Source organism: Macrotis lagotis, chromosome 1, assembly GCF_037893015.1.
Source record: "Macrotis lagotis isolate mMagLag1 chromosome 1, bilby.v1.9.chrom.fasta, whole genome shotgun sequence".
In the NCBI taxonomy this organism is placed as follows: Eukaryota; Metazoa; Chordata; class Mammalia; order Peramelemorphia; family Peramelidae; genus Macrotis; species Macrotis lagotis.
The window spans coordinates 647,094,537-647,238,715 of NC_133658.1; positions in this window are offsets into that span (position 1 = coordinate 647,094,537).

Below are 144,179 nucleotides of genomic sequence, written 5' to 3' on the forward strand. Positions count from 1 at the left end.
TGATATCAAGATAAAAATGAAATGGTTCCTGCCCTGAAGAAGCTTATATTTGGCTATGTTCTATCATAGGGAACTATCTTATTAACAACAATCCAGTATCTATCTATCTATCTATCTATCTATCTATCTATCTATCTATCTATCTATTAATGCATGCTTAAGCTGAAGAATTTCTAACACAAGAAAAAGACTTCTCAGAATGCAGTTTATTTAGCCTAAATTCTCATTCAGAAATTCCAAATCACTGTTTTCTCCACAATTTTGGGAGCTTCATAGGGCACAAGAAAACAATTGCTTTCAATATGACAAACTTCTAGATATTAGATCCTGGAGAATTACGAATCAGTCTCAGTTTCTTTTGTTCAAAAAGTAAAGCAAAACAAAACAAAATTAAAAAAACAAATCCACATAACATGAAGATATGGCATGGGGGCAAAAATCAATAAATAACTTGAATTCTAACATAGCAAAAAAAAAAAAAAGAACTATAGCAGATCTTACCTTGAATGGACTTTCTTAAGGGAAAAGGCCTGGAAAAATCATGATCATTCTCACCATGGTGTTTTGTGCAAGACCCAAGGAAAGCTAGGAGGCTGTACAGTTATCTCCCTTGATGTAATTCTAAACTATACAACCTACTACCTCAACCTGGGTGCGTGCAGTCATAATGGCTGGAGAGCCGCCATTTCTCAGGCAATAAAATACAAGTCATTCTATCAGAGTTCTTCATGCTGTCACCTAGTGGACCATTTGTGAGAGGCAACACATCAGAACCAAGGGCCTGACAATAGAGAAAATGAAACAAGAAACTTGACCCTTGATCATTTTATTCTACACAGAGAAAAAGAGAAAATACTTGGGCTAGGTCTCCTTGAAATTAAGACTTAAAAACTATTGGTAGATGAGACTGTGACAGCAGCTCAAATGATTCTAAATCCTGGGATGCACATTAAAGACATATGGGAAACTAATAAAATGTAAACTTGGACATTTAATCAGAAAAGACTAGGAAAAAAACAGTTTTATTTAGGAAGTTGGACTTTTATTCAGGAAGATGATAATCATATGGGAAAATTGAGGCAGCTAGAATTCAGTGATCAAATACAAAATAAATACCTCATAAACAGAGTTTAAAGAGAAATGACTTAAAAGCAAAACACAACAAATCACGGCGAGTGGGTATTATTGAACTTGCACTTCAAAACTTTAGAATCTGGTATTTCATTGGTATATGCTCTTACCATCTGTCTCCTGGTACAACTCTCAACACTTAGTAAAAATGATTTTTATGAGAAATTGAAAAAATTTCTTATCTGATGGCCAACCTTCTGGTGATGAGCCTTTTCAAGCTTATCAATGGTTCTCAGAGTAGCTATATGTAGTCCTTCAGATCCATCTCAGAAATTTGAAAGGACCTTCCATAGCTTATAAGCAACTGGAGCATTAATGAACACAAGGCCACATTGCAGTACAATGATGATAGTGAAGTTCATACACTTGGGTATATCAACTCTATTAGAAAATTGTTAATTTGATGTTTCATGCTATTTTCTGGGATAGGAGGAGGTATTTTATAGCTTTTGTTAGTATTCAACAAACTCATAAACATCCTTATCTCCCTCTCTCCCCCTGCCCCCCCCCCCCCCCCCCCCATATAGAGACATCGGGAAATCTTTCAATCAATTCTCTCAGCTATCTGTAGTCAGTACTAAGGCAGTAGTCAGACTTTATATCCTGGGGATGAGGCTGTACAAGGCATAAATGTGGACAAATCCTGAATTCCTTGTGCCTTGACTCAGTTTAGTGTGACTTCAGGGAAGTCATCTTATCTGTGTGGCATGGGAATGGAAAATGCAAAGGAAGGTTGCAATAGATTACCTGGAAGTTCTCTTTCAATTCTTTGTCCTATGGAAGGGGATTTTGAGCTTTAAATGTTGTCTGTGGGTTCTTTTCCTATACTATTGGAGTTGTTTCAAGTTATCAGTGATAGGACTAGGTAATAAAAGAATCTAACCCAAATATAAAAGAATTGATGAGTGTCTGGGATATATTAGACTGTTATGTGTGTTTGTGTGTTAAGATGTAGAGGGAAAAGATGATTAATTTTTTTAAATGGTTAATTTTTTTCCGGATTTTTAAAATCCCTTCCAAATTCTCTTCATTGAAATTCCTTCTGATTTTGCAGACACAGTTAGAATATTCTTTCTTCCCCGATTGTGGAGGAGGAGGGGGACAGAGAGTTAACAAAGAAGGAAAGTGATAATTTAAGAATAGCCTTAGTATAGTGGTGTATTACTCTAAGTTTAACCCAAAGAGACTGAAATATCTGGAAACTGAGGAATCAATCTTCTGTGGCCATTCTTATCTTGGGGGTAAAGGATGGGTGGGGGGAGCATTGATCTTAGAATGCTAATGGTTTTTAATGCCCTGCTCTTTCAGTTGTATGAATTTCCTTGTTTATTTACCCTGATTTTAGCCCATTATCATGTATTTACCCAATTAGTGCAATTACAGCTCATTATGTAATTAGTGTAAATATTTGTAGTCATGTAACAACAACAACATGTAATTATGATATGGAATGATGTCATAAAAATTCTTATTGAAACTATTGAGAAAAAATGAGTGGCATTTATAAGAAGGAGGTGCAAGTGTGATGTATTGAGATATTGGTATATTTCTAACACCTACTGCAAAGGGTTTCTGTGACACATTGAAATAGATTTGGAATTAGTCTGTTGTAAAGTAGGATTTTAAATAGTCTATCAATCAACACCCCAAATCAGGAGGAAGTCAAATCAAATTATTGTAACAGCATTAGAGAAAAGCAAGAATTTTCTAATGGCAAGCATAGTTTGAACAGTAGACTCTTGAGGGAGGCTAAAGAATATTATTTCATGGACATGGTTAAACACTGGCTACAAAGTCAGAGTAGTTTCATGCCCATGATTAGAGGCAGATAGTTAAACTAGATCATTTTGGGCACTTTCTAGGTCTGTGGTATACAACAAAAAAAGGGCACTTTATTCCACATCCCATCCCAACAACCACATTATTAGAAAAGCCTTGAATAGGCCAGACATAGTTTTCATTGATCTCACTGTCAATTCCACACATATGGAACCCTTGAAAGATTTGCGTAAATTCTGTTTTAAGAAGTGTTGCTGCTGGTGAAAATTTTAAAAGCAACAACGAAACAAAACAAAACAACAACTGCGATACAAGGGCATGTTGGACATGTTTACAGAATCCAACAACTCTAAAGGGATGATTGTTAAACCCTTTGAAATATAAAGTTTTATCACAGGGTTGGATAAATTAAAAATAATCATATTGATCCTAACCATCCATATATTCATTTCTGCATTCTAGTGAAATTACTTTAAGTACTTCAGCATAACAAAAGGAAAATCATCCAAAACTGAGGTTCAAGAGCCATAAACATTTATATGAATATGGTTTCTGAAATTACAATATTTATAGCAGAGTGAAGGGTAAGCTAAAAGTCAAATCTTACCTGAACCTGCACAGGATTTTAATAAATGTGTTTGATGGGACTGATTTAAACATTTTGATAAATTGCTTTGTGCTCATTTTCCACTTGTTCCACAAAAGGAAAAGGGAGGGATTCCATTGTAATGTCTTTCTTTGGAATCCCAAATCAAGTCTTCTATAGGAGATCTTATCTCTTGTGGGAAGGATCCACTTAAAAACACAGAAAACCTTTCATTCATGAGCATGGAAATAAGAGGGATGTGGAAGGCGGGTGAAGAGGGAAACATTTTACGGTATGTGCAATATTTAATTTTCTATTCTTGTAGCCAATGCAAGGGCATTTTGGATTTTTATGACAATATTTTCTGGGTAAGATTTTTTAAAACAACAAAACTTTGCACATAATCAGATGTAGAAAATTTTTTAAAGCTCCCAGTAGCTTTGAAAAGGTGTGGTACTCTCGAAAACTCTTGTATTTGAGAGCAGGTTTAACCCCCACATAAAAGAATCAGACTCTTGAGAGATTCACTCTGCCATACAATAGACCTGTGCAGTACCTAAAACATGGAAAAAGTACTAATTCATAGCCATGGTGGTTTTAAAATCTTTTTTCCCATTAGATATTCCACATGTACTACATAGTTTTGCTGTTGTTTAGTTGATTTTTTGGTTTTTAGCATAGAGAGAAGCAAGTCTATGAGTTGAGGACCGAAGTACCACTCACTGAGATTAAATGTTTTGCAGGGCAGGGGGTATGTTGGTTTTAAGTTATTGGTTGTTCACCTATACAAGGGCAACCCCTTCAAAAATGCTTGTGAAATCCACTTAGGTAGACTGTTGGCTTGCTTGGCAGATGCAAGCTGGAGACCAAACAATATAGCTGACACACCCAAAGGAGAGAAATCTTCTTTTCCTAGATGTAGGATTATGTATATCCTGAATGCAGCAACAATGTCTTGGCAAGCCTAAAGATACCTCAGATACACAAGCCAAGACTTCTTGAAGCTATATGGAATGAGCTACAAGGAAATACCTAGCAAGAATGTCCCCTGGGTCTACCCTTTGCAGATCCCTACCTGCCATCTTACATTCTGTGTCTGTACCTCAGATAGAGCCATCCACAGTTCAACTAGCAGGGTGTTTCATTTTCATATTCCTCAAAACCTAAAGAGACCCAACTCTGAGTTGTGTAGTGGTTGAGAGAGGCTACAGAGATCAAATAAAATACACCATCTGAATTTCAAACTTCTTGATTTCTTTCTTTTTGTTTCAACTGGGCAGCTGATTTTATCTGGAATTGTTTAGTTGGAAGAGGCAGTAAGATTTCTGAAAATATTATAGGAATTCCTGAGCCTTGGGTGGTAGGGGTTTAAAGCACCCAAGCTGATCCACATTTCACCCTGGGTGTTATTTACGGATGGCTCAGACCCTGAAGTTGGAAGTACCCTTGTTTAGCCATGTTTGCTTTGATCTATAATCATTTGCTCTTTCCAATCCTGGCACAATGGTGACATTTAAGAGGCAAGGAGGAGTGATTGGGGTGAGGAGCTGTGGAGTGGGGGTGGAAGAGAATTGCATTCATTCTTTTTTTTCTTTTTTTAACATAGAGAGGATAAATAAAATTGATCTGGTCAGACACAAAATTAGATCTAAGCAGGTAGTTTTTGTTGTTTATACATACATACCTCCATCCTACTTCTCTTCTTCATTTTATATAAATACTCCTTTTTGCATAAGCAAGTGATTTGCTAAAGTGGTGAGAGCAAAAGGTAGACTCTCTCCCTCAATAATTCTCCTTATGAAGATTTTTTTTCCCAATATTCTCAGAGCTCAAAGTATTTCCCTTTCTCTGCTGCCCTCCAACTGCACTTGGGGAACAATAGGGCAAAGCAAGACTTGCCAGACAGTGCCGCCAAAACTACCAGAATACTGTTCTCATAAACAAGTCTCTGTCACTTTCCAGAGAAAACCACAACTTTGCTAACAGCAATTAATCAGTCCTTAGAAAAGCAAAATGAAACCGGGTTTGAATATCTGTAAATAGGTGGGTATCCAAGCCCCACAAAATTTAGGGTTACCTGCAAACTCAAATGTCCACAGCCTCACCACAGAGGCCTGAGTGTCAGAAATATGACGATATTAACCACAAAGGAATAACAACCAACTTAGAACAAAATAGCCACCTCTTGTCTAGATTTGGGGGTGGGGGCAGAGATATACAGAAACATGGCAATGGCTAGGAAGTGCCATATAAAGAACAGGCCCCTGGTTTGTGAGATTGCCTGACAGACACATACCTATAGACACAAGCTTGTGTGGAATATCACCACAAGTTCGGATCTACGGGTTTGTGGCAACAGGCCCCAGAATCTTCTCTTGTTTGGGGGTCTGACACGTCTGCAAATGAAATATCAAAGCCGTTAGTCCAGCAGCAGATTTCTCCATTCTAACCCAGGCCAAAAAGGGACAGTTTCAGCCTTCCTCAGAGACGGGGTAGAGATAAAGCAGCTTCTTCTCTCTAGGTTCACCAGCCTCCCCATAAATTTTCTCCCTCCCTTCAATCAACCCAAATCAAATAACATACAAAACTAAGTGTATCCTGAGTGTAAGCCACATTATTTTCTTGTTGATATAAGTGGCAGAATTAGTCGACCAGTCCATAACCTATACTGAGCACACAGCAATATTAATGGGGCAAATCAACAGAATCAAGAAAATTCTTTGGTTTGTAGGAGGGCTGGGGGGGTAGTGTTTTGTTTGTACGTGTGTGTGTGTGTGTGTGTGTGTGTGTGTGAGAGAGAGAGAGAGAGAGAGAGAGAGAGAGAGAGAGAGAAAGAGAGAAGAGAAAGAAAAAAGGAGAGAAAATAGATTTTTCAATTTTTTTTTTTAAATTATAGCTAATTTCAAGAAAAAAATGGTAAATATTCTCCCCTCTTATTTGCATTCTGGTAGGCTCAGTAAAGAGCTGGAATAAAACACAAACATAACAGATATGACAAATTGTTGTTTTTTTCCCCAGAAAAGAATCATCATTCTAGAGAGGAATGTTTATAAATCACAACAGAAAATTAGCTCTTCCACTTGAACAGAGCCAGGGAACAGGTTTTCCATAATTCTGTCCAAGACAAAGTCTATATTATTGCTCAGAAATCCTCCAAGTAGTGAAAACTTTGATTTTCAAGGCCCTTGTTAAAAGAAAAACAAAAGGTGCTTATTTGGACAACTGTGAGTTGTACTTCTTATGTAGGGAGCACCACAGGGCAATATAGATAGAATGTGGGATTTAGAGTCAAGAAGGCCTGGTATCATCCAGTTCCAAATCCAGTTCTTGGCTTAAACTCATCACATCATAGCCATTTGACCATAGGTAAGTCACTTAAGCTCTCTAAACCTCAGAGTGCTCATTTGTGAAATGGTGATACTAATAATAATATTTGTACTTTCCTAGCTATGTGATTATTCTTAACAAACTGTAATATAAATGATAAAGTGCTATATAAATACAAGAGCTATTAATAATAGTAATAATATGTTTCTATCTCAACTCCATTAAATGGATGAGAAGATAATAACAATAATAATAATAATAACCATGTTATTTCTCTCATACTCAGCCAAAGAGTAGTCAAGAGCATCTCTGTGTCACATGGGTAAGAACAGAGTAACCACTCAATATGGGCCATAGAAAAGTATATATCCTTCAATTCCTTACTATACAGACCAAGGGACACTAGGTTCAAGAAGATGATCTATGTTTTTTTGTTTTGTTTTGTTTTCCTAGATGGACACAGTGAAATCCTTACCCAAAGGTTTGGGAGATAAAATTAAGATATCAGGGAATAGATACTATTTCCTTACTAGGAAATTATTCCTATAATAAGGCAGGATATGATGGAATTAACCTTAAAACATAGAACAATGAGATAAGGAACAGAGATAGGATTGATTAGGAACTCAGGTGCTAGTACTATCTTAAATTTCACATTTTCTACCTGTTTCACCAACCAAAAACAGCAAACACGGCCTATAGCCTGTTAAGAAAGATGATGCCATCATAAATAAGAAGTTGGATTTGGCTTTTTAACTTGATTTTCATTTCTTAATAAACAATGGCATAGCATTTTAGCATCAAATATTGTATTCTATTTTTCTCACAAAGATTAGGACTATCCCTCTCTTCTCAAAAGGAATTTTTCTTTCATTTTAAAAAAAATCCCTTTACTCACTATTATTTTTGACCCTTACCATTTCATTTTCCCTGATACTAGAAGCCTCTACTCTTACTCATCATAATAGAGAAAATGGGAGGAATAAGATATTTTCAAACTTGTAGTCATAGGTATCTCAAAGAATAACTAGGTGACCCGTAAGATATCAACTTATGAAAATTTAATGTGATGTTCATGTACTCCCCTGGGGAGAATGATAAGAACTCGTTTTTATTATTATCTTTGATTAAAAAGTTATAATGGAGCTCCCTAGAGATGAGATGGGATGTGTCAAAGAAGCAGTCAGTCATTCCAATAAGCACACCTCCACAAATCTGTGCATACAGCTCTATTTTCCTCTGAGGTTATTGAAAGGAGTTCAGTGGGTACATTTTATTTGGGGGTAACTCTCTGCCTTTCTAAGAAATTGACTGAGACTGAAGAACTATTAATTCCCAAGTTTTAGGGCACTAGATCCCCAAAGTGACTAATTTTTAATTTCCAAAAAGAAAAGATACATGAAAAAAATAAAGGTGACTAAGGAAGAAAAACCAAATAGATTAGAGATGAGGGGTTGGGTATTTTTTTAAAATTCTTATTCTATATTTGTACTGAACTGAACAATATCTTTGGAATGATCAAGAAAATAAAGGTCCTATTCAGAGTAGCGGGGTTTTTCTCCTTTCAATTCATAAAAGCACCCGTGATTTTTCTCTAAGATTGAAATACCAGATTGCTTTTTGAAAACTTGAGCCAATGGCCCACACCAGTGATGGGGGGGGTAAGAAAGGCAGACAAGTACGAAGAAAAATTTACCAAACAAATATTTTTAGATCAAGAAAATGTGTAGGTGCTTCAGTCTTTTAATATCACCGAGAGAAAACGTCTACATTACAAGAATTTAGCTCTAATTCTGACCACTAGAACTAAGGGATGAGGCTTCTGCAAAAGGAATTTATGACTTTAGATAAATGATCTAGGACTGAAATAAAAATATTAATAATATCTTATTGTTATTTACATGAGGCCTATTCCTCAGGAGTTCCAAATACATGGAAGACATTCAAGGAGGTGGGGGAACTAACCTCTAATACTAATACTTTTGAAAACAGTCACTTTAGTAGATAAACAAAGGTACCCTCACTGTTGGGAGATGATGTGCCATATACATACTCTTTCAGCTCACCTGATATAGAAGAATAGAGACCAAGAGCATCATTACATTGAAAAAATAAAAGTTTCCAAATAGACATTCAAGTTCTAAGAACCTAAACAATATGGTCACACTACCCAGATTTCTTTTCATTTCATCCACATATATCAAGTAAAGATTAACATTGATTCCAAATTTCTTAAAACTGATCGCTACTATAAACGCATATTTTTATTTTAAAATTCCATTGTTATTTAGAATAAAATAAGTTGAACCTCCTCTCACAATATTATAATCCCTGCAGAAATGAAAGGTCTTGGGTATCAGAAGAAAATTCCATTACCTGAAAAAAGTGTTAACTTCGTGCGAATCCCATTTTAAAACCCGCTGCCATCTTGCTAGGCCAAGATCTTCAAAAATCGTCCATAGCTGGAAGACAAAAAAAAATATTAACTTTTTAAGTGAATCAAGAATGTTTTTATTTCTTTTGGAGATCTTAATTTTTACAAAACTCAAAAAGAAGCAAAGCCAAAATTCAGTGGTGAGGATGAAGTAAGAATGCCAAAGGGTAAAATGGAATTTTATTTACCAAAAGAAAAAAAAATGTGGAACATGATTATATTTATCCGCATGACAGAAAAATAACAGGCTTTCTGAAAATAAACGACTTTTCCTTTTCTTTCCCCCCTGGAATTTCTCCGGCTACCGATGGATCTTGTAAGCCATCTTGCCAAAGAAATGATCAAATAAGAATTGTGAGGACCCCAGACTATTTCCAAATCCCAGTGTTTTGGACCAAGTCACGATATCGATAGTTACATAAGCAAGACTGGTTAAGACATAATTAAATTGGGGAGTCATTACCTGGACCCGCGTAGCACCATCCAGCCCCCGCTTTAACTTTTTGACTCTGAAATGATTCAGGAGTCATTATTTCTCTCTGCAGATGGGATTGTTAAAAAGAAGCGAAATCCCGGATTGTGGTGGATTCATGGAGTCTATCCTCCTTCCACCACAGCAGGATTCTTGGCTCCCATTCCAACTTCCTTTCATTGGCCATGTTTTAGACGCCGGTTTTGCCTTTCACTTTATTGTTCCTTTAGTAATGTAAAGGCAAACTAACTGTGCAGCTGCTAGCAAGGAAAAAAAAATTATTTGAGTTTTGCCCAGCCGTGGACTTGAACGCCAAACACGTTGTGATGTCAGCAGAATGAGATACCAACAGAAAGATTTCCATTTCCCCCTTTTTTTAAGGTGCCGAATCTTGGCATACCTCTTTTATAATAAGAGGAAAGGGATAATTCAAGTGGATTTTTCTTTTTTGAGAAAAAGGAACAGAACAACTCAAATCTATACTTGGTATCTACCTTTACACCACCAAGTAGAGGGAACTACTACTGTTTAATCTCTCTGTGGCTTTCCAGTTTTCCTGATGACTATTCTCTTGTCTTCCACCACTCTCATTTTTTGTTGAAAGATTCAGTCACCTAAACAAAAGAGGTACATCTAAGCATTGCCGCTCCCCAAGAGCAATTCGTCTATGCTATGTATCACACCGAGCCTATTTTGACGCAATATTGCCGCAAGGAGACCAGACCACAGTGTGGAAACGTCTATCAAATAAGCAACGCAGGGGTTGCAGGCACTGGAGTCAGCTAACTTATCAGGAATTAATTCTCCTTTACGAAGAGAAGACTGACCAGAAAAGAGAGGGGCTGGTAATAGAGGGGGTGGGGTGGGGAGAGAAGCAATACCATGTCATTCATGTTCCTTTCAGGAAAGAAGAAAATTAGAAATTGGTATTTATGACCTCTCCCTGATGCCTTCTCTTTCCCTCCCCTCCAAATAAATATTTTCACATGAAATGAAAAAATGTAAGTGTTTTTTGGGGCCTCTGAACAAAAGTAACATGAAAAAACAGCAAAGCAGAATAAGGAATGGTCAGAATAAAACATAAGAAAACAGAAAGAGATGTCTCTAGAATATTGGATGCTTTTTTCACCCTTTTTATAAGCTATTGCTGTGCTTCTACACACACACACACACACACACACACACACACACACACACAGAGATCTGGAGCTAGCACTCCCATCAACAATCAAATAGCAAGAAATTAGAGGCAAATTTATTTCAGGCACCAATGATGAAACAAAGAAGAAAACGACTTTGCTAGTTATAAGTTGTTTTGTGTATAGCTGTTTAAGGGAACCTACTTTCAGTATTAAAAGGAGCAGATTTGTACAAAAATGGATATCTTTCTTCTCTTTTAAGCCATAAATAATGATACTACTCACAGGAGACCCTTTCTAGTGCTAACAGTGCTAACGAAAGAGGAGTTTCTTTAAAACATACACATAAAAACCAAAAAATGAAAAATGAACTCCTGATCTTAAAATGGAAGCACGAGACGCAAAATTTCAAAATTCAGACGGCTGTGATTTCTTACATTTAAATGAACCGAAAGGCTGCTAAAATGCTGCTTGGTTGCCAACTCACTTTAACTCTTTCAGTTCAAAGTCATGTTTGTTCCCGAGCATGCCGCAATTAAATTTAGAAAGCAAGGGAAGAAGGGAGGGAAAATCAGGGATTGAATCAGCTTGCATGCAGCAAAACAAAAGATCAACAATATGGAAAGAATCAGTGTTTCATTAAAAGATTTACTGTATAACAATGTGATTCTTGTTCTTGGAGAGACAACAAAGGGCCTGTAACCTCCACAATGATACTTACAGAGAGAGAATCTACTGACAAATCCACCAGAACTAGGTTACAGCAGAGACAGAAGGATCCCTGCCTTATTCCAGGGTAAACATTCACTTACCGAAAATGTCTTAAAATTTCCAACAGAACTCTCTATCTGCATTTCACCCATATGAGAAACAGCTTTTCTAAGCTGGGGCCCTCAGTAGCTAGTGACTTCCAATTTCTATTCCCTCTTTAAAAAAAGAAAAAAAATGAAAAAGAAAAAAAAAGAAAATGACTGCCACCATTAAACTGAATTCCAGAAAGGAAGAAAGAAAGAAACAACCATCCTATTCAGTAACCCCCATTTTTGACCCTCCCCAACACTTTTTTCAAACTCTACTGTTGTTCCCCCTAAGCTTCTGCTTGCTCCAATCTGATGCCTGCTTAACAACAGAATGACAAGCAACATCTGTTTGTAAAAAAGCCAAGATCAAGCCTTCACATTTTTTTTTGGCTTGGTTTCTTTTTTTCCTCTATGGAAAGCTGAGAGAGAGAGAGAGAGAGAGAGAGAGAGAGAGAGAGAGAGAGAGAGAGAGACTGAGCATGCAGAGCAAGATTTCAAAAGAGCTTAAGCAAGGCAGCAACTATCTTCCCTGGAGTTATTTCAAGGTATAGCATTTGGAGGTAAACCCACTGGAGTGTCTATTCCTTGCTCCTATGGAGCCAGCCCAGTAACACACAAAATCCAACATACCTGATCACTAAAAGCCAGTTTCTCCTAAGGGTTTTAGAATCATATTCCAATCACAATTATAGAGCATGTGTATTTTTTTAACGGGGAGTGGGGGGGAAGGGGGTGGGGATAAAGAGGAGGAAATGGGGGCTTTGCAACTCCCCCAGTCCCGTTTTATAATGCACAAGCATGCACGTGTACGTGCACGCACACACACACAGACACACACATATATGCTGGAAGGAGTTAGGCAGTGCCAAAGAACTGCACAGCTGTGGCCATCAGAAGCAGCCACTATCATTCCCCATGGTGAGATGTGAGTTTCTGGAAAGCTACCAACTGTCCACAGTCACAATGCAAATGATGGAGACCTAAAAAGGAGTGGGGGTGTTTGCAGGAGACTGTTGCTGAAGAGAAAGGGGGGCTGTTAGAAAGGGGAGCTAACTAATTGAAACTACAAATTTCTCCCAAGTGAAGGGGAAAGAAGGGACTTTTAGAAAGTCAACTCCTATTTGACTCATTCAGGTTTAGAATACACATGGGCACACACACATACATACAGACATACATGGATACATATGTAATATTAAAAGAAAAAGAGACAAGTTGCTAAGGAGACTTGTGTAAACTCCAAGCACAGACATATTTCTTGGCCTTTTCCCCCTTCATTCCATCTCGTATTCTGATCACGCTTCTCTGCGGCATCCTTGCACCAACCTTCCACATTAATCTTGGCCTTAACCGTGCTGACTGGCAAGGCAAACTGTGTGTATATATCATCTTTCAAACTTAACAAGTTAAAGTGTGTGTATGTATGTAGGTGGGGTAAGGTGGGGACCTTAATTCTCAATTTTAAAATGTGGGTGCTGAACACATTAAGGAGAATTTACAGACTGTGGGTTTGTAAAAGGTGGGGGGGGGTAGGGAAGGGAGAGAAATAGTTACAGCTGGAAATCTCCTTCCATCTGGGTACCTCACCCTCTCCCAGTCCATATCCTGGACTGGTTCCCCTCTCCTACTTCTTCAAACCGAATCCCACGTCCCTTGGCAGATGTTGGAGGTATCTGAATTCCTGCCAACTTTGACAATGTGGGGATCCTGCTGCTGCCAGCAGACACCGTGTACCACAAAGTAACTTGTTCCCCTGCTGGGCAGGGTGACACAGAGAGATTAAAACCACTGAGTTCGCCTTTAAAAAGAATAATATGCCAATTCATAAACTGTAAATTTAGAAGGGGGGAAAAAAGTGAAAGCAGTTCAGTTTCTGAACCAGCAAGCCTTCGGACTAAGAGAATACAGTCAGTCCAACGTCCCTTCTCTAGAGTTGGAGGTCTTTGCTTTTCCATATGACGCACCTTCCTTAGCAGGTGTGTCAACATTTGATTTGAGGTGAAATTCACATTTTCTTTCAGAACAGAGATGTTTATCCTGTAACAGCCAATATTTTCCTCTCTAAGTCTCTTATATCAGAATTTCTAAAATCCTTCTTAATAGTACTTTAAAATAGGCAACAATCTTGTTCTTTTTTTAGGGAGCTGGGGTAACTTGCATATCTTAGAATTGAAGTTTCATGGCTAGGTGTTTCTTAGAGTAACTGAAATACTTTTGCCTCACTAGTGTCTGGATGGAAGGGGTGGGTACTAGGGGAGTGCTGCAGTTACCCTGCAGTCACAATAAAATCTCCACAAAGAGTCTGCCTAGCCTGGTTATTCTAGAGCTGCAATTAACACTGGATAGTGGACATAGGGAGGAAAATCGATAGGAAGGGAAGGGGAGTTTTCCATTGAAGATCTAAGGAAAGGTGGACCAGGTGAGCTGACACCCCTTTCCCCCTACATTCTTTCTTTTTCTAACATTTTTCCCCTTAATTTGCACATAATGAGGTTGAAGCAACCAGGCAAGTATCAAATTAATGGCCAGAGTCCTATCCAGGTAGTTAAAAATCTTCTGGTTAGAAAGATGTTGAAATTATCTCAGCCTCACCACTTTTTAGAAAGACTCTATATGTATATACATATGTGTAGACATTTACATACATATATGAATATTGGATATGTGTTTATGGACACATACTGTATGTCTGTACATTGTATTATAGATGTGTACACATATGTATTTACATGCGTACACATATATGTACATACATACATATAGTACGTGTCCACAAACACATATACACCTAGATAATGACATTTTTTTCCTTTGAAGTAAACACTGAGAATGTTTCACAAAATTGAGCTGTAACTATTCCATTAATAGAGAAATGTAGGTACCCAAGTAAGGGGAGAATACAAGATGAGATTGTTCCAAGTAGGCAGTCTAGAAGCTGTCTTCTTTAGAGAGGGAATACCTATGTTTTTTGCATATTTCCCAAGATCAGCCGTAGTTTAAAGCTCTGGGATCTCTATCTCCAGTTTTGGCATTCTTGGGCATTTGTCCAGTTTCCTTTAGAGAAGTTATCCTGTACTAGGACTAGAAGATATTTATAAGGGAATTTGAAAAAAAAGTAGTTCTCTTAAATATCTGGAAGAACTAGGAAGTGAGAAGTTTCTCAGGCCACCAGAAATAGTAGAGGAAAACATTCAAAGATAAGTGCAATAATTGGGTCAACTTATGTGGCACTCCTGAAATGGTGGGAGTTTCTTAATCAAACTACAAATGGACTTGACTTCTTTTAAGGGCTAGGTTTTCAGTTTTCTTAGAATTCCCATCACTGAGGGAGACTAAAAAGCAAATTGGAGATCTTTTAACATAACCTGAAACAAGCAAAGGTTCAATTCCTATTGTGTTAGGTTGGCCCAAGAGCTAGATTACATCAGAGGAGAAGAGGTTAAATTTAAATGATTTGGGGATAAAAAAAAAAACCCAACATGGTTGTTATTAGACCTGGGCAGTATAGTGATAAAGATCTTGAATTAAGAATATGCAGATTTCAATTCAAATAAACTTATTCAAAAGAACTTATTCTGTACCTACTATATTAAACATATTGTTCTGGATTCCTAGTTACTGCTCTGCTAACTATCTGTATGACCTTAGGAAAGTCACTTAACCTCTAGTGGGTCTTAGCTGGTTCATCTGGTAAGAAAGAGAGTAGGCTTAGATGAATGCCAAAGGTTCCTTTGAGCTAGAATGTCAACACAATGGCAAATATCACAACCTTTATAAGACAGGAGAGAAAATAGTCAGACAAATATACACATACATATATGTATGTATGTGTATAATTATATATTTATATATGTATTTATGTATATATATATATATATATGTTCTAGATAGATCACAAATCATAGCCTCAAACCAATACAGTTCTCCACCATAACAAGGACAAAAGATGAAAAACCACACAAATTCCACTCTCAAAGAGTTTGAAATTAAGTAACTTCCATCTGCTATTTCTAGTTCTACATTCCAGGGTCAAGTAAAATAGCTAGAATACCTCTCCCATCATAATTCTTCAGAAATTTGTAACAATAATAATTCTGTTATTTTTAGTATTCTTTTTTTCCAGGTTAAATATCTCTGATTCTTTGAATGGATCCCCGTAGACAATGGTTCTGAGTCCTACTTGCCATCCGGGTTGCCCTTTACTGATTTGTTAATGTCTTTCCTAAAATACCATAGCCCAAACTGAGCACAATACTGCAGATATGGTTTGATAAAACCAAAATACAGTGAGATTCTCCTCTCCCCTGTTCTGAACACTGCAGCCTAAAATCACATTTGACTTCCTAGCCACATTTCTGATGTATAAAGTAATTACTTAGAAAAAAAAAGTTTACTAAAGTGAATTGGGTATTTGAGTAGTATGTGCTTTTACATATAAATAAATATATGTATACACACACACACACACACACACGCATATATTTGACATTGTGGTAGAGGACCTGAATTCTAGTCTGACTCTGCCACTAATTCACTAGATGACTTTGAATAAGCTGTTTACCTTTTCTGGGCCTTTATTCCTCCTTTGTAAATGATTGCTAGGGTCCCTGATATCTCTCACATTTGATCATTCTAAATATGCTGAAAGATGTGGTTATTTGACCTCCCTTCAAATTAAATTTCTCTTAAGGTGAAGGACCATTTCTATCTTCCCAAACCCAGTATCAAGTCCTAATCTCTGAATAAAGAGGTCTTAGTCAATTTTGTTTGATGGCGCCACTGAGGAACCAAATAAGTTATCCCTTCCTTAATGTGAGGCCTAAGAGCTAGGGGCATAGCTGTAATCTGGAAAATCCATATAAAATATCTTAGCCCTCCCTTCATACCAGAGTAGGTTTCAATTGAATCAAAGGATTAAATATGTTAATATTATATAATACTTTACATATATTTCATGATTTCTAAGATTTTTCTCTATTGTCAGCTGACCTTTGCATGTCCTCTATGACTTCCACAAAACTTGCCCCCCCAATTCCCATTTAATTTCTTATGCCAATCTATAATATATTAAAACTGCATTAGGGAAAGTTCCAATGTGAAAAGAACAGATGCCTTTTCACTTTTAGTTAGCACCTCAGATTACAGAATGCTTTATAATCAATTCTATAATTCTTCCTCCTAGATGTACCATTGAAACCAATTGATATTCTCCCAATATAAGGGTTCTAATCTTGCCTCAGATATTTAGCAGCTATGTCATTGGGCAAGTCCTTTAATATCTGTGATATAAAATATTCACTTTTATCATCTATAAAATGAATATTATCAGAATAGCACTTACCTCATGGAACCATTGTGAGAATTAAATAAGATTTATAAGTATTTTACAAACTCCAAACCATATAAGTATAAACTCGGCCATTGCTAATGATGGCGGTAATAGTAATTAATAAAGATTTGTTGAATTGTATCAAATTATGAAGCTATCAATAGATGATTCAGCAAAGACAATGAAGTAAATCATTCATCTTTCTCCAAGTTCCCAAAAGAAAACAAAACAATATTCAACTCATCTTTCTTAGTTATCACCTTGTGAATAATAAATAAACTAAAGCCACCTCCTTAGATGGAAGTTGACTTTTTAAGCCCTGCTTTACTGGTCTGTTCCAGAACCTCCAGGACCATAATGTTTTCCCTTCATTTCAACCTAGCAGTTGCATGAGAGATAAGAAGAATCTTGGTTTAAAACTGTGGTATACTTATGTCATGGAATTCTACTGTTCTATTAGAAACTAGGAGGGATGGGAATTCAGGGAAGCCTGGAGGGATTTGAATGAACTGATGCTGAGTGAGATGAGCAGAACCAGAAAAGCACTGTACACCCTAACAGCAACATGGGGGCAATGATCAACCTTGATGGACTCACTGATTCCATCAGTGCAACAATCAGGGACAATTTAGGGCTGTCTGCAATGGAGAATACCATCTGTATCCAGAGAAAGAACTGTGGAGCTTTAACAAAGACCAAGGACTATTACCTTTAATTTAGGGGAAAAAAACTGATATCTTATTGTCTGATCTTGCTGTCTCTTATACTTTATGTTTCTTCCTTAAGGATAGGATTTCTCTCTCATCACATTCAATTTAGATCACTGGAAACATTGTGAAGACTGGCAAATTGCCTTCTGTTGGAGGTGGGTGAAGGGAGTAAGATTAGGGGGAAAATTGCAAAACTCAAAATAAATAAAATCTTTAATAAAAAAAAAAGAATCTTGAGCTAAGGAAAACTGTGGGACCTTAGGTCCAAAGAGCTCTTAATAGTATGCTGAAAGACAGACCTTAAAATGATTTGGAACAGAGAGCAGATTGGCAGATGAAAGTTGATAGGTATAAAAGGACTTAGTTTTGACACCATATGAGATGGATGTTTTGGAAAGAGCTTTTTCTTCTGGTGAGTTGAAATAAGTTAAAAGACAGACTAAATGTTTGCAGGCTTCAGAACTAAGAACTTGAACCCAGGTAACCAAGACTCCATCCTATACTTTCTTATGTGTATTCATTCTTCCTGATGATGATATGCATTTTTATAGGAGAGCATGCCCTCAAGTTTATTAGAGAATTGCTCTACCCCTACTTTTCTTTTCTATATTATTTCATTATATGTTTTTACTTTGAACTAATTATATACTCCAGGCAATTAGATAACTCAGTGGATAGAGTGCCAAATCTGTAGTCAGGAAGAACTGAGCTTAAATTTAGCTTCAGATATATACTAGTAGTGTGACCCTGCCCAAGTCACTGTTTGCCTCAGTTTCTCCATAAAATGAACTAGGGAAGGAAAAGGCAAATCAGGCCAGTATCTTTGCCATGAAAACTCCAAAGGGTCAACTGAAACAACTGAAGACAATAAAATTATACATTTTGGCTGAATATTAAAAATAAACACATGGTGGAGTTACTGAGCTATGGTATTAACTGATGAATTCAAAGAATATCTTGAACTTAGGGTACCTTTTCCAGCATGGGTATACTTGTTTTTTGGGTGCCTAGGAGTTAAATTTTAAAATCATACATGCTAGATAAATACACACCTCTGTTTTTTCAAGGAGAAATCTCTATTTCTGTGATTTATTGGATATAACCCACCTAGATGCTTTTTTTTTAAAAATATATATTTATTTAAGGCAATGGGGCTACGTGACTTACCCAAGGTCACACGGCTAGGTAATTACTAAGTGTCTGAGGCTGGATTTGAACTCAGGTCCTCTGGACTCCAAGGCCAGTGCTCTATTCACTGCACAGTCTAGCTGCCCCCAGATGCTTTCTGGCCAATAGTTAAAAGAGCCCTGAATTTACCAGAATTCTATTGAAGAATATGAGGGATTACTATTCTGAGAGAATTCTGAAAAAACATTCAATTTTGCTAAAATAGCTAATCCTTTTAAACAGCTTAGGTATATCACAGTTATCAAAAACTTTTTGGGTCCTTTCATAAGAAGAGAAGGAAGGTGGAGGATGGTTCCTCTTCCTTCTTCCTTTGTATCTAACAAAATATTCAAAACTCCAGAAAGAATGATACAGACCTAATGAAACACATTAAATGTGCCTGCCTGCCCTCACCCCACCCAGCTCCATCTCAGCATTTCACCTGATTTTGTGGTAACTGCCTCTGGCTACTTGATGCTGAACTTGTTCCTACATGGTAGCAAAATGGGCAGGTTTAAGCTGATCCCCAGAGGGACTTTCCTGGCAATTTCTCTCCCATTGCTGACATAAGCCATATATGCTGCAGATTCTTTTAGCTTGGTCTCCGTCAGGGCTGAAGAGGAAACTTCCAAAATTGCTTGGATAGATTTGCTTCAGTCTTGGTAAAAAGGCATTGAAACTTTCTCTTTTGCTTATGGACCAAGGAGGATATGAAGGTACTGACTCAGTACCCCTTGATCAGCCCCCTCAAGACCAGTAGAGGATTATAAGATGATATGTGCAATATCCACAGTCAATTTGTAGCTCCTGATTTGTTGACCTTTACCCTAATTAAGGTTCAGATCTAACCTTTCCCTGAATTGACTTAATGATAACAAGGGAGACCTACTGTGTTTTTTGACATATCATTCCCTATCATTTTGGTATTATCTACTCCTGAGATTCTAAAAGAATTGTCTCATAGGGGCAACTAGGTGGTATGTTGGCTAGAGCACCAGCCCTGGAGCCAGGAAGACCTGAGTTCAAATTTGACCTCAGACACTTAATAATTACTTAGCTGTGTGTGACCTTGGGCAAGTCACTCAACCCTACTGCCTTGTAAAAACCAAAAAAAAACTTAAAAAAAAGAATGGTCTTGTAGCCTATAGATGTTCCAGTGAGATAGTCCTCATACTGTACTTTGGTAAAATTATTAACATTATTAATTAATTAAAATTATTTATGACAAACTCTAATTTTGTTTCTAATATAAATTCATAATTTACTTCTAATATTAAACAAAATAATGAGCAGCATAATATAGTGAATGGAGAGCTTGTCTTACCTCTGACATACACTAGCTGTGTGATCCTAGACAAGTCATTTATAGTGCTACAGAGAAGATGACAACCAAATTGGTAGAAGTTTCCTCTCTGGGATTTTCCTATGCAAGTGAAATCATATCTACTCACCAAAGGAACAATATCTTCTATTTCTTTTGGAGAGTATCTCTGGTAGTAGCAAATATATGCTTCCAAAAGTAGATGCAAGGGACAACTTTCTACTCAACCTGTAAATCAAAAAGTTTTGAAAACTACTTTTCTAATCCATCTCCTTGTCTCTACGTAGGATTACATTTAAGTTATCTCAAGGAAAGAATCCTTCCTCTTCTAAAACTGTGATAATAGGAATAGATTTAACACCTCATTCATTATCTAGCCCATTTTCTGTGATTATGTTTATGAAAGAATAACTCCCTTACATGGATATATCATAATGCAAATGATTAAATCATTCCATTATTGAGTTCTTTGTTCCTTTTCTAATTTTCTTTTGTCAAATTATAAACCCATTTCCTCTTTCAAAAAATAAATTTTACTGATAGATTTTCAAAATATCAGCATAAGTCCAATGTATTCATTTTCTCTTCTTACCTTATAACTATATTACATTATCTTATCATATAATATATAATAAATAACATAATTATATTGTATTACCTTATAATAAAAAAATTAAAAAGGAGTAGGGGGAATTGTTTAGTAAAACTAATCAACACATCAGAAAAGTCATAAATATGTAAAATGTTCTAACCAATAATTCTCAGAATCTGGAAAGTGAGTATCTTTTCTATATTTTTCTCAGGAGTCAGGATTAATCATTATAGCATGTAGTTTCAATTGTTATCTTATCATTTACATTGAAGTCATCAATATGAACATTGTTGCCCTGGTTCTGCTTAGCTTCTTTTTTATTAGTTCACATTGTCTTCCTACACTTCTCTGTAATCATTGAAATCTCCATTTCTTATAACACAGTAACATTCCATTATATTCATAGATTACAATTTATTTAGACATTCCCCAATCAATGAACATCTTTTTATTTGTTTCTTGTTCTTAGATACTGCAAAAAGTGCTGCTATCAATTTTGGGAGTATAGAATAGCTTGCTTTTTAAAAAATCATTGACCTCTTTGAGGCATATGTCTGGCAGTATAGTCTATGGGGCAAGCACAATGAACATTTTGGTCACTTCCTTCACAAAATTTCACATTGCTTTCCAGAAGCATTGGACCAACCCACAACTCATAACAAAAATTAGTGTGCTTTTGTTTTCACAACCTATTCAACATTGACTATTTTCCATTTTTGTCATCATTGCTTTGCTATGGGTAACTTAAAACTTCAGAGTTTTGATTAGTATTTTTTATTATTATAAGTGATTTGCATAAATCCTTTAATATGGGTGTCAATAGTCTGCAAATCTTTTGAAAAACATTTGTTCCTATTCTTCAACAAGTTATTTAATAGGGGTATGGCTTTTGTTCTCATATATTTTTATTTCTGTTAGCTACCTATATATCTTATCTTTCATACTCTTATCAGAAATATTTGCTACAAAGTCAATATTTTTTATACTTGACCACTTCTTTCCTTTTCCTAATTTTGTTCATGCAAGAGTGCCTTTTTTCTTTCTTATTCTAGTCTTCATAAAATGAAAAGCATTTTGTGAGAAAATCTTCCACAGTAAAGTAGTATTACTAAGTCGTCTTTCTGATCATCTCAGACACTGATGAAAGAAACTGAAGTCAGAGCACCAAACACTACAAGTTATCGATTCAAAAATCCTCAATACTCTTCCCTGTCCACACTTTCCCAGGTCCCCTAATCAGTAGAAAAAGCAATGATTCCATTATTAAAGTAGCAAGTTCAAGGAAGGTAGGAACAAGGGAAGGGAGACTATAAATCCTGACCCTTCCAATCAAATAGTCTCATCCAGTCTCCTTATATTATATGTGTTTTATTACAGAGATTCTTCCTTGGGTAAAGCTCCTAGTTCATCTTGATGCCATGGTCCCTCTCAGGGAAAGATTTCCCTGGTGAAAGAACAGATGGTTTCTGGTGATGGGTGAAGGGCAAGAGGAGGGGTCAGGGGCCATGGAGAGAGCAATGTAATGAGATATGGATTATTTCATTTTTAGATCTCTTACTTTATCAATTCACCTCCTGTTTGAAGGTTAGATAGGACATAAAATCAAGAAACTTGCCCTTCACCCAGGAAATCAGACCACAGACAGAAGCACCCAAAGCCCCGTAGTCTGGGCTGTGAGGAAGCTTCGTCACTGTAAATGATGTCTCACTGTCTCATTGTAAATTCAGTGGCTCACTAATGGATTGCTGCCCCTGCAAGAAGGTAACAGTTCACTCTGTGGGTCCAAGTAATTAAAGTAAAAGCCCCATCACTCTCTCCTTCCAGAAACAGAGGCCTGAGGGAACTACATCAAAGTCTAACTCATTTCTATCGACCTGAATTTTTCTGTTGATATCCATGATGTATGTTCTCCCCAGAGATAGGGTGGGTTACCCCACCACCCAAGGCAATAAAGCCTTTTGTACAATCTTCAGGGTAACCTGCACTTTTGTACTTTCCTAGGATGAGGTGGTGGGAACAGCAATGGCTTGAGCCCTTGGAAACTTTGCGTAATGTCCTGGCATCACGGGGATTTTCTCAGCTTGTTTAGTTGAGGTCATCAATTCTGCCTTTGTTAATAGAATGTTAGAATTTTAAGGCTGGCAGGGACCCCTGGAGTTCATCTAGTTCATCCCTTTATAACCAAGGAAGACTGTATTTCAAATCTCCAACTCCCAAAACTATTTTCAATATATTTTGTAAATGAACCTGAAGCAGCAGAGCTGCCAGATGTTTTTCAAGTTACCTGTATGCACATAGTTAGAAGCAGCCTCAGCTCAGTGATGAGTTTTCCATGTGGGACCATGACCACTAGCAAAAGTGAAGGACAATAGGATGTCTTAGTGGTAACAATTTTCCGGGAGACTCAAGGGCTTGGTATTTTTAAAAGTAATCCTACTTGAGACTTAGAAATAAAATAAAATAAAAATTCTGTCCAGAGTAGGTTTATATAGGATCCCTTGTGCAACAGATAATTACAAAAAATTCCATTAGGGAGTTCAGCATCATATTCTCAGCTTGCCGCACATCTGTAAGTCCTATTAGTGCTTATGAGAATGACTTGCCTGTGGATTGAGTGGAAACTACATTTATACCAAAGTATTCATGAGGATATAAGAGTTAAACATCTGGTTTCCCCCACCTCCTACATAGAACATGCCCTGGGGGTACCAGGAGTCACTGGAGAACATGTACAGAGGTAGTCCCATACTCAAAATTGCTAATGCTACAACAGTACAAGGGAGCAACCGTGAACATTCCTCAGAGCTGTTTCCTTTACATAGCAAGGGCCTAGGTAGGGAGACAATGGGTGCCTTCTAGAAGTACACAACTGATTTTTCTTGATAGCATGCTCAGCTGCTTCCCTCTAGGCCCATTACAACAAAAGTTTCCACTGATCCTCAGCAAGACTAAAAAGAGATATAAAACAGAGAAAGCCCTATCTCTACCCATAGGTCTGTAAAACATTTGGCACAGTGAGTTCAATAATATTCCAACACTACCCTGATTTAGACTTCCTAGAAGAGAACCCCAAGATGGCATCACCCTCTCTCTCTGAAGCCTTTCCTCTTAGAGCGTTTCCTTTCCTGGATTTCCACTCCCCTGCAAACAAAACATTCTGGCAGGGCCTTTGCCAGATGTGCTTTTAATCCTACCAATTAGATGGGAAATTAAAAGTTCAAAACAAATCAAGTTGTCATCTGGATTTTTTTCACTTGTGTCCTGAAGCTGAGCAGCAGGTCTGTACTATCAGAGATGAAGGTTGCCTTTTTTTAAAGAAGGGTCAATAAGATGGATCACATATGAGCTTCATATTTTATGGTTGTTTGTGTTTCTTTCCCGGAACATGGCTGCAATTCAATTCACTTTTGTTTCATTGCTGACTGTGGCTATTAATACCTCATATTTACAGAACACACACCTCAGAGGAGCTAAAAACATCTACAGACATTAACCAAGACTTGCAACATCCCTGTCAAGTGGGCAGAAGTCAGGAATTCATCCCTTCATTCAGCAAGGAAGAAACTGAGTCATGAGAGCAATGCCATAAAAAATTATTCCAGTAAATTAATAACAGAGGGATCATTGTGGGAGTGGAATCAACAAAACCCACCCTGTCCTTCCTCCTACTTTCAGAAAAATTCAAACCTTGATCATTCAGATGGACCACATTCTTAAAAGTATCCAGAGAAGAGATCTCAACCACTCCTAATGTCTTAATGAACCTCAGGAAAGGAAGTTCTTCCTCTAGTCTAACCTAAAGGGAAATAGCATAGTGTTGCCAAAAGAATACGAAATTGGAATAAGGAAACGTGAGTTTTAGTCTTCACTCTGCTTTTTTGTTGCTGTTGTTATTCTGTTGTATCAAACTCTTCATGACCCATTTGGGTTTTCTTGGCAAAAATATTGGAGTGGTTTACTATTTCCTTCTCCAGTTCAGTTTGGCGATGAGGAAACTGAGACAAACTGAGTAAAGTGATTTGCCCAAGGTGATATAGTTAGTATCTGAGGCTCAATAGCTAGTGTCTGAGGTCTTCCTGACTCCAGGCTCAACATTCTACCCACTGTATCACTGAGCTGTCTAACAACAAGTCTTCACTCTGCCACTAATCAGTTATAGGTCTAGTCACAATAATTATTTGGGTCCTCCTTCTTCTTTACTTGTCCAAAAGATTTGATAAATAATTTCTAAGGGTTTTTTTTTTCTCCTAGCTCAAAATTCCATTTCTAAACCTCTGAAACAACTTAGTGATTAGATCCTCTGGTCTGAGAAAACATGAAACTTAGGTAAAGTTGAGGTCTTTTTTCACTCTCTGCTCTCCATCTAGGTTATGTCTTGTTTAGATAAGCCCCTGGGCAATTTGTGTGAGCATTCCTTGGAAGTGCTCAACTACTAGCCATTCACAAGTTGTTCCATTATTTTCTCCTCCTCCTCCATAGGTTCAAAGTTACTCAATGATAAAATTCTTTGAATATTATGTGTGAGGGATGTGATCGAGAAGACAGAAGAGAAAAGACAAGAGAACATTTCCGGAAGAATGGGAGAGCTCTTAGGAAACATTTATGAAAAATGCCCCAGGGGCAGCTAAGGAGCACAGTGGATAGATAGAGCACTGGTCCTGGAGTCAGAGGATCTGAGTTCAAATGTGACCTCAGACATTTAATAATTACCTAGCTTGGAGACCTTGGGCAAGGTGACATAACCCCACTACCTTTCAAAAACAACAACCAAAAAACCCTCCAATATGCCCCAAAATCTTCACTCCTTCACTCTCTGCCACTGAAGCAATGGTAAAGTTATACATATATGTGTGTGTATATATATATATATATATATATATATATATATACATATATACATATATATATGTTTAACTTTACCTTTTTTTACCATTTAACTGACCATTTACTATATATTTATATATATATATATATATATATATATATATATATAGTTCATTTTATTTATGAAAAAACAAACAGGCAAACTGATAGCTGGGATAAGGAGGAACATCCCCTCCTGACTGAGGCAGTTAAGTGACTCAGTGGAAGACAGAGCACTGGTGTCAAGAAGACCTGAATTTAAACATCCCTGTCAAGTTGACAAAAGTTAGAATTTCATCCCTTCACTTGACATTAGAAGAAACTGAGTCATTAAGAGGTTAAGTGTCAAATCTGGTCTCAGATATTAACTAGCTGTGACCCTAGACAAGTCATTTAACCTCAGTTTCTTCAACTGTAAAACGGGAATAATAACAATACCTATCCCACTGTGTCACTGTATCAAATGAGTTATTTGTAAAGTGATTAGCACAATGCCTTGATCCATAGTAGATACTATATAAATGTTTATTCCTACACCCTTTTCAAACCTTCCCCCCCACAACCTCACTGACATATACTATGTCCAAAGTAGAGTTGTACAGATATAGCACTATCCTAGGAAGTCCCAAAGACTTTGCAAAGGGTAAAATCAAAAGACAGAATAACTCATCTCCTATTTCTCAGACAAAGGATATTTGCTGAGGGTTATGAGAAAATAGATTTGAAATGGGAAGACTTTAAAAAACACAAAATATAGCTTCCTTAATTCATACATGAGTAAACTGAGGCACAGAGAGGTTAAGTGGTTGTGCCCAGGGACACACAACTAGGAAACATCCGAGTCAGAATTCAAATACAAGTCTTCTTGACCTAAGTCCAGAGCCCTGTCTACTAGGCCATGCTGTCACCCAAAACCAACGAGAGGAGGTATTCCCTAAGGCTTAAGAAGAAAGCTCCTCATGAAAAATGCTAACTTTTTCATCTGTCATTATAGCAAATCAGTATCAATGAGGTCCAGCTCTTTCTTTATGTTTCTTATGATCTTCACAGGTAAAGGACAAGTAATTCAAAACTTATGCTATTTGAAAGACTCTCTCCTCACTCCAAGTCTTCATGATATCAACTCAGGAGTCATTCCATTATTGGCTTCTGTATAGTCCCTTTTACTTACTATCATCTGGTAGTATTATTTGGATATTTATCCCACATTTTACTGAATTTTTCATTTTTAATATTTATTATTAAATATTTTAATATTTATTAATATTATCAGCAAAGTCTTTGTCTCTGACATTTTCTGATATAATTTCCCATTTCCTCCCAAAAGTTTTCCTTCCCTTATCAATTCTACCAGAGCCACTATTCTATGAGCATCCTTATGATTAATCAATTAAACTGCTAAATAGTCTTCTTACTAGTAGCCTTACCCAGCAGTTTCTGGCCCATCCATTCTATCCTGGTATAACTAGACTAGCAAGGAAGGTGGAGCAACTGGGTTATGGGAACCGGAAGGGAATAGAAGTTCTGGGAAATCTCAAAGCTTCCTGCCCATACTGATCCTATCATCCCCTAAGACATTTACATCAGAAGAGGTAGGTCTTGCATTTTCATGTTCAGAAACTAGTACTCGTAGCAAATGGGACAGATTAGAACACTTCAGGTTGAAGAATCATGGTTGTAGGGTTAGGAATGCCCAGATTCCTTCCCATTGTGTCTATTAGAGTGTCTCCCCTTTTTCCTATGAATGATTCCTCCACAACCTACTCTAACTGGGAATAGAGATCATGGCTAGAGAAGGGGTCATGTGCCTGTATGTGTTGTTGCAAAGTAGCCTGAGGTCTCGCTGTGCTTTGTACCACTGGGGAGTGACCACTGATGAGTTCATGCTTTAGAGTCAGCAAAGTCTTTGTCTCTGATTCATACTTTCTGCTATAATTTCCCATTTCAATCCTTTACTCTCACTCTACAAGACCCACAGGAGGACTGGCACTCTGGTGGATAGAGTAGAAGTTTCACATTCAAATAAAAACATGGTCCACTAAATCCTATATAAAGATCCCTGAGGGCTGCATGTTGACATAGTTTTAAAATATAATGTTATACATATTTTTATTTATTTTGTTAATTATTTCCCAATTACATCTTAATCGAGTTTAGACCTCATTTAGGAGTGTTTGCATGGCCTGGACTTTGTGTTTGACCCACAATAGAGGATAGGAAATCCCACATGCTTCTGCTCAAGGCAATGTTTGCCTGAACTTGAGGTGAAGGGCAATTAGGATGAGTTCAGGGTCCAATAATTTGGCGTCCTCAGAAAGCATTATATTGCTTGGAACTCAGGTGAGAAAGGAATCAACTCTGATGGAAAACTATGACAGAGCACGTGAACAGAGAGGACAGAATCTAAGAAGTGAGGAAGAAGATATTGGGTTTTGTCTTGAAGGCCTAGTGAAATCCAACTCTGCCATCTATTAGCTATGAGACAGCCATTTGTAACTCCATTTTAATATCTTCAAAATTAGGATAATTATACCTACCTTACCTACTTGGTGAGAAAAGTAATTTGCAAGTCTTAAAATCCTAGAGTGAATAAATCCCTTTATTTATAGAAATACTATATAGTAGGCTGAAGTACCAGAAAGTTCTAGGGATAATTAATATGGCTGTTTATAGCAAAGATGGTCACTTGTCTTCCATGATCGAGGCAGAACATCTGAAAATATCCCAAGTCAAAAACTTTCACTATTCAAGGAACATATAAATTGGCTCTGGATACCCTCCAAGAACTAACCAAAGCAAAGCCCCACCTCAGAGGGAAGGTCCTTAGAATACCAAGGTCAGCAAAAGGTCTCTAGGAGGTGTGGAGCTGACTGCCACTCTCCTTATCCTATATATCATTATCAAGAGCTTTTATTCAGCCCTCAAGGAAAAGGAACATAAAGCTCAGTCTTCCACTTGAATTCAGAAAACCGAATGAGGAAAAGAAGAGGTTTTTAGGAATAAATAAAACTCTTAAATCAAAAGAAAATGAACGAAATGGTTAGAATAAGGGAAGGAAAGTCAAACTGGTCATAATGCCAGAATGATAGGACCTACCTCTTTTTCAAGAGGGAGACCCCAAGCTGACCCCCACTCCATAAGAAAATACATTACCATGCTGTAACAATGATTGTTTTCTAAGGGAACCTATGGAATATCTAATCCAGCCCATTAGTTGTTGAAATTACATAAAGCATAAATTTGTTGACCAGCAATGGCACATCTCTGCCATTGATGACTAAAGCTTCAGCAGTAGTTCTGCTCTTTCCATAGAATTGGATAAAGAACTTCCTGAACCTTGAATATAATTACCTAGTTTTCTCTTGGGCACATGGGAAGACTGTTGCAATATACCCACTTTGTAGAAAATACTATGGAAGGTATAAGAAAGGCAAGCATAAAAGATTTAAAGTTTGTTTACTAGGCAATAGCTATTATAGACTGATTGTGAGGAAAGCACTTTGTAAATCTCATAAGTGCTTCAGAAACATGAACTATCATTGGATATAGCATCTAATTTGGGAATACTTGAGGCTTTCAACCTGGGTACCATGTTTTAGGGTGGCTAGATGGCACAGAGTGACAGTTCTGAAATTAAGAAGATACGAATTCAAGTCAGATGGAGAATGTCTTCTATTCAATTTAAGAAAAGACTTACTAATAATTTTTGCAATTTGAAAATAGAATGCACTGTCCCATGAGCTACTGGATTTAGTGTCCCCAGAGCATTCATTCTGAGGCTGAATGATCCTATATTAAGGGATCTGTGAAGGGTAGGTACAAAAGTAGAGACCAATAAAAACATAAACCGTTTTCATGGTTTTCCCTATGCCGAATGAAGTCAAGTAAGCCAGGATTTCAATGATGCTTTTTGTCAGTGAAGAATCAGGTGACCTCTGAGGTCATTTTTCAGTTCTAGGATTCTATGATCTTATGATGGCAATGAATATTAAAGATGCAGCAGTATTGATTACCATAATGTAATTTCCATCACCATCACTATCATTGTCATCATCTTGGTTTAGTCTTTGTCCTTTGGGGAAAAACCTAGTTTGACCTCTATACCTTGTTTCTTATGTTATCCATAAATGAGTATAGAATTGTTGATTCTTTACTCTATTGAAGGATCCTATAAAATTTCACTAGGGCTTGACCTGAAACAGGAAACTATTGATAGGGTGGTATGGAAGTTTTGAAATGCAAGATATTCATGTTTGAGAGAAGGGAGAAAGGAATCCACATGAATTGGTTAGACATTTTTTAATTGCCCCATTGGAAGCATTAGACATGGACAAAAAAAAAAGTTAATCCAGAGTAGGTTTATAAAACATATTTCTATTGAAGTTCAAGCCCATCTGTGCCCCAAACTATAAATTTACAATACCACAATAAGGAAAGGATAAAGGCATTACATACATAAGGGGGAGGCAGAAGGTATCAGAGAGAGGCAAAGATTGGCATGGTTGGATTGGAAGAACATTTTCTGCTACAGTTTACTTTTCCTTGTGTCTGGGCCTCTAATTTATCTTGTGTTCATATGTCTTCTTGCACAAGTTAGTTCCCTCCCCCACTCTCTGTATCTTCCCAGTAAAGGTTAATGCGGAGCCTCAGGAGAAAGGGACAATACAAACTATGATCTGGGGCCTATGAGATAAGACTCTGCCACCTGCCTACATTTCCAGGATGTCCCAGTTGGAATCTGGCAGCCAGTATCCTGCAAAAGTGACCATTCTTCCTCCCCTCTTGGTATATCACTCCCTTCCCTGAGAATGGAAACCTATGAGGTTTCCTAACACTTCCAGCTACTGGTCCTTATTTTGCTTTAGCCCCTATGACATATGCCCCACTGACTTCTAGGAGAAGGCAAAGTTGTGTGTTGGGAAAAGCATGGGGAAGAGCTGAAATGCTTAGAAGAAACACTGGAGACTCCAAAACAATTGGTCACTTTATTTCCCAGGTCCTTCCCAAATTTCTGAAAGTGAAACCTAAGTGATATCTTGGAAAAAGGCACTTAATGACATTTCTTAAAATTAATCTATATTTTCTAATATTTCTTTTTTTTCAGAGAAAACAGATTCCAAAGAAACTTTTCAATAATAGTTTCTAATCACCTTAGGAATTAGATTCAGAAAGCTATAAAATGGAAGTGCTTGCCATTTTCCCTATCCAATAACATAAATATGCACACAGAAATGCACACAATGAAGTAGTTTTTGCATACATTTAAATGATTTGCATCCATATAGAGCAAAGAGATGCAGAGGATGAGTACACAGATCACAGGAAAATCGCTTACACGGTTTCCCAGTGTATCACATTTATCTTTTATAAAGACCTTGATGAATGTGACATTTCCCACTTCTAACACATTCCTCCCTTGAACATTTTCTGCCATCCTTATAAAACTGTCACTGTATGAATATAAAAATATGTGTTTATATATGAGTATATATGTACATATCTGTGCATATATGTATATATACATATAAATGTATATGTAAATATCTGCCATTCATCATCCCACCCTCCAACCTAGAAAGGTAATTTTATGCTTACAAAGGAAATAGTAGTTCTGAAAATGGAGGCACAGGACTTGTACTGCTGGCCTCTGACTCACTGGGATAAAAAAGGGCAAAGAATCATATATACATATAAGGAAAGAACATGGTCAAGCCTGATCTCTCTGCATCACAACTTCCAAGATAAGCAATTTTTAGCAATGGTAATTAGAGTCAGAAAGGAAGTTAAGGGACATCACTAAAAATACTGAATATACACTCCAGTGTGGACCACCTCCCAACTATTGGTTTAGGTTGGGTTATCATTCTTGTACTAAGACATATAGACAGATAGATCCTAAGTGAAATAGAATGTCTCCTGTCTAAATGTTCACCTACAAAACAAATTAGAAGGTCCCAAGGAGATGATGCTCATTTTACTAAGTGAGAAGTCAGAAGCTCAACTAAAGGGGAGTGCTTAGATTTTAAGCTCTATTCTTTTGAAAATAAGGTGGGCAGTACAATGTGCTGATTCAAAAGAACGATGAATAAGAGGGTGGGCCCACAGCTCATGAATGTGCTGACTCTCAACAGGGGGAGGGATATGTATAAGAAATGGTGGCTGGTAGCAATGGGCAACAACTCCAAAAAAAAAAAAAAACCAGAAGAGAAGACAGTGTAGAAGTGGCAACCCATCCTTAGACCTAAGAAAATCAGCCATTATGATGCTGGCTTAAATAAGGGGTAAAGCTTTTCACCTCTAAATTCTAAGACCTTAGACAGTTATGTCATAGGTTTCAAACTTCTTTATTCTAGATTCCACCTAAAACTCAGGGTAGCCAGTCTACAAAGAGAACAAGCTCTATCTAGCTCCATATATGTGTATTTGTATCCTCAGCTCCTACCATAGTATCAATTAATAAATGCTGGTTGTTTGATTGTTAACTGATTGATTTGTTTTCTTCCTTAAAAAGACATCTACAGGGGCAGCTAGGTGGTGCAGTGGATAGAGCACTGGTTCTGGAGTCAGGAGGACCCAAGTTCAAATGTGACCTCAGACACTTAATAATTACATAGCTGTATGGCCTTGGGCAAGCCACTTAACCCCATTGCCTTGCAAAAAAAAAAAAAAAGACATCTGCAGAAGAGAATCCAACATGATAGATAAGATTTTACCCTGTGAAGACAATGGAAATACCTTCTAGGCTAAACCCATACTTTATGAGCCCAAATATCTAATACAAATTCATGGCATCAAATAATTCACCCCATCAGAGGTCAGTTAAATTTTATAGGATCCTTCAATAAAATAAAAAATAAACAAAAGAATAAAAAATATGAGCAGTCACAGAAAAGATAGGTTGAGATTAAATTCTTGTTGGATATTTCAGTGGGATTGACTTATCCAGCTTCCCGGAGAGGAGAAAAGGATAGTTCTGAAATGAATGGCAACCCTGTGGACTGCCCCTGCCCCTTATATTTGACCTTGATGCCAACACCCATGGACTTGGCAGTCTGAGCTGAACAGGCACTTTGCAGACAGCCTACAAACCTGCAGGACCCCTTGCCCTTTCTTTCCCTTCCTGACACTGCCATCTGCAGCAACAGAGCTGAGATTTCTTGAGCCCAAATTTATCATACCAGAGACAATGTTCTTACATAAGAACCACCTGTCGCTGGTACATAACTATAAGCACCAACAGAGAGAGGCAGGCAATTGAGATTTTAAAATAAAGAAGACAGCCTAAAAGCCAACCAACTTGGTGAGACTGTGGTTTGAAAACCTTCCATGCGCCCACATGCACCTGAAAGGAAGATTTGTCTTTAGTCTACTATCTGGCTACATCACACCTCCTTGGAAAAGGTAATGCTGTAAATTTCATAACTGCAAGCAGTCCCTCTCCCTGGTGCCTGGGTGGCATTCTTAATTGACCTAAGCATGTTCTGGTTCCTTCCCTTCCTTGTGTGATTTAGCATCACCATCTGAATAAGTCATAAAGATAAACACTAGCTCATTGGTCCAGGACCTAAAAGAAATCATGAAAGGTCAGATGGAAATCAGACTGAAAAGAGTAAGGAACCAGAAGGGATTATCTGCTTCCTTCTTTTTATTCTGCTCCATATTTATTACTCATTTACCCATTTTTCCTTCATTCATATTAGTAAGCAATCCCACTAATCCAAAAAATAAGCCAAACTGTTCTCTCAAACATGGCTTACATAAAATCTCTGTATAGCCCATAATGTATTTTACTTTTCACAATACATATATACACATACAGAAAGATTAATTATATATGTGTTTATATGCATATTTTAACAACTAAGTGGCTCGGTGCAGAAGAACACTGGGTTTGGAGTCAGAAAGATCTGAGTTCAAATTGGGACTCAGACACTCATTAGTTGTGTGACCCTGGGGAAGTCACTTCACCTTTGTTTTAAACCATTGAAGAAGGACATTTCTTTGCCAAGAAAACTCCATTACAGGAACATGACAACATGACTAAACAACCGAACAATAAATATTTATAGCATATACTTTTAAAGTGTTCATACTTTAATGATATAACCTATAATTATACTAGTGTAGCATTAGGATAAAAAAATACCTGTTAAATTGAATTGAATCAGAATCACAGAATTTAGAGCTAGCCATATGGGACTATCCTACCTAACTTTTCACAAATGAGGAAACTGAGATCAAGAGTTTAAGAGTTTAAGCAACTTGCCTAAGGGTATACAGGAAGTAAATAGCAGAACTGGGATTCAAACTTAAGAGTGTAGGTTTTAAAAATCAGAGGTTCTGAGTTCAAATCCCATCTCTGATGTTTATTACCTGTGTGACACTGGGCAAAAAATTTAGCTGGTCCTCAAATCTCTACATATGCTAGGGACAGTTGGACTAGTGCTATCTAAGGTCCCTTTTATTTCTTGACTTCTGATCCTATAATCTATAATTTCGGACTCCAAATCCAGTGCCTTTTCTACTACATCATATATGGCACTGTGTACCATCCGTGATCTAGTAAAATTTCTCTCTCTAAAGTTATCAATCAAATCTTAATTGCCAGCTCTAATATCTTTTCCTCATCCTTCTTGACTTCTCTGATTTTATCACTATTGATCATCCTCTCTTCCTACATAAGCTCCCTTTCAGGAAGGACACTGTTCTTTCCTAGTTCTCCTCTTACCTGTCTCACTGTTCCTTCTCAGTCTCTTTCACTGGTTCTTCACACCCAGGTTCACTAATGATAGATGTTTCCAATTCATCTTCTCGCTGTATACCCCCTTTTGCTTGGTGATCTCATCAGCTCCTATAAGTTTGATAATCATCTCTAAGCAAACAGTTTCTGATGTATATATATCCAGATCTAATCGCTCTCATGAGCTCTAGTCTCTTGTCACCAACTATTTCTTAGACATCTCAACCTAGATGTTATATAAGCATCTGAAACTCAAGTTGTATGAAACAAAATTCATTATCTTTTCCCAAAACCTTTCCCTCCTATCAGCTTCCTTGGAGGTACTACCATTTTCCTAATCATCCAGGTTCAAAACCTCAGTGTCTTCTTCTACCCCTCACTTGGTGCTTACCCTACAGATCTAATCTGGCAAGTCTAATAGTTTCTACCTTCACATTTCTACTGTATGTCCCCTTCTCTCCACTCACACAGTCATTACCCTGGTTTACCCTTATCACCTTACACTTAGATTACTGCAGTAGCCTGGCTCAAATCTCTCCCCATTCTAATACATCCTTCACTCAATCATTAAAGTGATTTTCCTAAAGTGTGAATCTGTTTCCACCCTATTTGATAGAGCCAAGTGACTCCACATTACCCATAGAATCAAATATAAAATATACTTTAGCAATTAAGGCCTTTTCACAACATGGAATTTTCCTGCATTCCAATCTTCTTACATCTTACTCCCATCTCTGTACTCTACATATAATCCAGTTACACCTTACTCTCTTGCTTGGGACATTCTATCTTTCTATATTAGCTGATACCAAGTCTGGAATGCTCTCCCTCCCCACCTCCATTTCTTAGTTTTCTGAGCTTCTTTCAAAACTCAACTCACATTCTACCTTCTCAAAGAAGCTATTGCCTTACTCTGAACCCTTATCTTCTCTCTAAGATCTAAGATTACCTCTCCATTTACACTATCTAGTAAGTACCTGTTATTTGTAAGTACTCTGTTATTTGCATGCTATCTTCACCATTGTAATGTGAGGTTCCTGAAGATCTTTCCTTGTACTTGGGAGCCTATATAATAACTGTGCAACTAAATAGTCCCCTTTCCCATTAAACTAGTTTCTATTCTGGAACATACCTAAGGTATGACCTTCACATCTTGACATTAGAGAGAGACTCCAGCAGGTTTTTCTCTCTCTCTGAGTAAACCCTAAACTCAGTTTTTCTTTCCTCCTTTGAAACTGAAATCTCTTCCATTTCCTCCAACTAATGTTAAGGGCCCTCCTAGAGTCTTATTTGTTAGCATAGATTGGCCCAGTCTTTCAGTCTGATGCTATAAGTGTGTCCAAGTAACTATTTTCTATGGAGAAGCAAAATGATTTGTAGGGAAAAAGTTGGGCCAGGTAAGGAGATCTGGGTTTGAACCTCAGTATTTACCAGCTGTGTGATACTGGATAAGGTACTTTATCTCTGAACCATAATGTCCTCATCTATAAAATGGGTATCAAAAAGTCTTGTTCTGCCTGTTTCATGAGGTAGTTGTGAGGAAGGTTAAAGAACCATAGAAATCAATGGAAATCAGTGAGGAGGTGGCAGATATGTCATTTGCTCCCTACCATGACCCTTTGAGACATTGCCACAAAGATTATTAACCCATTTGATAGAAGATAAAACTTAAGTTCAGAGAATGTGAGTTTAGGATCCTAGGTTCACAGAAATAGAAGTAAATTAGAAGCTTCTGAGTCAAAATCTCTCATTTGACAAGTAGAGAAACTGAGTCCAAATAAAAGAAATCACTTGCCAAAGATTAGACAAGTAAGAAAGGGTAAAACTGGCATTCAAATCCAAGTCATCTGATTTCAAATCTAGGGATTTTCCACTCTGTTATAGATTGGCCTATGATCACATAGTGCCAAAGGCAAAATTCATTATTTAAGACTCTTCAAATTCAGCCCTCTTTCCATGATGCTACACTGCCTCTCAGTTGAAATCCTCTCACAGATGTAAAACCCAATACGTTCACCAGAAAACAGATAGTTCTTCCCCATATGTTGAAAATGCCTTACATTTTGTTTAGCCTTTTAGTTTTCAAAGCATTTTATTCTGTAGAAAAGGTTTGCCTAATATTATCTAGGATGGAAGTTTATTGGCTACAGGCAAGGGGCTATTTGCAACAATGGAAAAAGGGGGATATTGGGGCAGCTAGGTGGCACAGTGGATCGAACACTGGCCTTGGAGTCAGGAGTACTTGAGTTCAAATCCAGCCTCAGACACTTAATAATTACCTAGCTGTGTGGCCTTGGGCAAGCCACTTAACCCCATTGCCTTGCAAAAAAAACTAGAAAAAAGGGGGGGAGTATAGCCAGGAATAATGTAAATATGCAAATCTCCTAGCCTCCTTTGGTCTCCTGTACTAAAAGAGAGACATTTACCCAAACATGAAATATAACTATTTAACTACTCAAAGAACTACAACTTTGCCTTATCCACAGCTGCATGTATAATGTGTTTACAGTTGATCAGGTTTCTTATTTTTAAAATTCTGGATTGTCAGAGAATAATTATCTGACTCTTAGAGTCTTGGTATTCCCATTTATTCTGCTTAATTAAGTATATATTTAATGCCCATTGAAATTTCCCCAAATCCCAAGTACCTTGTCTTAAAAAAAAAGATATGAACAATAATACTGTTATGTCATTCATCTAGTTTGGTCTCCATATGATTCAGTTTGTGCTTCATGTTTTCATTCATTCTATTTATTCATTCATTTGTGTTAGATCCAGTGCTAGATACTAGTGATATAAAGACAACAATAAAACTGTCTCTGCCCTCAAGGAGTTTGCATACTATTGGAAACAATAAATAAGTACAAAAACATTAAAGTACAAAAATAAGTAAATGCAAATTAAATATAAAGCAATGAAGGGGAAGGGTGGTGTCAGGAAGGAGCATTAGCAACTGAAGGAATCAGGAAAGGCCTCTTCTAGTTTTGGCATTTTTCTGAGAGGTTCTGAATGTGCAAGCAATTATAGGCTTCAATTATTTAATGTGATCACATAGCCAACAAAGACTGGGGGACTGGGGATGTGGTAAGCAAGAAGAACAGGGGGATAACTTAGGAAGCAAGAGCTTTGCCATTTGGACCCATTATTTTATATTAATTTTTTAAAGTATTAATTCCAAGGAAATTCAAGTTCAACAAATATTTACTGAATTTCTGGTATGTGGTTTAAGCTTGGGGGAATTCAAAACAATCTACAGAGACTTATAAAAGTCAAGTTCTGTAAAGAAATGACTCCTCCCTCCTTATGAGAAAAACAAAGACATATTTAACAAAAATCCAATAAAAATATAAAAGAAGGCAGATGTTTCCAAAGTCAAATGAAAATTAAATTGTTTTAATTACCAACTTTCTCAAATTATCTATCCTCGTGCTTTCTTTCATAAATACAAAAAAAAATCCAAGATTGACTGAACTTACTTATTCTTATGATTTTTCTTTGTCTATATATCCTAGGCCACAAAGCTATTTATTTGAAGGGGAAGCCATCTTCAACTCAACAAATATTTATTAAATGCTTAATCTGGATAGCCATTATGCTAGGCATTGGAGAATTTTAATTTTTTTAACATTTCATCTGGATCTATGATTGTATCATATGGAGGATCTCCCAGTGTGAAAGGTATCTCTATCAATTAAAGATTAGCAAAGGGTCTGTAACTCTGGAGCACTCAAAAATTAAATAATTTGCCCAGCATCACACAGCTCATTATATATCACGGGAGAACTTAAACTCAGATAGTTCTGACTCTAAGTCTGGCCTTACAGTCTGGAGGTCATATTGCCTCTCTAATCCTAAATATAGGGAATGGAAATTAGATGTTTAATTTCTCTGGTTCAGGGAACTCATGGGTGGGGAAATTCCCTTTATTCATTCAGGTCAGCACATCCTAGTCTATATCAAAGACCATATATCACATATATACACATATATACACATATATATGTATGTATAAGCATATGTATATGCATTTATAATCATAAGGCAACTTATCTAGGGTTCCAAAGACAGGTGGCTGCTGAACCAAGGTTTTCTTGGTTTCAAGACCAGTGTTCTATTCACTATGTTGCCTGTCAGTGCCTGTGCTTCCTATATAAAGACTAAAAGGGGATAGATAGTCCCCGCCTTTCAGAAACTTTCATTCTAATAGGGGAAGGTCCTCACTAAAGTCTAACTTCAGCTCTACTAATATGAATTTTAAATTTGGCCAAAAATCACCTCTGTAATTTTCAATATGATTACTATTTCTCCAAGGTCAGTTTATTTATGGATGTGGCCAAAACAAACAAACTAACCAACCCCAAACCCAGGACCTTTAAGTTTACAAAGCATATTTTTTTGAAAAATTACTACTTCCAGATGTAGTCTACAAAATGAAAAAACAATCTAGAAAAATATTTTAGCAAATAGGACTAAGTTTGCAACTTCAATTTTAATTAATGTACAATTATCTATAGAGAATACATCCAATGACATAAGAAAGGGGTGTCATATTTGTACAGTTCACAGCTTTCATACTATATTTCTGAATTCTATTTTTCCAGCTTTATCAACTCCCCCAGCCTCAACTGTTTTTTATTTTTTAATTTCCTTCAGATCATTCTAACCATCCTCTCATTATATTTGAATATCTCTAGAATTGAGGCCATTGAGTAAAAGTAGATTTTTCTTATTTCATAATAAAGGTGAAGGGAAATAAGATCTTTAAACATTAACTTTGAATCTGAGAGGGTGACTCTTCTTTGCCAATAAAAACATAAAAGGGGGCCTCGTAAGAGTCCCATAGTGTGAATAGAAACAAATTCACTTATAGCATTTCCTCAATCCACACCTTCAGTAGGATGTAAGCTCATTGAAGGTAAGGGACATTTCGTTTTTTTTGTTTCAGCACTGTGTCTGACACATAATGAGCTTAATTAATGTTTTTTGACTTGATTTGATATGTCTTTATTTCCCCAGGACATAGCACAGTGTTTTGTTGAACTGAATTCACAACTACATTCAAACAGTCATGTAGGTGAGCAGGCATAATATTGAATATATTATTACTCTTTAAATTCAACATGGATTTCAACAATTAAAAAATAACAATGCAACACTGAATTAAGGTACAGTATTTCCTACCTATAAAATAGTCTTACGTATTTTCCATTGGTTCAAAATACTTTTATCTCATTACATGTCTTGAGGAAAATAGAAGAAATAGATATTATTATTCCCATACAAGTAATGAGAAGACTGAGTCCCAATGCAATTATTGTGACTTGCTCTTTTAAGTGTTAGCACTTACCATGGTATGGCAGAAAAAACAATGAACTTCAAATCATGAGCCCTGAGTTCAAATCTTGTTCTCAGCACTGACTAGTTAGCTGTACATAAACAAGGGAAGTTGGGGCATCACTCATAAAACTGGATCTTTACTTTATAGGCCCACTATTTTGTGTCAAGTTCATCAAATATTTATTGAGTTTCCTGGTATCACCTAAACAAAGGAGAATCAAACTACTCTATGGGGGTTTATAAAAGTCATGTTCTCTAACATAAAATGTGTATTCAACATGTATTTAACCTTTTACAACCTCATTGAGTCTCAATATCAATGTCTGGGGGGCGGGGAGATAATATTTATCCATCTCCCCAATTGGGGCCTTATGAGGAAAAAAGTATTTTGTAAACCTTAAAACACTATGTAAAAATTAATTGCTATTGTTATTGTTATTGCTGCCTATTGTCACATAATAACAAAAGTACCACTTAACACTTTAAATTCCTAATACATACTCTTTCAAGGTAGGCCATGTGCTTTCCTCTAGAACACTTTCCTTTTTGGTGAAATATTCCCCATGTCTCTTCCTCTCTACCCCCACCTTATTCTTTAGAAAACTCTCTTGAACACTCTGCCTCTTTTGTTACCTGCATCACATACATGCTAGCTTACCTGGGAAAACTACATCTCTAGATTTCAGTTTCAAATGCAGTAGAGTGATGGGGGCAGTTAGCAGCTCTGATTGACTATCCATTGGATCTCTTGTACAAGGGTGGTATGCTGAGCCATCCCACATACACAAATACATGGGTCAAGTCATATCTGAGCTATATGGATACAAATAATATCATGGTTCCTTTTGACCAAAATTGGTCAGGAAAATTATTCAGAGGCCTGCTTTTGAAGAACCCACATTGAAACACACTACAATGGCCAGAATACCCAGAATCTAATCACCTTAAGGTATAGAAAAGGAAGGGGGCACAGAAAGAAGGTTTCAACAAAGAATTACACTGTCTTTCCTAGGATTAGTTAGAGGTATGCTTCTGTGTCAAATTATAGTGAATGAAGAGGTATAATGGCAAATCCTTTGGAGCAAGCCCTTGTCCTAGCTATATCCTACTTTTCACTGCAGGTATAGTGGCAAGGACTTTAGGCTAGGAATCCACAGCCTCAAAACTATGGCTGTGCCACTCATCACCTCTGTAACTATGGCTAAACCACTTCTCCTCTCTGGATCTCATTGTCCTCATCCATAAAATGAGGGGATTGGATGAGATAACCAAGGACTCTTCCAGTCCTAACAATTTACAAATCAACAAAATCTCTTGTTTCTTCTTATACCCCTCTTTCCCTTCAAGAAAAATGTAGATAACAAATTAGCATGGTGCTCTGCAATCTGTAAAGTACTACAAAACAATGGCTCCGAATGCTAAACAGACACCAAAATATTAACTTATTCAATGCCCAAGAAAAGCAAATACCACACAGCTGTTAGAAATCCTCAGCACAGACAGAAATTCATCTCCTTAGAAACCTTGGGGTTGAGGGAGAAGGAGTAGGGAAAATACCTTAAAATAACCCAAATGATGAATTTCACAAGTATTTGGAGTATCTCTAGTCTGTCAGACTCTTAGAGAGTAAAGAGGTTATACTATAAAGGTCAAACTAAGCAGTTTCTCCTGGAAACCTGGGGGAGGTACCCTTGAATAACACTAGAATGCATAGTAGAAATCAAGATTGTACTCACATGTGAAGAACAGAAGCCAAGAAGCTCATTTCATCAGTTCTTCTCATTCAACTCTAAAGTTAAATCTGTAGGGGGAAAGAATCACATAGGACCAAAAAAGAAAAAAAAAGAAAAAAAGAGGGGAAAGAAGAGAGAGAGAAAGACAAGGTGTTAGTTGAGATCTGTGAAGCCTTAAGAATGACTCAGAACTATACTAGGAGTGGCTACCATTAAATTAGGTTGTTGAAAGAACACTAATAAAATTCTGTACTCCCCCAAATCTCAGAAGATTGCACCACTAGGAAAAAAAGTGAGGCAATGTACTTGGGGCTGTGGTTTGCTAAAGATTGCATTTGGGGTTAAAAATCACAGATGAGTCACAGACCACTTGGATGGTGTGGAGTGAGCCTAGGGAATGTTGGCCTTGGGCTTCTGCCCTACTCCCTCCTTCAACCCCCTTTCTTTCCCTTTCTCGTGAGATTTCAACCTTTCCAAGCTTAGCCAAGAGTAGCAACTGAGCCTGCCACCAGGGTAAGGAGAAATTAGAAAACAAGTGAACTGAATGAACTTTCTCAAAGTTCTTTGTAGCCCAATTCTTCAACATAAAGTTAGGAAAGGAGGTGACTCACTGAGTTCTAAAGAATCCTAGGAAGTCACTTAGCTCAGTCCTTTGTTTCCAGGCAGAGCGATATTTTAGGGAGGACATAGAATTATAGAGATGTAGTGCTATAAAGTGCCAGCTCTAAGAAGAGATATCTATCTGTTTCTTAAATATATTTCTTAAAAATCTCTAGGGGAAGAAAATGTTCAATTGCTCTCAGGAAGAAATTTCTATCTCTAGTATTCAGATACAGATTTAAAATGGGAAAGGACTTATACAGTCTAACCCCTTTGTTTTTCAAGTGAGACAACAGACCTGGACACTAGACATGATTTGCCCAGGATCACACTGGTAGTAAGCATTAGAAATAGCTTCTGAACTCAGGATATCAAAGTCAGTGCTCTTTCCAACGTACAATAAGCCATCCTAATTTTCCTTTTTTTGCCAGGAAGATCTACATCTAACATGACTTCCTCTTGCTACAACTGGTCTTTTTCAGAGATGAAACTCCTCTTCCCAGAACAACTGAGCAAAGCTATAGTTATAACAGACTTCCCACCAGGAAGTAGATTTTTCTCTAAGCTTCAAGATCTAAAGATGGGGCAAAGTCTTTATTTGTGTCTCGGACTTTTTTCCAGCTTTGGTGGCAATGATGAATCAGGTGTCCACAGAGAGAAATGGAAAATGTGTTTTTCTGTTTTTGGAGAAAAACTCAAAATGGGTGGGACCTGGATATTTGAATGTAACATTGCTTCATTCAGTTTTTAGAATACACTATTCTGACGGATTTCCCATTCTAGAATTAATCCAGGTTTACAGCATTTTATTTATAAGTTACTCTACGAGCCAAAACATGCTCCCTTTCATTCATAACACGGAGTTTCTCTGTGTTAAACAGCCGATTATCATGAATGAAGTGGGTGTAACTTCCTTAGAATTCTCCAAAAAGCTGTCAAAGCAGACCTACTACAGTTTGGTGTTCCCTTAGAAGCAGAGACATTTTTAATTGTCTTCTTTTTGTTCTTAAGCAGGTTTTTTGTTTTGTTTTGTAAGTGTGTGTGTGTGTGTGTGTGTGTGTGTGTGTGTGTATGCGTGCAAGCGCACACGTGTTTGGTGTGCCTGTTGGTGTATGTGTGCATTTAACAGTGAGACTGCTGAGGATTTTTTCCCCCTTGCCTGTAAAGGAGAGCAAAAATGGGAATAATTCAGCTTCTCATCAAATGGAAAGATTCTAAAAGTGAAACATAAAACCAAACTTCAAAGCAACTGAAACAGACACTTTGGGGCTAAGATGGAAACTTAACCTTGGTTGGGGAGGGAGTTGAGAAATGGAAAGGCCAGAAAAGATGACCCTCCTTTGTGTCTGCAAGGGGAGAAGTCTGGGCACCTAGTCACTGTCAAATGAGGAAATAGCTTTGAGATACCTCTGTAGGAGAGGAAACTGAATACTATGGCCAAGAGTCTATTAAACCAAACCCCAAGCAAGCCAGGAATGTGCATTGGTTGGGGCTGGGTTGGAATAAGGTGATAATATTTGGCATTGCCCCCCTTTCTTGGAGTTGCTTACAGGATAGAGTTGCTATAAACAAGAGCAGTGGATTTGGAGGTAGAAGATTCCAGGGTTCAAATCCTACCTCAAACATTGACTAGTTTCACAACTTTGACAAGTCATTTAATCTTTCTAAGGCTCAGTTTCCTGAAAACAGAAATAACATGATTTTCACAACTTTTCTCATAATAACATAAGGAACACACTCTGTAAACCACATGATCTTAACATAAAGGAATGTGAGGAGCCCAATAGAAGTTGAGGTCACTGACTTGCTTCAAAACACAGCTCAGGGTCCATCTCCTAAAGGCCTTTATTCTGGATCCCTCCCAGTTTGGAGCATTCTCCAATGAAATTACTTTGCTTTTATAGTATTAATTGTATATATGTTACTTCCCTATCCCATCCCCAACTCTCTAAACCCTCTGAACTCCTCAAGGGCAGGAATTGTTATATTTTCCAGGCACTTACTAACTGGGTGACCATAGGTCACCTTAACCTTTGTTTCAGTTTCTTCAACTACAAGATGAGGTTAAAGGGAGCGGGGGGAAGGATTCATAAAGAAACTACTATGAGACAATCAGTATAAGAGGATCTTATTTGATCCTCGAAACAACCCTGGCGGGAAGGTATGCGATTTATCCTCATTTTACTGTTGAGGAAACTGAGGCATAAAGTAGTTAATTGATTTGCTCAGGATCACATAGATAATAAGTGTCAGATTAGATTCAAATTCTGGCCTCCCAGACTCCAGGCCCAGGGTTCTATCTACTACATCACCTAGCTGCCTAACAATAGTACCTACTTCCTAAGGGTGGTTGTGAGCATCAAATGAGATAACATTTGTAAAATGTTTTGTAAACCTTAAAATATTATAAAAATAAAATCTATTCTCATCATTATTGCATTTGCTTCCTCAGCACCTAGTATAGTTCCTAAAACATGGCAGGCATTCACCAATGAATTGGGAGAAATCTGGGCACAGTCTGACAACCCCTCACTTCATTAATAATCAATATTGAAGATGAAATTGAGTCATTTACTCTTCATTTTCAGAACTTCACTGGAGTCCTCCTAAAGACTGCCTAGACATACCAGTGCTGGTTCACTATGATTATCTATGAGAGGCCTCTCCCCAGATATTCTGAAAAACCCTTTCAAACCGCAAGGTCAAAACACTTTTAAGAATATTCAGTTGTCACGATCAAAAACCTTTTTACTTTGTAAAATAGTTTGCCCACCAGGGTTCTTTGCCAGTACTATATACAATGAATCAAGAAGAAACAGTTCTGCCTTCTAGGAATTTCCAATTTATTCCTGTCTAGCATCTGGTAAGTATAAATAGGTCTTAAATGAAAAGGAATATGATGGAACTCTAGTTCTATTAACTCCTTTTTAAGAATAAGACATAAGAACATAGGGGAAAGGGACTGAGATTGTGATTTCATTGTTATTAGAAAACTCCTACATGTAGAAACTCCCTCTACCGATGTGAGCAGACAACTTCCCTACAACTTCTAATTTTGGTATCCTGGGTCATTACTAGAAGTCTTGACTATTGTCCTAACACTTGAACTTCCATGATTCAGAAAGAGAAAGTAAGGCTGATGACTTTGCCCTGTTCTACCTCATTTAAATTCAATTCACATGTCAGTCAAGTCATCATCCTATGATGTCACTGGTCCTTTTAAGAACAAAGGAAGAGCATCAACAACTTCAGTTTTAGAAAGTTGCCTCAAGCATTTGACTGTATGCAAAGTCAAAGAGCCATTACATGTCAGAGAGATTTCAAGGCTCAGAAGGTCAGAATTGTATACCCTGAGCCACATTACATACTACATACATACATATATACATTATATTCTTCTGTACTTTGGCAGATCTGGGCCAGATGAAGGTATTATCTTCAATGCTTCAGATCCATGGATTAATATGGATAGATGTATATAACACCATATAATATTATCAATAGAATACATATTAAAAAATAGAGGCTTTTGCTATTGTTTGTATTAACAAGGTGTAGTCTGAAATTGTGAAAAATATAATGAAATTCCCTATTTAGCCCACTCTTTTCTTCCTTTTCAATTCCAGACCCAGATCATTGTTGATGTACAGTTCCAGGTCAAGATCTACATGCTGATAAATTAATTTCTTAGGCTGTTCATTCAGCCAAATCTCATAATCTGAGCACTAGGTATTATTCTTCATCCACTTGGATTTTTCTATGTGAATTGTTAAATAGCTTTCCTTATTCTACAAGGAGACTTTATGGTAAGACATTTTAATCCTGGGTCCATGAACTTGTTTGTTTTTTTAAATATTTTTGTATTAGTATTTAATATAATTGATTTCCTTTGTAATTCTGTGAAATGTTTTAGTCACATATTTAATATGTTAATTTATTTCAATATTAAATATTAATACCCTTAATTTAATATTTAAATATTAAATGTTTTATTCATGAGAAAGAGTTCTATAGGCTTCATCAGACTGCCAAAGGCATACATGATAGAAAAACGTTTAAGAACCTCTGCCTTACAGTATTCTTTGTCCTAATGCAAATCAACACAATGTTTTAGACAGACAAACACACACACACACACACACACAACTTGGAAAACCTCATTTTCTATATGAAAATTCTATTTCATCAATTTACTTCAATTTCCCAATTATTTAGGTTCTACAATGTACCAGTTGGTGGGGATTTCTTTTCCTCTATAGATTTCTCTAAGATTTCATCAGTGTGGAGGACTCTTGATATGAAAACTACTCCCACTGATAAACATGTCTGTGTGTGTGTGTGTGTGTGTGTGTGTGTGTAGTCAACAATAACTTCTAAGAGATTTGCCAGAGGGCTCTGGCAGGTTGAGAAACTTACTCAGGGGCCATATAGGCAGGATATCTGCAAAGTAGAACATGAACTCAGATCTTCTTGACTCCAAGGCCAAGGTACTATTCATTACACTATATACTTTTCAGGTACTGGAGAAACAAAGACAAAAAGAAAATAATTCCTGTCCTCAAGAAATTTACAATCTAGTGGGAGATCAAAATAACCTTGATACATATAGACTCCACTGTCATAATGATTTTCATAGGCATAAGAAAAATGATAAATGGCTCCACAGTTTTTGATGTGTTCTCAATTGCTTTTTTGGTTAATGATAATTGCATTCCCCCCCCCCCCAATTCTTTTTGCATCCTTGATTCTTTGAAACTGATCCTTCAAGGTTTTCAAAATTATGCTACTTAACCCTGATTGCCTTGCATTCAGGGCTATCTCTAGTTGTCTTGATTCCTATCTGGTTATTAGACAATGATGGCTCCAGAGGAGAAAGTGAGGCTGGTAACTTAGCATAGCAATAGAATAGCAATTCCTCACTCATGTGAGTGTGCATGTCATGGCATCATGTCCCTGATTTCATGGTCTTATTCAAGAACAAACAATCATCATAACTCCAGAAGGATTTCTTCTATAAATGCCTGGTTTGGCCCCAGCTATGCTTCACTTCTCTTCTCAAATGTCATTTCCACTTTTTCATTTGGCTTATACTGAGGTATTTAAATATAAGCTGTCACTGATGTTGATTTGACAATGATAGAGGAGAGATGTTGGCAAATCTGTTCCATTTGGTCTGTGTAGCACAAGATTCCTTCATTGTTCACCTCATGTTTTTATTCACAAATGCTTCTTGGGATATTCTGTTTTAGTTGAGTCTCAAGCCAGGGTTTCTGTTAGCTCACTTTTTTCCTCCATTGGTTTTTATTGTTTTGTGAGGCAAATACCACTTATTATCTTCTAACATAAGCTCCTACAATGTTCTGCAAATGAGTTTATACTCCAAAGCAATGCTGTCTTTGGTGATTGTGTTTCTTTGCTTGGAAAAGAAATTAAGTATTTATCTGCTGAGATATTTTCAAGGATTTTTTTTGCCATGGTGGCAGCTATTTTATGTTAAATTTCTCTATGAAACAGGGATAATCAGAGTCGATGTCTTTACCTTTATCCATTTCCCATTCTTCAGTCAACAACTTGTTTGAACAGTGAAAATTGAAACTCTTATAGTAGCACACATCTTCATCCATACTTCTTCCATTTTCTTAGCTTCAATCATCAAATTTGATCTTATTTTTTTGCCTTTGATAGTTTTGGATTCTTTAATAGTATATAAAAATTGCCACCCACATTGACAAAAATTCATTCACTGTAGGCAATTTCACTTAAGAATGTTAATGCCTGTCTTACATTCACCACATCTAGTGTTTTCTAAATCATCCCTTAAAAGAAGTATTCTTGATACATCGTTGTGAGGCTTTCAAGTGTTTCTTTGGCCTCTTTTCTTTGACCTCTTTTCCCTCTTGTTCTCACTGAGGTAACCAATATCAAGGGACATGATGATTAGAGATGAAGGATTGTATCAAGTTCTTCATAAAATTTCATAACTTTTCTAGAAAATAATCACATATAAACTGCAATGTTTGCTCATTCAGGCATTTTTAACCTGTTGTCCACAAACCTGTTCTTAAACTGTTTTTTAATAATTGCATTTGAATATAATTAGTTTTTATGTACTTACATGTATTTAAAATTATTATTTTGAAATGGGGGCCAGAGGTTCCACCAAAATTCCAAAGGAACCCATTGTAAAAAGCCTAAGTACCCCTGACTTAAGTTTAGCATGAATACTACAAGGTACATGATTAACAAATCTCGCGGAAAATAATGCTTCCTATTGCCATTGGGCACACAACAAAGTTTACTGTGCCAATTTCTCTATTTTTTTTCTTGAGGAGATCCTATGAGTCATCTTTCCATTTACCTGCAACTTTATTATACTTTCTAATTTCATTTCTGTCAAAAAATAATCTCATTTTTGATGTGGTTCAGATCTTTCAGTAGCAAATCAACTCATTGGTCATTATACAAATACCTCACCTTTAGAATTCAAATAATTAGATTAAAATTTACAGATAGTTTAAAAAAAAACCATGATGCTTGGAATTCTGTTTTCTTTAATCATATGCTAGCTAAGGTTTATGTATGTATTTATACATGCATGTGTATATACATAAGGACATATGCATACATATCTGTTTATGTGTGTACATATAAATATATGTGCATGTATATTCATGTGTGTATGCATTATTTATCAGGAAAGAAAGAGAAAGGAATAAGGATGCCAAAGCTGGCATGAAGAAAGAGGAAGAATACTAATCCTTTCTAATTCCTACTTATTATTGGGGAAATTCATTATCAAAAAGCTACAGAGGAGGAATTTCAAGTATTTTTTCCATGAAAAAGTATCTGTTTCTCACCACCCAACCTCATAAATCCTAAAAATGTGGCCCACACAGCCAGTGAGAAAATTTTTTTCTTCTTTACTTAATGTTCAAATTTTCCCTAGAACTGAGCTCCAGGAAGAGAATCCTTGACCCACAAATGAGTAGACCATGATGTTTTCATATCTAGGTTTATGTGAGCTAATTATTCATTAAAATAATCTTACAAAATAACCAGCAACTTATAGGGTTTTTTAAAACCCTGCTTATTGTAATTCCAGTAAGACTCAAGTTAGTGAAGTGAATGAAAATAATGTTATTGCTTATTGTTGTGGGAAGAAAAGCACTATATAAACATGAATTGTTAATATTAATAATAATACTATTATCATAATCATCCACTCGCTATCTGTGTGAGACCTTTGACAAATCATTTAACCTTTTTAAGTCTCCCCATCTTTGAAAAGTGAACACTGAACTAGATGACCTGTTTAGTCCCTTCAAGTTAACTCCTAATCAATGAGTTTGTGATCTTAAAATCATCATCCTGCAATTAAAATAATTCAAACCTTATGTGTTAGGAACTCTTAACCAGGCAGCACTGGAACCCAAAATATCATTGGTCCCATTTCATAGATCAGTATAGCAATTTCCCTTCCTTCCTAGCATGTAACAATGACTCAGCAGTCTCTTCTGCCTCTTCTCCTGCTATAACTCTTTGGAAAGATTCTTTCTGGGCCTTCTGCCTCAAATTAAAGAGCAAGTAACAGATTGTTCACATATTCCAGTAGCCTAGTTTAGCCGATTTCATAACTCTCAGAGACATTTAGCTTTATATTCTTCCTGTTAGATTTATGGGCCAAGCTTTAAACAAACCATTGTCCATTAGAACATCTTCAAATTGACAATTCCACTTAGGCACTAAAAGTGACCACAATGGAAAGTTCAGTTGGGGTATAGGAAAAATAGAATTTAAAAGTTGCTGGAATTTTTCAGAAAAAAAAATTTCTTTTTTTTCTTGTACAAAGTATTAAGCCACAAAATAGGGTCACCCAGAGTCTCCCCTTCTTAGATTGTTCAGGAAAAAATCATGCATCCTAAACTGTTACATTTATAGAATCCAGTTCTATTTTGCTTCTAAAGACTAGATACAAATACCACCTAATAGCTCTGATGTTCTGGACCTCTCAGCCTGCTATTTTCTCTAATTCATTTTAGATAGGCAGGAAATGAATATTATTTTAACCCTATTTTAGAAATGATAAAACAAGCTTGGAGAGCTTAGGGGGCTTGCCACAGGCCACAAAGTTACTGGCAGGGTCAAGAATGGATCTCTGTGTTCCTGGATGTTAAGTGGGGGTGGAACAGGGAGAGGCACAGGCATGGGGCAGGAAGGGTCAAAGCAGGAGTTAATGCTCCTCTGTTTATTTAGGGCCCTACCTTAACCAAACTGAAGAGTAAAAGAAGTCCAAGACTTAGAGTGAAATAGGGAGTATGTGCAATACTTAGGTCTTATTTCTGTGACACTACTGTTAGAGTAGCAAAGCTTTCAAATATCAGGTAAAATGATACTCTTATACTGACCATGTACTAAGTAACTAAGATACCATGGCACCATGTGATTTTTTTTCCTAGCAAGGGATAGGTAATTATTTCTTCAACAAACCCCTCTTCTCCAAAAGAGTCCATGTAATATGATGTGATTTAAATGAAACAGGATGAATGTGATTCCTGAAATCCTACTTTATATACAGGTATCACTATGGAGACAGGTAGTACAGTGGGTAGAGTGCGAGCCTGGAGTCAAGAGAACTTATTTTCCTGAATTCAAATATGGTCTCAGATACTCACTAGCTATGTAACTCTAGTCAAGTCATTTAACCTTATTTGACTCAGTTTCCTCATCTGTAAAATATAATGGAGAAGGAAATGGTAAATCATTCCAGTATCCTTGCTATTATGAATAAGTATTTCAATTTACATCCAAATTTACACCCAAAGGTCCTCAAAAACAAGCTAGAAATATAAGGTAGAACACAAAGGTAATAAAAAGACAGAGGTGACAAATTAGTCATATAAAAAAGAGTGGTAAAATAAAGGGACTGGACCAAATGACTCCTGATCTTATGAATGTATCATTTTTTAAAATGAATTTAAAACCTAAACTGATTATCCAGAAGCATGATATCAAAGAGGCAAAAATGCATCTTCATCTTATTGTGGGGTGTTTTAAACCCACAAATTATTTATATTTGAGATTTTACTTTTTATAAGACAAAGGCAAGGTAGTTGAGAAGACACAGAGGATACTAATGAAAATGATCAAAAGGATGTCATTTTAAAGGAGTTGACTATTTAAAGAAGGGAACTTAACAATTCCAGTCAAATATTTAAAAGATCATTTTAAGGAAGACTCAGACCAGCTCCCATTAGGCAGTATGGTACAGTGGAGCTAGTCCTGAGCTTTAAATGCTAAACTTGTAGCCACCAAGACCAAGGTTCAAATCTGATTCTGCTACTAAACTGCCTGTTTAACCTTAGACTTGTCACATTTTTGGGCTCAGGAATCTTATCTATAAAATGAGGAAGCTTTATAGGATGACCTCTGAAGTTCCTTCCTGATCTGGAACTATAATCTAAAGGGGAGAAAGATGAAAGAAATAGGTTCCAAGTGCATTAAGAAAGAATAAGTGAGGGATAAGGAAGAAACTTCCCATTCAGAGTGACTAGGGGAGAAAGCAAAAGGTCCAATTGTGAAGATACTTAGGAGGGCAGATAAATCTCCATCTTAGATGATTTTAGAGAACATCCTGCCTAAAGGCAGGAGAGTAAATGGAGTGATTTCTTCGATGTCTCTTCTATGAATGGTAACTAGGTAGAATAAGAGAGATCCCTTTCTTTCCTCTCCCTTATTTGGCTGACTAGGAAACACATAGACATTGCTGTGAAATGTTTCAGAGTCAATGACTCACTATAAAAATGACAAGTGTGCAAACTGATTTCCTTACCAGTGAAGAATCCTTTCCCTTTCTTCTCTTCTCTCTTTGGGACAAGGTTCCAGTTCTTCTCTGATTCATATCCTGAGGAAATCAACATGATACAGAATAGCTGAGTATTCAACAAAAAATGTCTGTGACCCCATATTTCAAGAATCTTCTATCTCCTTCTATCCCAGAAGTTCATTATTTCTTCAAGAAACCCTTCTTCTCCAAAAGAGTTCATGTAATATGATATGATATGATATAAATAAAAAAGGATGAATGTGATTCCTGAAATCCTATTTTATATATAAGTTCACTGTGGGAAGAGTTTGATAGTACAGTGGGTTGAGTGTAGGCCTGGAGTCAAAAGAACTTATTTTCCTGAATTCAAATTTGGTCTCAGATACTCACTAGCTGTGTGATTCTGGTCAAGTCATTTAACCTTATTTACCTCAGTTATCTCATTTGTAAAATATAATGGAGAAGGAAATGGCAAACCACCCTAGTATCTTTGCCCAAGGAAACCCCAAATGGGATCAGGAAGAACCAGACACAACTGAAATTACTGAACTACAAAAAACATGAAACCATTTTCAATATGAGGAAAGGACAAATATTAAAGTAAAAATATTAAAGTATTAAAGTAAAAATATTAAACTAGTCAGAAAGGCAGGGGTTTATTTATCCGATGATGAATAATTAGTCAAACAGTGAGCAAATATTATTTACTATCTGTGGAATACTGATCATTATGAGAGACATTATTCAGGAGACATAAAAATCACTCAGTTCAATTAAAAAATATACAACACAGTCCCTGTCATCAAAGAATTCCCAATTTATTTCAAGAGGATAAACTATGAAGTGATTAAATGATCTGAAAATGATTACCAAGCTACGTATCAACAAATGTGAAACACTATGAATTAAATGACACAGTGAAGAAGGGATATGGGGTGTAAGAATAATCAGAATAGGGTGAGGCTCCAAGGAAGATCATGGAAAGAGATGAATGTAAATACCTTATACTAAGGACATGGTAATAAATATTTTCTTTTTATTCCTTTTTTATCACTGTTTGCAGGGCATAAAGGGTAGGGATGGAAACAGGGATTTAGGCTTGTGGAGGAAAGATATAACTTTTTTAAAAACTCATTTATACAACTATATTGAAGAAATGGCCTGAGTTCACTGAGTAAAGGAAGAGATGGGGGAGAAAAGGTATTTTTTCCCCTATGACTATAGCTCTATCTACTATTACTCCTTCCCGTCAATTACCATAAAGTCCCATCCACCATGAACTATAATCTTTATAAATGAAACCAGAAAGCACTTTTAAATAAGAGAAACAGAGTAGGGAGTGGGGAGAGAAAGCATCAATCTCCACATCTCTCCAGTGTTTTTCAATGAGTTCCGTTTTGCCCTATTAAAAAAAAAAAAAGGAATATTATCCCTAAATCAAGTCTTAGAACTAATTCTTTGCTAGATGAATAGAACACTGACTGCTGATTTCCTTTATTTTATTCCCAGTATACTGTCAAGGTTTGAGAGAGTGGGTTATTTAAGACATTCCATGAGATGGTAAATATGCAGCACTTAAAAGGTTGTACCTAAAATGTATTTGACCTTCCCTCAGACTAGCACTTGACTATCCTTAAAATCTTTAGTTAAAGGACTTTGGAATAAAAAAATCTGTCTTGGTAGACTTATTTAAGCTTTTAAACAAAAAGATGTTCAAGTGAGTAAAACATCACCAAAATTTCTACAGCAAATCTTTTCTCTCTCATTCAAAATGGAACCACAATATCCATACTATAACATCACCGTACCTAGTATATTATATAAAGAAAACATAGACTGGAACAGGAAGCAAATGAAACCAGGCAGGCAAAAAGGAGATCGTCATTCATATCAATGTATTTCTTAGGGATCAAGGATTCAGTTCTCAAGATATGAGAAAGTGATGAGGTTAACACATTTGGGGGGAAAAAATCACATACCTTATCATTATCAATAACAATTGATATAAGATGTTTTTCTTTCTCTACAAAAACATTTTAAAAATATCCTAACATACTTGGTTAATATATGAAAAAAGGATGAGCAGAATTCTATAAATGATACTAGACAGCAGACCTCATCATTGGTCTGAAAAGTATAAAGAGTAAAAATCCTAGGCATACAAAAGAATACAAATACTAAAATGCTAACTATTAAAAATAAACCACTTGAATCAGAAAAGCAAAACTCTTCCTTAAAGGCCTCTTCCTCCAACAAGGTATCTCTACACAGATGTTACATTTTTATAAAATGAGGTAGAAAATGAATAAAGGTTGCTCTTCAAAGGTGTTTGCAACTGTCAAAAAGGATGTCCAGTACAGGATTCCTCTGAGGTTTGTCCCAACTTTTCTAAGACTTTAAGAATACTACTTTTGTGCTCGTGGGGATCAACTGTAATCTTGCCCTTTTACTATGATTCTAGCCCAGGTCCTTTTCTAGTTGTACATGTCTTTGATGATATCTGTTAGTAACATCTGACATAAAAAGTAATATTCTGAAACTTGGCTAGGCCTACCATACATCCTTCTGGAACTCTTGCCTCTGCCAGAATTAAAATAGAAGACAAAGGTGATGTAAGATCACATTTGGGTAACCGTCTAGTGATAGACTAGGAAGAGCACTGGTTCTAAAGAACCAGAGAACATGGATTCAAATCCCACTTCTGATACTTGAGAAAATCATCTATCCTTGCAGGACCCCAGTTTTCTCATCTGTAAATTAAGAAGTTGGATTATATGACCTCTGAGGTCTGGTCCAGATCTAGACCTGTAAGTCTATAGCAAACCCAGAGATGTCAAAGCTGCTCCCATTGCAGAAGCAGCTCAATCTTTTCTTTAACACCAGTAATCTCTTGGGAAGAAAAGAAACAAGAAATAAGAACTTTCTACATACAAGACACTGTAATAACACTTTATAAATAATATCTTATTGATTATCACAATAATCCTTGGAGATAAATGCTCTAATTATTTCCATTTTACAGTAGAGACTTACCCAAGGTCACACTGCTAATAAGTATCTGTGACTAGGTTTTAAACAGATTTTCTTCACTTCAGGCCTCTGTATGGTGACAAATATAACTGTATATAGATGTTTCTGCATAATGATAAATTTATGCTGCCCAACTGCTTGTTATAATCTGGATTATATGCATTCTATATCCACTTTGTTTTTTCCTGTAAGAAAACTATTTTCTTTAGCAAGATCACGCTTCTCATGAAAGAGAAAATCTATGGAACCTCTCTGTTGAGAAGGAATCTCTCTTTCCTATTAATAATCCCTTTAGTCATCAAGTTCTTCACAATACAATATTATGGCAACACAATCTCAATTTACAGGTCAGGAAATAGAAGCACTGAGGAAGATGTTCACTTTGTAGAATCCCATGAGCAGAAGAAATTCCTTGCCTTGATTTCCTCCTTTTCCCCACTTTGAACTTGCTCCAAGTTACTTTATCCTATAAACTACTATAGGCAGATCATCCAAACTACTAGTCTTTCCATTTTTCTCCAGAAGTCACTGCAGCATCCAAGTGATTTGCCCAGGGGTATGCACCTAATAAGTATATAAGGTAGGATTCAAACTCAGGACTTCTGGACTCCAAGTCCATTTGTCTAACTATGACACTTCATTGCTTTGCTGAATTCCCATACTCCAGGTGGTGGTCCATTTATTTAAAATCTGATACTCTGACATTCCAGAACTGCAAAGTCATATGGCCAAACCCACCTTGCACTTTGTTGTAACAGGCATTAAAATCTGTATGGTCTTTAAGTACAAAGGCAGCTGGTGTCTAGAATTAATCATTAGAAGGTTGGGACAATGCAAAAGGAAGGGGAGCAATGAGCCCAAAGGTTATGGATCAGGAGGTGTAGAAAGATTAGTTGCCTGTCAAAACCACAAGGTACTCAAGTTTCTGAATTAGCAGGATGCCTTCCTTTGCCTGGCAGCAAGTGTAAAATTGGAACATCTGGAGACCCAATGCTGTGAGTCTCCATGCAAGAATGATATCCATCTACCAGCTGTCAAATTCAACCAATGAGAGTCAGAGCAATTTGCCCACCCTACTCCCTGATTTGTAATACTAAGAAACACTTCTATAAAAGAGGGTTCCCCCACCTAGTCCCAAAAGCCCTCTTTTGTGTTTTCTTCAAGGGCAAGACTGACAAAAGATGTTCTGTGATCTATGGATGATAAAGAAAGGTAACTTGATATTGAACCCCAAAGTTTGCCTTGACCCTGGGGCTTTCCATGGGTCATGCTAAAAAACTCATGAGTCACAAGCCCAAAGAGGAAGGGTGTTTTTTGTGGATGGCTTATTTCCCCTCCTTGATGAATCACAAGAATAATCACCAGAACTGTATCCTGTCTGTGGAAACAACCAAAACTCCTATTTCTGGCACCATTGGCCTTTCTGGCTTTTCTGGGTTTTTATGAGTAAATGACACAAGCATGCTATTACAGTCTTCTGAGAACTAGCTGCCTGTGTTGTACATCTTGAACATCTGGGGTCACAAGAGAGGTGAGATCTTATGGTCTGAGCAGCAGACTAGGGATGTGGAATATCTCAAATCTCTGACTTAATTCTGACATGAGAGCAGAGCAACAATTAAATGCTCCTTGTTTGAGTATCACTTAGGTCTTCCTTTCTTTCCAAGGTATCTAAGATTATGAGTATCTTCTGTTTTTTGGCAAACAACTCTCCTTTGTCTATAGGTAGATTATTTTACTCTAATCCATCACAATGTCTCCCTCCTTTGATACATTTTATTCCAAATGCCACCCAACACCTTTGTTGCCAAATGCTGGCTCACTTGGCATGTATTCTGGGAACATAAACTCATTTTAACATTAATCTGAGTCAAACATAATTAGCTAAGGTAAATCTCTTGCTTCTAAAAATAAAATTAAAAAGAAAGACTCATTCATTTATTTGTGCATTATTTGTTGTTTTGGATTATCACTTAAGAATTGAAAGTTGTCAAAAAGTCTATAGCAAGCCTCTATTGCATATCAGATCCTGCAGCATCTAGGTGGAGCACTGAATAGAGTCAAGCCTTCCTGGTTGCAAAAACAGCCAAGTGACAGTTCATTCCTTGCCTTGGTTTTTTCATCTCTAAAATGGGGATAATAATAGGACAATGAGGTAATATTTGTGAAGGTGCTTTGCAAAAGCAAAGCAAAAATATTAGTGATCATGAATATTTTGATAGGTGCTGAGGTAAAAGACAAGAATATAACAGACTCTGTAGTTAAGGAGCTTAACATTCTATTGGGACAGAAATGAAGTGACTAATATAGGTGTATATATCAAATAAATGCAAAAATAAAGATAAGGTAGTTAAATACAGAAGAATAATTAAAAGAGGGGTTTGAGGGTTTGGGGAGGCATCAAAGAGGGTATCCAATCACAGTGGGACTTCAGCTCTATAAAAAAGATATAAAACCGGAGTATTTTCAAGGCATGAGGGAGAACCAGTAGAAGGGCTAGACCATCCCAGTTTACTTTCCCAGCATGAGCACTATCTTGTCATAAAAATGAAGATAATACAATCATCCAAAGCCACTTCCAGATCTAAGAATTAGAGGGTCACAGGTGTATTTTGATCAGGTAGTTGGTATTGATAATATTTATGGTGAAATTCCAATAGGGAGTTAGTATGGTGCAATGGTTAGAGTGCTAGCCCTAAAATTAGGAAGAACTGGGTTTGAAGTTCCATGCTGATATTTATTAGCTGTTTTACTATAGGCAAACTGCTTAGACTCCCTGAGTCTTATACAACATCTGCTAAATTACAGCTGGTTTGGGGCCTGTTTCAGTGGATAGACTTTTTACCCAGCCAAATCAAGTGTTTCATTATTAGTCCTCAAAATATTATCATATGTGTATTAATTTGTTCTCTGTTTCTTGTCTTCCCTTCACTGATAGAGAAAAGTAAGACAGACAGAAGGAACAGTAAGGATCACCAAAATCTCTACCAAACTAGGTGACTGCCAAAGACCCTTCGTGAAATAGATATCCCAAAAGCTTAAAATGGGGTCCCTTAAAATAGGTGTTGAATTCATGACACTTTAAATGGCATTTGGAGAAATCCAAAGTATTTTGTAAATTACAGCATAAAAGTCGTATATGTGGGGGGTTGTTTTTTTGGTTTGTCTTTGTCAACCAGTCAAAGCAAGAATCTGGCAAGTAGGGGCAAGGAGACCCCAGTGTCTCCTGTTCCTACACCAACCACTTGACCACACTCTCTTCTGAGAAAAGATGTCTCTGATTATTGTTGGAGAATAGATCAATCATACTTGTGGTAAAAGGTCACCACATTTTTTTTAACAAATTGGTCCTTTGAGCAAGATGAATTTTAATGGGTTAGTTTATTAACCTAAAGGTTGAAACAAGCTGGGAGTAACTGAATGATTTGTTCATAATTAGTATTATTTATAATTATTTTACTTAGGAAAAAATATCACCTTAAATGTCAGGATGTTTTTTAATTGCTTCAGATGAGATTCAAAATAAATGACTTTGTAAATGTATTTTTTTAAAAAAATTCATTTTAAATATATGTTCCTGACAGCCTGTCTAGAAGATACAAGATATTGATGTTCATTATGAGGAACAGAATAGAAATTGATCTTTGAATTTTTTAACCACATGAATTATATTTGGTGGTACTTCTGGTTTAGTTATCCAAAAAAAGCTGAAATACTAACACAGAGGTCTCTTATTTTCCCATTGAACTAGCCCTAAATTAACTGCTTCTGGATCTTTATTTTCCTCTTCTAACCCTTGCTCTCCCTTTTTGGCTCCCTTTCTCCTTCAAAATGTAAGCTCCTTGAAGACAATTATCTTGCCTTTTGTTTTTCTTAGTATTCTTAGAGCTTAGTATTGTTCACTGCTTTTTTCAATCACCTCTGACTCTCTGAGACTCCATATGGATTTTCTTGGCAAAGACATTGGAATGGTTTTCCATTTCCTTCTCTAGCTCATTTTATAAATGAGGAAATGAGGCAAACAGGGTAAAATTACCTGCGAGGGTCACATAGTCAGTAAGTGTCTGAGGATGGATTTGACCGCAGGTCTTCCTGACTTCAGTTCTATGCTCTCTATCCACTAGCTACCTCTTACATATAAAGCATGCTTAATAAACATTCTATCTATACATCCATCCAGTTATATAGTGTGTTGTACTAAAACATATTATAAAAGAGGAAGTACATGTTTCAATAACTGAAGAGTTAAGGGACCATGGGAAGATGAGTCACTGGTATTGATGTCCATAAGGAAATTGCTCTACAGTTTAAACAGAATGTATGTCCAAGACACAGGGTGGTTTGGCATGGTGGGCAGAGGAAAGGAAGAGAATGAACATTTATTAAGTGCCTACTAGAAGTCAGGCCACATAATTTACAAATATTATCATTTGAGCTTCACGATATACTGCTATTATCCCATTTTACAGTTGAAAAAACTGAGATTGACAGAAGCTAAGTGACTTGCCACATTTTAACTCAGATTTTATAGACTCCAGGCTCAGTGTTCTATCTACATCACCTAGCTGCCTCAGGAACAGTTACTTGGCACCTGGATTTGGCATCACAAGATTTAGATATGAGTATCAGCTCTAAAATATTGACTTATAGACCTAGATGCATCCAGGATTTCAACCTTCCCATTTTATAGATAAAAAGGGGGAAGGGGAAAGTGATAAGCATCAAAAATGAGACTTGAAACACTACCATGACCCTTGCTCTTCCCACTGTGTCATGTGGCTAACTGTGTAATTCTGAACAATACAAATAACAACAAAGTTTTACATTTTCATAGTATTTTTGAGGTTTATAAATTGCTTTATATATGTGTATATACATATATATATATATACATATATATATGTATATATATATATGTATATATATATATCTTTGATCCTTACACTTCTAAGGTAAGTGTTACTATCCCTCTTGGGGAAAAGTCATTCTCTGGGTTTCTGCATCCTTAGCTGTAAAATGAGGGGCTAGAAATCAATGATCTCCAATGTCCCTTCTGACCTTAATGATCCTGTTATGGAAGGGTGAGTAGTTGGGCCAATGGTTTAAAATTCAAATATTCCAGGAATTTCAATTCAGGAGATTTTGGATCATGGGGAGAGGTATGGGGTGGGGGAGAGACAAATTGGGAAATGCTTCAATCACTGACCAAAGGGCAGGTTTGTGTAAATTTAGAACAAAGGTGGATCACCAGTATGAAGCTCACAAGGGAAGGGGTGTACCTGGAGTCAGTGACAAATATGAATGCATCTATGTATATACCCCACTTACTTTCAAGCTCATTGAAGGAAATGGCAGTGATCAATGTTACATCACTCACCATTACAGTTGAGACACTTTAATGAATAAAATGTGACCCTTGACAAAGCTATCCCAAGATGAACAGTAAAGAGATGATGAACCCTCCCATGATTTGTTATTCCAAACATAACTAGCATTGCCCTATCTTTTTCCTGGGATGTGATGATTACTTGGAGAGCAGAGAGTCTAAGACACAGTCAAATTACCCCCCTTTCAAGTATCCAAGCAGCCACTATGAGTCATCTGCCATGTTTGGGAACTAGGAAAACTTAAGCAAGTCTGGAAAGGTGAATATCTGGAGGTAGCTGAAAGGACTCTATAAAATCCATAGGTTTCTTTCAAGCATAAGATCAACCTACAACAAAACTTCCCTATACAGAGGCAAAGAAATACTTTTCCTTTAAATAGGAGCTGATCCCAAGACCATCATCTACCCTGATAACGATTTATTGTGCCAGCTCCTAGAGGAGGGATGTTTAACCCTGGATCTGTAAACTTGTATTTCAAAATTTTTGATAACTATATTCCTGTAGATCTTATGCATTTTATTTTATTCATTTAAAAACATTATCCTGGTACGAGGTCCGCAGGCTTCACCGCCAGACTGTCTAAAAGGGTCCAGGACACAAAGGCTAAGAACTCTGCCCTAGAATATATAGGGGCTTATACTGCTTCTCTAATTTTCCCTAAGAAAAAAAAGGAAAAAATACAGAACCCCACCCCTTCAGATCCCCCTAGATTGGAAGTAGTCTAGTTTTGATTCTCTTTTGTCTGTTGCTATTTACCTAACTCTATAGCAAGTATCCCTTACCCCAAGGGAGGCTGCCCTTGAATGTCACCAAGCTGAAGATCATGAGAGATGGCATGAGAGTTCACTGAGACACAAAGAGAGCAGGAGAAGAAAGAAGGGAGAAGGTAGAAGCTGACATCCCCAAGGGACATCTAGAAAAGCTGGCTGGTTCCAGGTCAAAAGACATGACTCAGAGGTGGTCCTACAACAGGGGAAGCTAAGTGCCCCTGAAGGATGCATGCAACATTCATAGAAAACCTGGTCCACTCTGAACTGTCTGCTTTGTATCACCCTTCCTCAGCTCCTCTGAGGTCTAGAGAAGTTTTCCAGGGCAGCTGGAGTTGGAATTGACTCAAGCCAGCTTCAGTCTCTAGAGTCTGATTCGGCTCCCTTCCCCCAGGCACTGCAGCAAATTTCACTTTTTTCCTGCATTCCCTACCCTGCACCCACATTTATCTTCCTGTCCTCCTCCTCCCCCACCCACTCCCTTTAATCTGGTTGCTTCTCGACTGACCACTCCCTTTGTCCTCAGAAGCTACTTGAAACTTTGACAAATAGCCAAGGCCCTAGGGGAGCAGGGGTCCCTGCTGCTTCTCCTCTCCTGGGAAACCTACCTGTGCTCTGGAGTCCCCAGTCCCTCTGGGCTCTCCCCTAGGCTGCGGGGTGGAGTCTGGCTCGGTCGTCTGCCTCTGACCAGGGGCTGCAGCCTGTGGGTGTCTTCCAGACTGAACCCCTTGTTTCTTTTCCATTTTATTTTATGGGGTTAAGTAAATAACAACAGACAAAGGAGTTTAAGACAAAGCTGAGATTACAGCCTGTAAACCCTCCAAAAGTGTGTCCTCAGCCCCCAACATTGGAGCAAAGAAATCTTACTGTTGGGTCTGCAAAAAAGCCACTTTAGGGGAAGGGAGGGAAAAAGAAAAAAAAAAACTTCAAAGCTACCAAAATCACTGAGCCCCAGCTGCCCTCCAGGGGCTCCCCCTTGTGGGGGACAGGGGGCATAACAGGGCACAGCCCCAGGTTTTGGAGAAATGGGACATGCATGGCAAGTCATGAGTTGGTAGGCGAGTTTCCATGAGAAGAAGGCAAAGGAAGCACAGACATATGCACACACACACACACACACCCCAAGAGTAAAAAGTGTGCTCCTGGGAAGCTGGGGTGCAACTCCTGCAGTGAATGACTGCCTATGTGTGAAGTGGGCTGTCTAGGTGATTAATCAGGGAAAAAGATTTTTTTGGAAAGGGTTGCTCCGGGTACCCATATGAGCACTGCATGAGTAATGAAGTTTACACAGATTACACTGTGTATGAGAACTGGTGATTGGCATCCATTTGCCCGGGGTTTGGAGTCCAGATCCTTCATCGGCACAGACTCCTCATAATGTCGGGCATTCCCATGGCACAGCTCTGGGGAGACAGGCGTGGCCTCTGCAGTCTGAGAACAGAGCGATGCTTCAAAGCCTCCCTGCAGTCCCGATAGACGCACAGGTCCTCAGGATCACAGATCCCCTTGGTACCCCTGGGCCCCCCAAGCCTTCATAAGGAAAAGGTTGAAGCTCAATGGACAATCTTCTGACAGCATTTTTCTCCAGGGATATACCATGTCATCCTTTCTTATTCAACTATTCTAACAGGTAAAAAGGAGTCCCCATTCCACAGACAGATAGGCCTGTAGAAATAAGGTATATTGGATAATACTTCATGTAAAGAAATAGGACTCAAGTCTACTGTTCCCCATCTAGGGTGGTTAGGTTTTGCTGAATATTTGTAGAAATAAAGATTACTCACTATTTCCCCCTTGGAATGTAATAAAATGCTGCACCTTTAAATAATCGATAATTTACATTTCTTATTCTTCTTTTTTTTTTTTTGGTGAACAATCAGGGTTAAGTGACATGCCCAAAGTCACACAGTTAGTAAATGTTAAGTGTCAGAATTTGAACTCAGGTCCTCCTGACTCCAGGGTTAGGACTCTAGCCACTGCACCACCAATGGCTGTGATGACACAGTAGGGTGCTATACAGATATTCAAAACAGGTTAAGTTATAGGATCATGGATTTAGAGTTAAAAGAGATCTTAAAGGTCATCTAATGCAGCCCACTCACTTTACAGATGAGGAAACTGAGGCCCAGAAATGTTAAAGTGACTTCCTCAAGATGACTCCAGGAGTCAGCAACAAAGTTTGGTTTTCCCCTGTACTTCAGCAGTCACCAGTAGAGATTAATCCTGTCTAAAAAGCACTCCAAAGCACATCAAAAGTAACAAATAGAAAAAAAAACACAGTGTCAAATAGGTGATTGATTAGTATGAAGACTTAACAAAATTATTTAACAGCTCTCAGAAGAGGCAACAGTATAATTCTCCTCTGCAAATCAAGTCCCGAACCAGTTGGTACCAACATTTCCATATGTTCTCTGATATAAAAAATGCCAATATGGACAGTGGATGAAATGTAAGCTCTACCCTGGACCTGATAGAGAACATGAGCTGGAATCTACAACAGGAGCATTTGTTAAAAATCAGAGGCCTGCTATGTCTCCAAGGTGGTGAGGGTGTTGTCTAAGTTGAGCAGGAGAGTCACAAGAACAAAACAAAAACAACCAAAAGAGAAGAGTGTTGGAGGAAGGGGAAGGCAGGAGAGAGACAGTTCTAACCAAGCGCCTACTTGGAACTGAGTGGGCTATGGAAGAAGCATGTTGCCCTCAAGATGCTTCTAGCCTTATTAGGAGCTGGTCCACCTAAAACAAAAGGACTACACTTGCCAAATTTTAAAAGGAAAAGTACAAGGGCAGGGAGTTTCCCCTTCATGTAGACCAGTTGAGTCATGGACTCTCAAGAGGTGAAAACAATTTCCAAGGTCTTTGAGCTCTATGGGAAGCGAGTTCTAATCTGACCTGACATCGAGCTTTACAAAGAAAACTGCAAATGGGACCCCATGACTGAAAAGCAGCACTTAAAACTTAAATCTCTGTGACCATACTCAGGGTCCTCTCCTAGACATTCTGCATCTGACTAATATCCTTCCTAAAATATGGTACCAAAAAGTGAACCCAGCTGGCAAAGAGAGTAGAGAGGGTTCATCACCTCTGCCTCTCTTATGATAAGGATGTTGCTCAGACAACATTCCTCCAAAAGAGATTCCTGCTTGCGTGACGCAATACAGAGCAGAATTCAGGGAATTCATCTATAGCTTTGTGGGAAACTATCTAGGAAGTAATGTTCCCCCCATAGGGGAAAGGAGGAAGGATCAAGGGGTTAAAGGTCATCTACTTTTTTATAGAAGGAAATTCCATTTCTCTGACCCATTTGTACAAGGTTGCTCAATTTAAAAATGGGGGGGTTGTAGTGGTGATAGAGCAAGGGTCGGGCTGAACGACCTACAAAATCATGTGGTCTGGCACTGCCAAGGCAACCACAGACTGGTCTCAAAATTCAATAAATCTAGGAGCTTTTTTAGAAGTGAATTAATTAAATGTTTGCTCAAGTAGAGCAGGTTAATTTTTAAGTTTTGGCCCTTGGAAGAAAAAAAGTTTCTCCACCTCTGTGTTAGAAAACTGAGGAAAGACTTTAGGTTAGAAATTTTAACAAAGATCCTGGGACAACTGAGTGGCACAGTTGATAGTGCACAGGCCCTAGAGTCAGGAGGATCTGAGTTCAAATCCAGACACAGATGTCTGGCATGTACTAGCTGTGTGACTCTGGTCAAGTCATTTAACCCTTATTGCCTCAAGGGGAAAAAGAAATTCTCAACTGACTTTCTGACCCTAAGAAAACAGAATTCAACAAGATTGCTTAGAGAAGGTGAAAACTTTTGACTGATTATAACTTACAAATTCCAACCTGCCCTTAATGTCCCTAGCTCCATGCAGGAATAATTTCATAAATCTAGGAAGCATAAGAAAGGGTCCCTTCACTCCCCTAAGGAAGTCATTAGATTGAAAGGAAACTATTCTGTATCATTTACTCTAACCCTTAACATTTAGGGAGAGATAATTAATAATTAATAATAATAATAATAATAATAATAATAGCAACATCAAATAGTATTTATACATCATTTTGAGGTTCGCATAGAACTTAATAAATATTATTTCATTTGATCCTCATAACAACCCTGCAGGATAAATGCTGTTATTATCCCTGATTTACAGATGAGAAAACAGAAGCAGACAAAGGTCAAATAACTTACCCAGAGTCACACAGGTAATAAATATTTAGGGCTGGATTTGAATTCAAGGTGTTCTGACTCCAATGCCCTAACTACTTACTGCCCCTCTCGCACTTTTCAAATCAGGAAATATTATCTGGTAAATCACACAGTGAATCCAAGGAAAGTGAAAAATTCTCATTGCTAGAACTGAATGGTCCTCTTTCCTTTTCCCAAATAGGCTGAGCAAGGAGTATGATCCTATAAAGTTTTGGCCCCATGGAAAGCATCTAATATGATTTTAAAAGGTTGACCAAACTCCTGAAGCTCCATTCATTTTAGGCTTTCACTTAGGATGAAGCATTGAGTGTCTATAAAATGGAAAACAGAGAGGAAGGAAATGACAAAATCTTTATCTCCATGAAGAACATCTCTTAAGAATGTGGAGGTGGGAGATGGGGATTACACATGCACAAAAGAACCTGCATAAAGATTAATAAACCAGGAAGAGTGAGCACAGTATGAACTACGGACACTATGCTCAGAGTCCACAAGCCGGGTTTGAAATAAAGCAGACTGAACGAAAATAAAAATTTTGCCAAATTTTTTAAATATTTCATTCTTGTGGCCTCTATGTTAGGCCACTGTTCCTTTACCAGACTTAGGATAAGTTTAATAAATGATTTTAAGTAAGTGATAGTAAGAGACTGTTACAGGCTGAGAGATATTTTGCATCTAGTTCTGAGACTAGGTTCAAGGAAAGTGATAATGTAGGAGAAGGCAAGGACTATAGGCAAGAAAGGTGAGAAATTGTCAATAAGAAGAGAATAATGATAAGTTGGGGGGCAATGGGATATCCATGAGGGGTTGCCTACATGACGTGAGTTTGGGGCAGTGTTATGAAAAGGAATTCAAAGTCAGTGAGACAGGCAGACCCATTCCAGACAGCTGGGGCAGAGGCAACAAAGAACCCACCTCCAACAGAGGAGAAGAGGAAACAGGGGGCCTGAGACGAGGGCAGAGTTGGCAGTGCAGGGAGATGGAATGGGGCCTGGGGAGGGGAGAGGAGGGGGAGAAATGAGATCAGAGAGAGACAGATGGCCAAAACTGGCAGAGCAGAGGAAAGGGGTGGGGGTTGGGGGAAAAGAACAGGGCATGGGGGTATCCCAGGACATCAAGGGCACCGAGGAAGCCAAGAGTGCTGCTCTAGGGTTGTTTAGGTGCCTTTTGGGGATGAATAAGAGCAAAACACCAATGGGACAAGAAGAAATAGAATATTCAAGATACTATGGATGCAGAAAAACAGAACTGAAACCTGACCTGAATATGACAGCTAGAGCAGCTTTCTACCTCTGTTTACTCATTAGTCTGATTAACTCACCTGCTTCCCAGGGGAGGACTTTAGGAGTCCCTTCATGCATCCTTGGTTCTCAGCAAAGTGTTAGTCGGCCAAGTCTTGATTCAGGTTTTCCTATGTGTCCGGCTCCATTTTAGTCACTAAGAACTTTGCTAGGCCGAAATAGAGCTGTGTATACTCTGCTAGAAATGGATGGCACTAGTCTCGCCATACTGTAGTCACTCTGGTGCCATCCACTTTTAATAGCAAGGGATGATAGGAGGCCTAAGAGTAGGAGTAGCCACCCCCTGAGAAGTTTCCACCTGACCAGAGAAGGCTGGGGAAAGTCTCCTTTATTTCTGGAACATTTGGAGAAGAGGCTGGTTTTTTTTTTTGGGGGGGGGGGTGCCTATTGTAGCTTGGGGCCAGGGGAAAGCCCTGTAGGGGCTAGCCTTTTTCTACCCAAAGAAACAATGAGACTGCGTAAAGGAGGGAAGTAAGCTCCCAAAGAGGCAGGCAGCCCCTTCCCTGCTATTGGAGAGCCAGCTCAGTCAGAATAGCAAGTTCCCTGCTCTGCAGTAATGGTCTGGGTTAAGGTGCCCTATGCCCATTTCTGAGGCCAAGAGGCAGCCTTCCAGAGCCCCTCTGCCTTCTTTGCTTGAGTCTTCAGGCTCCGAGCAGGGCCCAGCTCCTCTCGTCCACCCCAAGTGCCTCTGTCTCAGGGAAACATTTGCATTTTTCTTGGCACAGGTACAGCCTGCTGAATTCTTTTAGGCCAGGCCAATTACAACAAGCCCCCAAACTGCTGAGCCAAGTGGTTTCTTCTGAGATCTGCTTACATTCCCTCTTTGAAAAGAGCAGGGGGCCCACTCTGTACAGTCTTCTCTGCACACGGTACAGATTTTTTTTTTCTTTTAAGGTGGAATACACACAGGCTGGCTGACAAAGGCGTGGGACATGGAATGGCCCCTTGTTATTTTGCGTTGCTCAACTGGGGTTCATTCTGTCTAAGGGGATAAACAGGGGGCTTAGGGTCTATGTGCCTGCCTGCCTGGTTCTCCTTGGGAGTTTTGCCTGGGGAAAGGACAGCTCGAGCTTTTTTTTCTAGAGGTCTTTGGGGACCTGAATTTGGCAAGAGACTTCATATGTTATCATGTTGACCTTCCCCTGGGTTTCTAGGTTCAGCACTGAGTCTTGCTTTTCCAGTCTAGGTCTGGGGCCATAGGACAGGATTAAGAGAGAATGCAAATTTGGGGCAGGGAGGATGAAGGAGAGAGATGCAGGAATATCCCCTTTTGAGGGGAGTTGGGGCATAGATAATAAAAACAATAGATAATCCCAAAGCCACTTCTATTTAGCTTTTTAAAAAAAATAATGAAAGAATGCAAAAAGAAACAAAGGTAAATTTGCCCTCTTAATAATATTTTATTTATGCTGATTAGAAAACATCTAAGTACATGGGGCAAAAGTGTCAGGGATGTGGAGTAAGCCTGCCTACAACCAAAAATTAGCCATAGAGGAATCACAAAGCATATAATCCATGTGCAGACAATCAAAAGTTGACTGTCTCTGATATATGTCTGCAGTGGTTCCCAAACACTGGTTTCCCTCGTGCACTGCATCCCTCTAACAAAGAAAGAATCCTCCAAGTGTCTTGTCTGCATTAGATTCTTGGCATTTCATTCAGCTCTAATCCAGACAGATTCCTATCCTTTAAATCTGAGCTGCAGTCTCTAAAATTAGGTGGTAGGAACCTTTGAAATGGAAAACTTGAATTTAGACTCTCAGCCTCAGATGACCCATTTGCTTCAGTTTGGATATCAGGATGGGCACCCCTACAAAAGGAGTTCAAGAAGGTATTTTCACCATCATCCAAGGACATTCAAGTGGACATAACAGTCACAATTCTAAAGACGTAAGTTGCTTTTAAGTCAAAGTTAAAGTATTCAGGCTGGATCCTATTTGAAGACATATATATGAATTATTTTTAATGTGTACAAACTCTCAGGGCAAAAGTATTTTGTCCTAGGAGCCTTAAATATAACTCATATCTAATGATCAATTCATGAGTACCCCCTTTCACAATGGTGGGGGAAAAGAAGACTGGAATTTGATAAATCCTTTTGAACTGGTTTAAATCTTAGATCTTCCAGACTCTAATCTTGAGTTCCCATCTACCTGTGTACACTAAGAAGAAGAGAAAATTCCCTGTTACCCATCTATCTTTTCTTCTGTGTCCCTTCAGCTCTTCAACAGCTTAGACTAAAAGCTCAGATGAATTTTAATTTATAAACATTCAATGCTTGATTGCTTGGTTTGTATGACCATTTCCACTCATCATGTGCTCTGTTTCCTTGATTACATAGTAAGCTCCCTGTAGACAAAATCCTTGTTTGGTCATCTTTTCATATCTCACCTTTCTTTATGGAAGATATTTTTTACCCAGTGGACAACTTGCCTGAACTATGATATGGAACTAACTTCCTTATCTGGTTTATGGAATAATTTAATAGAGCTGGCTTTTTGAGACTATATTACTTAGAAAATATGTATAAAGCTATGTGACCTTGGACAACTAGCTTAAACCTCTCTCTACTTCAATTTCCTAATCTGAAAAGTGGGAATAATAATAGCATCTACCCTTCAGGGTTGTTGTGAGAATCAAATGAAATAAAATTTGGAGACTATAAGAATATAGTTTGATTTTTCTCTTTCCACATATTTCCTAGAGTTGTTTATGTTTCCTTTAAACTTTCCCAAAATTGACCTCTGCCTTATTGAACAAGTTTTTTACATTTGCTTGTCACACCCTGTTATTTTGTTATATCAATTCTACCTTTACAATATCTATCTCACTTATCTCTCTCTCTGCACCTACAAAGCAACCACCAGAATTCTTGAAGTTTCATAACGTGTCTTCTTGATCACTTCAAGAGCCTCCCAAACTAGTCAATCTACATCTTTCCTCTCTCTGCCTTCTCCAATACATCCTCCTCATAGCTGCCAAGTTTATATTTCTAAAGCACAGTTCTCCCCTACTTCTCAAGAAGCATCAGTGACTCCCTATTACTTCTAGGATAAAAGACAAAGTCGGGATTCCACTCTCTCTTCCAATCTTTTGAACACTATCCTCTCTTACATACCAAACTTGTCTACTTGCTTTCCCTTGTATATGATATTCCATCTCTAATTTCCATTCCTTACCCCCCCCAACAAATGTGGAACTTTGTCCTTCTCACTTAAATTTCATTTAAAATGGGGCAGCTAGGTGTTGTAATGTATAGAGCACCCATGTTGGTGTCAGGAGGACCCGAGTTCAAATTTGATCTCAGATACTTAATAATCACCTAGCTGTGTGACCTTGGGCAAGTTACAACTCCATTGTCGTGCAAAAACAAACAAACAAATAGAAATAAAAGAATCTCACTAAAAGGCTCATATCCATTGTCATTTCCATACATAAGAGGGAGATTCTTCCAATTCCTTCAGGTGTTAGTACCTATTCCACTATTTTTGATACTTCTTTTCCACATATATTTGCAACCCCTTCTCTAAGTACACATTTTTCTCCAGTAAAATGTAAACATCCTGAGCAAGAGCAGCTTGATTTTATCTTTTGCATCCCCAGAACCTAGCACAGTGTCTGGCATAGAAAAGGTGCTTAATCGTAATTAACTTAGCCTTTTATATCCTATTAACTTGTATTTATCTCATAAAAATAAATCATACCTCATAGCTTTACAGCACTTTCCAGAGCACAAAACACTTTGATATTCTTGATGAGGGAGGAAAGATAAATATTATTAACCCCACTAAATAAATAAAGAAACTGAGGTTCTAAGAAGTTCAACAGAAAGCATCATTTTACAGCAGAAAATGTAGCAGTACAGGATCCAAGAGACCTGAATTCTAAATGCTTGCCACAAAGTACAGGTGAGAGCTTGGAAGCCCATTTAACCACTAGGGGCTTCATTTTTCTTTCTTGTCATATGAGAGGATTGGGATATATGATTGCCATCATCACTTCCAGTTCTAACATGGCAACTGGCTGACACAGGGTCTGTCAGGAAGCCCTGAATTCAAATTTGGCAACCGAAAATTACTAGTCATGAAACTAGTCATAACATCCACTTCCCAGGGTTGTTGTGAGGATAAAGTGAGATAATATTTGTAAAGTGTGTAAAGCTCAACACATAGTAGGTACTTCATAAATGACTGTAAAACTGAAAAGGATTTTCAATAAATTAATACAGTTAAAATTAGAAAAGAAATAATTAGCTAGCAAAAAAAAAAAGGATCTCCTATCCAAGCTACCAAGCTATATAAGGAACTAATCCAAACAGATAAAAGCAGGAATCATTGATCAATAGATAAATGGATTAAGAATATGAACAGAAAGCTCTCAAAGAAAGAAATTCATGCTATTAACAGACATATGAAAAATGCTCTAAAAATAAGTAATCATGGGGCGGCTTGGTGGCACAGTGGATAAAGCACCGGCCCTGGAGTCAGGAGTACCTGGGTTCAAATTCGGTCTCAGACACTTAATAATTACCTAGCTGTGTGGCTTTGGGCAAGCCACTTTAACCCCATTGCCTTGCAAAAACCTTAAAAAAATAAGTAATCATAAAATGAAAATTAAAACAGCACTAAAAATTCTACCACACATTCATCAGATTGACAAAAATGGCCATAAAATGGAAAAGGAAAATTGTGGGAGTGATTAGGGAAAACAGATAAACCAAAATACTGTTGGATGAAGCTGTGAACTGGTCAGAGAATTCCAGAAAAGAAGTCACTGATATTAGGCCCATAGTTCAAAGAGATCAAAGGGATAGGAAAAAACCTGTATGAATGAGAATATTTATAACAGCTTAAAAAACTGAAAAGGATGGAGATACTTATCAATTATGGAATGAGTGAATAAATTATTGTCTATGAATGTAATATAATTATTACTGTGCTGTATGAAATAATTAAGAGCATAGTTTCACATGAGCCTGGGAAGGATTGCATAAACTGATGCTGAAGGAAGTGAACAGAAGCCAGAAAATAATTTATATAATAACAATATTGTATGAAAAAACAACTTTGAAAGACTTAAGAACTCTGTTTGATACAATAGCCAGTTCTGGCTCCTGAGGAACAATGCCACTCTCCATCTTCTGACAAGTAGCTGATGAATTTGGGGTGCAATGAGACATTTATTTGAGGGCATGGTCAATATGAGAATTTTTTTTCATTTAACTATGTATACTTAATATAAGAGTCCTGGTTTTTCTTCCTTAGATTGAGGTGGAAGAGTTGAGGGGCAAGGAGGAGTAAGCAATAGAATTATCAAAATAAAAATGAAAAAATAAAGAAAAAAGTCAATAATGTTCTTCTGAATGCATAAAAGGATTAAAAGAAGGGAACAAGGTGCTGAACAAATACCTCTTTTCATCCCTACAACAATTTTAAGAGATAGGCACTATTATTTAACCCATTTTAGAGATGAAGCACCTGAGGCAGATAGAGTAACTTGCCCAAGGTGACACAGGTATTAAGTGCCTGCAGCTAGACAAGTTGGATTTTGTTGATTTTATTATATACTAAAGATAGAAGAGACTGGACCCAAAGCAGATGCAAGGGCTGCATGGACTTTCTTTTTTTCTGTTTTGTTTTTGGTGAGGGGAGTAATCATCTTATTTAATCCTAATTAAGTTTAGAATATATTTTCAACATTATTAAAAAGCATAAAAATTATATCAGCAACTCAAATAGAGGCATAAATGGCATGCTTATTAAATTTGCAGATGACACAAATCTGAGAGGAAGAATTGACACATAAGATGATGACCTTAAGGTTCAAAAAGATCTTGATAGAGAAGAGCATGGGCTGAATAGAATAAGATGTCATTTAATAGGAATAGAGATAGATTTATACTTGGTCACCAAAATATTGCATCATAAAAACACAATGTGGAAAACATGGCTACATGGCAATTTGGGGGGGAAAAAAGAAGCTGGAGATTTTAATGGACTGTTTGTTCAACATGTGTCTACAAGGTGGTAATAATAATAATAGCTAAAAAAGATAATGTGAATCTTGGGCTTCATTGAGAGAAGATTAGTAGCCAGAATTGGGTAAATAATGTCCCCTTTACACTCTTTGCTGGTCAGGACACTTTTGTGATGTTGTGTTAAGTTCCAGGAACCACATTTTAGAAAGGAAATTAAGAAATTAGAGAGTAATAAGAGGAAGGCAACCAGGAAAGAGTAGGGCCTCAAGTTCATGACAAATGAGAATCACTTAAAGGAACTAGGTATATTTAGACTGGAGAAAAGAGGCTTAAAGCAGAGGGCATGACAGCAGTCTTCAAGTATTGGAAGGACTATCCCATAAGAGAGAGAGAGAGATCAGCCTTGTTCTGCTTAGCTTCATTCAAAACTGGGGTAATGGAAATAGTAAAGAAACAAATTTAGGCCTGATGAAAGGGGGAAAGTTCCTGATTACTAAAGCTAACCAAAAACAGAATGGGCTTCTCCTCAATAGAGATCTTAAAGCACAGGATGGATTATCATATGTCTGGGTGAATGTGAAGGGAATACTTGTTTAGGAATAGATTAGACCACATGACCTCAGGGGTCTGTTCCATCACTGAGATACTGTGATATTATGGAAAAAGTCAACCTAGTCCAAGGAAAGAAAGGAAGCCAGGCTGGAAGCCCAATTCTCTAATCCGTGGCCCAGTGTTCTTCCCAAAATATGGGCAAGTCTTCATAATCATAAAAATGTGAATTATTAGTTTTGTTTCTCCAAGAGCATAAGCTTCTTGGGGGAAGAAAATATCTTGTAATTCTTTCTATTCCCTTCCCCACAATATCTATCTCAGTGGTACCCAAATGAAGGAATTCAATAAACACATATTTAATTGATAAGAATGATTGGGGGAGGGGCGGCTAGGTGGCTCAGTGGATAGAGCACCGGCCCTGGCGTCAGGAGTACCTGAGTTCAAATCTAGCCTCAGACACTTAATAATTACCTAGCTGTGTGGCTTTGGGCAAGCCACTTAACCAACCCCATTGCCTTGCAAAAACTAAAAAAAAAAAAAAAGATGGGGAGGGGCAAAATTTGCTTTCAAGTCACATCTCAAGAGACCTTCAGTCTACCTTCAACATCCTTTTCACAAAACCTGAAAATCTCATTATGAATTAGGAGATGATAACTGGCCTCTAGTCAGGGTACTCAGGAAAGGTTCTCAAATGACAAATTACTTCTATGAAATAGCCATAAGTTTCCAGTATCCTTTGGCAATCTGTGAATCAGAAATATAGTCATCCCCATGATCTTAAAGACAGCTAAAGAATGAAAACATCCCTAGATTTTTTAAAGTAGTACTTTGGATTCTGGTTCTTTGAGGGGATTGGAGGGGGGGGAATAATATGTGAGGTAGAAAGAATCACTGTATTTGATTTTTGATTCTATTAGTCTTATTATCCTGGTTGTATTGCTTAACTTCTAGAAGTCTCAGTTTCAAAATCTATAAAAATTCTAGTTCCAAGAACTATTGTAAAGAAAGTACTTTGTACACTGTAAACTGTTATATAAATGAGAGAAGAGGGAAATCTTATTAACCACAAAACAACAAATGAATAGAAGTGCTCATCTTTCCCTCCACTCTCAACTACCTTAGGGATCACACTGATGGTTTGTTCAATTTCTTTTTGTACTATGTTTACTTAAGTGTCCTATTTCCTCTTCTGTTAATCTGAACAGTTTATATTTTTGTAAATATTCATCCATTTTACTTAAATTGTTGTTTTACCAGCATATAATTAGATGAAATAACTCCTAATAAATAGTTTTAATTTCATCTTCAATATTGTTAAAAAAAAAATCTCTGGAACAGATGGACTTACAAGTGAATTCTATTAAACATTTAAGGAGCAATTAATGTCAATACTAAAAAAGTATTTGAAAAACTGGGTTAGAATGAGTCCTACCAAATTCTTTATTACACAAAGATGATTCTGATATCTAAATCAGGGAGACAAAAACATAGAAAGAAAACTATAGACCAATTTCCTTAAGGACTATAAATGCAAAATAAATTAATAAATACTAGCAAGGAGATTACAGCAATATATCATCAAGGTCATAAACTATAATCACGTGAGATTTACACAAAGAATATAGGAATGGTTCAACATTAGGATAGCTATCATTCTAATTGACCACATCAAAAATAACAACTAAAATTAAATTTAAGAAAATACCAATTAGTGTAGAAAAAGCTTTTGACCAAATACCACACCCATTCTTATGACAAACACTAGAAATCATAGGAATCAATGGAATATTTCTTAAAATGATAACCAAGAACAAGTATTATCTGAAATAAGAATAAACTTGAAGCTTTCCGTATAAACTATGGAGTGAAACAAAGATATCTATTATCACAACTCCTATTCAAAATTATACCAGAAATGTTATCAATAGCAATAAAAGAGAAAAAGAAATTGAAGGAGAGAAGGAGAGTTAGGGGAAATTTTATAACACTTTTACTTTGATAAAGACCTCATTTCACAAATATAAAAATTTAAATAAAAATTCTCAAATTAGTAAAAATTAGAACCATTATCCAATTGATAAATAAAAATAAAAGGATATGAACAGGCAGTTTTCAGAAGAAATCAAAGCTATCAATAATCACATGAAAAATGCTCTGATTAGAAAAATACAAATTTAAATAAATCTGAGATACCACTTCACACCCATCACATTTGCTAACATGACAGAAAACTTAAGTAACTAATGCTGGAAGAGATGTGGAAAAATTAGGATACTACTGCACTTTTGGTGGAGTTGTGAACTAGCTCAACCATTCTGGAGAAAAATTTGGAACCGTGCCTAAAGGACTATCAAATTGTGCATCTCCTTGACCCAGAAATACCACTACTAGGTCTACACCCCAATGAGATCAAAGAAAAGGGAAAATGAACTGTTCATACAAAAATATTTATGCCAACTCTTTCCCTGGTGGCAAAGAATTAAAAACTGAGGGGATGGCCATCAATTGGGGAATGGCTAAACAAGTTGTGGCATATATTTGTAATGGAATGCTACTGTGCTATAAGAAATGATGAGCAAAAATGGTTTCAAAGAAACCTGGAAAGACTTGTACAAACTCATACAAAGTGAAATAAGCAGTCCGGAGAACACTGCAATATTATAAGGATGATCAGCCGTAAAAGACTTAGCGATTTTATCAAGGCAGTGACCCAAGATAATTCCAAAGTATCCATGATAAAAAATGCTTTCTACCTCCAAAGAAAAAACTGATGAACTTTGAATACAAAGAGACTCATACTTTAAAAAAAAAACCTTTATTGTTTCATTATATTTGCATTTTCTTGTGTAATATGGCTAATATGGAAATGTGTTTGACATGAACTCATATGTATAATTAAAATGAAAGTATTTGCCCATTCATGGAAAGGAAAGGGTGAGAGGGGAAAGAAAATCTGGAACTCACAAGTTCTTAAAAAATGATTGTCAGGGGCAACTAGGTGGCGCAGTAGATAGAGCACCAGCCCTGGAGTCAGGAAGACCTGAGTTCAAATTTGGCCTTAAACACTTAATAATTACCTAGCTGTGTGGCCTTGGGGCAAGTCACTTAACCCCATTGCCTTGCAAAAAAAATGATTGTCAAAAATATTTTTACATGTAATTGGGAGTTAATGAAACAAAAATAATTTTTAAAAAAGAAGTACATACCTTTCAGCACTACAGAGATGCTAATTCTTCTTATCCTTGTATGGACATTATATTTGATCAGATGAAATCTGACAAAATTAGAGAATATATGTAAAAAGCTTTATGATTCTTAAAATATATAAATGTTTGCTATTATTATTATTATTATTATTATTATTACTATACTTTTTCATGTAACATTATGTGAGTCCTAAGGGCAAGAATTGTTTGATTTTTGTCTTTATATACACTTACTATTTCTTTAATTCAATTTTTAAAATAATTATGAGAATTATCATTGGATCATAAGATCATTAGACTGAGATTTGGAAATGAACCAAGACCATCTAATTCAACCCTTTCAATTTACAGATGAATAAACTGAGGTCCATAGAGGTTAGGTTATTTAAACAAGGTCACACAAATAAAGCTCTAGGGCTTGGGGTTGAACTCAGATCCTCTGACTTCAGATATCATCACTCTTTCCTTTGAAAGCTCAGATTATCATAAAATGATGAGAAGGAATCGAGAGAGAGAGAGAGAGAGAGAGAGAGAGAGAGAAACAGAGTAAGGAATAGAAAGGGGGGGGGGTTCAAGAAGGAGTCAAATTTCTTGTCTTTAATTAGTGTTCAGCTGGAAATGTCCCAGAAACTATCCAATTTGGGAGGGGGAGGTTGGGCAGGTTTAAGATCTTCCTTCTGTCCTTGGCCAGGGACCAAGTTCAGTCATAGATAGAGGAAGCTCCCTATGCCCAGGTATATCTCAAAAGGAAAGTGCCTTCAGTTTGCCAGACTTTGTCTTTAGAGGGGTGTGTGTGTGTGTGTGTGTGTGTGTGTGTGTGTGTGTGTGTGTGTGTGTGTGTGTCCCTGTCCTTATCTTAGCTTTAGCATAACAGAATGTGCTCATTGGTTATCTGAGAGGGCCCCTGGGAAATCCTGGGGAGGAGGTAGTCCAATGGTCTCTTACTGAGAGTTCTAATTTCAAAAGTCATTTTAAGATGCCATCTTCTCTGACCCCCTCCTACTGCACTGGTCTTCTGCCCCAAGGGCATCTGGGTGGTATACCAGTGGGGAACATGCTCTATTCCAAGTCATTAAGAGAGGAAAGCTGCCACTGCAGATTTGGAGTCAGAGATTGGTTAGAGCTGATTTATTAAAGCTAATGAAGATAGATGCCTGGTATTAGTGATAGGTATAGCATTATTCACCCTCCTACTCTGTTCAGAGGTATCACTCATGTCAGACTCATTTGTCCAATACAAGACCACTGCCATGAGCCTCCATATTCAATGGGAAAAAAGTGTAAAGTACCCTATTACTCTCTGGGATACTCTGATAATACCTGTGTGCCCACATCGTTTAATGGGGATTGATGCTGTCAATCAATGTGCCTTCTACACACTGGGTGTTGGAGAAGCAAAGATCCAAATGAATAATACCTGCCCACATGAAGTTCATATTCTATTGAGGGAAACAATCACATATATGCATATAGAAAATAAATGTATCCAAACCACCCCCAAAGTGGTGATAGGAGAAAGGCACAGGGATAAGGAAAGGGCTCATATAAGATATGGCATGAGCTTGGCTTAGAAGGCATCTAATCATTCAAAGAAGTAAAGATGATGAGCAGGGAATCCTTATTAGGGACACAGAACCATCTGTATAAATGCTCAGATATGGGATGACAGGTAGTATGTGAGAGGTATCAAAAGAAAAGTCCGAATGTGGGGAGGAGAGTGGGATGGAGGTTGGTTGCCAAAAGTTTTAAATGACAAAGTTAGGATTTTCTACTTGATCCTAGGGGTAATAAGGAGACACTGTAGTTTACAGAAGCAGAGAATGCACAGAACTATACTTTGAGAATATCCTTTTGGCAGCTGGAAGAAGATAGAATAAGGAAGAGACCTGAGGCAGGGAGCTCACTAGGCAAAAAGGTCCATCCCATGCTCTATCTGTATTTCTACTACATATCTATCTCCCAGATAGAGAAGAACTAAGATAGAAAAGTAACTCTGAAAAAAGCAGAAGAAATTTTTCAGTTTCATTCTGAGTTTCCAAGGATAATGGGAAGAATGAGTAAGACAATGAATTTTGAAGGAATGAGATCTCTTTGGAAAAGTCTATGGAAAGAACTAAATAAGTGAAAAGTCTTATTAACATGGAAGAAATCGCTAAGTACTAGACCCGTAAGCCTAGAAAGTCTGGAAAGGTATTCAAAGGTCTATGAGTCCCTTCCAGGACTGAATGTCACTCTCCCACTGAAATGGATCATTCTCTAGTTAGGGAAGAAGCCCTATCTTGTATTCTCCCCTACACATCCCAAACCACTCCTAGAACTGCCATGACACTCATTATGCCTCTAATTGCAACTTCTCAAGGCAGCCACGCCTGAGCATCTTTACTGATGCAAGGAAACTGCATATAAATGCTTGGCAGGTTGTTTTTGTTGTTGTGTTGCTTTTAGTGCCGCCCACTTTGGGGGCTTCCCCTATGATGCCAGGACCAAAATAGAGAGAGAAGTAAATAATTTAATTATAATCTAATTTAGAAGAAAAATAATAGTGTGTGTTATTACTTGCTTTAATTTCAGGAGAGTAAAAAATTCTTCCTGGAATCTGATCTCATTTCATCCTAATATCCCTGAAGTCCATTCTCCTCTTGTCCCACTTCCCCACAGTGGAATGAAGAACTATTAAATTCTCCAAGGTAAAATTCACTGATGGGTAGCAATTTTTATTTCAGTAGCAAATCTCCCTCTCATAGATTCAGGCTAGGGAAAGAAGTTCCTACCAAGAAAGGCATCAAGCAATAGAACATACTGAGTGAAAAGCCCTGAAATTGAGAGCTAAGTTAATGGATGTTTATGACTAGTGTTTGTTCAACACCTTGTGGCTCAGGCCCTTAATCATTTACAAATGGTGATCTTGGTAGTGATGGGCTCAGCTCTGCAGTACTTATGCTCCTATTGTTCAATACATATTTATTATTGCATGCCATCACAATTAGACTAGAATAATCCCATACAACAAGGAAAATGGAGATGCAGGCATGATCTGGAGAGAAACAGTCAGGCAATACAGGAAGAGAGTAATATTTAGAGAAATGCATTGACTGTTTATTATGTCACTTTAATTGTCTCTGCAATGCAGTTGTTTCAGGGGTAGAATGTAACAGAGGGAGAGTGGTCACATATTAACCATTCACAACAAGAAACAGAATACAAGGTCTCATGTTGGAATATGGTCAGTAAACCCTGAGGAACCATTTTGGAGGGTCTGGATTCAAAATCCAATCTCAGACACTTAACATAAGACCCTGGGCAAATCAATGAACCTCTGTTTACTACAGTTTGCTCATCTGTAAAATGGGAATAATAGCAACTATCTCCCAGGATTACTATGAGGATTAAAGAAGATAATAATTATAAAACTCACCACACAGTAGCTGGCCATACTAAGAACCATATTTTGCTGTTGTTTGGTCCTTTTTAGTTGTGGGGAAGAAAAAGACCTATATCTATCTAACACACTTTTCCCTCTAAGTTATAACATTAACATTTTTCTATTACTGTAAGTCAAAGCAATCAACAAAATAATAAATCAAGCCCTGATCTACATATAGCCTTTACCAATTTCTAAGGTGCAAGTATTCATACTGTAAATTTCATAATCAATTCTCACTCTCCAATATACTTCTGCTTACACTAGAATTGTCATTCCCCCCACCCCAGGTGGGTATGGAGTACAGCAGAGGTGCCAAACTTGCTGCCTCCTGCAAAACTCCCTACTTAGGCTAGAACCAGATTAAAATTTAATTGGGAAATGTTTAACAAAATAAATAAAAATACACCACAACATTTATTGTGGTTGCTCAGTTGTGTTTGATTCTTCAAGACCCAATTTGAGATTTTCTTGGCAAAGATAATGGGGTACCATTTCCTTTTCCAACAGTACAACTTAGATAATATTAATTTGTGGTTTTCTAAGTTAATATGCAGGCCTGCTTCTATTTGAGTATATCACCAATGTAGTAGAAGACCTATCCTGAGAATATCATTGCCCAGTCGTTAAAAGCAAACCTAAAGGAAGTCATTCTACAATTCAACTATGAATAGGACAGTAACTTGTCCACTATAAGCCCTTAATAAATGTTGGCTGATTGAATTGAGCACATTTTGAGTGTCTTGTGAAAACTTGAAGTCTAAGCATCTGTTCTACTGTCTACTCTCAATATTTTCCTCTACTTCTCAACCTCAGCCTCTACTGGTCCTGGCCTCCATATACATGGAGCACAGCTACTGAGAGTCGATTTGCTCATCTATGTAAATTGTGATTTGAATGAGACTATGGCCTTCATTTCTGACTCCATAGGGCCAATTGGCATCATCTGTTCCAGTCATTAACTATATCACTTAAGCTGAATAGTCAATCACAAAAGTGGTTGATTCCCAGAGAGACCAAGCCAAAGAGTATGGATAAATCAAGAATAATTCAATGTGACTGCCACATCTATTTGAAAAATTCAAAGCCCATAAGCCCAAACCAGGGCATTTTAGGAAATTCACTGGCAAGTTAGAACATTCACTAGAGTATTACCAGGATAGTGAGGGATCTCACGAACCTTGGGGATGTTGAGTCTGGAGAAGAGAAGACTGAAAGGCTATATGATAATTGTCAGGGGAGGGGGAGAAAAATTAGTTTTATGCTGCATGGACCCAGAGGACAGAACTTAAAGAAATGAGGAGAAAAGAGGAAGGTGCAGATTTGATATGGGGAAATGTGTCCAAACCATAAGTTACCTACAAGTAGAATGGGTCACTTGAGAAACTCTCCCTCATTGAAGAGCTTCAAGCAAAGGCTTCAGGGTGACCACTTTTTATGGATGTTACAATGGAGATTTCTGCAAGAAGACAAGTTGGACTCAGGCACATCTAATGTCCCTTCCAGGGCTGAGATCCAATGACTCTGGGAAGGCAATTATTAAACTCCCCTCATTTAGTTTAAATAGAATCTCAGGATCATATGATTGCAAGGGTCCTTAAGAGATTATTTGGTCCAAACCCCTCATTTTACAGACAAGGAAATCAAGACTCAAAGAGATTAAATGGCTTGCCCGAGGTCACACACTGGGAGGATGAGGCTAGAATCTAAGTCTCCTGACTCCCATTCCCAGGGCCCTTTCCACATATCAAACTGTCTCATAAACCCTCCTCATTTCCTCTTAGGAACGATTTTCCAAAACTTCTATTATTAAGTTGCTCTCCCAGTTATTCATTTCTCATGTATGACCTATTCTGCTTTGGAAAATGAAAATGTTTTCTAGATTAAAAAACAAAAAATAAAATGGAGTGACACAGGACAGAAGGACAAAGCAGAGGCCCAGAAGACCTAAACAAGAGATGGGGATCTCCTCATTGTTCCAGAACACTAGCCACTGTTTCCCTCTGATACCTGGAGCTCTGCAGATGCTTTTGGGCATAGTACTTCTCTGGCTGGGAAAGAGCCAAGCAAAAACCATTTGTACTGCTACTCAGGACCAAGAAGGGGTTTCCCCCTCCCATTTTTTTCCTTGCTGGAAGGAGAAGAAATGTGATAAGCCCAAATAATAAAGCAGAGAGTGGATTGGGGATGGTGGGGAGGGAATCCAGGGGAGTCACCAAGAACCTGCTGTCTCCATGGTCCTGCCAATGACCCTGCTGTGCAAGGGTGCAGAAAATATCTCCCAATTCATTTAGCTCCTTAGCTTGTTCCCAGATATGGAATAATGTGGCGGCACAATAAAGGCGTGACTCAGACACAGCAGGCACCGAGCCGAGCTGTGCCTGGTATCCAGAGGAGACGTCTCTGTCGGGCATTTTGCTTAGGGTTCCTCCGAGCCTGTTCTCGTGGGGTGCACAAAGAGCCATTCAAGACAGTTGGCATTCTGAAAGGAAGCAGATGAGCTGGGGAGTGGAGTGGGGTGGGCAGGGGCACACTGCCTGGCACTGACCCTGCCTAACCCCTCCCAGGCATGGGGGTGGATCAGGTTTAGGTCTGTTAAGACCGCTGAGCTCTATCATTTTTCTAGGAGTCTCTTTCTGATGGTGGTCCATGCCTTCAAAGAAACCAGCTGGGGAAAACTTAGATTGGATAACCTCCATACATTAGGTTGGGAAATTCCCACAGTTGTCTGCCTAACTTATCTACAAGACAAGAGCTCCAACGGATTGATCATCCCACATCCAAAAAGGCAAGGCATTGGCCTTTGTTAAGAGCTCCACCCTGGGATGCTTTCTGGCTCTTGCCCTAACTCAGGAATACTAAATTTGTCAAGTTGACAAGATTCTATTCTTCTATCAGCCTCAGTTTCCCCATCTTGACAATGGATCAGTTGAGGATAATTTAATGATGCTCCTGGAAGTCCAGGATGGCCAAGTAACATTTTTCTGCACTTTCCCAGCATATAGGAACTCTATTCCTCCTTTACTTACCCCTCCTCTCTACTGCTACCACTTCTGACTCTAGGATTGGATTATAGCTCTACTGAAGGCATCCCGCCTGAACCCCAACTACAGTGGAGTTCTGCACAAACTGAAGAGCAATCCTTTGTCTATATCTGACAACTGTCTAACAATTTTGTCCGATGGGTGTGCATGTGATCAGACATAGACAACTCTGTCATCCTCTGAAGGTTTGTAACAGAGTGGCTTTACATGAAGGTGGTCAGCCAGTCAACAAACCTTTATCAAGTCCATTTTAGGTGCTGGCAATGTGCCAAACCACCTCATTCAACCACTGAGGGAAGGTACATTTAGCCCATTTTTTCTTCCCATATAAACTATATCAGGCTGGCCCAATCAGGTTTACATGATTGTACTCTGATAAACAAATTAAAGAAATTAGATCCATTTCAATATCAAGACTGTTGTTTTGATTTTTGTTTTTCAGAGGAGAGGGGGCATAGAAGGGAGAGGTCATATGATCTTTCTTCCTAGAAAAGGGAAGGCTCCACTTAACTGAACTGAAGAGTGGCCACCTCCAAAGAATAGAAGCCAGATGAGCCAAAAGCTTTGTCTCTTGAAATGTTTGCCTTGGCAAGCTGTCTCTTACAACTTTCACAGTAGGGAAGTTCTTCCTTACATCTTATCCAAAGCTCTCTTCTGGCATCGACTATTTTCAACTTTCTGAAAAGTTTAGAAGTGGCAGTTCTGCATCACCTGGATAGCAGTAGTCACAGTGATTATCACTGTTATCTTTTTCCTCTATCTCTGTGAAGCTTTTGTAACTAACTTAAACCCAGCAGGATCTTAAGGGTTTCAGACTGGTACCTACTACCAGCTGAATACACACAAGACAGAATAGAATAAAAGAATAAAGACTGATTTGAATCTGGGTTCAAAATTCGCCTATGGTATTTAGGACATATGTGACCTTCACCCTTGGTCTTTATATCACCTGAATCCAACCTCAGTTTCCACAGTTGCAAAATGAGAGAAAACAGCTATATAATCTCTAAGGTCCCTTCTAGCTCTAGAGTTCTAATCTGCTTTCATTAATTCCCTTTTTGGCCTTTTTTTGTTCTTATAAATTAATTCTAATCACTATTTCCTAATTACTGACATGAGTAAGTGGAAGTTAGCCTTATCTAAGCTTAAGGACAAATCATAAAAATTCAGTAGATCAGTATGTATGGGAGGCAATTAAGAAGTTTTGCATTAATAGGCAAGTGTGCATTTACTAAACTTTTTTTTTAAATCAAATCTATTTGCATTCACAATTATAGAAAAAGGCAAGGATATTAGTCACAACTTCACTGACAGTAAATGAAGATAGCTGACCAGAATACCTAGTCAAAAGGCTCCAAATCGGCAGATGTACTGACTTCTAGTCAGGAGGCCTATAGTCTGTGTGACTTCAGGCAAGTCATTCAGGGACATCTGGTCTTCTGGTCTAGAAAGCCAGTGGAGGAAGAACAGATAAGGCTGGAACAGAAATCTGGCAGCCTCCACAGCATCTGTGCTTGGTTTCAAGGTTCTGGGTGGCAAGGAGAGGAAAAAAAGGCTGGAGAATATCTACTCAGTGACTGGAGATAGCTCCAGCAGGTGGCACCAGAGAGCAAAAACCAACCCTCTATGTATCCTCAAAGCAGTAAACAGATTTGTGCTTTCCATCGCAAGTTCACTCCATTATGGATCCTGAGGTCAATAGCAGCAGTGGAGATCTTATTTCTGGCTGGGCCCTATGACTCTTGGAAGACTAGTTGCAAAAAGCCAAATTTAAACAACAGAGTCAAATAAGAACTATGAAGATCATCCTATCCTGTCTCTGATACTGTGTGACATAGAGCAAAGAATAGTTGCAAAAAGTAAAATTTAGACAATAAAGTTGAATAAGAACTAGAGATCATCCTGTCTCTGATGCCATTGACCACAGAGCAAAGACTAGCTACAACAAGTCAAATTTAGACAGTAGAGTTGAATAAGAACCAAGAAAATCATCCTGTGTAACCAGAGCTAAAGTCTCTTAACTATCTTCATTAGCTCTCCAAGACTATAAGCAGGTGAATTCCCAATCTGCACTGGTGGAAGGGGAAGTTCCCACACTGATGAAATCACAGATCCAGACCCCTTCCAAAAAAGTTGCAAAGAGAAGAATTTCAATTTGATATGAGGCAGTATTTCAATTTACCAACACATTTCTCTCCAAACATGGGCTGAATAGCCATGTATTAGTTAGTCAGTGTTAGGACACTGTCTGGTATATACTAGGAACTTAATAAATCTTTATTACTGATTGATAGATAAGAGTTATTTCTGTTCAAGAATTAATTAAGGGGTGGCTAGGTGGAGCAGTGGATAAAGCACCAGCCCTGGAGTCAGGAGTACCTGGGTTCAAATCCGGTCTCAGACACTTAATAATTACCTAGCTGTGTGGCCTTGTGCAAGCCACTTAACCCCATTTGCCTTGCAAAAACCTAAACACATAAAAATTAAAGAAATAATTAATTAAATTATATGGCTTCTAAATTCTCTTCCAACTCTGAGATTTAGTGGTTTGGTGATTCTACTTCAGAAAGGAAAGCAAAACATAATCAATCTGGAATCTGGGGGGAAACAAATTTCCTAGACATGTGAAGGATTTGGAATCACCAGAACCAAGAAGCAGACAATTAAACTTGTCTTATGTCCCTTGTAAGCAGACAAGTAAAGAAAAAAAACTTTTTAAAAAGTTCAGTTCAAGGAGAAATATTCCCAATATCAAAGGATATAAGAAACTCTGAACTGAAAGTTGGGAGAAGAAAAGAAAATTTAATCTATTTTATTTTTCCAGGGTTTTGACTTGGAAGGTTTGATGAGGCTGAGAAAGATACTGATTAACAAATTCCACTTTCAACCTAAACAGGTTAATGCCTAGGACTTCCAGAGCACAATAAAAGTCATCTAGTCCCTGACCCTGCAGCTAGACAGGACAGCACTTGGGCCCTCCCTTAAGATGCAATAGTCCAATCTCCAGAGCTGGAGGAGAGGAGGAAGCACATAGTAGATCACATAACAGAGAGATCAATATTTCCTCTCCCTATTCCCATATGCCTAAAGGGAACTATCTCTATAATTTGACTAAAATTGACTAAAGCTCAGTCTCTGACCCTCAAGAGGGGAAAAAACCAAGAATAAATGTGATATAAGTAATATTCAGAAAGCACCAGAATTTGAATAAAACCTAAAGATATGTACACAATCTCTCCATTCTAGAAGCTTTCTAAGATCTAAATGAAAAAGGATTCTGTCTCCCTCACTGTGAATGTTCAGAGTTAGAGAGGGTTAGAAGATATTTACTTATTTTGCTACATTGGATTCATTTCATGATATTATTTCTCTCATGGGTAGCTATCACCAAGAACTAATACTCTGATGTCACATAAATCATTTCTTTGCATCCTGCTTTAATCTAGCCGAGCCTTCCATTATTTGAAAAATTGCAAGTGGAGTATATGCTCTCAGTCATCCACAAATAGTGCTTTGTTCACCCATGGAGCATAGCAATTTAGACCAAGGCCCATCAAATAATCTATACTTACTATCTTGATGTGACTCCACTATAGATGGTTGGATCTCTCCTTTATAGAAGAAGAAAATGGAACTCTTACTAGGGTCAGATTATACCTGAGGGCAATGAGACCTGTGACCGAAACCTGAATTTTTTGATTAGGGAGCAAAAGTTAGTGACCCAAGTCCCTGGAAATTCTGCCTAGTAGAACCTGGAATTATGAGAATTTGCCAAGCGTGCTTTGATGAGGCAGTCTAACCCCAGTGGCTACTGACCTCAAACCACAAACTCACTATCACCCTACATTCAGTTTGGCTGTCATCATTATAAAGAAAGGACATATTTGACTTATGGTCCCCCATTGGAGGTCGTTAAAGGGGTACTCTTTGAATGAGGGAGGAAATATGTGGTCTGATGGGGAAGAGTACTGGGCCAGAAATCAGAAAAGCTTCTTTTGCCAGTGACCATGTGGTATCAGGAAAAAAGCCAAATCACATAAACCAGTTATGGAAATAGTTCCCCCCCAAAGAGACATTCACCAAACTTTCCATTAGCCCACAGTTCATAACACCTTTTTTCATCCTTCTACCACCAACTCTAGTCAATTATGATGATGATGATGATGATGATGATGATAAAAATAATAGATGGTTTACCTCCATATGGAGACCATGAAATGGCTAAAATTCAAGAATAGAATCAAAAGGCCCTCCATGGGTAATGCCCACATGTACTCAAAGAACAATATATTGAGAAAGAAATAATGAACAAATAACTGGGTCATGTGGGTTAGTTTTTAAAAATGGACAGTTTGTGAAGCACTGAGACATTGCTAAAATTATAGATGGGTCACCCTTAAGGAACATGGACTTATTGATAAATGCAAATTATACATGGAAATGGGAGGGGTTGCTTAAATACATCACTAAAGACTGCAAAAATTTAGCACTTCCTAATACCAAGCAACACACAAACTAGCACCTAGAATTATACACAAAGAGTTAATTATATTAAGCTAACCAATGACAAATCCCTAAAGATTTCAGATATTCTTATAAATTCGACAACCAACCAGACATAGAAACTATAACCTGATTGATTATTATCACTTATAACAGTATGCTCTACAATCACTCAAACATAACATTGGTCCATAAAAATTTAAGAACATTTAAATGGCTGTTGCCATACCAAATATTCATAATGTTAAAGTAATGTAGAAGGAAAAGCTTTTGAAATACAGAACTCTGGAGATTTCTTTCTCCCTATATGACTATACCTATCATCAAACTATTCTCTGAATTGTAACTGAGTTTTCTCTATTATCCCTCAACTGTTTTTAATCCCAGTTGAAAAGTGTCTAGTTATTCCATTATTTCAAGTCTAATGCTCTTTCCCCAAACTATAACAATACTTCCTCAAAATAGTAAGGTTACTGTCAAAGAACTTACAGAGGAATAAATACAATGATCATTGTGATCATTCCTTCTTTAGTCTTTTACAATATTGTTACTGGCTTCCATGAACTTTAATGTATTTGGGAAGAAAATTGAATAGATGATTAATTTGTTCATTCAATTGTCATTAATTGAGAACATATCACTAGATTAGCCATCGTAAGTAATAAAAGACATAGTCTCTACTCCCCAAAAACTTATGATCTAGTTGAAGAAAGAAGACATAATAATGACAGTTCTGATTTCTATAGTACTTTCAGGATTGATAATATACTTTCAAATGTCTTAAAAAGTAGAATTGACCAGACAGAAAAGGAGATACAAAAGCTCTCTGAAGAAAATAAATAATTTCTTCAAATGTAGAATGGAGCTAAGGGAAGCTGATGACTGTGATAAATCAAGGAACAATAAAACAAAAATAAAACACCTTCCTCATAATCCTATAAGATAGGCCTATTTTAAATATGAAGAAATTGAGATTCAAAGAGGCTAACTGACTTGCTTAGGTTGTCCCACTGAAGTATCATGTATACATACATATCATTTACACACATACATACACATATATGTACATATATATGAAATGAGATTATGATATCTTTCTTATGAAAAGTAGGAACTAAGTTCTCTGAGAAAATGGTTCAGGGAAGGTTTCATTTGCAAATATCAACTTTAAGGTAAGTTTTGTCAGATGGTAGAGACATTTTTGAAGAAGAAGAGAAGGATGATATATAAAATATACAGGGTAAAGATTTGGAGGTGGAAATAGATGTACTCTAGAAGAGATTCATTCTCTTTCATTATGTGTGCACACATACACACACACATACAAATACATATCCCTGTGAGAACATTGATTAGAGTTATGGGTACAATCTCTTGCTATAATATAATCACTACATAGAATTAAGGATTCATAGGTTTGGAGCTGGAGAAATTACCTAGAACACAGTTCCCTATAATCAACTGTCAACACATGAACACATTTTATAGGTAAGGAAATGAAGATCAAAAAGAGCAAAGTGACTTGTCCAAAGTCATCCAGATATACCGTAGCAGAACTTAAAACCCAGATTCCAGTTCTCCTCACTTCTGTTCTGATACTTTTACCCACTATACCACATAAAATTCCTCTTGTTTTTAATTTTCCAAATAGACTAACAAACTCAGAATACTTTGTGGACAGTAATACCCCTTATGTAAATATAAGCAAATATAGAACAAACTTACAATCTCACAATGGAAAGTACATTATTAGCACTTGATAAAGAACCAAATCCCTCTACATACAGTAGAACAACCATTCCAAAAGTCCACAATGTCGTCCCCCCACCCCACCCCCCAGCTAAGAAAAACAAAAGGGAGGGGATGGATATGTTTTGGTACATACTAAGAGATTGAATGATGGAAGCAAAGTTGAAAATCATGATTAGATCAGATGTTATAATACTTGTTAAATATTTTTCCTATCCTTTGCCTAAATATATATATATAACTACTCAGAGGAATTTTTAAATTATTCAATGCATTATTCTAATATTTTTATAATGAACACAATTCTTTTATAACTGGAGTTTTCCCATCAGCACAATAAAAATCACAATACATTTTCTCTTTTTTTAAAGATTTTTTGCAAAGCAATGGGGTTAAGTGACTTGCCCAAGGCCACACAGCTAGGTAATTATTAAGTGTCTGAGGCCAGATTTGAACTCAGGTACTCCTGACTCCCGGGCCGGTGCTCTACCCATTGCGCCACCTAGCTGCTCCCACAATACATTTTCAAAATGTCTATGAACAGGTGAAAATGAAGTCCAATTTATGATGTATAGCCTATTTCATGTGGTCTTCATTCAATATCTCTATTTTCTCACTACCCATTCTTTCCACAGCCCCTTGTATTTTGACTTGAATACCTTTTTACAGAGAACACACACTCTCTCTCTCTCTCTCTCTCTCTCTCTCTCTCTCTCTCTCTCTCTCTCTCTCCCTCCCTCCCTCCCTCCCCCCCCCTTTAACCTTGGAAATGGTTTTATTTAGTTTCTCTCGTTTACAGTTTCTTCATCTATAAAATCTATACAATTTGAGGCCTGAACTAGATCATATGATACATTGGTGACTTCCTAAATCACCAAATTCAAGAGACTTTGGTCTTCCTCTACTTAACTTCTGTAATATTTGTCACCAATTGACTACCTGGTTCTTTTGAATTTCTTTCTTAGGCTTTGAAGGTCCTGTCTTTTAACTACTCCATCATAGCCCCTCAGTTGACTCATCATCTACCTTCCTGGCACTTGATTTCAAGGTCATGTCTCCAGCACTGAGTCATTACCTAAAATTTAATCCCAAACCTGCCCATACCTTCCTTGGATGTATAGGTACTATAAACAATATGTCTGAAATGGACTACACCCCCAAAATCTATTCCTTTGTTAGGCTTCATGATATCTGAATCGTATCAGCATTCACCAAATCCCTAAGTTTGAAAATATGGTATTTCTCTTTCCTTACTCTCCTCATATCCAAGTAAAACTCAAATTCTATAGTGTCCACCACTATAGTATCTGTCTCTCATAGATACTTCTTTTTCTTCACTGACATCCCTCTAGTAAAGGCCTCAGTATCATCACTGTAGTCTCCCAAGAGGTCTAGGTACCCCCTCCGATCATCCTTCACTGATTCCCCACTGAATCATCTTTAGCATAATTCTGATTTTGCAATTCCTTTTTCACAAAAGCTTTCAATGGTTCCACAGTATCTATCAACTAAATTTCAAACTCTTAAGATTATACATATAATGGCTTCTATATACTGTTGGTGGGTTCATGTGGATATCATCCAAGAAGAATCTTTCAAATTCATTATTAGATCTCAGCTGCTTCAAGGTCTCCACTGTATATACAGATTCCCCCTTACTAGATCACTAAAACTACCCATTACTATTACCATTTTCACATACTTTTCCTACTACCACCAGCATTAACTGTTGAGCAACTGTCACCACTAGGTAAGTAAGCCCAAGAGATTCCAAAGTGGATTAGATTACCAGTCTTGCTTCCAATTTAGCCCCTCATAGATACCATCCTAGGGAGCAACCCTGAAGAGATGCAACTGGACAACAGCTTCTGCAAGGGCTACAGCCCCTCCCTCCTTTACAGTCCAAATGATTAAGGATTGAGAAAATAATTTTTTGTCACCAACATCCTTGGCACTGTCATCAGAAACAGGTATATAATTAGCAGCAGAACTGACCTTAAAGAATATGGGTTACAAACTCTTTTGCTGCTGTACCCTCAGAACTCCAAGAACTTTCCATCTGATTTAAAGCTGAAGTCTTCTTTCCTGTTAGAATTGAGAAGGGGAAAAGAATATGTCCTTATTAAACACTGTTGCATCAAGCAACAGTTTACAATATTCTCTCATGAGCTTCTCAATAACCCTGGGAGGAATATTACAGAGGTTAAGTAGAGGAAGACCAAACTGCTATTTACAGTTAAAGACACTGAGGCAGATAGTGGTTAAGTGATTTTCCAGGGTCACACAGAAAGGAAGTGACTAATGATGGATTTGAACTCAGATATTCTTGACTCCAGGCTCGATACTCTATCCTTTGTGTTCTATTCTTTTCCCCAGTGCTTCACAGAGCATTTTATATGGAGGAGGTGCTTAATAAGTGCTAGTTCATTCATTCATTATTAATCATTGATTAGGTTTCCTTGAAGAAGGATGAGAGCTACTCTAAAGTACAAAGCAGGAACTAATAGAAAGTTTGGTGATTATTTCTCCAAATACATTCATTTCATATATTTCTAGTCTTATAAAACATTTTTCCCTATACCTTAATCTTCAGTCAAATTGTTGTCCTCTATATGCTTCCTTTTTGTACTTTAGCCCAGGCTGTTCCTTATGACTGAAATTCCTTCTCCTCATAGGCCTGGTTCCCACTCCATAGAATTCTTAGTCACCAATAATCACAGTTAATTCCAAAGTCACTTACTTCAGGAAACATTCTTGATCCCAAGTTAGTAATAACCTTTTCCCCATCAGAACTCACATAGAGTTTTGCATTCCCTCTGGTTTATTTATCTTGTTTTATATTGTAACTATCTGTGTATATACCAATTTTCCCCTTACTAGATCATAAGTTCTTAATAATTATAATGAAAATAATCATAGTGACTTATCTAAAATTTGCATCTTCCCTACTCAACAATGCTCAACAAAGAGTAGGTATTTAATAAATGTTTGCTGATTGTATCAGTTATCATGCCTCAAAAACCTCTCTATATGATCTCTCCCAGGAGTGGGCATCCAGTCTTTGCTTCTAGACCTTCAGTGAGGGGGAACCCATTACTCTTTAGAGTAGGGCATTATACTTTTATCAGTTAGCTATTAGTGAATTTATGCTTAATCTTCAAAACTCGCAAATCAACTCCTGAAAAAAACATGAGATTTGGGGCTAAAAATAATTAGGTACTATAGTCAACAGAACCCTAGACATGAAATATGGATGTCAGAAAGACTTGTGTGCAAATCTAACATGACCCTGGGAAAATCATTGAATCTCTGTCTCAGTTTTGCTATCTGCAAAATGGGAATAACAATAACACCTAGCAACTAGGATTGTTGTGAAAATGAAATAAGATAATATTTGTAAAGCACATTGCAAACCTTTGAGTCCTACATAAATGTTAGCTATTTTTATCAATATTATTATTTATTGTTATTGTTGTCATCATCATCATTATAAGCTCTCCTGTCTAGTCCCTCATTTTATAGATAGGGAAAATGAGATTTAGACATATTCAAGGAATTACAAATCTGTCATTCTTTCCCCTACATCACACTATTTCTATTACTTGCTGTGGAATAATTTAGGCTACTCTCTATATTCTTTCCTTCTCCCTTAAGTAGGCCAGCCTTTGAGAAAGACTTATTAGACCTTCTCAATTCTCTATTTAAGTTTTTTTGTATATTTATCATTTCTTTTTTTAAAAATGAATATTTTTCCAATTACATTCATGTTTTAAAATTTTGAGCTCCCTTTTAGACTGTAAGTTTCACAAAGGCAGGAACCGTGGCCCTATTTAAGTCATTACTACCCTTCCTTAGTGCCTCACATTTAGCTTATGTTCAATAAATGTTTGTTGGATTAAATCAAATGCAACTAGAGAGACTGCTGGCCCCTGTGCTAGAGTAACACAGTTAAGTATTTAATAAGATGTCATTTATGCTTCATCCCTCTTCTGCTGTGTATTTAATTTCTCAATAGAAAGAGTTAAGTATTTAATTTAGTGTATTCACATTTGCTAAGTCATTTTAAAATAGGAGGGATATGATTTACTTTTCATTTAAATGTTGCTTAATTGCCTTGACTACCTTGCTTTGCAATCTGCTAAATCCATATTTAATTTCAGTGTGGTGAGTGGGGATGTGATGACATTTACCTGTGTTCATTTTCATTTGGGCTCTGGTTTTCAACTCTTTCTCTCCTGGAAGAAACTTGGAATATTCATCTGGTCTGATTTGGACCTGCCAGAAATAAAAATTTATCCCCATTATCTATTCCAGTAGAGTCACCAAGACAACACACCTTCTTGTTAAAAGTCAGTCATTTCTGAAGGTCCTACTCCGTGCTCAGCACTGCATTCTTTTTATTTCAGTATCCTGACAACTTCAAAAAGGAATGATAACATCATCCTCTAATATTCCTGTGACACCTCCTCCCCACTGAGTTTAGATTCACTCCTGGTTTTCCAAAATGTAAAGGTACTAGTCAGTGATAAGTCCTTCAGCAGTTACTTATCTACAATATGCAGAATAGGATCTTAGATGGAGATGAATTCTTACCCCAAGGGAGCTTGCATTCCCACAAGGAAATAACACAGACAACTCTAACAGACTTTGTTTTACATGACATTACATTAGTAAGGTAGAAAACAAAGTATTTTGTGAGGGAAGATGGATAGAGTCATACCTAAGGTTGGGTGATAGGGCTTTGTCCCGGGATGCCAATATTTATAGGTTGCAAAAATTTGAACCAAGTAAACTATTACTGTTCTTTCTTGTTCCTCCTTTCCCCTCTCCTGGTCACAGTCTGAAAAGTCCTAGAGTTTATCCCCATGTAGATAATGTCTGGGAATGTCTTCTATCCTCATCTGTTGATTTAAAGAGAGTTTTGATGCTGCATATCACAGGCAGTGATTAGTGCTTTAAGGCCTAGGTGCCAAAATTGTTAGTTATTGCTCTGCAAAGAAGAAAACTTACCAATTGGGGGATTGGGGAGGTTTCATATATTCTCAGAATTAGAAGGAATTTTACCAGTCATCTAATCTTATCATGCCTCAAAAACCTCTCTATATAATCTCTCCCAGGAGTGGGCATCCAGTCTTTGCTTCTAGACCTTCAGTGAGGGGGAACCCATTACTCTTTAGAGTAGGCCATTATACTTTTAACTTAATTACTAGGAAGTTTTCCCTTACATCCTTCCTGAGTGTGTCTCTTTCCAACATTCCTCCACTGTTCTTTATTGTTCTTGGAGGAGCTATTCCTAGGTTTTTGAAAGTTTGATTAGGAGATGAGTAACAAAGGAGGAAGAGGACATACTAAAATTATGTGTAGACGCATAGAAGGGAGTACTGTGAAATAAAAGTTGAAAGACAGGCAATTTCAGATTATGGAAAATCCTAACAGCCAGGCAAAGACGTTTGAATTCTAGTTAGTAGACAATAGGGAACTATTGAAGATTGTTAAAAAGAGGAGTAACATGACTAAATTTATGAACAGGGAAGCTCAATTTAAAAGTAGAATGAAGACTAGATTTGAGGACATAGGGAATGAAGGCACAAAGACCAATTAAGAGGCCACTAATAGTTCAGGTATACAAGAATAACTATATTCATTAATCACATGTAATTTTGTATTCTGAGCCATGCCTACTGATGGAAACCATAGAATATTTTCCTTTCATAGGCAACTCTTAACAAGAAGACAGATAACAATCTTTCTTTTTTGGAGGGGGGGAAGATTTACTTTTGTAAAGGATGTCTGGGAGGCAAGAGATTGACTAAATTGACCTTTTTCAGGAATCATTTCCATTTACTGTCTATGACAACATGATTCCATGATTCCATGATTTTCTCTTCCCAAAATCATGTGATGTAAACATTGCCTATTAAATGCTAATTTATAGATTATTCCGTGGACCTTCTCAAAATGATCCTCTTTACCACAAACCTGCCTTAAATTGGCCTCTTGAGGGTATTTGCTCTCCAATTGAAAGTGCTTCTATTTTTAATCTTCCCAATTCTCATCTAGTACAGATGGTTATAGAGCTTGGGGAGAGGAGTATAACACTACCAATTACCATTGGGGGGGGAGGGGGGAGAGGATATTCCTACATGCCTGGAATGTAAAACTGGGTAGCCTGGTGGAAAATGAACCCAACAGTTTTCATGGGAAAAATGGTCTCTTTGCTCATCACACTTCCTGAGCCCCAGCAGGGATTCTGTGAACAGATGAGTTTGAAATTACAAGCCAAGCCTGCGCCTCACACAAGCCTCTGGTTCCAACCTCAGAAGGATCATATTCTTGAGCCACAGTTGCTTTCTTGATTTCGTCATGGATAGCACACCCACTAGGAGGTCCCCATCTGAGCCCCGACTAAAAAATTTTTTTTTCCAATGTGCATAAATTAGCACCAAATGTCTATGTAATGGAAAAAGGCCAGAACTACTCTACCCCCCCCCCATGAAAGCACAGGGATGATAACTGACCACTCCCCACTACCTCATGTACCCTTGACAATGAAATAGGCATGTGGGTATCACTGGTGGGGGGGGAGACACCAATGTTGAAAGAAAAACGCATTTCTATTTCTCTCCCTTTACACTCTATTCCCTGTCTTCCACAATTCACACCCAAATCATACCATCCAAGTGAAGTAGGTCCCTATGCTTTTTAGGAAAATCTCTCTCAGTTAACTCTCTCCTTATGATATGATTAATTTGCCAATTAATAGAGGCAACTAAGTGGCACAATGGATAGAATGCTGGGCATCATCCTGAGTGCAAATCTGACCTCAGACATTTCTGAGCTGTATGATCCTGGTTAAGTCACTTAACCCTGTTTACCTCAATTTCCTCATCTATAAAGTGGATGCATATGGAAATGGCAAAGCATTCCAGTATCTTTGCCAAAAAAACTCCAAATAGAACCACAAAGAGTCAGATATAACTGAAAAATGAATAAACAAACAACAATTCATCAAATCTAAACTCGACCTAGCTTTCTAAATGTTTTAACACCTCTCCCCTCACTCCTGTTTCTCTCATTTTTCAGCATCACTCCATTCACTCTTCACAAAATTTTAGAGCTAGAAAGCATATTGGGAAATGAACTGCACCAAAAGGCATTCAAAGAATCAGAATAGTGGAACTAAGTAGGATCTTAGAGATTATCTGTTGAGGTACTGGTTGGACAATACAACCTCTAAGGTCCCATCTAACTCCAAAGTTCTGTGAAAATATTCCCTGTGAAATAGTTTCCCCTCCTCTTTAATGAGGGTAAAACCCAAAGTAGAAGTCTTTATTTCTCAAGCATATTTCAGATATAACTTTCCTTCTAACTCAAAATTTCTATTGGTAAAGCCCCATCATTTTGTAAACGAGAAAACTGAGGTTTAGTTCAACAAGAATCACTTGGAGGGCCTCAAGTCCATGCTACATAAGAATCCACTGAAGGAATTTTGGATACTTAGCCTAGAGAAGAGGTAGCTTGATGAAAATAATAGTTGTCTTCAAGAATTTGAAAAACTGTCCTGGGAAGGAGGAGTTAGAAATTTTTCTACTAGATTTTGCTTGGCAGAACTAGGAATGGTGGATGGAAGTGAAAAACAGTCAAATTTAGACTTGATTTTAGGAGGATCTTCCTAACAATTAGAAGTAGAACAGATTACTTTAATATCCAGTGATTTCATCCTTATTGGAGGTCTTCAAGTGAAAGCAAGCTATGTGGTGATGGAACTTATTCTTTGGATATGGGTTCAACTAGGTGGGCCCTAAAAGTAGATACCTAGGCAAACAAATAGATATAAAAAGATGTTAGATAAATAGATAGGTGATAGACAGACATAGAAAGATAATAGGGGGTAGATATAGATAAATGATAAAGCATTTATTAAATGTTTACTACATATAAGGCACTTTGTTGAGCATTGGATATACAAAATAAAAAGCAAGCAAAACATAAGGGAGAACTGGAAGGGGAGAACAGGCACCCACAAAAGAGAAAGGACACTCATAGGAAAATGGAGCAATTCTTTCCCCCCTTAGAACTTGAGTTCTTCCAACTCAAATTATGCTTCTATGATGCATCAAGCATTTACCAATCACATATTATGTATGAATAAAGTATGGTGCTAAGTGCCGAGAGACAGTAAACTACCTGCATCCCAGGTTTCTTCATTTTAAATCACTCTAATTTCTCAGAGTCATCTCTTGAAAACAAAGTTTTTTTCCTGGACAATGGTGGAGGTAAAAATGTCTTAATCACCTAAATAGGCCAGAACTAGGCAATAACAGTCATCCTTACCTTTCACCAGCTCTGACTCTGGCAATGTGAAGAGAATGGAGTTCCCCTTATCCCCTCAAGTCTCATAACCTTGGCTCAGTTGTCATATGCTAAGGTGGCAGATGTTTGAGGAATTGGTGCTTCAATGCACAAAGTCACCATCAATGTTAAGTAGATAAGACAAGGCCCATAATGGACAATATTATTTCTGCCCAAGATGCAGGTGGAAATGAAGAGCATCCCTCCTCCTGAGACACTTTTACTTGTACCTTCCACTGTCCCAGAGCTAACAGACACAGGCCTTTGGTTGAACCCAAGGCTGCCAATTTGCATTTCTAATCATTCAAGAGTTTAATTAGTATCATGGCCTTAATCAGGTGCATTGCAAATAAAGCTGATGTCATCAGAGCTTAATTAGTTTGAAGGAGCAAAAAAGTTTTGCACAATCTGAAAATGTCTCCACTGGTATAAAGGTGAAGGGCCTCAAGGGTTTGTGGATGAGGACAGATGCCAAGTTGAGATTTTGGATTCTGTGATTAAAGATTTTTTTCCCATTGCCTGGGAAAGATTGACAAAGTCATGGCAGGTTGTTGTGGAAAGATATTTAGCATTGGAGTCAGAAAAAACTGATTTTCTTCAAAGTTGTTCCATCACTTAGAAGTTATACAAATTTGGACAACCCATTTTTAACCTCTTGGAGCCTCAGTTTGCTTATGTGTAAAAAGATAACAATAATTATTTTTAGTACCTCCCCCAGAGATATTGAGGTTTAGAAGAGATAATGTATAGGAAAGGCTTTGCATATTGTGAGGTCTTATTGGAGTATCAGGGAAAAATGGTAAAATAAAAACACAGAGAGGCAGCCAACAATATTGGACAGTGTTTGCTTTGGCCACTTTAGGTGTTGGCAAGTGACAGGAGCATCTTCAGCTTTGGCTCTGACTTTTGAACTTTGGCACTATATTGTGAAGGAGAACTAAGTATTGCTCAAAGTTTATTAATGCTCTATCAATCAAAGGTTGTTTTTTTTTCCTAAAGGAAAGTCAAAGAAAATTTTAAGGAGACAAGATTCACCAAGGAAATGATGGGAATTAGAGCTGGAGGAGGTCACATCATTCATCTAGTCAAATCCTCTAACTTTACATTGGAGAAAACCAAAGCCCAGCGAAGGGAAGTCACTTGGAACAAGGTTAGTGGTAGCAGTGTTGTTGCTTGGTCACGTCCCAGTCTCCATGACACCATTTGGAGTTTTCTTGGCAACAATATAGGAGTGGTTTGCCATTTCCTTCTTCAGCTTATTTTATAGATAAGGAAACTAAGGCAACCTGAACTCTGAAAAATGAGTCTTCCTATCTCCAGACCCAGGAGCAAGGTTACCAACAGGGATGGGGTTCAAATCTAAGTCCTCTGGTTCCAATGGTCTAGATGGCCTCTCAGGTCTCATCTAGTTCTAGATTTTAGATCCTTATTTAGACTGTAAGAAACCAGAGAGCAGAGATCAAGACTATCTAAATGACTCCACAGAAATACTGATGATAATGATAATAGCTAATATTTACATGGCCTTTACCAGGAGCCAGGGATTTTTTTTACAAGTATTTGTTTTCACAATATTCCTTCATTCAATCCTCATAATAACCCTGGGAGGCAGGTACCATATCATTATTCCCATTTTATGACTGAAGAAATTGATGTAAGCAAAGGTCAAGTAACTTGCCCAAGGGCAAAGAGTTAGTACTATGTGAGGTCAGTTCTTCCTGTCTCCTCTTCTCTATGCATTACACCTGCTAATTGCCTCAACTAGCTGATACTAAGGTTGATAGAAATCTACTTAGTGTTTGCCTATTGGGGTATATCCTGAGCCTGTAATTTGTAGGTCACACAACTAAGAAAAGTAGGAGGTACCAAATGCATACCTTAAATTAAATAATTGAAATAATAATGTTTAATAATGATTAATTAGTAATTCAATTATTAGTTAAAATGATTAGATTATTACAATCATGTTGCCCTCCACCAAAGCTCTCCTCTGACTCCTTACTATGGCACAAGGCTATTTTGGGTAGGTTATGTCCATATAGAATTCAAGCCCTGGCAGGTTTTACCCAGGACTGGACAGGCTACAAGTGCTGGCCTGGCATCTGTTATCCAAGGATCAGCCAAGATTAGTTCAGAGTGGCCCATCAACAGAAGGCTGCCTACTAGGTGATGATGGTTTTTTGGCTTCAGCAACCCATAATGACTGTCTACTAAGGTATAGTGGGGCTCCACTATCCCTCAGAGGAGAGAGAGGTCCCACACCAATGAAGTCATGGATTCTTTTGAGTACTGAGGTATGGAACCATGTTAGAGCAAAAAAGCATAAATGTCAGAGCAGGAAGAGACCTGAGACAGCTTTTAATCCAACATCAACTCCATCATTTTTATAGATGTAGAAAGCAAGACTCAGAGGTGAATGACTGTTAATTCTTTGTAACAAAACAAAACCTAGAAACCAAGTCTCCAGATTCCTAGCAATTTTTTTTCAGACTTCTCTACATGTGAATGGCATGTTCCTATTAGAATGTAAACTCCCTGAAGACAGGCACAATTTTAAATTTGTATTTGGTTCCCAGGCACCTACCACAGTGTCTTGGACATAGATACTTAAGAAAGGTCTGTTGAACTGAATTAAATCAAATTCCCTCTGGTTTATATAATGCAAACAGTCTGATACACATTTGTAGAGGTTATACTGGTCTAGAATGTGGGAAAGGTTTGAGTAGGCAGAGAAAAAAGATTACTGGGGAACTAACATGGAATAAGGGAAATGTAAGAGACACTGGGCTATTTTTAATTAAGAAGGGATGACAGCTGACTAAATTCCCTGACTCTGCAGCTACTAGCTTCCTGACCTAGTCCTCACTGGACCTATTCCTAAGACCAGTCTATTAGTCCCCCAGGGTGTTTCTATTATTGTCCCTCCATCCTGACAGGTGTAGACTTTACCAAATCTGTGTCTATTCTGAGCATACAAATAGGAAGATAAAAGTAAGAATGCTTGTGAGCTATATAATAATCCACAGAGGGAAAAGAAGACTAGATCTGATGACACGAGGTTATTCTCTAGAAGCCTCCAAATAGTCTCAGGTTAATTGTCTTGAATTCTTAAACCATTCCTAAACAGATTTGTCTATTTGATTCATTTGTCCAATGATTGATTTTTATAAATCATCTGGTCATATTACAACATATATTTCATGAATACTCTTTTTGGGGGGGGAATGCATGTTGGGGGCATCATATTAAATATAATTGTATTTTCAGAAAAGATTAGTAGCCCATTGATTTGAAATTAACAAGCATCTATTATATATATCAAGCACTTTGTTAGAACTGAACTCTACACAAAGACAAAAACAAGATAATTCCTGCCCTCAAAGAGCTTACATTCTACTGAGGAAGGAAAAGTAATAACTATTATTATTATTATTATTATTATTACTATATAATTATTATATTATATTGTGATATAATAATTATTCATGATAATAAGCATTTATATAGCATTCTGAAGTTTGCAAAGTATTTTACAAGTTTTATCTCATTTTATCATTCCAATAATCCTGCCAGGTAGGTGCTAATATCATCCCCATGTCATAGGTGAAGCAGAAATTCAATGACTTAACCAGATTACCCAACTAATAAGTGTCTAAGATTATATTTGAATTTGGATGTTTCTGTCTCCAGGTCCAGAACTCTAGCTACTGTGCCTTCTAGTACTGGGTACAACATATACACTGCTAATTCTAATGAAAAGTAGGTATGAATGGGTATAAAGGAAAGATCAGGAGAAGATGTTCTAGGAAAATCTGAGGAGGGAGCTCTCACCCTCAGCTGGTTAACAGGTTGAAAGGTATGGACTATGGAAGAAAGGAAACAGGGAAAGGAAGGTGGTTACTAAATTGAAGATAAAGTAACAATGAAGATAAGAATTCTGTAAGGTAGATTTGAGGAAAGAGTACATTCCTGAAATGGGGTGTTCTTGGGTCAATGAACAAAAATAGGATATAGAGTGGTATAAAATAAGGATGGAAGACCGGGTTTTGTATTTTATTTTCTACTCAGCTATCAAAATGATCTTCTTAAAACCCATCTAAACATGTAATCCCACTATTCAATAGACTCCAATGGCTCCTTATCATCTCCAAAATCAAATATAAATTCCTCTGTTTGGTTTGTAAAGTCTTTCATAACCTGGTCCCTTTTCAGTCTCCTTATACCTTAACCCTCCACATACTCTACAATTCAGTGACACTGGCCTCATTGCAGTTACTTGCACAAGAGACATATCTCCCTACTCCATGTGAATTTTCTCTGGAATACTATGGGACCATGGTGAGTGAGTCACTAAACCTAAGTCTCCATTTCTGTAAAATGAAGAGGTTGAACTCAGTGATTACTCAAATCCCTTCTAGCTCTAAATATACATTCCTATGGATTTCCTCTCCTTACACATCTTCAAGCAAAGGCTGAATGACCAGTTGTCCAATATATTTAAGTGCAAGGACAGAGAATTCCTTTCAGATATGGATTGGACAGATGGCTGTGAGGTCCTTCCAGAATCACATGGCTAGCAAAAGATAAAACAAGAACTCAGAATCAAGTGTCTTAACTCCCAGGCTAATCCTATTTACTCATCTCCATTTGTACTCCAATTGTTTCTCTTTTCAAACTCAAGTGGAATTTTTTCAACTCCCTCACAAAATTAACATCCATTCTATCTTATTCCTTATTGTTCCTATGTGTGTGTTGTCTTTGTTTTGTCTAGTTAGCTGGACTTAAAAATTTTGTATGGTCAAAGACAATATCTCATACAATTTTTGTCAATTCCATAATAATTAGTCTAGTGGTATGTACTTAGTTAATGCTGGGTAACTTAACTACCAGAGAGATAAGGCATGAGGATCAAAGAGTATCTATGATTGTTTTTTTCTGTCTCCTTATAGCCATAGGGGACTGTACACCAAGACAAAACTCCAAGAATGCTTTGTAAAAAAAAAAAAAAATACTTTAAATCCCTAAGATAAGAAATTACACATTCTTACCTGATAGTCCATTATGTAACCCAAGACTTGGGAAGTTCTTCTTCAAATCTAATTTAAATCCTTCTTATGGTAGACCATTTCCCCTCATTCTCATATCAGGAAATAGGGAGAATAATAAATACATCTTATTATTTCCAAGGTCAAAGTCTTTTATGAACCAAAAGATTCCTATAATATCATCACTCGACTTTCCGTTCTCCAGTTAAGGAATGGCCTGATAGAGGATGACTTCAGCCCAATGGTTTCCCCACCCACCCAAAGGAAGTTATGACATAATCATAGCTATCTGAAGAATGCTAGAGAAACTTACAAGGAATGTTTGGTATTTTTGACTACCTGGCAGCAGAATAATAGTCAAGATTAAACACCTGCTTAAAGGGTAAGAGCAATGACCACTCTGATCATGGCAGCCAAGTTGAGTCCAAAGTCACCTTTATTCATCAGAGTCCCTGCTCAGGAAACATTAAAACCCCAGAGGAAATCAGAGGAAGGGAGCCTTTCAAATGAAAGTACTCTGCTGCTGGGAATGCTTGTCTAAGAAGGAATTACCAAATGTCACACACTGCAAACAGGAAATCAGCCTGGGTACTCTATGTGAAGGCCAGGTAACAATGTGAGGGAACACCACCAACAACAAAAAGCAACAATAATATTGAAGTATGTTCAATCTCAGTGAAATCCCATGTGTAACCCTCTCTCTAGATGCAAAAGAAATAGTTTCACCCACCCCTTTCTCCAGACCCTCCTACAGATTGGGTCAGGAAGGCCAGGAGTGTAGCTCACCACTCCACTTTTGAAACCAGCACCCTGTGAACAAAGTTGGGACTATTTAGCAAGAGATTGAAATTTGTTTGTAATAAGATAAGTGTTATCAGAGGGATAAGGGGTTGGGTGACAGAGAAGTGGAATTATTGCTCTTCATTAAAACCAGTAAGCAGTGTGATTAGTTAACAGAGACTGGTCCTTTGGCAGATTGTCTTTGGCAAAAAAACAAAAAAACAAAAAAATCTAAAGGTATTAAGAGACATAAGCAGCAACTTTTCACGGGCATCTGGATGCTGAACATAAGACATTCTCTGCTGTTGCTAAGACAGCTTCCTCTGCCCCCCCTCTTCCCCACTTGCTTCTCACCCAATCAAAAGGTGGCATTTCCTCATTGGTTGCCTGGTCTTATCGAATGACCGTGACAAGCTGGCGCTGAGCCCACCTCATTGGTTCATTCCTTACGGCCCACTGTCAGGGGAGAGCAAATCAGACACCTAATCAATATTTTGTGAAGCAGCACAAGCCTCCTGGCTGAATTTACATTAAGTATCTTGCTGTCTGTTCCTCTGGCCCAGATAGGCATCACATTAATTTCAGGCGTGAGGAGAGGGATGGGCAGACTAAAGCTATCGCCCTTCAGCCATCTTGGCTGATCTCAAGGCCAGGTTAAAAACCCAGAATGTAAAAACTGCATCAGGTTGACTTAGACTGCAGATATAAACCTGATGAATGGAAACTGGTATAGATCAACATAGCTTAATGGTGACCCTGCTGAGAATAGTATTGGGATTTTTTTTTCTTTCTGGGCTACTGCAGAGAGGAAGAGTTAAAGAGTCCATAAATACATTGGATTTAAAGTAAACCGAACTAAAAGGAAAATGAGCTTTTGTCATCAGTGAGGTTCAAAAAAGAAACTTAAGTTCCATAGCTGTTCCAGCTAGGCTACATTGAGAGAGGGAAGACATAGCTACTAGATCAAAAGGTGCTATGGTGCTTGAAGGAGACCAAGAATTCCTCTGAGGTCGGTGGAAATTCTAGGAAAGAATTGGGATTGAGGTCTAAATGAATCACAGTGGCTCCCATTCCCCAGGTAATTGTTCCCCTCTAAACCAAACATATTAACTAATTATGCAGGCACCTTCATTGTAAGGCCTTAGCGGGCAAAGATGAAAGGAATAAATGGAATACTTAGCTGGATGATTGTAACCAAAAACAAAACTAACCCTCTCTTATTAAGGAGGATCCAAATAAATCTAGACACTGTCTACACAAAATCAAAATCACCATATTATTGCTTCACTTTTCTTTGCCTGTGTGGACAATGCTTGAAAAGTTCAGATAGATCCTGAAAAATAATTAACACCATCATAATGTGACTTGTGCCATAGTGTGGGTGGAAAATATGAGCAAAATCAGCTATTAAAATGAACAGCAAGCCAAGCAGTTACTCATATCATTCTTTCCTGGCCTGAGTTTACATCAGCTTTGAAGACAAGTTCAAAACAATTGGCCTACAAAATGTTGGGAGAGATTTTCAGTTCTTTCCCAGCTCATCCATGTCCTAAGATAGAGAGTGATCAAATGCCAAGAATCTAAATTAATGAAGATTGGGGAGTGGGGAGAACAGCTAGCTGGCACAGTAGATAGAGCACTGGCCCTGGAGTCAGAAGGACCTGAGTTCAAATGTGACCTCAGACACTTAATAATTGCCTAGCTGTGTGACCTTGGACAAGTCACTCTTAACCCCATTGCCTTAAGTATATAAAAGAAAAGTTAAAAAAAAAAGAAATGAAGATTGGGATACACATTTTCCATTTTTGCTTTTCCTCTTATTGACCAATGGCCAGTAGGCTGGTAAGAACATGCAAGGTAGTTTAAAGTTGATGTAAACTATTAGGTTTAAGACCAACTTTAGGGAAAAGAGCAGAATTCACCAGGAGCTAGTAGCTTAATGACACTTTATTTTTTTTTTATTTTTATTTTTTGCAAGGCAATGGGGTTAAGTGGCTTGCCCAAGGCCACACAGCTAGGTAATTATTAAGTGTCTGAGGTCACATTTGAACTCAGGTACTCCTGACTCCAGAGCCGGTGCTCTACCCATTGCGCCACCTAGCTGCCCCTGGAGCTAGTAGCTTAGTTGGATAGACTATGTATATTTTATTTTTATTTTAGATCAAAGTCAAGGTTACAGAATAAATTCCTGTATGACTCAATTCTCTTCACACTGGTCTGTCTGGCTGTTTTACAAACGCATATCATATGATTCAAAAAGAAAGTGTGCTCTTATTGACTACCTCTCCATTTCTCCACAGAGCTATTTCAAAATCTTTTCCTTTCTCCTCTAACCACCAAAATCACCTATCACCCTCACACTTATGGCAGATGACTTAATATTCTTATTTCCACAAGGTCTTTTGATATGTATTGTCAACCCTTCTCCTTTCCTCTACAAAATTTTTCAACATCATCATTCATTCTCTTTTATTCTTTTTTCCCAGATGAAGTATCCATATTCCTTACTAAAGCCTTCCAACCCATAAATGGCTTTGATCCCATTTGTTACCATATCTCACCCCATTCTCTTTCATGTGTATTTAGTTTCTCCCCTCTGTAATGACTTTTTCATCTCACCACAAATATGCTCAGGTCAAACTTCTTGAAAAATTTGTCTAGAGCCAAGAAATCTTAAGCTTTTTTCTTTGTAATGAACCCCTCTAGCACTCTAGTGAAGTGCTTATGGTTCCCTTCCTCAAATGTTTTCAAAAATATAAAATGAAATAATGCAAGACTGATTATATTAAAATATAGTTAGCAAAATATGTTTAAAAGTCAAAGACCCCAGGTTAAATATCTCTGATCTAGATCCAATGTCTCCATTGCCACACCACCCACTTTCTCTTCAGCCTCTTGTTTCTATTAATATCACTATACTGAAACTGTTCTCTCTTAATCTCGAAATCCAGTGACTTTCTTTTAGATTATATCTTCCTCAAAATCTTTGGCACTTTTAAATACCCCCTTGTTTCTGTATATGAACTCCTTTCTCAGATTCCATTGTTTTGTGGCTCTCCTACTTCTCCAACTATTCCTTCCCTATCATTTTTACGCATTGTTTGTTTTCTTCTTGACTTTGAAGATAATGTATTCTCCAAGGTTCTGTCCTTGACCCTCTCCTTTTCTGTTTCTCTACTGTCTCTCCCTTAGCAAACTCTTTGACATGGCTTTAAAGATCACTTCTGTGTAACTAAACCTCATATCTAGTCTTGACCTCTTTTCTAAGCTCCAGATCCACATCTCAGGCTGCCTATAAAGAATCTCCATTGAGATGTACACTGGCACATCAAATTTAACATATTTGTTTATTGTTGTTTGTTATTTTAATAATTTAGTATTATTATCATTATTTTTTTTAGGTTTTTGCAAGGCAAATGGGGTTAAGTGGCTTGCCCAAGGCCTCACAGCTAGGTAATTATTAAGTGTCTAAGACCAGATTTGAACCCAGGTACTCCTGACTCCAGGGCCAGTGCTTTATCCACTGCGCCACCTAGCCGCCCTATCATTATTTTAACTATTGTTGTCAATAACTTTCATCCAGTCTTTAACTTTCCTCCAAATGACAAATCCACTCAATCACTACTAAAGCATGATTCTAACTTCTCAATTTTATCCCCATCTGTTCTTTCTTCTCAATGATCACTGATATCACCCTAGTATAGAACCTTAGAATTTTCAAGGTTATTAACAAATCTAAGGGAAACTAGGTGGAGCAATGGATTGAACTCTAGTTCTAGAGTCTGCCTCAGGTTCTTCATCTGTAAAATGAGCTGGAGAAGGAAATTACAAACCACTCCAGTTTCTGTGTCAAGAAAACCCCCAAAAGGGGTCACAAAGAGAAGGATATAAGCGAACAATAAGAATGAGTAATTTAATAGGATAACTAGGAGGATATTCAAGATAAACAAAAACAGCAAGATGCCTCCTTGCCCTTGATGAGTTCAGGTCACCAGGTCCAGATGAACAACATCCCAGGGTACTGACAGAACTAGTAGATATGATTGCTGAGTCACAGTCAGGGATCTCTGAAAAATTGTGCAGAACAGAAGAGGCACCACAGGATTGGAAAAAGGCAAATGTCCAGATTTTCAAAAAAAGGAAGTGTGGTGTCTACAGACTATAGGCAAGTGAACTTCTATTCCTAGTAAAAGTATAGAATATGGGGGGGGCTACCTTCTTAGCCTACTATTCATGAAGATGCAGAGTGATGTTGCTGCAATTCCCCATGTTGGAGGAAGGGAAAGAGAAGAAACACTTATAATGTTCCTGTTACATGTTAGGTATTGTGCAAAATACTTTACAAATATTTTCTCTTTTGATATAGAAGAGGTTGCCTGGGAGATTCATGATGATATATAATTGAAACGATTTTGGAGAGACTTTGGAACATGGGTAGAAAGAAATACTATGACTGAGTTTTGTCTACTAACCAGTGGTCAGGGCATGGAGGCCTGGGCTTGAAGTCAGGAAGATTCATCTTCCTGAGTTCAAATCTGACCTCAAATACTGGTAGCTCTATGACCCTGGGCAAGTCATTTAACCCTATTTGCCTCAGTTTCCTCATCTGTTAAATAGCCTGGAGAGGGAAATGACAATCATTTTAGCATCTTTGCTAAGAAAACCCTAAATGGGATCATGAAGAGTTGTACATGACTAATGATTGAACAATAACCAGTGGTAAGGAAAAGCTTTTATAATTAGCTAGGGAGGTCTTTAAAAGGTGCTAGCCAAGCAGAGTCTCAATTTTTTTTCTATTAGTATGAATTCTTCATTTTGGCTGATTTTTAACCTGCTAGACAGCATCTGATCAAAGACAGTGCCACAAAGGGAGAGATTTTTAACTCACTTCCTATTTGAATATGATGTATTATAACTTTGTGTTTGTAATATTGTGGATTTTAAAAGACCAGGAGAATAAGAGACTCCAAAGTCCAAGCATCTTGAAGTCAAAGCCATGTCATGTTTCAAAGCCAGTCCAGCACGGAGGTTCAGGAGCCACCTTTAGAACACATCATCTGGATGTGAAGACACATTTGGACATGACCTTTATGTGACCAAGATTTAGAGAGAATGTTGTCCTTAAGAGGTTGAGGAATAATGTGCTTCTGTTCTTGCTATATTTTCAAAGAAAATATCTTTTGTGAAAACTAATTGATGGCAAATGGGTAAATAAAATTATAGCACCGGTCCCTGGTATCTAATAACAGTGAGAAGGAACACCTTTCAGAGGCATTCCCAGACACTTGAGAGAAAGCTGTAGCCAACCTGGTTCTAGGAAAGTGAGATCAGAAAGCACCACTACAAACATGTTGTTAATGTTAATGTTAAAAAGAATGTCTAGGGATGTTAGATGGCACAGTGGATAGAGCACCAGCCTGGAAGAAGTAGTTTCAAGTAGTATTACATGTAATAATGGAAAGGCCTGTGTTCAAATGTTATCTAAGACACCTAATAATTGTGTGAGCTTGGACAAGTCACTTAACACCATCACCTTACAAAACAAAAAAGAAAAAGAAATGTCTAGAAATGGAAGAAATAACAGCAAAAAATTATCATGGACAGACTATATTCCCATCTTTTAAAGGATTCTTTGACCTTTGGATGAAAGTAATGATGTAGACATAGTTCACATTAATGTTATTGTAACTAGGGCATGTATTGATGAAGAAAGTATTCTATTTTCCCTTCCTGATGGCTTAAATTGAACATGAGATATTTCCAGATTGGTTCCATAGGTAATTATGAAATGCCTTCTAATTGGTTTCTCAGCTGTTTGAACTTAAAACTCAGGAAAGACTAAGAGAAAACTGAAGATTCATACCAAACTTTGAGTGTCCAGTCTCTCATACTCTTTCATTGTAGCTTCTCAGTGAATGGGGACTCCTGTGAGCTACTAAGTCAAGGAAAGAAGCTGGCTACTGTGTCCCTCACTGTCCTTGACATAGAACCTGTGTGGCCATAGACAATGGTCTATGAGAGTTTCATTTTAAGTACTTGTCGGTTTCTGATCTTAGGTAAAGAATTTTCCTGAGATGGGAGTGTACAAGTAGTTATGAAATGAAGAAATCCATCAAAGCTGTCAGAATTCTCACTGGCAACTTGACTGAGTAATTGAGTGTTAGACACCAATTACAAAAGAAGCCATTGAAGATGGAAGTAGAAAAGCATAGCCCCAAAGAAAGTAGTAGTTTCAAGTAGTATTTACATGTAATAATGGAAAGAAATGCTGGCTGAGTCTGCCAAGGTACTGCTCTTCAGAGACCAGCAGTGTGTTAAACCTAAGGAGTAGAACCTCTGGAGGACTCCATGAAGGGAGAAAAGAACTCCTAGGGACCAAGAATCTAGAGGTCATTCTTAGCCACACTTACCCATGTGACAGTTCCCTGATATATTTTAAGTTTAAGTCTATTCTCCACAGTAATCTTGTGTATATAGAAAAGGAGTGAGCCTAAGTTGGGGAAGGAGGGGTGGGGATTGGTATTAGTAACTATTAACAGATCTTTCAGTAAACATCTTTTTTTTTCCCCCAGAAGCTAATAGGGTTGTACTGGTTGGTTGATGCCTATAAAATGGAAGGTGGGGGAATAATTACTAAGTTATGACTCTGGAAACTTCATCTGCTCCAGGTTATCTCTAGTACTTTGAGGGGAGTAGAACTCGGTCACCCAACCTGCCAGTAGGGGTGAAAGTTGGAAATATGAGCCCAGAGAGGGTGCTACATAATCAATGTATTTGACAGAATCTTTTGTGCTATTTTTATGAACAAGATAGAAAAGTATGAGCTACACATAGGCAGAGGATCTGCAATTGGAATCAGGAAGTCCCAAATTTAATTCAGGTCTCAAACAAGTCATTTAACCTCTTTGCCTCAGTTTCATCATCTAGAAAACGTGAATCATAATAGCACCCACATCTAAGGCTTACTACCAGGATCCCAAATGAGATAATAGATGGGAAAGCACTTAGCACAGTGCCTGCTAATAGGTACTTTAAAAATCATATTTTCCTTCCTCATCACGATAAGTCTTCAAGAAAAGGACAAATGGTTGGTTATGCCGTAGATCTCACACAGGTATGGATTGGACTAAATGGCCTCTGAAATCCCTTCCAATGCAGAGAGATTTCTAACTCTCTGTGTCTCCTCCTACCCATCCTTCATATTAAAGGCAGCTAGTGGGATAGACTACTAACCTTGAAATCAGCAATACCAGAGTTTAAATACTGCTTCAGATATATACTACCTGTTTAGTTCTGGACAAGTCACTTGATCTTTCTCATCCTGTTTCCTCACCTCTAATATGGGTAATTTAAAATACACTTTAAGATCTGCAAAACACTTTACAAACGAACTCAACATATCCAAAATAGAACCTATTATCTTTCCACTTAAACCCTTCCCTTCTCCAGCCTTCCTTATTACTATCCAAGGCCACACCATCTTTCCCAGTCACTGACTCTTGACTCTTCACCAATCTTCCAGTCTACTGTCAAAGCCTATCCATTTCACCTTTACAACATCTCTTGAATACCCTCCTCTCCTCTGTGACACCTCATCACCTCATATCTGAACTATTACTTTGCCTGCCTCAAGTCCCTCCCCACTCCAACCCTTCCTCCATTCAAACATCAAAGTGATTTTTCCTAAAGCATAGGTCCAACTGTGCACCTCTCTACTCAAACTCCAATGGCTTTCTATCACCTTCAAGGTTCAAATTACAAAATCCTGTTTGATGTTCATAACCTAGCAGTTCCATCCTACATTTCCATTCTCTCCTCTAACGTCTTCTCCATTTTTCCACCCATGGATATTAGCCTCCTCATAAACAAAACACTGGATTTCTTGTCTCTGGGTGTTTTCTAGTTGTCCTCCATTTTCTTGGATACTCTCTCTTCTCATTTCTATTGGCTGGTTTCCCTGGCTTCCTTTGCATCCCAACTAAAATCCCATCTTCTACAAGAAGCCCTTCCCAATGAGTCTTAGTTCTTCTGATTATTTCTAATTTATATTGAATAGAGCTTGTTTTTACACATTTATTGGTTTGTTTTCCCTAACAAATTATGAACTATTTGAGGAAAATAATTATTTTTGCTTCTGTTTTATTATTACTCTCCTTTTGCATGGTGGTTGGCAATTAGTATGCGTTTAACACATGTTTATTGACTGATTTTATGTTCAGAACAATCCTGGAGATGGTTGCTATTATCCACATTTTACAAATAAGGAAACTGAGGCAGACAGAGATTAAGGGAATTGCCCAGGGTCACCTAACTAGTAAGTGTCTGAGGGAAGTTTTGAATTCAGGTTTTCCTGATTCCTCCTAGACCAGGTTTTTATCCATTTTGTCACCTAGTCATTTCATTTGATAATAGCCCCTAACCTCATGGGGATAGTGTGAGAATTAAATGAGATAATATATGAAAGCATTTTATAATCTTAAAGCAGCAGTATAAATGCTATCATTATTATTGTTGCTGCTATTGCCAGACCAAGTTTCTTTATGGTCCTAGTCATGTTATACTTCTGCTAAAAACCCTAAGCTAATCCATCATTATCTACCAAGCAAAGTTCGAATGTCTTGGCTTAGCATTCAAGGTTTTCTACAATCTGGTATCGTCCTGCTTTTCTGGCCCTCTCTCTCAAAATACTCCTTCAAATTTTCTTTCTGCTCCACTCCCTTCCCTTTTCCACATGCATTTTGCTTTCCTTTTTCCCTGCCATCTTTGACATAATTCCTTATGCCCAGAATTTCCTTCATTAATTCCTACTAGTAGAAATTCTAGCAATATTTCAAAATACATCTTCCTTTCTGAAGCTTTCCCTGAACACCAAAGACTGATTATGAGTTTTCTCCACTCGGATCTCACATCATATTTTCTTTTCATGTCTCTAATGTATATATCAAGCAATATTGTGTTTAAGTTGTTATTATTATGTTTGTCATATTGCCTTAATGGATCATAAGTTCTCTGAGGGCAGAGACAATGTCTTATCTAAATTTTGTAGCCATATAGTAAGCTTAGTACATATTGTTGTTTAGTCATTTTTCAGCTATGTCCAACATTTTGGGGTTTTCTTGGCAATGATACCAGGTTGATTTGCCATTTCTTTCTCCAGCTTATTCTACAGATAAGGAAACTGAGGCAAGCAGAGTTAAGGGATTTGCTTAGGTCATATAGCTAGCAGGTGACTAGAACCAGATTTGAATTCACAACAATGAGTCTTTCTGATTCCAGATTGACACTATCACTGACCTTACTACCCATAACTGGCCATATTGCACAGTTACTAAATGTTTCTTAGATTGCACTGATGGCTCCAGAAAAACCTATTGATACTAGAAAAACTAAGACGCTAAATATCTATTGAATCAAAAATGCTGATAGAATTGGAAGTAGAATTGAAATTTCTTGATTGCCCTTCTTGGACTATTTCCATTAGGTAGACTACATTGTCTTCCCACATCTTCTATTTTCCTTACCTGGGTAGATGGGCTTAACCATGATCCTCTTTGGGCTCTGATACAGAAGACTTTCCTAGATCCCCTATGAACATGAGACAGAAGAGAAAAATAATAAGGAACATATACCTGTGTGTCCATGGATGCCCAACAATTTAAACTCAATTTAATAATTAAAGATTTTCTAAATGCACAACACTAAGACAAATGATGGGGAAACCAAATTCTCTCCTCAAAGAGAGAGGACTTGGTTTAAACCGAGTATAGCAGTAGTTTATTAAGTACTTACTATAATCAAGTTTCTGGAATAGGATGTGACCATACAACTAAAAAATGAACCAATTTCTGACTTCAAGGAACTTGGGCAGTTGGGGAGATTCATACAGAAATAAATATCAAATACATACAAGGCAAACATAGGGCAATTTCAAGAAAAGGAGAGCACAAGCAACACATGGGATAAGGACATTAAATCTCTGCTAGGTCTAAATTAATGATTCTATGAATTATTATATGTAAGACCATGATTTCATCAGTTTGAGTGACTTCTTATGTGGAAACTTTTTCCATCAAAGCTACAATTGAGTGTTTAAGTCAGAGGAAGTTGATTCAGACACTCATAAGCTAAGACTTGTCAGAAGTCACATGGCTCATTTCCAAAGCAATATTTGAATTTACTTACTCCAATGGGCCCAATACATTAATCTAACTATCATGCTATATAGTACCTTGATGCTAATGATGGCTAGCATTTATCTATTATGTGCCAGATACTTTGTAATTACAATCTCATTTCATCATTAAAACAACCCTGGAAGATAGGTGTTATTATTATCTCTATTTTACAGTTGAGGAAACTGAGGCAAAGTGACTTGCCCATGGTCATGCAGCTAGTAGTCTGAGACTGGATTTAAACTCAAGTCTTCCTGACTCCAGGCCCAATACTCTATTCACTGAGCCACCTAGGTGTCCCCATCTATGAATGATGATAAAGTTTTAGAGAATAGTTTTTTTTTTCTCAGCAGAGGTCAAATTCAAGTGAACTAAAAGATTCCAAAGGGGAAAGATTCTATGTAAGGAGGCAGGACAGGGAGAGGAAGAAATCAAGGAAGGTTTCACATAAGAAGTGCAGCCTGAGCTAGGACCTTGAAGAGGAAAAAGGATGTAAGGGAGACATTGAAGTAGAAATTGGGAAAGGACTCTAGTTTCAGAGACTAACTCCAGAAGCAGTCAAATGGTATTAGTAGTCAGGAAGACTTTAATTCAAGACTGGACTTAGACATGTAGTAGATGGATAAGATGGAAGCATAGTTTGACTATTGAACATCAAAGCAGAATACTCTAGCTTGATTTTTTAGTATACCTCCCAAACAGTTTATTTTTTCCCTTTTCCTCATTTTAGTAGTAACCTCAAATTAGGATTATGAATGAATACAAAATTATTGAGGAAGGGATATTATAATAAAAAGTTTTTTGCCCCAGAATCAGAGGCCCTATGTTCAAATCCTTTTGATGTGTACTATTTTGTGATCTTGGACAAATCATTTCATATCATGGGTCTATTTCTTCATCTGTATAATGAAGAAGATTGCACTAGATGCCTCTAAAGTCCCTTTTGGCTCTAGAACTATGTTCTTATTTTCCTATTTTCCTAAGTTTAGGAAAATACAAGTTCACACATGAATATATCTCTGACCAATTCCTTTACTCCTCTACCACTCACCACCCCCATCTCCATAAAGGATCAGGAAATCAGTTGATCCCTATTCATTCAGGAATGCTAGTAAGAATTGGCATGTCTGCTATAGTTGGGCTAGGAAAGCTGAGCTGGCATAAAATGATAAGTAATATTAGAAATAAGAAAGTTTTTTATAAAAGGTATTTTAGTCCATTGACAAGACATGATTTGGTGAGGTGAGAGACAGGGATGAATTGAGTGGGTGGGAATGAAAGGAGGTTATAATAAATTCAGAAATGTCACTCATGTCTAACCATATGCAAAAATCCAACCTATAGTTCTCCCTTCTCCCTCTTCCTAAGGAAATAGGGTCTCTAACAATGTTAAAAAAATAATAATAAAATTAGGGAATTTAGCCATCTTGTACCACCAAGTAGGCTAATCCTATTTTCAGGATATGATGGGTGGGTAATCCTTGTATGGGGGAAAACTTGCCTTAAATTTCTGATTATAGCCAGCAATAGGATCTATTGTGATATCCTCTACTTTGGAGAAAGATAGCCCTAAAGGTTGAAGCACCCAGTCTAAATGCTCAGTACAATCTGACTCAAATTTGTTCACTTTTCCAGGTTAGATTTTAATTAAATATTTGTGAGGGACAGGGAAAGAAAAACTTTATTTTGAATATTAATTTGTGATGGGAAAAAATCCAGAACAATATGTAGAAATATAAATGTTCATATAAAAATACTTTCAATTTGACATAAACCAATGATAAGAAGAAAATTGAACTAACCCCATTGTTGTAAAAATTCCCAGATCTCATGATATTCTTGGAAACTAGAAATCTGTGGAACTAGTTCAAATTAATGCAAGGTGCATCCATGTCCCCACATTTTGGAACAGTTCTAAAAGAGACCCTAATCATAGCTCTAATCCCTATCACAATATCTCATCAGTGGTCCCAGAGCAAGGGCCAAAGTACCAAATCCCATCAAGCAGAAGACAGCACCATTATCATGGTAGCCTGTAACCCCTGTATAGAAGATACCATATCTCTGAACCCAAATATAGTGGTTTTATAGGTAAAGTCTACTGAGAATACTGATATCCTCCCTCATCACCGGCGGAAGAATTCTCTTATTTCCATTCACGGTGAAAACTAAGATCTCCCTGCTCCCACTATGAAGGTTTCTTTTCATAGCATCATAACCATACAATTAAATTCATTTAATTGATTAATAACTATTAATACTAATAACAATAGCTAGTAAATATATAGTGCTTTAAGGCATGTGAGGTATCATATACATGTAAAATTATAACTATATGTATTATATGTGAGCAGCTAAGTGGCACTGTAGAACTAGAATGACTTAGAAGCAGAAAGACTCATTTTCTTGAATTCAAATTCAACCTCAGACTAGCTGTATGACAAAGTCACTTAACCTTATTTACCTCAGTTTCTTTATCTGTAAAATGAGCTGAAGAAGGAAATGGCAAATCACTCCAATATCTTTGCCAAGAAAACCCTAATTGGAGTCATGAAGGGTCAGATATAAATGATAAATGACAACATATCATATTAATATATAGTTTGCCCAAAAGCATGCAATTAATATGTGATTGAGGCAAGATTTGATCCAACTGTTTACTTAATTCCAAATTCAACATGGTATTCACATGGTATCCACACTGTGGGGGTAGTATGTCTGTGAATTTAAATTGTTAGCCCCAAGTAGGAATGAAATTTCCCCAAGTACTCCATTGCTTCTTCACTGCAAATTTCCTTGGCAATACCACAAAGGCAGACTAAACAAAGTAGCAGATTAGGAGTCAAGGGGTCTGCGTTTGAACAATACAAATGCATTGTTACAACATTATAGACTAGGAGGAAGAGACAGTAGACATCATCCTGTTTCTTCTAGGAGAACACCTAGAGGAAGTCTGGAACTGGGATATGAACCCAGGGCCTTCAACTTCATGCTGTCTTCTTAACGACCTACGTAATATTATTGAGCAAGTTTCAGCACCTCAATGGACCCCGGTTTTCTTATCAGCAAAATGAGAGAACATTGGACTAGATGTCTTCCAAGGTGCCAGCTCTAAGTCTCATGAAAATTCCCTGCATGGAAAGTCACAGTTCATGAAATAATGGAGTTTGATTAATGATCTTTCCAAAGTTCCTCAGAATAAGGAATTTAGAAAGAACTGCTAAACACATGCACATGCGCACACAGACACAAACACACACAAAACACACACACACACACACACACACACACACACGTCAATAGTGAATCAGCAAACAATGAAGAGATGTCACCCAGGAGAGATCCCTTTATTAAAAAATAGCTAAAATCATGGACAATTGAAAAAAAGAATGTTTACTTCATGAATGATAAAGACAAAGCCAGAGCTGAAATTTAAACAACTCAGAGACTACATCTTCCTTCTTTGAAAATTGAGGGACCCAAGGGAAAGCAGTTTCTAAAGAAATATCTTTATTTTGAATGCCTTACTGTGATTTCTAATAACGATAACAATAAAAGCTACCATTTATAAAGCACCTACAGTATGCCAGACATTGTGCTAAGTGCTTTACAAAAATTTCATTTGATGCACACAACAATTATTATCCCCATTTTACAGATGGGGAACTGAGGCAAACAGGGTCAAATGATTTACCCAGGCTCATCTAGCAAATTTGTGTCTGAGACTGCATTTGAACTCAGGTCTTCCTGTCCCTTGGCCCAGAACTCTATCCTCTATGCCAACTAGCTGCCCTTCTAAATTCTTGTATCTTTTTTTTTGTTGTTGCTGTTTTGAGGTGATCCTGGGTTCTTCAAGGCTTTGCCAACAGAGCAAAAGCTCCAGTAGATTCTAGCAGGCAGGGAAAACTTCATTTCCTGTCCCAGTGACAGGTTAAGTCTGCTGCTTGGGTTCAATGGTTGAATAAAAAAGCTCATCACCAGACGTTTCCATCCCTAGGGAATGAATTCTTTAGCCATAGTGATAATGAGTGAACAGCCTGTTGGGTTGTTCTTTATATGACATTCCCTCACCCACCTCAAATCTGGAGTGCACTAATGCCTCTCCTCTGCCTTGCAAATACCTAGTTTCCTTCATGCAGTTATCCTGTTACCCTTAGTTATCTGTGCCTCACCCACCCCCAAAATCATGTATGTATTTCAAAAATGTTATGCATATACTTACATATATATATATATATATATATATATATATATATATATATATAGGCATATATATTTGCTTATATCTGTTCATTTTGTCTCCTTCTATAGAATCTAAGTTCCTTGAGAGCAGGGACTTTTTTCTATTTCCATATCAGTACGGCTCCAGAATATTGTGTGTTTAATAAATTCTTGTTAATGACTGGCTGCTGCTAACTACACTGATGGAAGAATGACCACATCACTGAGAGAGCACAAACCTACCGGCATTTTGAGGTATATTATCATATATTTCTTAAACATTTTATCTAAAAGTCTTGTTGCATTTCTAAGTGAACTTTTCATTACCAAGCATAAAAAACCCTTTCCCTGAGTTCTACTTCTGTAGTTCTACCTGCACTTTAATTATCCCTACTCAGATGTTCTGGGATACCACAAACTCAACATGTCCAACACTGAACACTACTCCTACCTTCCATTTTTCAGTTGATGGCAGCACTATTCTCCCCATGCATCCAAGTTTGAAACCTCCAAGTCTTCTTTGACATCTCTTTCCAGAACCTCTGATATTCAATTCATTTCTGAATTGTCATTTCTATTTCTATAATATGGCATATTTGTCCCATTCTTTCCACTCCCACTCCCACCACTATAAATCAGACTCCTATCACCTTTCACCAGGTCTACAATATATAACTTCTGACCTGTTTTCCATGCCTCCAATCATTCCCCTCCTTAAATCATCCTTCACTCTGCTAACAGAGTAATTCTCCTAATCACTCCTCTATCAAAAGCCTTCAGTGGCTTCTCATTTCTTAACAAATAAAATATAGCTCCTTAGCCTGAAATTCAAGGCATACCACAATCAAACTCTGATTTTCAAAGTTACTTCAGCTACCTTTCTCCTAACTACCAGTCCAAACCAACCACACATTAATTCTTTTTAACTTATTCTTTCCTTCATTATTTCTGGGATTTTAATCATCCCTGTGACATAAAAATCAAAACAAAAACAACCAACCTCCAAACCTTTATGAATCTTGAAATCCTTCTTTTTTTTCTTACGGCCTAATTCATATGCCTTTCCTTTCATCAAGTCTTCTCTAGTCACCTCACGTACAAATGATTTTTTTCCCTTCTTAAATTACTCACACTGCTCTATTTTGATCTTTCCTATGCATGTCTCTTAATATAACTTGAACTATGATTTGAGAATTCGTAATGTTCCTCTTGTACCTTACAAATTCCTAGAAGGTAGCCTCTAACTTATGTGATATAGTATAAAGAGCATGAGACTTAGAATCAGACCTAGGCCTACATATTTTCACTCCAATTCTTAATTCTATTGTGATTTTGAATATGGCTTAAATTCGCTAAAACTCAATTTTCTCATATGTAAAATGAACATGGTCATACTTCTGCAACCTTCCTCATTGCTAGCAAATATAGTAGATATATAAATATAGCAAATATAGTATACTCTGCTCAAAGGAATGAAAATTGTGATCACTGAAATCTGTCAGGGTATCTTGAAGTTTGCCAGCCCCAAATCACTCTGGCTCTCATTCATTGGACAACAATAGATCCCAAGTTGAGCCCTACTTCATCATTGTCTAAGCCCTGATTGGCTCTGAATGACTGTAAATAACAGTTGTTCCTATTTTGACCAAGGTCTTCCCCCTCTGAAATTGATTGTTTTGGGGTTTGGGGGGGGGACTGACTAGGTAAAATAGGTCATTTGCTGCTTCATTTCTTTCTTATCTAACTTCAGTCAAACTGATATCTGTTAAAGACCATAGCTTTAGAAGGTCATCTCTCACTATAAAAAGGGTAAAAACACCACTTGTATAAAAATATTTATAGCAGCCCTGTTTGTGGTGACAAAAAATTGGAAATTAAGTGAATGGCCTTCAATTGGGGAATGGCTTAACAAACTGTGGTATATGTATGTCATGGAACACTATTGTTTTATCAGAAACCAGGAGGGATGGAAATTCAGGGAAGCCTGGAAGGATTTTCATGAACTGATGCTAAGCAAGAGGAGCAGAACCAGAAAAACATATACCCTAACAGTAACTTAGGGGTGATGAACAACCTTGATGGGCTTGCTCATTCCATCAGTGCAACAATCAGGGACAACTCTGGGCTATCTGCGATGGAGAATACCATCTGTATCCAGAGAAAGAATTATGGACTTTGAACAAAGACCAAAGACTATTATCTTCAAATTAGCGGAAAAAAACCATTATCTTATTATGTAATTTTACTATCTCATACTTTATTTTTCTTCCTTAAGGATATGATTTCTCTGTCATCACATTCAACTGAGATCAGTGTGTAACATGGAACCAATGTAAAGACTAACAGACGACCTTCAGGGGGAGGTAAGCAAGAATGGGGGGGGGTGTAAAACTAAAAATAAATAAAATCTTTCTAAAAAAATTAAAAAAAATAAAAGGTCATCTCTCACTGAATCCAGAGCCATCTTCAGTCATCCTGATCCACAGCTGACCACTGGACCCAGTTGGCTCTGTAGGAGAAAGTAAGGCTGGTGACTTTGCTTTACCTCCCTCGCTTAAATACATTTTACTTGCAAGTCATAACATCATATCCCTGAAGTCATGGTCAATTTCTAGAACAAAAGATAAACAACAACTGAATGTAGGTGCTTAAATACTTATTGAATGGAATATAGTAGAATTTTGTGGAATGTGTATAAATTTTATAGTGGCACTTAATGGAAAAATATGATCTGATTTACTGAAATTTGCTTTGCAGTCAACTTTTTAGGGATTCATTGAATATTTATTAAACTTGCGCTATTTTCAGAGGTCTATGCTTCGTTCTAGGGAAGAGACAAAGATTCAATAAGACATGGTCCCTTCCCTCACAGAGTTTACAAACTTATAAGAGAAAAGATATAACACATTTACAAATAACTTGAGCATAAAATAATACATGCCAGATTCATAAGAAAGATGTGATCTAAATGCTATTTGGGGTCAGACTCATGAAGGACCATTGCTGCCAAAAAGAGATCTGGGCAAGATTTCTAGAGGAGATAGCATCTGGACTGAAATTTTAAGGAGAGGTAAGAATTCAAAAGGCAGAGGGGAAGAAAAGGATATTCCAGGCATATAGGAATAGCAAAACCATGGCAAAGAGACAGGATAGCATGGGATGCACACAGGGAAGAATTAACTAGTTTGTTTGGCATATACAATGGAAATATCCTGAATTAAGGATGGAGAAGCAGGATAATTACCGATTTCTGAGGGTTTGAGAACAGCCTTAGAGTTGGAAGGGACCTAAGTGACAGAACCAGAATTCAATCTGAAATTGACTCCAAACTTAGTTCCCTTTCCACTGCCTCATGTTGCCTCTCAAGGTTAAGCTAAAGAGTTTAAGCTTTATTTGCTGTTTAGCAAGGGAGTCATAGAGGAGTTTTGAGGAAGAGAATGATTGAGCTTGACAACTACTTGGGGCTTACATCTAAGCACCTCCAAAATTTGTCTATAATTTCTCTTTCTGGTTTTATTTTCTTAATTTCCCCTTCAAATAATCTATATTCCAACCATATTCAAACTGGATAACTCTCTATTCCCCATGTCTTTCTACCGTTATCATCATACTTTACATAATCTTCTACCTACTGGCATGCCAACCAAATCTGCTACCTGCTAAGAGCATCCAGATAATTCCAAACAGGCCCTGAACTTTGCAGGTCCCCTTCCAGACTTCACTCTCCTACCAGAAAAGGCCAACCACAGCACCTGGACCCCTTGCAATTATATCTTCATAATTACAGTATTGACATTTATAAATAAACCAGAATTTAAGTAATGTATGGTCAAGGAATGGAAGCCAAACTTGATGAATGCTAACTCTTCACATAAGGAGGCATGGCTAACAACTTCCAGGCTCATTTGTATCCTGTGGTCAATATGCCAACATTGCAATTGCTACAAACAGCTTTTTATAACATATAGGACCAAATAAACCCCAGTCTCAGCCACCCGGGAAGGTTCAACAATAATTACTCTATGCTCAGTTTGGCTGGGTGGGAATACCTGTGGGCCAGAGGGTTGAAATTATTTTTGCATTTGCGTAAATGCTTGATTGGTTTAGCAAGCTACATTGGAGGCAATGCAGCCAGGAAAATTAACTTTGGGTCTCTTTGTGGAAAACCAAGGCAACCTTGTAGTCTCAGAGAAAATAACTTGACTGAATTTCTACTCAAGAGGATGGTTTGTTGATGCCTCTTTAAAAAAGAAATACATTTCTCGATATGCATTTGTATGTGCATATATGTTTATAATATGTTTATGTCAGATGCTATTCCAAAGAGAGCCCATTCAAACATGTAGGGAAACTTAATTCCACAACAATATACATCACAAGAGTTATACTATTTTATTCAACTGACAAAATCCAGTTCCAATTTCTTGGTTACATTCAAAATTAATTCTTCCGTGAAAAAATGAGAGTCTAGAGAAGAGAATATTGATACTCAATGCATCACCGAACAAAATTATCTCCATGAATGCATATCTCATAGACTCTCATATTCATTTTAATATAAGCAGTTAAGCTTCTTGTTGAAGTAAAACCCTTAAGGTCACATTTTGGTCAACTGAATTATGTTTGTTTTTCAAAAAAAACAAATAACAGACAGAAGGATATTGTGTTCTCTAAATCTGTTCATTATTTTAAAGTAAAGATGCAGAAAATTTCCCTCTTTATATAAAGCCATGAGCAAAAGTCTACCAATTCCCTTGTCAAGGATACTCCTTAATAAATAGACAATTTTCACAAATATTTCATAGACATGATATGGTAGTATATGGGTCATTAGTTACTGGTGCCTTCTTAGTCATTTTTCTGTAAAAATATGAGCCCTAAGATGCCATCAGTTTCATCTTTTCTGGTGCTGCTCAGTATTTGTCACATCAAGCACCTTCTGAAAGAATGAGAGAACGCATTCATGAGGTACATACATAAAACTTCAGAGTCACTGGTAAGCCTTTTTAACTACTTTTGTTCTGAACACTATATTTTCCTTGTCTTCTTTGCACTGAAGTCCCTGAATATAGGGGGATATATGGTGACTTACTTTGGCATAAAATTCTTCACAGAAGCTACCTATTTTTATTCATTCTCTGCATTAGATGTTAATACAAAAACTGGAATTATATTCCTCATTTTTTTTCTTACATAGACTCTACAAGACAATATGATCAAGTATCCCTTTGAAGCAATGTTTCTTGTTGTCTTAAAACAGACAACAAATACTTTCCAACTTATTTTCCATACTTCTTCTAGGAGAACCAGCAGGGCATTTTTCTGCTTAGCAGTAACTTCTGGTTTCATTTATTTATATAATTGCTTATTTAAAGACAGGATCTCTTTTACCTCACATAGGCTAGAAGTATAGCAGTCACTTACTGGCCAGTTCCATTTCTGAACATCACAGAAGCTTTGACCTGCTCTGTTTCCAAATGAATCAATTCATCCCTCCTTCGGCAACTTGATGCCACCTCCTAATTTAAGAGACTCAACAAATTGGGGCAGGCAGGTAGCACAGTAGAAAGAACACCAGGCCAAGAATAAGAAAGATCTAAGTTCAAGTCTAGACCCCATATACTTAAGCTGTGCAACCTTTGGCATGTGGCTCAATCTAGGTTTACCTGAATTTTTTCATCTGTAAAATAGGAATATTAGTAGCACCTAACTCACAACTTGTGAGGGGAAAAATGAGATAATATTTCTAAGGCTTTTATCATAGTATTAAATAAATGTTAACCATCATCATTATTAATTATTATTATTCTACTTAGTGAGTATACCTAACTGAACAAAAGTACTGTAGTTCAGAACACCCAAATTCAAAGGATTCACCAACCTCAGGTGACCCAGGTGTGTTACAATGGCTTCTGGTTTCATTTAAAGTGAAAATGTGGATATTATTATGGTCAAATATCTTAACCTTCTGGGCCATATACAAAAACTGTCCATTTAGAGTGTCAACAATTAAATTAATATTTACATATAGTAAAAAAAAAAAACAACCACCATGATTCTTTGCAAACATCTTCTTTTCCTACTGTACTTCAGTTTCCACTATAGAAGAATGTTGTCACCCAGGTTCTGAACATCTATCCATTGTATAGGTCATCAAGTTCTAAGGAATTTATTGTCTAGTGATTGACCAGCCTTCTGGTCCATTTTTAGCTAAGCTGGTACTTAACCAACAGACAGTCTTTCATTACAGCCATACTTACAACCTTACAAGCTTGGGATCACTCTAGGGAAGTTGCATGAGCTAACAATCCATCACCTCCATACCACGATGAGGAATCCAGTGATTTTAAATGTTTATCTTCCTAGAATTAGCTTTTTAGCCTGTTAAGTTTGGGGAGATAGGTGGAGAGGAAGAAGAATTCCTACTATGATATAACATGCTAGTGACCTCCATGAGATTAATGTTATCTGAAAATTTGATAAGTATGTTATCCTATCCCTTCATCCAAGAGAACTGATAAAAATATTGTCTAGAATAGGGGCAGGGCCAGTATCCTGCTATATGACATTAGAGAGAAGACAAAACAACACTCTTTGTATCATTATTTAAATAATTTTAAATCTATCTTAATATACTATCATCGAGACTAAATTATTTTCTTCAATTTTGTCCAAGAATGATAAGTCTTTTTAAACTGCTTTGCTCAAATATTAATATTACAAAAATCATGTCCTTTTTATACCCAGAGCTACATTGTGTCTCCAACATTCCCTAACTCATCATTTTAGCAACTTTGTCAACAATAAAAATTGTTAGGTATGATTTCATTTTGATACTCAGTATCACAATCAATACTTCTTCCCTTTCTAATGTTGATAAGAAATATCTTGAAATATTTTTCTAAGAATAGAAATCAAACTCACAGACCTAAAGTTCTAGGAATCTACCATCTTCTCTACTTTGAAAAATGGCACAACTTTTGCTTGTCTCCAGTCTTGAAGTATCTCTCTTGTTCTCTGTGATTTTTCAAAGATCACCAGAAGCATTTTAGCAATCAAATCTTTTAATCCCTTGAAATGGAGTTCAGCTGGGAACAAAGTGATACCATCCAGGTGTACTTTGTTATCGTTGTTCTAGACTTCTCACTCTGTCCATCATACCACTTGATACAGAAAATGAGAATGAGTTAAATATTCATGCCTCCTCTCTTCCATAGCATCATTTCATCTCCTCCAAGTTCTCTTTTTTCAATTTTTCTTTTGTTCCCCACATAATGTTTTTTTAAAAGCCCTTTTTTGTTGATATTTTGCACCCATTGAAAGTTCCCACTCATTCTGGACTTTAATGTTTGTGATATCATTATTACAGAATCATGCATTATGATCATCATCATCATGTATCTACAACTTGCCTTCAATAAATCTTCTGTGTTTTAAAAAATCAAAGTAGTCAATTCAAATTAAATCAACAAAACTAATTAAGTACAAAAAATATTCAAGGCCTTGCATTAGAAGGTAGAGCTATAAGGACTATTGGTCAAAGGAGGCAGAGTGAATGCAAGTATATGATGTATAGGTAGATATATACCATATATAGCTCCTTTGTACATAGCTGCATATTGGCTCACCATTAAATTGTGAGCTTTTTGTTAGCAGGGACTGTCTTTTGCTTTTCTTTGTGTCCCCTAATAATTAGCAGAGTCCCTGGTACACAGTAGGCACTTAATTAGTGTTTACTGACTGACTAGATAACTCTAATAATATGTGACCCTACCAATTACTCTATGGTTTCCCCTTTTCCTCCTCACTAAAATAATTTGTGTTATTGTCATCATAACCAAGAAAGCCCTACTCTCTTGGTTCATGGGATCTTATCCTGTCCTTTCTCTAAATTCTTTGAAGCTCACTCTCCCAGTGTAGAATAAATATTCGACTGTGTTTAGCATGCCTCTTCTTATCTATGGCAAACTCTACGATACGGCAGTTACTTCCTTCCAAAATTGCTACCTTTTCCTACCTCCCCCTTGTTGGTCAATATGAAATAGGGATGAGAAGAGCAGTCATATTTTGTTGTTCTTCTATCTACCTTTTGATACATGAAATTATCATTAAACTAAGTCAGAAATTCCTTCACTATCCTGCTTTTAGCAGAGAGAGATCTCAGACCAAAGTCCACTGACTGATAGTATATCGTACTTTGTTGCCAGCTTTGTGATCTGCTTCTGGAATTCATCATCCTGTCCCTCCCTCTGGCCAGAGAGTCAACAGTATCCTCTCACTGTAGCATTTCTTCTGTCTCTCTCCTTATAAGCCTCACCCATATGGATTTCCACACAAGAGAATATCTTTTTTTGATAGCAATGACATTCCACCCCTTTCCCCAGATTAAATGGTGTAGTTCTTTAGAATAAAGCACAATCTCTTACTGTGGCTACATCCGCCTGCACCTCAGTGATATCCAGAATGTCCTCTTTAGTTCCAAGTATTTAGACTTCTAGTTCTTTTTGTTTTTTTATTAACCACACTTTACATATTTGTAATATAAACTGTCATGAGTATTATTATTGTGCCTCTCCTGCAGCATTGCCTCTTGTAATTTACTGAGCATTTCTATTGCTTTTCTTCTTCCTGTGTCATATTTACGCCTAATTCTCTGTGGTATCTAGCTGAGAGATTGCATGTAGCAGTTTTCCTCTTTTCCTTCTATTTTCAGCTAAAACCCTCTTGATTTGATCCAGAAGCCTCTAGGCAAGCATATCCATCTTGGTCCTTATTAAATATACTCCATCCCTGATCTGGTGTAGAAATCTGAATCCCATTCTCAGGAAGAATTTTTTAAACTAACTTGTTCTCTTTCCCTGACCTCCTTTCAAGCCTAAAGCTCCAGTCTTTGATTAGTAAGAATGATGATGACAACACCTGTACCCCTGCAATCTCATTTTTCTACCCAGGACTTCAGTATTAATATCTATCCTCTCATTCCATTTGTTCTGTAACATTTATTGTGTACCTTTTAAGTATTCGGTATAATGCTAGATGCTGAAGATACAAGTTTAGATAAGATATACTACACACCCCTCATGGAGTTTACCACAATATAATGGGAAGAAAGGAAGGGAAATTAGCATTTATATGTATATTTATTTATATTTATATGTATGTACCTAATCTGTTAGGCATTTTTTTTTCAAATATCTCATTGGATCCTCACAATCTTGGGAGATAAGCACTATTGTTATCCCAACTGAGGCAAACAGAAGTGAAGTGAAGTCCAGGGTCATAACTACTAAATGTCTGTAGCCATATTTGAACTCAAGTCATCCTGACTCAAGGTCCAATACTCTAACCACTCCAGTAGCAATAAACAATCACATAATAATACATTAAAGAGACCAAACTAAAATGTTAAATGAATTTTTCATTTCATGAAAGAGGTGAAATTTTGAGCAAATGAGTAGGTGAGGGGACAGTATATCCAAAAATAATTATAGCAGCTCTTTTTTGTGGTGATGAAGAATTGGAAATTGAAGGAATGTCCATCTATTGGGCTGAACAAGTTGTGGTATATAAATGTGATGGAATGGAATACTATTGTTCTGTAAGAAATCAAGACCAGCTGGACTTCAGAAAAGTCTGGAAAGACTTACATGAACTGATGCTGAATGAATTGAGCAAAACAAGGAGAATATTATATATGCTATCAGCAACATTGTGGGATGATCAACTATGATGGACTTAGTTCTCCTCAGTGATCAAAGTGATCAAAGACAATTCTAAAAGACCTGTAATGGAAAATGCCATCCACATCCAAGGAAAGAACTATGGAGTTTGAATGCAAGATACTTTTTCAATTTTTTCAATTTGTTTTTATGTTCTATGTTTTCCCAGCTCATAGTTTTTCCCCCTTTTGTTCTGATTCTTCTTTCACAATAAAATTAATATGGAAATATGTATAACCTGCATCAAGGTTATTGCTGACAAAGGGAGGGGGAGGCAGGGAAAAAACTATGGAACTCAAAATTATACAAAAAATTAATGTTGAAAATTATCTTAATGTGTAATTGGAAAAAATAAAGAAAATCTCATTTAAAAAATACTGGGGCAGGGAAAGTGTTTCAGATCAAAGAGAAGTTCAATTAAACTGTAGACCAGTGTGTATGAAGAGAATATGAGATGAAGCTAGCTAGTGAGGTCAGCTATTGCCAAATGGTAGAAAGCCTACAATGCTAGGTCAAGGAATCAGAACTTACCTCATTTAAGCAATAAAACCAATTCGGGGAAGTAAGTAACTGATGAGACTGACTAGGTTATGATAAGAATTACTCATTTTCCTGGCCCAAAATTCTGAACTTGAACTAACCACAAACATACATTAAAGATAAAACTGAGGAGAAAATTAATTTCCTTCTAAACACTGTCTCTGGACATTTCTGTTCAACCCTCCATCCTACCTTGATTATTGTAGTGAAAGTCTCCTAAGGGGCTTCCTAGCTCTTTGCTCCAATCCATTCTATATAATGTTGTGACCTCTTATCATGTCTTCCTTGTATATAAACTTGTTCAATGGTTCCGCTTTACACACAAAATCAGCCCAGAACTGTGTACTTTAAATCCAACCTACCTTCCTAGGTTTATTTCTCATTTCTCATCTTTATATATACTATGTATCAATGACCAAACTAGTTTATGCATCGTTCCCCAGTTAGTCTCTGTAGCCTCTTACTTCCATGCCTTTGTCTAGGCTGTTCCAGACCCTAGGAACATCTTCTCCAGTTTTGCTAGCCTAGTTTCTCCCCAGCTTTCAAAGTTCAGCTTATATACCCATTCCTCCATGATTCCTTATCCCACACACCTGTCCCCCAGAAGCCCATAACATATGTCTTTCCTCTGAGACCTCGAAGTACCTTGGAATGTCCTCATTATCCTTTCTCATTCGACCTTCTGTTAGAGCCCTTTTTGTGCAATGTTTAGCTTCCAGCTAGGATGCTCTAAGAAGGAATAATCTTTCCTAAACTCTAAAACCACTCCTCCAGCTAGACTCCAACAGATAGAGCACTACCATAACTTGAGGAAGAGTTAAAAAGAGAAAACTTGTAAGAGAAACCCTTAGAGGGCAACATCAAGATTTCTGGAAGGAGGGGAGCCATCTGGGTCTGGATCTAGCAGAGCAGTCATATGCAGATTGGCCCCAAAGATGGCCACCCATTCCAGGTTTCAAGGGGTGGTTTTGCTTATTTCTGAGGCTAATATCAGTCATTTAGTGTCCATTTTGGTGGACTTTGAGGAATAGAGGACAGTTCAGATAGGGTCTATGCACTGCATCATTTCTATATGCTCTGTTAATTAAATATTTCCCCTGTGGCTAAATTAAACTGCAGACCGGTTGTGGTATATAAATGTGATGGAATGGAATACTATTGTTCTGTAAGAAATCAAGACCAGCTGGACTTCAGAAAAGTCAGGACTAGAGTTGGAAAGATTCAACTTTCTGATTTAAAAAAAAAACTAGCTATGTGACCCTTGGCAAGTCAATTAACCTTGTTTGCCTCAGTTTCCTCATCTGAAAATTGAGCTAGAAAAGGAAATGACAAGCTACTACTCCTCTATCTTTGCCATGAAAACTCAAATGGTTCATGAAGATTTGGACACAATTAAAAACAATTGAACAACAACATGCTCTTCCCAAACATTAAGTAAATTATTGCTTTAAAATTTTCTGAAGCTAAAAATTGTTTTAACATGTAAATGAGGAAAAATAAAATAATCATTATGATTTTTAAAGGAAGAGTATTATGAGGCCAATGAGGTCAACCAAAAAAGATATCTACATATATAGGAAAAAAGTCAAACTCCCAAAGATAGAACTGGGCCAAGAGAATATTACTGAGACAAGAATGTACTAGAGACAAAACAAATGAAAAGTCTTACCATAATCCAGGAAGGGACAAGATCAATCATTTTACTTTGCTAAGTCTATTTACTTTTCTTAAAAAAATGAGAGGATTGGATGAGATATTCTCTCAGTTCCTTCTTGATGCTAATAAACATAACTCCAGAGTTAGAAGGGACCCCCCCCAATAAACCAAGTAGCTGAATCTTCTAATTTTATAGAAAAGGAGAAGGTTGAATGATTTTCCCAAGTTCACAAAGGTACTTCAAAGGCAGGATTTGAATTTGAGTCCTCTGATCCAGGAGCCAGACTTTTCTTCCATTGCACCACACCAATTGAAAATTGTAGCATGATGTAATGGATAGAAGATTGGGCGTTGAGTCAGGTAAGCCTTGGGTTCCAAAATTCCTCAGATACTCACAAGCTATATAATTTTGTACAAATCAATTTACCTCCCTGTGATTCATGTTTCTCATCTATAGAATGAGGAGTTGGACTCAAAGGCCCCTGAGAACCCTCTAGTTCTATTCCAAGGTTTTATGAAGCTATGATTTTTTTTCTCTAACATTATCTCCCATATAGATTGACCAAAATAATAGCACATGATGGATGGAATCAGGAGGAAAGTAGGTAAAGTCAGGATCCCAAATGTAGGATGAATTGTGAAGTATTTAAAATGACAGGGCTCTCACTGAACTAGAATATCTCTAGTTGTCTCTGAACAGAGATCATTAAATGGAATAAGGCAATGGCTTGTGGAGGCTTAATTAAGGAAGTTAATTTCAGGGCCCATCATGGACCCATTAACCTTTCTTTATTCCTAAAATATCTTATGTAATGTCAAAAAGAAGCAAAGATTGGAAAAGGAGCAGAGTAATTAAACCTACTTAACCTTAAAATGGAAACATGTCAGAGATTTGAAATAAAATGGTACAAATCTCCTAACCTGCATTGATGACCTAAATAGCAGGACCTCATATATTCAGGGTTTCATTATGCCAGAGGGGCACTTTTCCCCTCAATGGTTCATAAGGTAGGCTAACTCATTTGCCTTGTTTTACCTGTACTATGTGAAGCCAGATATAAAATCATTAGGTACTGAGCAGTTTCCAGCTACAAGGCAAGCAAACTGCCTAGTCCAGTGCCAGCAGGCTACCTAACATATAAATGGAAAACATTCTGATAATAAGCATAAATAGGAAACTCAATTATCCACAAGCGAAGCATCTACTTTAAAGATTTCCACGATCAATTTTCAATTTCAGTCACCTCCTTATTGTATCCCTTATTGCCTTTTACCCTAATGCATTAGATTGTACATTCCTATAAGAACAACCTCCCATACAACATGGGACCAAGGAATGAGAATGTTGCCTCTAGTCACCATGGGGATAGGTTGTATAAATGCACAAGGTTCCTCCTCCACTCACACTGTCTGTTCCTAAGTTTCTAGGTTATGCTCAGCTGTATAATGATTTTCCAGAAATTAGAGTCTTTAAAAATGAACCCCATATTTACAGGCCCAACACATCTCTATCAAGTCATCCAACACCAAGACCTAAGAAAACATCCTCAATCCTCCCAACAAGGAACTGATATAAATATCCTGTCAAAGCAAATACAATCGGAGTCTCCAGTGGTGGCTTCATTGCCTGTGATACATCAAATTGATCAGGGGACCATGTCAGGAAAACTCTGTTTAAATAACCACCTCTTAAAATTACAGCTGAGTGACATTGGGCAAGTCTTTTAGCCTCGGGCTCTTCATCTGTAAAATGGGATTAAAAAAAGAACAACATCAGAGAGTTTTAGTGAGGACCAAATAAGAGGATGTATATAAAGCAGTTTATGACCCTGAAAGTGATGTATAAATACCAGCTTTTAACATATGAATCCCCTCATTTTCCTGGCAGCCTGTTTCACAGAAGGAAATAATTTGAGGACTATCTTATAAAACAAAATCCTGAGTTTTACAACAATATATACTTTATATGTTCATGTAAATATATGCAATCTAGATTTTTTTAGATGTGAATACACACCCACTTGAACATTCAGATCCCATTATATGCATCTTCAAACAATGCATCTTATACCAAGATTACAAGTGTAGGCATCAGCCAATTTATCCAGATTCCTCCCTCCCAAAAATTAGATGATGTGAGCCATATATACACAAGGAGAAATAGAATAGAAATAAGTAATGTATGAGAGATGCCCCTGGCTTTGCTGAATAAAAGCTACTTTCCTAGAATACATATAACAAAATCCATTCTATTGAAGAAAGTATATCTAAATCTCAATATGCCAGTTTAGCTATGTGTCAAAACACCATTTCTTTTGCTCAACCTTAAGTTTCAGAAACCTGTTTTAACACTGAGTTTTAGCAGTTTTATGCTTATCCCTGTTTCTCTAGTCTCTATTCAACTTCAGTAAATTGGAAATACAAAGTTCTCCCCATAAAAAATCTTATGTGGAAATCAAAATAAGGCAGAGATATAAAACAGAAGCAGTAACTGTTGGGAGGATCTGTGGGAAGGCAGGCACACCATTCCATTCTAGAAAATAATTTGGAATTTTGATTCCAAGCCACTAACTTGCAGATAGCCTCTGTCCCAGAGATACCAAACTGGGAGTATGCCCAAAGAAAGAAAATTCTTATACAAGAGCAAAATATTAGAGCAACACTGTGGTAACACAGATCTGGAAATAAAATGGGTGTCCATTGATTAGAAAATGACTGAACAAGTTATGGCATATGAACTTAACAGGATACTTGTTTGCCTTCAGAAATGATAAACATGACCAATAATATGACATTTAAGACTAAGCCAATATGTGGTACTCAGGGATCCTTCTGTAAGAATTGGTTCCTCACCACTATCACTGCCACCACTATGACCAATATCATTTCTATTTGAGTTCATCACCTCTGTACTATATCATGCTGCCCTTCCTAATGTACATGATAAAAACACTATAAATCAAACTCATATATTATGATGAACTGTCTTAGTCTTGGAAAATTGATAAGAAAGCACACCTGCCTCCTAACAGATGAGACCCTTGATATGGAATGGAGTCAGCATTCAGATGTGTTATGCAAAGTCAACCCACTGGTGGTGTGGTTTTGCTTAAATATTTGTTTAAATGTTTTCCTTTGCTACAAGTAAGAGTTCAATGAGAGATGGAAAAGTGATGAGTGGGTTTGAAAGGATGTGACAGGGGTGGCTAGGTGGTACAGTGGATAGAGCACTGGCCCTGGAGTCAGAAGTACCCGAGTTTAAATTCGGCCTCAGACACTTAATAATGACCTAGCTGTGTGGCTTTGGGCAAGCCATTTAACCCCATTGCCTTGAAAAAAACCAACCTCATAAAAAGTGAAAGAATGTGGCACTTATCATAACTTTACTTATGATAATAATATAATAAATAATAATATTAATAATGACAGGCTACCTCCCCCAGATTAATAGCATCCAGAGAAATGTGAGGTTCCAAAACATGTAGGATATGAACCTTGGCAAAGTCCTGCTCTCTCCCTCCACTCCCTTCCCCCTCATTTTTTTCTTCCCCCTTCCCTCCATTCCCAATCCCCAGTCATCAGACTCGAAGTGTAGAGTCCAGATGGCTTCTGTTGGTTCACTTAATTAGTCTGGTACAGAGTAACATTACAATGTTGCTGGTGTTACATTTCATTGTATTCAAATACCATGAGCTGAAGCCACAGCTCATGACAGCCACAGGGAAGCCAGCCTTGAACTAAACTGGGAGATAATTAAAGCTGGCAGGAATGAAGACTGTTGCTGCTGGCCTGTCCCTGCACTCCGACCCAAACAGCCTCCTCTGGTGTCCTGTCGTCCTTCTTTTGTCTTATTCATTTTCTCTCCACCAAGGGTCACTCTGAAGTGAACACGTAACAGGGATGACAATGTTATGGGCAAAGGAGAAGAGTCAGCCAAAAAATAAATAAATAAACCAGGAAGCAATTATTGTGTGAAATTGCCTACTTTGGCGTTGCAATCAAGGCAATATAAAATCTCAAGAACCTGGAACAGCTGCTGCCTTCTGCCTCTTGGGCTCACCAACCCTATTAGCTACAATATTAGACTTCTTTGGGAGTGACTCCAGCTGCCTATCCATTCAATTCTACAAGCATTTATTAAATGTTTCTCATATATGTTAAACTGTGCTAGAAAATGGGACTGAAAAGAAAAAAATTCCTGTCCTCAGGGAGTTTACATTCTACTAGAGGAATTACATTTATATACCAATCAATCAATATGTTATATGGAAGGAGGACCAACAACTAGGGCTTCAAGAGGTCACAGGTAGAAAGTGAGAGCTCAGATTAGTTTTTAAATGAACTTGGCATCCTAAAAAGATAAGGTAAGGAAGAAAAATATTTTCACCATGGGGAAAGACACATGCAAAGAGATAGAAGATGCAGTGTTGTATATGGAGAGTAGCCTTTTTCCATCACCATATAATTCAAGTGTATCACATTTAGAACTAAAAGCAATCTTAAAGAAATTCTTATTATCCTTATCTGAAAAATGAGCTCATCCTACTAAGGACTGGAAAGGAAATAGATACTGACTCTATTATTCTGTGACCCACTCCTACTACTTTTTATTGATTTAAAATGAATATTTGTAGTTAAATTGCTTAAACCTGCAGGCATACTGAGTGACCTACTGCTGCCAGGGTCAGGACTTCATAGTATTTAGGAATATATGTTCTTGTGAGGGGAACTCTTCAGGTGCCCTGGTGTAAAGTAAGCCAAAATTTATGCATAGATGAACATGGTGATCTTGAGCAAGCCGGATCCAAATGCAAACCTAAGTTACCCCAATTCTTTTGGAGACTGTAGATGGCACCAGTAATATCAGACTTTCTATTCCAAATATCCCTTGGTAAGGAGAAAGGATCAAATCTGACTTCCCACTATCCTGCAATTGGACAAAAGGCTGGACAAAATCATGTCTAAAGTCTAAAACACAATGTTCCCTCATACTTATAATAAGAATCACAATTCTTAAGGACTTCTAGTTTAATGAGACAAATTCTGACTTTTGAGGAAATAGCTTCCTTCAGACCCCATGGGTAGTATCAGAGCTGATATCTAAATTTGGATTCTCTTTTTCTAGATGGCAAAAGGAAGGTCAACTTTTAATTATCCATAGGCATGGAGGAAACCAAAGAACTCCACAAATAGTTAAGCACAGAATATTGAAAAATTGCCTAGAGACCAAGATTCTAAACTTGGCCCAGTTAGGAATTTGCTATGTGATTCCAGACAAGTCTCTTCACCTAAGAAGTAAGCTCAGTTTTCTCTTATATAAAATGGGTGAACTTGATGATATCTTAAGGTGACTTCATATTTCTCATTCTAGTATGCCATCAAGGCCATTACTGAAGAGTTTAGTTCCATAAAAAGGGATTGGACCCTGAAAGCAATTCCTGCAAAGTCTCTCAGTTTTTCTCCATTACCAGCCATCGAAATCAGAGCCAGAAGCAATGAGTACAAACTACAGTAGACAGGATTTAGAGGACACATAAGGGAAAAGCTTATGATGGAGAATTGCTCAATCCCATCAAAGGCGTGTTTGTCAAATTCCCTTTTCCATGCATTGCTAAAAACAGGAGAGAGTCACATCTGTTTGGGATCATTGTTTTGTGGTGGTTGTTTTTCCTCTTGATTTTGCCAACAACTCCAAGCCACCTACAAGAGGACAAGGACTCACTAGAACCAAAAGGAAAGGCAGGATTTCTCTGAAGCTCTCCTGAGAGTTGTGGGCTTCAATATGTCCCCTGAATGTGCACTTCAATTATATAAGTCAGAGCCAAACAACTGTTACAATGGGATTTAATCAGAGGAAAATGCAGTTTCTTACTTTTCTTTTTCTCCATCAAGTTGTCCATGCCAGCTTTCAAACAGGTCCCTTCCTTTGCTTCAATATTTTAAAACCAAATCCAGCTGTGAGGGGAAAAAAAATTAATTACATTCCAGTATGATGACTCTAATAGCATCACATTAATAATTAGGTCAATTATCCTTTTTTCCCTATCACATAACTTTTCAAAATCTTATCTTCATTTATTTTGTATGAGGCAGCATGTTGAAGAGGAAAGAATATTAAATTTTGAAACTGACAGCCTGGATTAGAACCCTATTCCTGTCATTTAACTGTGTGACCTGGAGAAATCATTTACCTCACCAGGAGTCTGTTTCCTGGTCTGCAAAAAGATGGGGTTTGGACTTCCAACTCTTAATGATCTCAAAATTACAAGGTTTGTGCTGTCCTTGCCACCTAAAGGATGACCAGCCTTACACTCAACTGATGAGGAAACTCATAACATGAATCTTAAGAAGTAGAACAAAGATCACATACCTTGCTGTATAAGGCAAATGATTCTATTTCAAAAACACAAAACATAAGAAAATGGCATTTGCCATCATGGCAATGAACTAGTGATGCCATGAAAATAGTGGACAGAAAACAAATAGTTAAACTAGTATTTTTCTATGCTGTCTTTCTCTCTACAAAGCCCATCTTGTGTAATGTTATGTTTTTATAACATTTCTGGAAATTTTGCTGTTTTGTGCCTCTCTGTACTGCCTATGGACTGATAAAGACTATCTCACTATCCTCTATCTGATCAGAAACTTCCCCATATCATGTACCCTATATCCTGTACATTATGTCAAAGTTGTCATGCCCCAGACATGAACCAGAACCATCTGGCCTACTGAGGCACACAAACAATGTTGAGATAACAATGTTATCCAAATAATGAGCAAACCATCCTTGACTATTTCTGACGTGAATTCCCTGAACCACACTTGCTCAGAAAGCAACACCCCCAAGCCCTCTCCAATCCCTCAGAACTCCCCCTTCCTCCCCCTTGCTTTCCTTTAAAAATTTTTCCCTTTCTCCACTTCCTTGCTAGTTCTTAGAACTCAGCCTGCTTGGAGAAGCTACACCTGTGCTCAAACATAAATAAACTTATCTGGCCTCTGGGTCACTGAGTCTTTGAATTCTTCACTCTCTGCTCAATCCAAAAAAACTAAACTCCATCACTATCATAGTGTAGTTCGACTCCCTTGCTGAGAGATGAAGAAATTTAATACTGTGACTTCCAGAGAGCTGAGAGAGTATGACAAGATAGGTTTAGAACACAATTACAACCATAACCTTAACCAGATCCTACTGAAAGAAGCTATCATCATTCTACCCACTACAACAAAGACAGGGAAACAGGAAGTCAACTTGATCAATGAAGGATCTGTGGGATTTTTTTTCCCTATGTAGGGATTCCCTGAGTAGGAACTCCATCCACAGATTCAGATCAAAACCCACCTGTGACTACCTAAGTAAGGTTAGGGACTTGTCTGAGGCATAAAAAGGGTAAGTGATTTTCTTAAAGGTCACTCAACTAGCAAGTTGTCAGAATCAGAACTTGAAATCAGGGTTTCCTGATTCCATGAAAGCCCAGAATTCTCTTTGCCCTGAAAACATAAGAGATACAAGATTATCTAGAATTAGGTCTCAGGTGTCCAGCACCCCCAGTTTTTCTTTTCTTTTTACTGAACTATTTTAAGATACATTATAAGGAAAAATCAAACTGACATACCAGATGGTTACATTTTTATGTTCCAACATGATTTCCTTTTGACCATTCAGGTGTACTATATGACTATTTTTCTTTCCCAAACAACAGTGATTAAGTTCTATCAGAGAAGGTTGACAGAAGATTCCTAGAGTAGGCTAGTTGAGGCCCCAGAATTACATTTCGCTATTATTATCTTATGGAATACTTGTCCCTAGGGTACCTCCATTGAGTTCAACTAAAATGACAGTCTAATGCTTAGTAAATGAGTGCTAATTAAAATGCTGGGAGAAAGACTGTCATAATTGAATAATGAGAATAATGCAGAGTACACTTGTTTAAAGAATCCCTTCCCCAAAAGGTGAATTTAGTGACCAAAATTGCCCCCCTCCCAAGCTCATGTACTAATTTAACTCTCAGAAAAGCAGCTTAGCCACCTCATTCATTGTTAACAGATGAAAATGCCACTCACTGCTTCCTACAGAAGCACTACTTTTACTAACTCCTTACAAGGTTTCTGAGTCTTATTTTTCCATTTATCTCTAGTGATATTTATGTGAAACCAGTTCCTGCAACTCAGGAGCACTAGGGAAAATAATTGTCAGCTGTCAGAGTTGTTACAGGGGCTCAAAATCAGATGGCCTTGTTTGTATTTCTCCTTCCCCAACCTCCTCTCCACCCCCACCTCCAATGGCTAATTGTTAGGCAAGGAGCTGTTAACTTTCTCAAGATCCTAATTTGTAAAGTTAAAATATTTCTCATATAAACAAAGATCTTTAATTCCCCAGAAATAAAAAGCAGTGTCAACGAATCTTGGAGCTAGCAATAAGGCCTGCAGCTTGTGGGAACATTGTTGTGTTTGGAGTCAGATCTAGATTCAAATCCTAACAGTGGTACTGGACTAGATAAACCTCAGGTCACATGATCATTGTGATAAATCTGGGATAGATCTCAGAGCCTACATAGGCCAATCTCTTCATTTTGCCGATGAGGAAAAGGAGGAAGTAGGACATTCAGTGACATGAAAGTTATTTGAATAGGAAGCAGCAGAGATGAAACTTGAATCCAAGGTATCTAACTTGAGAGTCAGATTTTGGAACTGTATCACAGTCTCTTCCAACTCTTTATAAGTACCTAGGAAGCCTCCATTTCTTTTTTTGTCTACTTCCTATCTCACAGGGAGTTGTAAAGAAAATGTTTTGCAAACTTCCAGGTGCCATTTAAATAGAAGTTAATACTGCTATAAGAACACTGGGTATATGTTTTCCTGTGCTAGGAACCAGGATGATGGGCTCCGAGTTTTACTTTTGTCAAATAATTGTAGACAATAATATTAACAAAAAGTCCCATTTCAAGCCTATATCTGCACAAAGACTTTTGGAACGCTATTTAAGATTTTGTTGTTTAATAGTGTCTGACTCTCTGTGACCTCATTTGGGATTTTCTTGGCAAAGATCATGAAGTGGTTGCTGTTTTCTTCTCCAGCTCATTTTTTACAGATGAGGAAACTGAGGCAAACAGGGTAAAGTTCATGCAGAGAATTAGAATATAGCAGAAACAAATTCTGTAATTTTTCAATGCTGTTAAAATCTTGTTAATTGTGGAAGGCTGCCATGCTAGTCCCTGATGGTCCACCATGGCCCCCCATGCCATGTGGCCAGATTAAGTTAAACCTCATGGATACCTGCTCTCTCTCTCTCTCTCTCTCTCTCTCTCTCTCTCTCTCTCTGCCTCTGCCTACCTCTGGCCTAGCCTTTTGTAATTCACCCTGTATTTGTATATATCACCCCTGTATAAAGTGTTTGTTGACCCTTTGGGAGTAAAAGTTTTTAACCAGTTTACTGTATTTTGTAATAAATTCCTGAGCAGTTATAACATCCCAGAGCGCTCAAATTCTTTCATGCTTTCAGTGGCCCTCAATCTCAGTTATCCCAAATTCTATCTTTAATTTGGTGACCCCAAAAATCCCAGCGACAACTAAGTGACTTGCCCAGGGTCATATATTCAGTAAGGTCTGAAGTCACATTTGAACTCAGGTCCTCTGGACTACAGGGTAGGCTCCTTCTCCAATATGCCATCTAATTGTTCCATTTAAGATTTACAAAGTGCTTTTCTGATATCAATGCTGTAAGAAAAAGAGTCCAAGAATTTTTATTCCAGTCTGGGATTTGGGGAAATTGAGGCTCAGAGGGTTTAAGAAATTTGCTCATGAGCACACAGCTAAAAAATGACAAAGTTGGGACTCAAACCTCTGATTCTAAATCTAGTATTCTTTCCACTTACACTATGCTAATCATTTGACCGATTTAGACCTTCATTTCCTCATATGTAAATACAATAATCACCTGCCAGAGATGTGAGAATAAAAGTCAATAAGAGATGTAAAGGTACTTTGAAAAACAAAAACCATGATTCATATGAAAGAGGTGATTATTTTAAAGACTGAGAAGAATCCTACTTGTACATGAATGATATGATCTTATTCTTTGCTTTATTTTTGTAATTGAGATGAATTTGATATAAAATCATTATAACAGACCAGACCTTAGTAGCCAAGCATTGTACAATATAATCCATTGTAGGGATAGAAATCTCCTGGCAAATAGCACAAGTGAGTCTAGAGAATACTACCCTATGAACTGTCAACAAAGCAAAAATCAGCCCTTGGACCTGTAAAATTTTCTTCTTCAAACTAGTGTAGCAAAACCACTCCCAGGGTTGAGATAAAACTTCCACATTCCTCAACTTCCCCATTTCTTTGAGTTCTTCTGCAGGAGTACTATGCACATTCCAAAGTCTCTCTGGGGGACTGCATTTAATCCAAGCCATTCAGTGAATTTCCATCCTGTTCTACGTGGGCAGGAAAATAGATTCTACAAACTCCCTCTTCCCCCTGACCAACTTTACAGTAGGGAAGTTCTGCCCAATCTGAATTCCTTATTTGTGAAACAATTTCCCCAGGGCCACCCATGCACTTACTAATCCAACACCACCCCGCTTAGCTGAAAAGGGCTGACAGCTACGGGGGACAGCTTAAACATTCCCTCCTTATGAATATGCAAAGCCAATCTTTCACTTACAAAAGAAACTGATATAGCCATTATGGCCTATGGTTAATCAAACCTCCATTCACTTCCTACAGCTTTGGGAACTGTCATCAAGGAAGAATGCTGCTAAGCAAAAGAGGACACAGTGCCTGTAGAAATGATCACAACCCTGCCGCCCCAGGCCAGCTTTCTCAGAAGTAAGCACCTCACCTTTTTTGCAGCTACTAATTTGATTTCCAGTCCAAATCCTCTCTCTCATCATTCATCTCAAAAGCATATCTAAAAGTTCCACGCAAATTTTTCCTTCTCAGTCTCTGTCTCTCTCTTTCTCTCTCCTCTATTTCCTCTTTTTTCTTTCTCCCTCCCTTCCTCATTCTTCTCTCCCTCCTCATTTTTCTCTTTCTTCCTTCATTCCACAATCCCTCCCTCCTCTCTCTGTCTTTGTCTTTCTGTCTCATTCCCCCTCTTCTTCAGTTCCTCTCCCTCTTCTGTTCCCATCTACATATTACTTCCTCTCCCTCCTCTCTCTCACACCTTCTCTCCCTCTCTTCTCTTTCTCTCCCTCTCCTCTACCTTTCTCTCCCTCCCCTTTTCTTTTTATCACTTCTACTTTCTCCCTCCCTCTCTTTTCTTTCTCCCTCCCTTCCTCTCCCTCTCCCTCACTCCCTCACTCCCTCTCTCCCCTTTTCCTCTCTTTTCCCTTTGCCCCCCCATCTCTCTCTCTCTCCCTCCCTCCCCCTCTCTCCCCCCCACTTCTTTTCACTTGCCCCTGTCACTGCCTGCCTTCTTGGAAACTGTCCAAGTTTAGGCCAAGGAAAGGCTTGATAAAGAAGCTGCTGACTTTTTCAAGCATCTGGCGAGTTCACAACTTTTATTGAGCCTTACATAATATGTCATCAATATTCATTCTTTCATAGACATCTATCTTAGTCAGGCCTATCTCCCCCAGGAAGCATCAGCAAGAGAGAGCATAAAGGACAAGATATCCTATGCTCCACTGGATAGTACATTGGGGTAGAAATTGGAAGTTCACATCCTGGTTGAACTTGCCATGTGACCTTAGTAGAATTATTTCATCTCTTTGTGCCTTCAAAGCTTCTATAAATTGAGAGGATATTACTTGGCCTCTCTGACCCTAATAAAAAGGCTGCAAATCTACCTACATGAATAATCTGTAGCTTTCATAAAACTACCTGGGTTTTTGGCTCTATCTGCACAACCACATACAACCATTCATCTTGTGTTTACTTGGTTTGTGACAGGAGCTGGTCTAGATGGCCTAAAGAAGACTAAATTATTCCCAGTGGCTCTAAAATTTGATGCTGTTTCAGGATTCTTGGAATTTTTTATTTGACATGGGAGCCAAGAGGATTTGATTGGTACCCATGGACTTGCACTGGTTATCACATAGGTAAACAAATGGACTTGCCTTTGGAACTACCAAAATAAATAAATAAATCACACACACACACACACACACACACACACACACACACACACACACACACAAACACATTTTTTTTTTTGGAGGGGGGTTAAAGTACTATCCCAGGCAGTGATTGTGTATCATGGATTTTGATGACAGTTAACTGACATGTTCCAAACTGCACTGCAATCATCTCTTTCCCTGTCCCTAAACTTATCCCATTGTGCTAAGTAATAAACCTTGACCAATAAAAGATCTGGCTAGTCTCATTCCAACTCATTCTTATATTGAGTGTTGTTTGATAATAGGTGAGAGGTAGCTCAGAAAAAGTCTTTTACAGAGTGTAGGGAGGATAGAAAGGAGAGGCAGTAGCCTCAAGGTCTTTGTTTCAAAAGCATATTTCCTTGGCTTCAGTTAAACTATTCCATTAGCCTGCTATAAATTATAGGTTTTCTCATAAATGACAAATGCCATTCCAACAGGCATAATTTCTGTTACCTGATTAAAAGAACCATATTTTTAGTCCACCAAAGGGGCTGCTTTCTCTTTTGTAAGGTACTTGATCTGGTCCTAAATCCATTTTAATCGTCTAGTGCATAGGAAACTAAATCATTCCACCATCTCACTGAAGTTCTAGATTAGACAAAGTACACAACCTGAGTTGCCTCTTGATCTGCCATTGAGACTCAACTTTTTTTGTTTTCTTCTTTTTATGTTAAGTTCTAGCCACTATTCAGATTATAAATAAATAAATAAAGTGACTTATACTTAACTTTGATCAACTCTACACAATTATGCCATCTTTACTTTCAGAATTTATTGATAAGGTACTCTCTGCCATGACAACCTAAAAAAGGACATCTATGAACTGTTTATGACATTTTTTTGGAAGTGGCCACATATCAATGAGAATTTGAGAAAATGTTAATGAATTTAACAACACTATGTAGTATGTTGAGAAAGAGGTCTTAAATCTCTGATGATAGTAATTCCTTTCTCTGTGCTCTTGATCCCAATCCTCCTAACACCTCCATCAATCAAGTCTTTCTGTCATGCATCTTCAATCTTTTCCTTTCCACTGGCTCCTCTCCATATGTCTACAAATGTACTTGGGTCTCTCTAATTCTATTTTTTTAAATGCCTTTACTGAAATCTTCTCTCTTATTGTTATCATTCAATTTCCCTAATTCTTTAAATCCTGATTCTAAAATTCTAAGAGGCTGAGATTCTGATTCTATAATTTCATCTGTTGTTACATGTACCTATAAATTAATGTACATCATTCCCTTTCCAAAAAGCCACAAGTTAAATCCAAGAAAAGATGCTGATCTCTGTTCAAGGAATGATGCCTATCTTCCTTCTCTCAGTGATGATCTTTTTATTGCAGACAGAGAATTGTAAATAATACGTAACCAGGAGCCACCACAAAGATTGAGAAAAACCCCTTTGGGCACCCTGTAACTTTGCCAACCAGATCAAAGAAGACAAGTAGGGTATCTGACTAATTTTGCCTAGAGGAACCAATAAACCCAAATGGGTGGATCAAGACAACTTTTTCTTGATATTCACTTGAGGTCTCTCCAGGGTATAAAAAATCCACTAGATACCTACTAGAGAAGTCACAGTGCTAGGTGCTGGAGAGACAAAAATTAAAAAAACAGAGTCCCTGCCTGAGAAGAACTTAAATTTATTTGGGTGATGGGGTAGATATGGAAGTATACAAAGAAGGATAATACAAAACAGAAGATGATTAAGAGTCAGAGAAAGACCAGACAAAATGCTCAAAGAAAATCTTATCCCTTCCATCAGATAAATGAGGGAAGGAGGAGGTCACTGGGCCCAGCTTTGAAGGAAGAGAAGGATTTCAGTTGTATGTGAAGGGAGCTTCTTTCAAGTTTGAGAGTTAAACTGGGCAAACATATTGGAAAGACCAAGGATCCCCCTCCCCTTTCCTTTGCCTTCTGGTATTTGGTACGATGGAATGCTTTTGGATCAGATTCAAAGAAACAGCTGTATTTAGTAGACCTAGGAAAAACAACTAAGAAGATCAATTCTGATGGAGAGAAAATTTCATATTCTGGAATGGTAAGATCATTGTTGTTTGGTTGTTTTAGTCATGTCCAACTCTTCATGACCCCTTTACTGTTCCTCAGACAAGTTACCCCATCTCCCAATTCTAGGTAGTTTTCCTGGCTGTCCCCCATGGTTTGAATGTTCTCCTTCCTCATCTCTGCCTCTAACTTCCCTGGCTTCCTTCAAATTACTACTCTCTCCTCCAAGAAGCCTTTCCCAATACCTCTTAATTCTAGTATCTTCCTCCACTTAATTATTTCCAAATTATTCTGCATATGGCTGTCCACATAGGAGTGATTTTCATGTCTCCCCCAATAGCCTGTGAACTTTTTATAGCAGAAATTGTTTTTCTTTCCTTTGTATCTTCATTGTTTAGTACAGTGCATCAGTGTTTAATTACTGTTTACTGACTGAGTGATCAAAATCCCACAGCAAGAGAAGGATAAAGTTGAGTCAAGAACCCAGGTCTCCTTACTTTTAATTCAGGTCTCTACTCATTCCATGTTTTCTCCAATCTTATATAAATCTTCAGAAG